Genomic DNA, 113,750 nt, shown 5'->3' with positions numbered 1-113,750 from the left:
TGTTTCACAGAGAGCTCCATGGGAAATAATTCTTTTTCATTTTCTCTCTAGATTTAATATAAAAGGAAAAGAGATTAAAATATATACCATTGGATATTTCCAAATAACTTCACTGATATACAGCTATCACTGTTTTTCAAATACACTATTAAGTCTGCTTTTTAAAGTGTCTATAACATATGTTTATTTATTAATCCTCATTTAAGAATAATTAGCTTAGCACTTTTGTGACTATATCCTGATTTTCTCTTCATCAATTGTTATCACTTAGAGTTTTTTTAATGGTTTTCCTAAATACAGCCAAATAAGACCCTCATTCCTAAGGACTCAAAGGTATTTACTCTGGGAACCAGTTTTTACTCAATGGAACAGACATTAAGTACTGAGTATCTATTATATATTCAGTATTGTGCCAGGTGCCATACAAAGAAGTTATGACACAGAGACAAGGCATTAATAACAAAAAAATTTAATAACAATATAAAGGTTTAAAATTTTTTGTATGTAATTATAAATAGATTATATAAATAATATATACTGTGGTTTAAAAGAATTGAGCTATTAAGGATTAGAATGGGTATAAGGCATCACAGAGAATATTTATGATTTGGGTAGAAAAAATAGTAAAATATATTCCAGATGAGAACAAGAGCATGAACAAAGGCATAAATAAAAGTGTAAGATATAATTGAGCAATAGTGAGTAAACAGGTGTTTTTGAGAGAGAGTGGTTTTGTAAGGAGGTAAAAGAAGATAGACAGGAAAGAGACTTGAGGTCAGCGTGTTCAGAACCTTGAATGCCAGGCTTAAAAGCAAGTGTGAACTTCATGCTATAGGAAAGACTATATTTGTGGGTTTGCTTCAGGAGAAAGAGGTATTTAAAATAGCCTTTCAGGGGCCTCCCTGGTGGCGCAGTGGTTGAGAGTCCGCCTGCCGATGCAGGGGATACGGGTTCGTGCCCCGGTCTGGGAGGAACCCATATGCCGTGGAGCGGCTGGGCCCGTGAGCCATGGCCGCTGGGCCTGCGCATCGGAGCCTGTGCTCCACAACGGGAGAGGCCACAACAGTGAGAGGCCCGCATACCGCAAAAAGAAAAAAAAAAAAATAGCCTTTCAGAAAAATTCACCTAATGGCTGCATTTAGGATGAATTAGAGACAAGTGGAAGAGAATGCTGTCCCTAGCAGAAATTAGTTAAGAGGCTATTGCCATACACCTAGAAATATTAAGGATCTGTATTTGAGCATCAACCATAGGAATGAGAAGGGAAAAAAAGGGAATGATATTTTTTTAAAAATATGATTAGGATTTAATTACTGTTGTGCTGTTGTGGAGGTAAAGAATCAGCAATGAGTCCAAAGTTTCAAGTTTAGATGAAAATAGAGACACCATTAAAAGAAGAGAGAAGGGGGAGAGGCTGTAACTTGTTTGACGATATATCACAAGGGTAAAGGCTAGGAGTTTGGTTTATGTATATTGCATTGAAGAAATTGCTAAATGTTATTGCACTAGACTTCTGGTTGGAAAAAGAAATGGAGCTCAACAGCAGCAAAGAGCAGAAACTAGGAGGGTTTTGGTTTCATTTAGGGGCCTTCATTTGCTGGAGTTGAAGATGAAAAATTCGGGCAATCTTCCTTTCAGGTGACTCATCTAGAGTGTTAGAGCAGGTTTGACAGATTAAATCTAGAGTGGACATGTTTCCCATCCCACCCTGGTCCTTTTTACTGGAAGGAGAAGGGCCTGGTTCAGTCCACTAATAAACAGAGTTAAAAGCTACTGAGTGGAAGCAACATCTGAAGGAAAACCAGAACTTTCTTTTAAAAAATCTGAATTTGATTGTAATAGTCATGAACAGGTTCATCAGATATTTTGTGTGGGAGCCAATGTTTTGTTCCAATCAACAGGCATTGGAAAAGCCCTAGAAATTGCCCAATAAAGTCATCTAGTATTAACCAAAATTTGAGAAACAGAGACCTGATTAAAATAAAAAGGGGCTTATTTGGGGTTTGTTAGGACAGCAGCCTGGGAGACATAGATTGAAGAAGCGCTTGAACTGTCAAAATGGGGGAGGATTATAAAGGCAAGAACCACAAGGTTACAGTTAGTTATATGAATTGTTTATCAAGAATTATAATTGGAGTGGCAAGAAGTAAGGGTGCTTGTTAAGTAAGGATTGGTTGGGCTCTGAAATGGTTGCATAGTTAGAAGGGAGAACAACCTTGAAACACAATGTTGCAGCTAGCAGATGTTTTAAAAACCTTGGGTTAGGTATAGTTCACAGAAAGTTCCAGTTCTTAGTGGTGCAGGGATGTGCCTGAGACCAGGTGCTCAATGGCTGCCCAAATCCATTTTTGTATGCCTGAACTATGATTACTCCATTATAATTTTAATTTGTCATCACTAGCAATTGCCCAAGCCTGATTGTACAATAAGTTAGTGGGCTGGTGTTCTGGTTCTAATTCTAGAGAACTTTCTGAAAATTTTAAACTGCCTGATAGACCACTAGAGGGCTAGCAAACGGATTTCATACAACTTCCTCCATCACATGGATATAAACGTATTTTAATCACGTTGTGTATGTTTTCATGCTGGACTGAAGCCTTCCCTTGCAGACAGGCTACTGTGTCTTCTGTGGATAAAGTTCTGGAAAAAATTATCCCTACTTGGGGAATTCCTCTTGAACTTCATAATAATCGAGGAATCCAGTTTCCTGGTCAGGTGCTTTGACAAGTCTTCACTGTTTGGCCAGTTTTACAGTATTTTATTGCACTGAACACCCTAAATCCTCTTAGTTGAATAAATTGACAGCATTATTAAGACACCATTGGCAAAATTTGTAGAGGCCCTCCTAATACCCTGGCCAGAAGCATTTCCACTTGTCCTTCTAAATTTCAGATCCACCACTGTTGGAACTCATAAACACTCACCCTTTGAGATAGTCACAGGATGCCCAATGCACTTGGTTCCTGCTTCTTTTTTTTTTTTTTTTTTTTTTTTTTTTGCGATACGCGGGCTTCTCACTGTTGTGGCCTCTCCCGTTGCGGTGCACAGGCTCCAGACGCGCAGGCTCAGCGGCCATGGCTCACGGGCCCAGCCGCTCCGCGGCATGTGGGATCTTCCCGGACCGGGTCACGAACCCGTGTCCCCTGCATCGGCAGGCGGACTCTCAACCACTGCGCCACCAGGGAAGCCCTTGGCTCCTGCTTCTTTTGACCCACAGCTAATACTGTGACCCACTGGAAATTTCATCTACTAGAAAAGACACCTCCAGAAGAACTTTCCTCAACCTTGCTGAAAAGGTTCCTATCAGGTAGTGCTAATCTTCCCTTGTGCTACCAAACTCCAAGGAATAGATTCTTGGATTTATACGACACACCCGAAGAAAGTGCTGAAATCTACCTGGATCTGCACATCATCTGGTGACCTGAAAGTAAAGATTTTCCAGAAATAAACTAGATAACATCTGATGAGACAGATTTCCCAAGATATCTGAACCACGCCTCTTAGAATTTTGTCATCAAACCTTTGATGATAACATAAGGCTTCAGATGCTCTCCAATGCCTATGCTCTTGATAACATATGGACTTCCGATAAAAAGTGCCTGAGAGGTTGTCCCTCCTACCCCTCCCTGTTACTCAGACGTGACTTCAATATGTTTCCCATCTGTGTACTTTCCCTCTGACAAGACACAGAACGCTCAGGAAAGGCCCTTCCTGGAACTGAGGGACAAAAAGCCACTGAAACTGGAAAACCTGACTCTTGATCAGTGATGCTTTTAGAGAAAAATCTTGATTAAAAGGGAAAAATATGAAAAATTAATAAACAGAAACCTAAATTAAATAGACTCAGGAGACCAGAAGGGGGAATTCTCACACCATATGACAACAGCAGAGCCCAACAGGAAGAGGAAAAACTCCTCCTCTTCTTTGCTGGCAACAACTCAGCCAATGAAAAGCCACGGACCCTGTTTACTGTAGCCCTCCCAACCTTTACCCTCTATAAAAGAGTTCTCCTCCCCCTGGCTTGTGCAGCACTTGCACGTGGCTCACCGTGGTTGCAGACCTCAATTGCAATTCTCTGTAGATCCTGAATAAACCCATCTTTGCTGGAAAAATAACTGGCTGTCTATTTGTTTTAGATCAACAAGTGTAACCTACATATAGACAATCACTTGCAAAATATTAAAATATATGACATTTCCTTTAGAAAGTATAAAAGGGAAAACCATTTAAACTTTTAAAAGGCCTTGAAAAGCTATGATCAGGTCCAAGGAACAGTCAGAGAAAAAAATAGTCTAGCACAACTTTCATTTGGCAGGAGGAAGAAGAAGAAGGAGGAAAAGGAGGAGGAGGAGGGAGAGAAGAAGGGGGAGGAGGAGGGGGAGGAGTGGGGGAGGAGGAGGGGGAGGAGTGGGGGAGGAGGGGAGGAGGGGGAAGAGGGGAGGAGGGGAAGGAGGGGAGGAGGGGAAGGAGGGGAAAGAGGGGAGGAGGGGAAGGAGGGGATGAGGGGGAGGAGGGGAGGTGGGGGAGGGGAGGAGGGGGAGGAGAGGGGGAAGGAGAAGGAGAAGGAAGAAGGAGGAAGAGACATCTATCAATACGTAAGGAAGAATACAAACATTTTCTTAGCTTGCAAATGATTATACTGGTTGCTAAAACATGGTTTGGTTCCAGTGTCCAATTCCTATTGTAAACACTATTGCCCAGTCAAATAAATCTAGAAACTCCCTTTTGTCAAATATAATGTCCTCTTTCTTTCATAAATCTAATCACATGGCATTCACGGAAATTAATTCAAGCACTAAGTCACTTCTTATTTAAACTCCTTTATAATATATTCCACTACATATGGTACAAACCTATATTGAATAATAAGAAATATAATCACCTGCTGGAAGATGTTAAGTTTTCTCTTAAAATCAGTATAAAAGCAACTGTTTTTCATTATTTGGGGTTCTGTAAACAGAAAATTATGTATCACACTTACTATACCAATTATGAAACAGAATCATTATTAAGTTATAAAAATAATCTTTCCAATTATCAGAATGCTCAACTGAATTTTAATTCTTCTAGATAGTAAAATCACAGAAAAATAACCCACTGAGAATGAACACTAAAGAGATAGAGGAAATTAATCCACCAAATAATTGCCAAGCTTTATTATGAATCAGGAATGTGGCATTTTGAATGAATCAAAGTAGAAATACAAGACACAGCTTCTGCACTAAGTAGCTTTAAAATATAGTTGGATATTAAAATCTAAAAGGAAAACTATGTGTCTTGGTGGTATTTCATTGATTATTCCATGCATCTTAAGTCTAATGAAAACTGAAAAGAAGAACTATCACTCTGGAATAGATAATCAGGGAAGTCTTCACGGTATTTGAACAAGAACTTGAAGAATAAGTAGGAAATGTTACAGCTATCCAAATTCAGCAATGCCCTGTAATCTGACTCTTTGGTGGAAATCTGCCAATCCATTCTAAAATTCCTCATTTGGTGGTACAAATTGGTGAGTCAGGAGATCTTTGTTTGAGAAGATCTTGCCCTGCTCAGGCTCATTTAAAAGATTCTACAGTGGGCCCTTAGTATCTATGGGTTCCACATCTACAGCTTCAATCAACTGAGGATCAAAAATATTGGGGGGGGGGGGAAATTCCAGAAAGTTCCAAAAAGCCGAACAGGCAAATATGTACATAGCACTTACATTGTATTTACAATTATTTACATAGTATTTACATTGTATTCAGAATTAAAAGTAGTCTAGAGCTGATTTAAATTATATGGGAGAATATGCATAGGGTATATGCAAATACTAAGCCATTTTATATAAGGGACTTGAGCATCCATGAATTTTAATATCCAAGGGGGTCCTGGAACCAGTCCTCCATAGATACGAAGGGACGACTGTATTCTACTCTAATTCCAGATCTAGGATCTGGTCAGAAACTACTACCACAGCCTGTTACTTGCCCCAGCTCCAGTTCACCCCACAGAAGAGTATCACCATAACTACCAAAGAGGACAAGTTTCTGATGGAAAAATATTTTGTCATCAATCTGAAGAGATTCATCTTTGTCATCTTTCTATTCATTTATACTATTTTTGAATAAAATGCATCACCAAGAAACAGTGTGGTCCTTCCTATGGGAGAAGCAGGAAAGAAATATTCAGAGACATAAGTAGAATAAGTACTCACCTGACAGCAGCAGGGACCTTGTGTCTTACCTGCCTTGTTCCTGAATAAGGCTTTCTTAATTGCTTTTAAGGTGACCCTACAAGTTATTTTAACAATACAGACTACTCAGATGAACACTGGTAGTTTCTAAAGACATAACTAGAGCTGGGTTACTGTATTCTTTCCTCCTGGCCTAAGTGGAAAATCGTTCACACAGCTTTTAGGATAGAAAGAGTACAAGCATGAGTAATATCATTAATGGTCCATTCTCATAAACAGATTTATTAGCTCCTAAAGAGAAAGAGCTTCAATCTATTTAGAAGTATTTAGAAAACCTTATTTTTAAAAATGCCTGTTGAATTCATAAAAGCCAAAGAGTAAATGTTAGCTGTTTCCAAACCGATCCTCATCTGTTGGATTCAAATTGCTTTCAAAATGGCCATGATCTCAAATGTCAGTCACTTATTTTTCAAGTAATACAATGATGTATGAACATTTTCATGTTTCCAGATAGCAGGATTTTAATAAAATGTGGCCTTTATAGATTTAATCTTTGGGCTGTATCTATTTGTGAATGACTCTGAAGGTTATAATGACAGTAATATGTCATTTGCTAAAGCTCAAATGTAAACCTCATCTGACTATGAAGCTGGTGGTTGTAATTAATAACTAAATTAATAAATCTGGTCAAATGACCACCCAGTGTCTGCACCTCAACCTAGCTTTGTTGTGCTTATTTAATTTACTGTCTCACTTAATATTCTATAAATAGGCAATATGGCTTACTTTACCAACAAAGCAGTTTTATCCTAGAGTGATATTCACATAATAGGGAGTCAGGAAGGTCTTAGGACACATCCCTCAGGAATGTTAAGGGTCTACATTATATTAAGAAGCAATACCATTAGTCTGTTATTTAGTCTTATTTTTTATCCAATCGAACATCAACATGCTTGAACTTCTAATACTATATTACAATCTACACAATCAGAACCAATAAGGTCTATCGTCAATGAATGTTTCTAAAAACATTATATGTACTGTGAACTTAACATTGCTCTAAAAAGTAAAGTCTATTTAAAAAACATTATATTGGCAAAGTGTTATTTATATAAGTCTAATTTCAAAATACTGTTTAACACTGCAGTGTTATTAATACTCAGTTTTAATAGAACATCGATAAACTAGCCTGAGAAATCTTAAACCGACTTGTACTAGGTCTAGCAGTGGTACTGTGATCACTGTCCCTAATCTGATTTTCATCAAAAATCTATGAAAGGTCTCTAAGGAAATTATTTTAAGTGAACTCAAAACCATGAATTTAATTTGGTTTTCAATTGGAAGAAACTGGCTCAATACTATCTTAGATGTAAATTAGCACTATTAACTTACTGTCTGGAATTTTGTGGAGGCCCAATATCTTGAAGTTTTGAACTATAGAGCTCTACTTTTATAAATGAGGAAATCAAGTTATGAAGGGAACTTCAGTGATTTTCCCAAGTAGCAAAATTGGTTCTTAAATCACTGTCTCTTAACTCAAAATCCAGTGATTTTTTACAGAAAAAAAAAAAAAAGAGGGGGATGGGAGATGTCTATTTGTAGAAAAGAAAATTTTATCTTTCTATTATCTCAATGCCAGAATATTCTTTACTGTAGACCTATCTGCTGAATACTATATTCAAATGCAGTTATCCTCTCTATTAATTTCCTAGGGCTGCTATAACAAGATACCACAGAATGGGTGACTTAAACAACAAAATTTTATTCTTTCACCGTTCTGGAGGCCAGAAGTCTGAAATCAAGTTGTCACTAGGGTTGGTTCCTTCTGTGGGCTCTGAGGAAGAATCTGCTTCATGCCTCTCTTCTAGCTTCTGGTGGTTGCTGGAAATCCCTGTCATTCTTTGGCTTGTGCGTAACTCCAATCTCTGCCCCCATAGTCACCTGAAATTTTCTCTCTGTATGTCTCTCTCTGTCTCTGTGTCTTTCCTCTTCTTATAAGGACACCAGTTATTTTGGATTTAGGGCCCACTCTAATCCATTATGACCTCTTCTTAACCTGTAGAGAACCTATTTCTAAATAACATCACAATCTGAAGTTTGGGATGGACATGAATTTTGAGGGGATATTATTCAAGCCAGTACATCTGACCTAAATGGTGATAGGGGACAGTTATGAAAGATTTTTTTTCTATCCTGAGTTAACTTACCTTTCTTTGGCTAATAGATTTTTTAAAAAGAATTTCAACATTTTATGGAACATTAAAAAGGATTTTCAATGTGTAATAATTACTAGCCTCTCAATAATTAACCAAATTAAATAATTTCAAAATTATGACCGGTATGTCCTGTGGATTCAGAATTCATAACATTAGATATGATGTACTAGTCACAAAATTTTAATCAAAAATAAAGAAATTGGAGTTATATTTTGCCTTTCTACAAGAAAGTAGACTGAACTAATGGCTAGGCATATCTATCTGTCCTTTAAAGCTGGGTCTGAGAGAAGTTACCAGTACCCATTGAATAGTGAGAGAACCTAATGTAAATATAAACTCAACTCTGTTGGAAAATTTTAGATCAAATGGTGCTCACCAAGGAGGGATAAACAACAAAACAATATTGTACCTATGCATTGAAAATGCAAAGCCAGGAAAGAGGACGTTGCCCTAAAAATTCATGGGAAATTTTTATTTCTAAAAAATAAAAAGGGAAGAAAATTTCAGAAGACAGCTATTTTGCATCTTCAGAAAAGATAAAAGAAATGGCCTCTGGAACTAAAGCAGGGAGATAGCAAACTGAGATAAAGGCAGAAATGCTAAAGCTGAAAAAGAAAACATATGAAATGTATTAACAGAATTAAAATCTGTACTGGACATAAAAGAGCAGAATTAACACTACAGAAAACCAAATCAATGCTATGGAAATCAAAGATTCAACCCTCCACAGTACACAGAGAAAATGGTCAAAGCTAAACATGATGAGAAAAGTTTACACATTAAATTTTCTGGCTCATGGAGAAACTGACACAACTCTCTCCATGTCAAGTTCAAATTTCCAGGATTAAAAACCCAGTTGGCGTTCCTAGGTTCTAATGTCCAAACAAGCAACAGATAGTAGCCAAGGACCTATTTCTTCAGACTAGAGGAGAGACCAGGGAGCTGTTTATTTGTGGCCCAGGCATATTGCTCCAAAAGTATCTACTACAGATCCCAAATATGAAAACAAAAAATTAGATGGATGGGTGGATGGATAAATAGGCAGATAGACACAAATATGTATTTATATATAGATACATTCATAATCATTAGTTTAATTATTAATATTTTCTAAAGCAATTCAACCAACACACATATATTTGAAACATATTTTATTTATTAACTATGGATCATATTCCCTTTTAGCTGGGTTAGATACACATAAGAACCCTTAACAATCATTATTTTAGTTCCACAAACACTTTTTTAAAGGCGATATCCTAAGTGCTGCTTAAAAAATACTAAAATGAGCAAAACAGCTATTACTTTCCAGGAGTTTGCAAACAAACATATAATGAGAATAACAAGTGCACAATAAACTCTCCCAAATTCCTTTTCCCAAACTTAGGTGATTCCTAGTTTTACCATTCTCATGCCTTCTCTCTATACTTGCCCCTTGTCAAGCATATGGAGTCTCATGGCCTCAACCACTACCTGTATTAATAATTAATAGACAAACTGCTATTACATAGTATCTTATGTTTAAATAGAGCTTCATATTTCTCATATATGCTATCTCAGTTAATCTTCACAATAACCCTGAAAACTGCCTGCTATGCGCTAGGAAACGAAAGATTCTTCTGTCAGGAGATAATATTTTAGCTGAACTTGATGGATTAATAGAAATCTTCCAGGCAAAGGCAAGAGAGTTTCCCAAGAAGAGAGAAGAAGCAAATGCAAAAGTACTGAGAAGTACAATCCACAGTATGACGGAGCAAAGAAGAGTGAAAAGATGTAGCAGGAGATGAGGTTGGAAGGGTATAAGCAAGAGCTAGAAAATAAAGGGTCTTGTAGGCTGTGCATTTTTATTTTTACTGTATAAAGTGAGAAACCACTTAATGGTTTTATTCAAGGGAGTGATGTGATTTTATTTTTTTTTCAATAGCTATGAGAATGAAAAACAACAAGTCTCTGGAGTGAGATGACGAAAGGCTGAACTAATACAGTGGCAGTGAGGGATGAGTTTGAGAGACATTCAAAAAGTGGGATTTATAGGACTTAAGTAAAGATTTGATGGGGAATGAGAGAGATGGAGGAGCTGAAGGTGATACCCAAGGTTTGATTTAGAGGACTGGGTTGATAGGGGGCACCTTCAAAGCGCTAGGGTGCACAGGGAGATCAGTGGAGGTCGGAGGGTGGGGGGGAAGGGGAGATAATTATTTTGTACACTTTGAACCTGAAGTATCTGTAAGAAATTCACATGAAGGTGTTCTGTAGGCAGTTGTAAATAAGGAACTGGACAGTAATGTCTGGATTTAAGATCATCAGTGGTCATTTTTTCTCTTCTTGAACACTCCCTCTTTAGGATGGTAAAATGGACTTAAAGGAGATATATAGTAAGGACAGAAAAAAAATGAGGGAGGCTTCTGTTTGTTCTCCTTCAGGCAGTAGATGAAAAGGCAGGAATGCTGGGAAAGGTAGACTTTTATCTGAGCCTGTTTCCTTCCTGCATCCCCTCACCCAAAAAATAAATAGATGCTCTGTGGTTAAGGCAGCCAAGTAGCAGTCTGCCACATAGTGGAAGATTCTGAATACGTGACTTAGGGTTTGAAGTTTTCTCAGGAGGAAACGGGAGATTATTGAAGAGAAATAATATGATCACGGTATACACAACACTTATCTTGCATAGGTATATTAGGTGGATAAAAAAGTAGTAATTTACAGAGGGAGAATCACAGTATTATTTGGAATGGGGTAAAGAAAAAGGAGGAATTAAGGCCAACTGAAGAAGGCATCTGGAGATGTTACTAATACATATGTTGTGTCAGTTTCCTCCTCATCTGTAAAATGGATTATAATAGTACCTATCTCACACTTCATAGAGTTGTTATTAAATACAATATTGCATATAAAGTGCTCAGTACACTGCCTGACACAAAGTAGGTGCTCAATAGGTGTCTGATAAATGTATAATGAATGAGATCAAAAGAAATTCAGGCTGCAGGCACTACTGAACACCACTACTGGTTACCGAGCATTTTCTTTCTTTTTAAAAAATCAGTACAATCCACTCTCCTAGAGACTATGGTACAGGTGCTAAACCTACGTTCTGAAAAAAATCAAAGGTCATCAATGGTCACTCTTTCTCTTCTTGAACCTCCTTAGGATGGTAACATGAACTTTAAAGGAGGAATATGATAAGAACACTAAAAACTGAGAGAGCCAACTGTTTCTTTCCTCCTTCGGGCAGTAGGTAAAAATGTAAACTCCACCATGAAAATACTTTAGTAAAGACTGTGGGTTTTTGTTGGTTGTCTCAGACGGGGTGTAGAATTCATTATATTTATATTTCCCTTAAATTATATGCTAAGATTCTCTGTTGAGTCTGAGTAAAAATTCAAAAGAAGTGTAATAAGGAAAATAGAGATTGAAGGCAGAAACAAGTCATTAAGATCTGCTTTAGACAGGAAGGGCTTTTGAAGACCCTTCAGGATCAGATGGTCTCCAAAGTACAGAAGTTTCAGAATATGAATCTATGATTATACTGGCAGTGGCTAATCACACAACTAAAAAAGAGTACAGCCTAGACAAAAGGACTACCTAAAAAGTCATCAAAGAAAAGGAACAGGGGCCATATATAGTCCAGTTCTGCTATCATAATTTCTTTTGTGTCATCACTAACAATAGTGGTGAAAATGTCCAACTTAAGACCACTGCTATAAATCTATAGGTTAGGCCCAAATGTAGAAGACATGGAATGAATGGAAAGAATGGAATAAAGCATTTTCTATTTTTAAATAGTCACAGCAAGTGCTGTAGATCACCTGTGCTCGCTATGACTATTTCTGAGATTCCAAGAAACTTCTGGAAACTCAAAACTCTGACTATGATTCATTCAGCAGGGACTTTAATTTTTATTGTGGATTGTTCAAATTTTAAGAGAAATTGGTGACACAGCAAAGAATGATCTTTCAAACTGAGTTTAGATTCAATCATGGATTACAGAGATAAATCAGGAGTGGGCTGGGTGAAATGATCAACTGAGTCCATTAAAACTAGGGCTTTTAATCCCTCTTCTGTGTAGAGAGGCATGAAACGCTCCCTCTAACTGCATGGGAATCACTCCTTCATGGTCTTGCATTTTTCCACCTATTTTAGGAAAAAAAAATGTAGAAAGAGTCCAGACATATTCAATGAAACACTTTATGTGTCAGAAAAACTGCTGTACAGTTTTATTCTAGGTGATAACTTCCTGTTTGAACTTCCTGTTTGTCTTTAGGGACATTATTTTATTTTGTTGGTCTATCCATATATTTTTAAAAATAGGATTAAAAAATCAGGATACACATAATTATCTTACATAATGCCTCTCCTCTGTAATGATTCATACCCTTAGCTTTTTGAAATAAAGGCACTTTACCCATACAAGAAAATTACTATCATTATTCTTTATGAATTTAAATGAGTATAAATCCATTTTTCCAATTCCTGCGTCTTTTCATTTTCTAATGTTGTCTTCCAAACACTTTTTCTTCCAATTTCCTAAATGCCCTCATGCCTTAAGGTCCACCCTTCTTGGCTCATATATTTTATACAGAGCATGTCTGATAAATAATATTACCATGAGGTCACAGGGGCACAGGCTTAGACCTGTTATATCACTGGCAATTTGCACTTTTACTGCCATTCTCAGTTTTCGACTTGTCTATGCCACAAATAAAGTGGATGGAAATATTAAATGAAGTTGTGTACACCTGAAAAATCGTCCTTGGTTTTATTTTGTTTGTTTGAATCTAGGAAGGAGTGAGGTGGAAGTAAGGCTACTTCAGGAAAGAATATAATTTGTAACTGAGGAAAGGAAAATGGCTTCTCAGTTGTTTCCGGGCAAGTGAGGCTTCTACCAAGTACTCCAGAAAAAACAAACAACCCTCTCCCTAAAGCACCTTTCTCCCCTTCCCTCCTCCTGCCCCCGACGGACCCCCTCTCTCTCTCCCCAAAATCTCCAGGATGTGAAAGCTGACACCGCGGGCGGTCCGCAGTGCTGGGGACATGGCTTCAAGTTATGCGACAACTGCTGCAGCTGATAGCTTCTTTACTAAACACCGTGCAGTGTCCCAGTCCCTCTACCCCAGGGCAGCGCATCTCTGCTCTTCTGTAATTACATCTGAAAATGACTGAAAAAGGGAAAAAAACAGGGCTCCCTCATTTTTTAGTGTCCCTGCCACAGTCCTCTTTTAAAGATCATTCTACCATCCTATAGAGGGGACCTGCTTTCTGTAATTTAAATGATAATTATCCCTTCGGTGTTTTTAGGAGGGGCTTCCCTACTGGGACTTCGTGTTGCATATATAAAAGGCATCACACACACATACAATTTTTTAAACAACAAATGAGCTTAAAAAGATAAAGCTGCACAATAACTGGAGATTAAAAAATAAGATATCGCCAAACAACGCTTCAGTGCAAATAGAACTAACAAGCAAAATCTTGCCCAATTAGACAAAGCTGCTTCACAAAAGGGCACGCTTCTCAATCAGATCTCCCCTACAGCACAACACGGTCTAAAGTATCAGTGTTCATTTTTCCCTACACACAAGTTGTCAGTAAGTCATCAACGACCTAACATTGCCACGAAAGAGACCTCCAGGGCGCGATAAATAAGTACATCTCCTCGAAGCAAAGAAATGGCATCACGACCCCTACGGTTGATACGGTTTGCAGCGCGGAGACTGTTCTCCGAAGAGAAATCAGAAAGCACAGCGTAAAATGCTAGAGTAGGGGAAATGACAAAAGACTGGAAATCACTTTGAAAGCTTTGGAGGTTGTGTCCGTGACCGAACAAAGCGACTTATCGAGAACTGACTTTTGCCCCCACCCCATCCCGAGAAACGGAAAGAATCGGGCCGGGCGAGCCCCGCTGCGCAGTGCGTATCGCGGCCGGGGAGCGCAGCGCTGGCGCCCGCCAGATTCACAACCTGCTCGGCTGCCGCAGCACGCCGGGGCCGCACGCCCTGCTCCGCGCTAATCCACGCTCCGGGTTTCCGCGGTCACCGGCACCGCGCGGAAGAGCCCTGCCGGGAGGGCACCTCGGAGGGCTTTGTCCGGGGAGTCCCGGGAGCGCTCTCCCGCTCTGTGCCACCTGCCCGAGGCGTCTGGCCCAAGGGCGCGCGTTCCTGACCTGTGGGCGGTCCAGGTTGGCCTTGAGCTCGAGGCAGCGGCTTAGGCGTCACCGTAGAAGCCCTCACCGAACACTAGCCTTCTAAAGCCTGAGAGTTGTCCGGCGGAGTTTCTTTTGATCTTTGCTTAAGTAGCCTCAGGTTCTTCCAAGCTGGACGCCCCCTACTAGCAGTCAGGGGTAAACTCCCTCCTAGCAATGGAGGTTTGTCTGCCTCGAGCCCTTTGGCCAAGGGAGATACTCATGGTGTCCTCAGAACCGAAAACGGCAGTTTTCCTGGACGTGATAAGGTACTTGAAGGCACTCTGCAAATCGTAAAACTCTCTGCTTAAAGAGAAAGTCGATCTTCACTGCGCCTCCAGAATTTCCCTCTCTTGAAAATTCGCACCTGAATGTAAACCTCAACAGGGATTTTGTTCGCTGCCTTTATCCCCAAGGCATTGAAAAGTGCCTAAAGTCAGTAGGCAGGTGGTCAATGAATAATTGTTGAAATAAGCGAATGTACAAACAACACACCTGAGGAAACTGATCAGGTTGGGAACATGTAAGAATTCTTGCTTTCCTGGTAGGCAAGCCACCAAACATTTACTGGGTACTACTCCTTGCCAGGTCTTCCAGGCTTTGGCTAGGACAGTCAGGCTCCGGGGAGGGCTGGCAAATGCACGTGTCCTTCAAGGGCACAGAAAGGGACTTTATAAAATGGCTTAGTCCAATCCCTCAACCCTGGATTCCGAGGAAGTTTCATTCCCTCCCCTTCAGTATCCCCTCCCCAGCCCCACCCAAAGCACCTTCAGTAAAATATATTTAGTGCATAAACAAGGCGCTTATTATTAAACGTTGGTTGATGATTAGCATGATTTGCCCAAGGTCACCCAGGACAAGAACCTTCAGAGCCAGCTCCCTTCAACACACATTTCTCCAACGCCGTTCTGGACCAGGACCCTCCTAAGTAGTGGGGTACTAGAAGGCCTGGCTCCCTGTACTCCCAGTATAAGACCCTCGGAAGAAATGGCCCGCACAAAGTGCCCACCATAAGAGTTTCCTCGACAGTGAGCCGGGAAGACGCGCTCACAGCTTGCTGGGAACTCTTCCTTCAGAGAAAGGAATTTCTGCAGTTTTCTCCTTCACCTTGCAGCCCGACAAAGAGTGGGCCGGGGGCCCTCTAGGCATGAGGGTGGCGGGAAAAGCAGGCTCCACGTGTCCCAGCTCTGGCCTCAGCCTTCACCACCAGACGGGGTAACCGCGGGGCGTGGTGAGCCCAGCCCGCTCTGCCAGTCCAGGTGAAGGTTGCTGGAGTGGCCAGGCTCCCTTTTCTTAGCTACTTTCCTTCTGAGTTTCTGCTAAAACCTGGAGACATGGAATCCACTCTCGGAAACTCCGAGCCCCTCCAACTGAGCATGCGCCAATGCCTGACTGCTTTTGGTCACGGCGCCAGATCTCTCCGAGCTGGGCTGCGGAGCCCGGAGGAGGAGGGAGGAGGGAGGGGGGAGGAGGGAGGGGGGAGGAAGAAGGAGGGGAAAGGGGAGGGGGTGCCTGGAGAGGCGGCGGCTCCGGCGCCTGCGCATCCGGCTCCAGGGACCCTAGGTTTTCTATGGGATTCCCAATCTGCACCAGAGACTTACCGGAGCGTGCTGCAGCGACTGCTGGGCTTGCAAGGCGCGACCCAAAAGGAATTTAAGCAGTCTAGAGCTCCACAGAAAAAAAGAGCGTGAGAGAACCATTCACGGAGACGGCTTAACCGTTTATCCGAATTAAATATATGTACATATATTTATTTACAAAGAACTGTTGAGTTTTATCATTTTCGCTAAGTGGCCGTGGGCAGCGCTATAACAGTAAGTGGAAAATACGATCTTCGTGGCATTTCTGCATGTGTAGTGCAGCCAGTTGTCTGGGAGATGCTTTGACTATTGCCACTTACTTTGCTTTGCATAGATACATCTAAATGCACGGTGACAATTGCTTTGGTTAATGCTGGTGATATGAACGTACTGTTAGTCCATGAGGGACCTTTTGGAATAACGGGGGCGGGGGAAGGGGGAATGTTTATATGCAGCGTGTTTGGGGGATTGTCTTAGGCTGGATTTAAGATAGGTGAAACAGCGGTGCTTTTTAAGTTTGTCTCTAGGTAGGCAGATTTCCTTACACAGATTTAAGTAGCTAATTGACCGACTGTGAAGTTTTCCGGTTGCTGATAAAACTCTTGAGCGGTTGCAGTCAAGTACCAACCTGTCATCCGTGGGGCTGGTGCACCATTTTTCTCACCGTGGAAGAGCAGCGAACGTGTTTGCTAAGTAAAACTGAGTGGACGAGATGGTGTGGAAACCAGGGTTGGTTTCCAAGTGGAATGTTCGTGTTTAGAACCACAGAGCTAGGCGCTAGAAGCACATTTCTCTGTTAGTATTTAGAAATGAGTAGATAATTTTTCGGGTTTGATTTTTCATCACGATGGTGAATGGGCAAAAAAAGGAAAGATGTTCAACCGCCCTGTCAGCCCGGTCTATTCTGAACAGAGTCTGAGACTCAGAGCCTCTGAATGGGGATTGTCAGACCCAAACTAGTTACCTGCCTTTGCATCCTGTATTCGCATTCCGGAGTGCAGGGTTGAAAAATGTAAACCCAGATGTTTTACCTTTAGTAGTGTTTCTTTAAAGGAGAAAAGGTCGTGCTGTGTTTTGAGTTAAAATGGGTTCTTCCTTGCCCAGAAACGGAAGAAGGGTCTTTGCAAGGTCAAACCCCCGTGGAAATCAGGGACTCTGGTGAATTGGGGGAGGGGGCAGGAAATGGTGACGCGCCCTGGGGGTGCTCAGCACTGCACGATCAGTGCCCTGTGAGATGTCAGAGTGGGAATCCATTTTTCTAGAGTTGCCCTCCTGGCCATATTTTGGAGACTGAAATGAAATGGAAATGCTAGTGGGTGTAGTAAAAACAAGTGTATACTCTCTGTGTGTCATAGCCCACTTGGAGACAGGAGGAGCAAGGGAGCTGTGTTTCTACCTATTAATTTTTTCAATTGAAAGGGATCTCACGTTGAGACAAATTAAAAATGAAACTCCTGGGAAGACGCATTTTATCCTCACAGCCATTTAAACTGCCTACATATGTGTGTTGTGGCTGGTGAGGGGGGAGGGGCGTCCTGCTTCATTGAACACCTCACTCATGAGTATACGGTCATTAAACTTGGGTGTTAATAACCCCAGAAAATGCTGCACTGAAGCAGGCTGGCAGAAGGGCATGAGGCAGGCAGACGAGAAGAGCATGACCAGTGTGTGCTGGATTTCCATGGAAAAAGTAGATCCAATTTCTGGGATGAAATGAAATAAATTTTGCCCCGAATAGGATAGATCATTATAGGACTTTTGGCTCTTTAGTCAGTCTGACTATCTGGAACCCTCTGAAGGAATTTATAATTTATTTAAATGGATGCAATTTGAAATAGAAAATTCGAGAATATCCTCTCCTTGGAAACCCAAAGTGTAAATCATACTGCCTTCTCGGTCCCTCCCTTCTTTACTCCAGGGCAGAAGGACCAATCATTTTTCATAATTGAGCCATACCCCTCATCAACCCTGAAAGTTGGAATCAGCTCCCTGAATGGTGCAGGTGTTGCACTGCATTGATGAATGGGTGGTGGAGAAAGAAGGGGAAACCTGGTGTGAGAGCTCATAGATGTTTGCTCTCAGATACCCTGCTTCATAGGCTGACAGTTATAGAGGAAAACATTGGGCAGAGACCTTCGAAAGCATCTAGTCCAAACCTGTTGTTTTACGGATGAGAAAATTGAGGCTCAGAGCCATGGAGCTAGGAGAAAGTCAATTAACTGCTAGTCTATGGAATAAAGAATTAAAAAGTATTGTTGAGTGGAAGTGTTCCCTTCTCTCTGCACTTACAGCATCCTCAATGACATAAATAATTGCCTGCTCCCCAGCACATCTTTCGAGAGAGAGTCCCAGGGTTCCTTTTCATACCATTGCATCTCTCTTCTCTGCCTTTTTCTTTTTTTTTTTTGTAAGGTCTCCATCTCTTTTTTCTATTGTCCCTCACTTCTGATATACCCACCTCATTAGATGTTTACTCTGGTCTTCCTAGCTTCTCAGTCCATTTCTTTAGAATCCTTCAAGTTTTTGGAGAGAACTGGCAAACCAGTTGGAATCTTCAGCTCCTGTTTGAAAACTGTCCAGGCCCATTTGTATCCCCTCTCTGCTCTATTCCCCAGAATCCTTTAAGGAATCCAGCCTTCTGAGACACTGCAGGTGCCTTCCCTCTTTTCTACCTGTTTCACCTCCTCCAGCACTGCTGCAGCTACAGGCTGACCTAGTGGAGTGAGGAAGCTGCAGTGTAAACACACAGCAGGCTCTGCCAGCTCTCCTTTCTCCTAGAAGGCAGAACCCAAATCCAAGCTGCCTGTCTCCAGCCTTCATGGAAATCCTCCAGATGAAGCCACCTGCAGAGAAAGGGGCTGGGGGCTGGGCGGGAAGACTGAAGGAAGACGCCTGAATCATTCTACGTGAAGCAGGCGCTATAGAGGAGAGCAGTGCAGCTTTTTAAAACCTTTAGAGCTTTTAAAGTGCCGTCTTGCTGGACAGGGACTGCAAAGCAGGCAATAATACCTGCCTAATTGGCCCTTCTCTTTCCTTCTTTTTTTCCTCCTTTCTGTTCATTTGCTTTCTCTATTTCTCCCTCATTTTCTCCCTTCCATAAAAATTTCCTGAGTGCCTGTGCAATAAAGCTCTAGTCCTTTTAAAGATAATCCAGGCATTCCTGTCCCTTCTCGCAGGCACTCAGAAACTGAGACTGAAACTATCACAAATGTCTCCTTTGGGGAAATGCCAGGAATTCTTACCTGAAAAAGCGGAGACATTAGTGGAGGCTTGAGAAAGACAAAGTCTGCGTCTCTTCTTCGTTTGAGAGATAAGCTAAATACACTTGGAAATTGTTGAGGAAGCTAAGGAAGCAATGTGGTGAGTTTCTCAACACATTCCCCAATCAACAATTTAATTTAACCACTTCCCTCATGGTAAACCTTTACTGAATTGGGATGAGCTCTGTCCCATAGAGTCTGTCCCTGACAAATGCTCTTGGGTCAGATGTCACCTGGTCTTGCTATCCTGTTCTGAAAACAGGCATGTCCAAGCTATTGTGAACACCACATAGCTTCTGCAGATATCAGAGACTTGTAGCTGCTAAGCGTCCGGCTTTGATTTGCTCTGCCATGAGTCTCATTCTGTAATAGGATAGCATGGTTAGAAATGTTGTCCTGGGCAAGCTGTAGGTTTTCTATTTGGGTTGCATATAGGTATGGAGTCCAAACATTGCTGAGGAGCTCCCTGTGGCATTTCATAGAATGACAGCTTAATATCAATATGAAATGTGTGGTTTCCTAATTCGCAAGGGCCAAATATATTTAATGTCGTTCTAAACATCTTTTTCTTTGTATGGAGTAATTTTTATGCTCCTACGATTAGTGATTATTTAGGAAGACAGGAAGGTTCTTCTTATTGAGGGATCACATTCAGTTAATCTAAGGTTGAAATTGACAATGTCCATCTCAGTTGCATTTAGTAGATATAAATATATTAATTTTCTAAAGTATCAAATGGTGCAGAGATAAATTAATAAATGAGTGATATTTCTACTATCCCAGTGGTTAATTCACATAATTTATAGAGTATATGAACTGGATGGGATACATATAAGTTACCTAATCCATCCCTTCAGCATGTAAAAAATATAGTAGAGTAAGGAACATTTTTATCTTAAAGACATATCTGCAAAGCGAAAGCACATTTCACAAGGGCAGAGATTTTAATGATCTTTTTCATATTTCCACAATATCTATACAATGTCTTTTATAGTAGATACTCTGTAATATTTCTCAATTAAATATTTGTTCTCCTAAGAATCAGTTACATGTAACTTGTTAATTATGTCAAGAAATTAAATCATTTATACTAAAAGCATGCACAGAATTAGAATTGCTTTAAATATCTTTATGTTACTAAAAGGAAAATCTAGACTAAAAGTTATTTTATAATTTACTTTCAGTAAAGACGTAAAAGCACTATATTAATACCTTTAAGCATGCTTTTTAATCCACTTACAGAGTATACGCCCTTTTATTTCTTAATAAGTAAAAATGTATATTATTTTTACCTATCTATAAGAATTGATATCAATATGTAAATCTAGACTATAGTAGTAGATATGTGTACCAATTACTTAGATCATGGGTCTCATGAGCTATGGAATTATTTTAACGTGTTCACACTGTGAAGGGACCATAACACTGGATTTCTCATTTACAGTTTGTTTCTAAAGACGGCTTATGCTCTTTTAAGTGATCAAAATAGTTTGAGTTACTTCCAGCTTCATTCATTGAGAACTCCACAAATGGGATCTTGGGGGTGCTTTAGAAACTGCTTAATGAATGAAACAGAAATGGAATAGCAAGTTACTGAAGAATCCTCAAAGAGGTTTGACACTTTAATAATAAGGTGTCTGTGAATACATAAAGAGATGTTCTATACCCTTATCAGCTAACTTAAAGCATGCAAGTCAGATAATTTGTCCATGATTCTTTTGTTTTCTCTGGATTTCTCCACTGCCTTCCTTTACTGCAGTTCTAACACAGATGACCTGCTGTGTGGCCATCATTTGTTTTTTTGGGTTTTTTTTAAGACAATGCACCGCATTTCTAACCATTTGTTGTATTATTTTCAGGTGAACAACCTATTTCCTTTTGTTCTAAATTACAATTAAGACTTGGAGTACTCTCATTCACCAAGTGGCTTTCAAGCTCAATATATCTAATGCAATAATTGCTGAACTTTTTATAGAAAGAAGAACTCTCTTAATTGAAAAGATTTCATTTTTTTGAAGTACTGCTCATAAAAGGCAAAGTGTTAACAAATCAGTTAAATTTACTTGCAATTATTATAGATCTATAGAATGAATACTATTTTTCTTTATTCTTGCTCGAATAGGGATTTTTCTGAAAAAGAAATCTGTCACTTTAAGTGTATTTTTTTCTCCTTTCTTTGGATCTTGTTTGTTATCTCTTGGGCTCTGAAACTTTTGAAGAGCTGAATGTAAATAGATTTTTTGCAAATTATTAACATGTTAAATGTGCTTTGTAGCCTCGGTAAATTTTTTCCAATGTTAACAACTAGATACTAATATTTCTGTTGTTTCAGACTTTAGAATGTTTATTGCATTTGAAGGCTTCTTAGAATAGTAGATTCTGGTGCTGCTGGAGTCTGGTGTTTTACATTTTGTCTTGGCTTTATTAATTTGTGATTAGCATGTTTATTTCTGATTTCTTGAAACCCAATCTTAAATTGAGTGAAATTTCCCATTGGAGGCCCATTAAGCATTATCAATAAAGTTGACATGTTTACGAATGTAATATTTTATTTTTAATGTATGAAATAGTGTTGTACAAGTCTGATTTTCAATTAGCAACTGCTGGAATTCTTTGGCTTTTGACGTGATGAGTTAATGAAAGACTATCAATTTTGTTTATTCCAGAAGTTCAAGTGTTTCTTAAATTTATACATAAGGTGTTTGGTGTTTGCTTTCTTACTCATATGGGAAATTTTATGAAAAATAAAAAAGAAATTGTGAAATAAGTTTAAATTCTAAACAAAATTGTTAGTTTTTCTTTTAAATGTTTATAAAGGTATTTATTCCTCAGAGTGAGGTGAAAACCATCCATTCAGTCTTCCCCCATTTTTAGTTAGTAAATGGAAAAATTCCTCAACCCTCACGAAGGTTTCAGTTGACTCAAAAGAAACTATAGGAGGAAATGTAAAACAAGAGTTTTCAAGCTAGATACATTTAGATAAAAATCCCCAGTTCCACAGTTTATTAGTTCTGTGACCTTGAATACGTTGTTTAACCTCTTAGCCTCAGTTTCCATTTAAAATAGTAATTCACAGGATTCTTGAACAGAGAACAGAAGACTATGTATTAAAGGATATAATATAATGCCTCATTATTGAAAGTGTGCAATTAATGATAGTCATTGTCATCACTATCATTCCTTTCATCAGAAATCAATGGTTCATAAACCGCTTTAGTCTCTGAGCTGTAGTAATTCCACTCAAAATGGAACCTCTGAATAAGGAATTGAGCTATGACCAGTGAACAGTTAACAGTGCTTAACCTACCTTGTAAAACAAATATCTATTAAGTAAGTGTGCCAAGCACTGTGTAGTCACTGTGGAATCAGCATTAAATAAAATACAATGTCAGCCTTCAAGGAATTTATTCCTAATGAGGAAGATAAGTACAGTTCAGTACGTCAAGTGAAATAAAAATGTGGTATAGATGCATAGAGGAAAAAATTTCTAGAAGAAGTACCTACACTGAGACCTCAAACTTCCCATTTCTCATTCTTTCTTTAAATGCATCCGATTTCCATTATACCTTTTCTTTACCATCATCTCCCTACCATATAATACCAGCATATAATTAGCCACAACAGAATATGGAACTAAGAGGACTTTTTTTTTTTTTTTTTCGGTACGCGGGCCTCACACCCCTGTGGGGCCCCTCCCGCCACGGAGCACAGGCTCTGGAGGCGCAGGCTCAGCGGCCATGGCTCACGGACCCAGCTGCTCCGCGGCATGTGGGATCTTCCCGGACTGGGGCACGAACCCGTGTCCCCTGAATCGGCAGGCGGACTCTCAACCACTGCGCCACCAGGGAAGCCCCTAAGAGGACATTTTTAAGCTTGTTTCCTAATTGAATACATTTTAAGGTCATCTATTAATTATTTTCCAATGTAGCTAAATAATGTGGCCCTTGCCTCCCACCCAAGCCTCCAGTGGGTCACTGAAACTCAGTGAAAATATTTCAAGAGCCTTGCCTTTGGTTTAAATATTATACGATGATACTTCTATCCTTTAATACCTTCCAAAAAAGAGATTTCTGTCTGATACTCTCTGCTCACCTCCCTTATTACTCCAACTAATTTCATGACTAATCTTTCAAATGTATCTGTGGGAGGACTCATATGATCATACAATCTACTCCTTCATTTTTTTCTCCTAGGGCTTTTATGATAAGGAAAATACACCTCCTAATACCTCCCTTTTTCCCACTGAACTGAAAACGTGTTTCCAAACCCTATACACATACACACACACACAAATCCAAAATGGCCTTACTGTCTTTAGGTCTTCTAAGAGCCTTTTCACTTCTCCTCAGCTTTTTCCTCCTTTCTCCCCCTATTTCCTGCCCCACTTACTAAGGAATTTCAAGTATATTTCTTATCTGGAGTTAAAAAGGAGCATCCTTTTCTCCTTTTGAAGTCTACAAAAGTTGCACCTAAATTCGGAGGCTATTTTGTATAGTAGGAGTATTGGATGATTCACAGAATTGGGTAGGACTTTTGATTCTAATTAATTTGGGGGGCTTGTGAAATGGGATCATATATTTACCTTATAGGAATCTTAATATACATATATATATATATATATATATGATGTCCTCAAGATATATATATATATATATATATATATATATATATATATATATATATATATATATATATATATATATATATGTATGTATATCCGTACCACCTAAAAGAGCTTAGTGCATAGTAAATAATTCTTCCTCCCCCTTCGGACCTCTACCTTCCCTCCTGCATTTCACCATTTCTCCTAGCAGGACACTTAGGTGTTCTGCTCTTTCCAGGTAGATTTGTCCTAATTTGCTGGTGGTTAAATAATAGCTAATATACACATATCCCAGGTAGCATGGTGAGTGTGGTCCTAGAGAATGTATACTGACTGAATCAGCGCCTTAGCATAGACCCGTGTTCCTGCATCTGTTTGGAAAAGTTCCCCATTCATTTAAGACATGCCTCCTACTAAAGTTCCCAAAGCTTCTTCAGTTAATGAACTTGTTCAGTTAATGAACAATCCATCCCCATCCAGTGATTTATAATGCTCTTCATAAATTATGTTGGAGGATATCTGCTAACCTTTAATTATCTTCCAACCTTTATCCTCTCCTTCCTTTACCTTTTCTGAGGTGCCCTGAGTGTGTTTGAAACATTCTGATGACATCCTTACTTCACTTCTTTGTGTCAGGTCTAGCATTATCAAACTTACATATTTTTGGTCCATCAAATGTCCATCAGATAACATCAAATAAATGGAAGAAAGAGAATCCTTAGTGGAGCACACCACATACTACTGCAGAGCATGTTCGAGGCAAGGTTGGCCTCTCAGAGCCTTTGTTTGTTGAGCATTTGTAGAAGTGTGCACTAATGCATGTTGGCCAAGGGCAGAGAACGGCTCTCAAAGCGAGGGTGAGGGAGAGGTGCAGCTACATACAGATACACACCTACCTACCTACATACATACACATATACATGGTAGGCACACAATAAGCTCAATATACTGTCATAGATTGTTTTACATTTTAAGCAAAATATTTAAGAGCAAATAGCTTTATAACAAATCAGCACTTTTGAGATGGCATTACAAGGAAGCCCTTTTGAAAGTTTTCTCATTCTAGGTGAAGTGGCAGAGTTGAAAGGGAAGGTGGTTTAAATTTGGTGGTAAGGACATTTTAGACTTTGTTTCTTTGAAGAAATATTTCCAAGACACTGATGGTTATTTCCCCTCAAAGAGTTTTGTGGAAACGTTTTTCGAGGAAACTAGTGCTTCCTACACCCCACTCTTAAATATTTTCAGTGCATATTTTCATATTAATAATAAATCTGAGTGGTCCTGTTGTAAAGACCCAGTATCTGCTTACTTTGCTTCATCTTATGTTTCCCAACCTGTTTGCACAGAGAACTTATGTTGAAATATGCTTGTTACCATCTTATTGTAGTTCTGAAGAACCCAGTCAGAAAAGAAGGACAAAAACTGAACTATGTAATAGAAAGTACATTAAGACTAGGAGTCATTAATTGTGTGTTTTAGGCATCACAGCCATGTTTTAGGTATCATAAGTGTGAAGTCCTGGAAAAGTTACTTTACTTTTCTGAGTTTTAGTTTTGTCATGTGAAAATAGATATGAGATTGCCTACCCTCTCTAGTTAGGAGTTATTGTGAGATTGATATGACTTTGAACTTACTCTGTAGATTGTATAGTGCCATGTAATGGTAAGAAATTTATAATTATTATTCAACTTTAGAATTTAAGAATCAAAGTACTGATCTTGTGCAAATTATTGCATTGAGGGTATGTCTGCCAAAATAAGTCCCCTGTCCCCTATCCTCCCCCACCTCAGCTCCTAGGATAGAATAACAAATACATGATAACTGTAACCAGGTTTTCACACAGTTAAACTGAAAACGTGATTTCGAAATAAAATAATTCTGGAGGGGAAAACCTAAATTATTTAAGATTTGAGATACATCTATATCTTTTATATTTTTCTCAGGATTTCTCCTGTTGTAGTTGAGCCCATAGCATTTTTCAGTGGAGTAAGCACGTCTCAATTTTCAGAGAGAGTCTAGGGGAAAGAATGGCAGCCATGGCATGCTCATGTGTTTGTTCCAGCAGGGAAGCTTTGGAAATAAGATTTTTATCCTAATGGGGTAAAGAGGTCTATCAGAATAACTGGGCCTTCCATTCCTGGATTCAGCAGGTATATGTAGATCTGAACAATGTAAGAGCAGGGAAAACTGATGGAAGAAACAAAAGAGACCCACACGTGCATATGTCCAAAGGGAATCCATTTTAGACAAGCTCTGTGCCTCTTAGTGCAGTCCAGCAGGGACAATAGCTTCTCCTCAGGGACAATGGAAATCATTTCTCATGAGCTTCCACAGCCCTGATGATAAAATCTGATTCTTTCCTAGGAATCCTTCTCTAGTCATCCTAGCCAAGCGTTATCTCTCAGGCTTCTTATCGCATCTAGACTCATAGTCACTTGTATATGTGCCAGCTGTCCTCTGAAACTGGAAGTTCCTTGAAAGGAGATATGTCTGATAAATTTTTAGGTCCCTTTTAGAGAGGTGTGCCACTGCAGGGCAGTTGACTAGGAGTGGTAGCAAGTCAAGTGTACATTGCCCCATCCATAAGTTGTAAAGTTTGGAAATTTATAATCAGGAGCTATTAAAGAGTTCACAAACACCCAGGATTATGAGAAGCAGCATCTGGGCATCTGACTCACAAAGGGTGTCAATGGCCAGGTTACACCAGTACCAGTCAAGTAAGACTTTGCCCATTTCCTATCTAACCTCCTTTTCTTGCCCACCTCCCTAGAGAAGCAGAGCAAACGATGGAGGAGGGAAGCAAGCAGGATAAAGAACAGATTACAATCTCTTCTCCACTGCTTAGTTCAAAATTGAACTGAGAAAGGAGAGATAGGGTTAGATATATAGTGGAAATTTACATTTAAATTAGACTGAAATTTTTAACACCTTAGAAACAACCACTTTTCTGTTACCTGAAAAGATATAGATCAGCCCAAAATATCATCCTGGAAGGGGAGAGTAGAGCGTATTTGAGGCAGTGATGAGAAAATAAAGCTATATAGCTAACCCATTCAGTAAACTGGTTATAAAAGGAAGAATACAAAATAGCATATGATTCATTCATAAAACAAGGGGTGTAGGCCAGAATTGCTGGTGTAGGTATTAGAAAGAAGAAACTGGTGTGAACTGGAGTGGCAGAGGAAGGTGGTCTGGATCCAGGTCACCAGTGGTACAGGAGAAACTGGAAAAGAGACATTCTTCCAAAGAGGGGCTCTGTAGATGACCATGTACACAGAGGGCTTGTATCATTCATCTTTGGCTCTTAACCAAGATCAGATTCATTTGAATTGGAAGTTATCTCTAGGCTAAGTCAGGAGAGCAAGGAAATGAAAACAGAGATAACTTATACTTTGTAATAACATTAAATAGTAATGGTGTAAAGCAGGGGTCCCCAACCCTCAGGCCACAGATCGGTGCCGGTCTGTGACCTGTTAGGAACTGGGCCGCACAGCAGGAGGTGAGCAGCGGGTGAGCAAGCGAAGCTCCATCTGTATTTATAGCCACTCCCCATCACTCACATTACTGCCTGAGCTCCGCCTCCTGTCAGCATTATGGTGAGTTGTATAATTATTTCATTATATATTACAATGTAATAATAATAGAAATAAAGTGCAAAATAAATGTAATGCACTTGAATCATCCCAAAACCATCCCCACCCCTGGTCCGTAGAAAAATTGTCTTCCACAAAACCGGTCCCTGGTGCCAAAAAGATTGGGGACCACTGGTGTAAAGAATTTAGAGTGTATAGGGCACTGGGTTGGATATTTACACACGTCACTTCACTGAATCCACATTACAGCTCTGCAAGGTAAGTGTCTGCAAGGTAAGCTTCATTTTATGACTGAGAAACTGTGTCTCAGAAAGTAATTTGTTCAAGGTCACACAGCTACTATGTGATAAAGATGTTATTTAAACCCAGGACTCTCTCTACCTTTCTACACAGGCTTTTTTTTCCTCTTTTTAAAAACTTTTTGATTATGGAAAGCATACACATTTGAAGAGAATGATGTAATAATGCCCATGTACCCATCACCCAGCTTTAACCATTATTAAAGTCACTTTGCTTCACTTCTGTACCCATTCTTCCCCCTCCAGTGGTTTAGTTTGAACAAATTAAGACACTATATCATTGCATCTATAAATATTTATATATGTATCTATAAGGACTCTTTAAAACATGTCCACAATACTGTTATATACCCCCAAATTATTTAATATCATCAAATATCTAGTCAAAGTTCAAGCTCATAAGTATTGTTATAGTTTTTCTGAATCAGGATCCAAATAAGGTCTACACATCCCGGTTGGCTAGTAGACAACATCCTGTTTTGTATAAGACATTTATATAAGACATGTTTCTCACTAGAGGGAAGTATGGTATGGATAAAAGAGACATGACTTCAAAGATGAGGCTAGTTGCTCTGAACAAGTTATCTAACTTTTGGAGAACAATAATTATATTCCTGAGATTAATTTCAAGGATTAATAACATAATGTCTATGAAAGCACTTAGAACTGTCTCTGGCATATACAAGGATTTTAGTGAATTTTAGTTTCCTTTCTTAAAAGAATTTAAAGGAAAAAAAAAGGTATACTAGGCCAAAAAGCTTGAGGAAACTTCTTGGAGTACTTTGGCTACTGATCCTTTGAGATCACCCATTTTGTTTCTGGATTGAAATTTGACCACAGTTGTGCCAGAGTGGCTAGTGATTAATAGCTCTGAATCCTCCCCACTGACATGTTCTGTATGGTTTCCCACATCAAAAGGAAGGAAATATGTGACTTTAAAATGATCTCAAGTTCAGAAAAATGATTGTAAGATCTATATTGAATGTAATTTATAACCTGTCTCACAAAATTGTTGTGAAAACCAGAGGTAATACATATTAAATGCCTAGCAGGGGCTTCCCTGGTGGCACAGTGGTTGAGAGTGCCTGCCGATGCAGGGGACACGGGTTTGTGCCCTGGTCCGGGAAGATCCCACATGCCGTGGAGTGGCTGGGCCCGTGAGCCATGACCGCTGAGCCTGCGCATCCAGAGCCTGTGCTCTGCAGTGGGAGAGGCCACAGCAGTGAGAGGCCCGCGTACCGCAAAAAAAAAAAAAAAAGCCTAGGAGAAACCTATCATTTAAGTGACAATCAATTTTTAATAATGAAGTAGTATTTGCTATTCTCAAAGAGCTTTTAATTTAAATTGAGAAATTAAATGAATTCATAATCAGGAAGTATAGAACTAAGTACAACTGACAGGCCACCTCCTGAATTGGGAACATCTAAACCATTTGTGAAGTTAATGGGTACTTTATTCTAGAACATGGATATTTGAACTCAGAACATTGTATTTATAAAGACTCATAGCCCAATGACAGTAACGTAATGTTCTTGTAGTGCTTATGCCTGCTTATTTAGAATATGTAAAGTGAGCAGTTTCTTCTATGTTATGTGGGAAACACTTCCTAAAATGCCAGCCAGAGGTTGCTGGTAAAGAGTACTCAGATTTTCGTAATAGGTCTATAAGGCTATACACCTGTGAAATGAAACTCACTGGGAGGTAATACAATAGAAGGAAGGCTTAAAATTCATACAGCATTCCAGCTAGCTTCTCCAAATTTTTATTTGTTATTGGTTCCTATAGTAGATAATCAAGAATCACGTTATTTCTCTGAATTTGAATCTAACTTGGACACCACTGATTGTTAACATGGTGATTGAGTCTGCCTCATTATAACAGTGAGAATATTCCAGCTTTGTGGTTGTCTAGGATTAGATATGAGTGTAGAATTTTTCTTTGTTAATTAAGTGAAGGAGAGATTGCTTTTTTCTTTCGAAAAACTTTTTAAATCTAATTTTAAAAACTCAGTTGACAAAACTCCAAAAACTAGAACTAAAGAGGGCTGCTGTTGGCATTTCAGGTAATTCATTGAACAAATACAGTACTTCAAGCCCCAACTCTTACATGACAGCTCTTAAGTGAGCTTCACTGAAAGCCGGGAATTTGCTCTTTTTAAGTACTTTTTCTGAATAAAAAGAATAGTATTTACTCATTGTAGAAAAATTAGAAAGCAAAACATAGAAAAAATAAAATCAGAAAACAAAAGAAAAATCAGAGAAAAGAATAAAAATCACCTACAATCTATTATTTATAGGTTATATTGCCCTCCTTTATATTGTTTTCTAATTGAGACTACTCATTTCTTTAAAATTTGTATTCTACTTTTTTTTCTTAACACCACCCTTGCAATTAAAACTCTTCACAAATGTAATTTTGAGACATTACACTCCACCATATGCATAGACAAGGTTTACTTCACTATTCTCTTACTGTTACACATTTTAACTTTTTTTTTTTTTTTTTGTGGTACGCGGGCCTCTCACTGTTGTGGCCTCTCCCGTTGTGGAGCACAGGCTCCGGATGCACAGGCTCAGCGGCCATGGCTCATGGGCCCAGCCACTATGCAGCATGCGGGATCTTCCCGGACCGGGGCACGAACCCGCGTCCTCTGCATCGGCAGGCAGACTCCCAACCACTGAGCCACCAGGGAAGCCCCTAACTTTTTAAATATCACTGAATGGAATATCTTTGTGCACAAAGTTCACTGCCATTTTAAGGATGGACTGGACAATGTCCTTGGTGTAGATTTCTGGGCATCACTAACAGAGTGAGTAATTTCTTTGGACCCAGGCTTTGCCGCTTAGTGACAGAGAATGGGATTCTAGAGAAATGGTAGGCCTGAAGAGTCATAACGTTGAGTACTTTGTGGAAAATTCATCAAAACTAGTTTGTAGTTTTCGGAGCCTACTTTATGAGTAGATGGCTGTATTCCTTTCAGAAGCTCTGAAAAGCCTCTTCTGATCAAAACCTACCTGCAATTCCCTGAAACTTCATCACGTCTGTCACTTGGTTTTGGAGCAGGAAACAGGAAAGAGAGCTGAATCTAGGCTGACATCCCAGAACATTATTTTATACAGGTTTTAGTAGCATACTTTGCCTTTATTATCAGATCTGTGCTCTGTCCACTTACTTCACCTTGTTGCTTTTAGTTCACTCTGTTGCTTTTACATGAAGTACCATCTCTGTGTTTCATTGATTCATTCACTCTTTCAACAAATACCTATAGAGCATCAATTGTCTGCTTAGTACTAAATATACAGGGTAAACTAAAACAGCCATAATCTCTGCCCTCATGAAGATCAGAGTCTAGTTAGAGAAACAGATATTAAACAATTAATCACAAAATAGCATACAATTGCAAATAAGATTAAGTACCATGGAAGAAAAATACATGATGCTGTAAGAAAATGTAACAGGGAGACCTGTTGTGAGCTGCCTGAAGTAATAGATTCCAGGGAAATCCACTGAGGTCTACATTTCCAACTCACCCTCCTGGGATTGCTACTAAGACATGTTTACCATGGCTGGGTCTTGATAAGGAGACGGCTGCTCCCTTTCTCTTTGAGAAGAGAGGAGTGGGTCTTGCTCCCAGCTTTTAGCATCTCCTACTTTATCCATCTCTCACAAGGCCCCAATAATGAGGACAACAGAGCTTTTGTTGACAGCACATCTCCAAGAGAACCATACTCTTTGATGCATAGTTCACTGGGATAGTTTCCAGTTAAAGAAATCTGCAAGCACCTGTGTGTCAGGTACTCTTCCCAAACCCTTGGTTGTTTTCATGTGATATAGACATGTGGGTGGAGACAGATAATTGGTAGTCTGATAAGAACAATCATAAGAGAAGCAGCGTGTGCCGTGGGAGCACTTCTGGGGCACGCAGACCCAAACCTCCATAGGATAAGGGTTGGAGGTGGGATAATTTCAGGGATGCCAAGATTAGGAATTAGGGAGACAATGGGAAAGAGGAGTAAGGATACTATTATTGACAGGGGAGCAGGAACCAAAATAAAGTATACGATAACTGTAAGAAAATACTTTCAAATGCGTGTGTCTGACATAATGTGTTACAGGGTGATAGAATCTTGATCAAATGTAATGGGGAGCAATGTGGATTTTGTAATCAGGCTCTATCACAAAATATTCCAAATGATGTGCATCGTTTTATCTTGAAATTTAGAAAATGATACCTATGGGACAGGATTATCATGGTAATTAAATTGTAAATATTGCCACATAAGTATATTTGATACCTGGACTTTAGAGGTAGTAGTAGTGATGATTCTAATGATAAGGTCAATAATACTACACGTGGTTAATTTATATTGACTTCGTTACATGCATTTATTTTTCTCATGGTCACAAATCATGCTAAGAATTTTTATTCTGACTATAAAAAAAAAGAGGAAATGGAGACTTAGAAACAGTAGGTGACATGCCAACTGTCACATAGCCAATAAGTGGCAACACCGGAAAATCTGACTTTAGAGCCCATTTCTTTCTTTCTTTTTTTTTTTTTTTGCGGTACACGGGTCTCTCACTGTGGTGGCCTCTCCCGTTACGGAGCACAGGCTGCAGACGCGCAGGCTCAGTGGCCATGGCTCATGGGCCCAGCCACTCTGCGGCATGTGGGATCTTCCTAGACTGGGGCACGAACCCGTGTCCCCTGCATCGGCAGGCGGACTCTCAGCCACTGCGCCACCAGGGAAGCCCTAGCGCCCATTTCTTAACTGCTGTCCATAGTCTGCCCACAGTAGTCAATTCACAGCTATTATTAGCATTATCATTATTTTAAATTTAAAGCTCTCGAGAATATAACCAGAATTCTATTAAACATCTATTATGCTTGTGTTTTTTTTTTTTTTGAGCAAGAGCTTACAGCCTTGTAATTTACTAACAAACCAGTTAGAATTAGATTCAGCTTAAAATGATAGAAAACCCCAAATAACAATGACTTAATAGGAGAGTTTATTTCTTACTCATATAAAAGAAATCCAGAGGTAGGCAGTCCAGGGTTGATAGGGGAGCTTCACAAAGTTCTCAGGGACTCAGTCTCCTTCTTCCCTTTACCTCCATGATCCTTAACATGTCACTTCCATCTCATGATCCAGCATGGCTGCAGCCATCACATGTGCTTTCTACCAGTAAGAAGGGGGAAGGGGAGATGAAGGGTGCATCCTTCCCTTTTAAGGATCCTTCCCTAAGTCAGACCTCCTGAAAATTGACATACATGCCACTGGCCACAATTTAGCCACATTTAGCAAAACACCTGCTATAAATTAGGGGTTTTATTATTAAGGAAGAAGGAAATGGATTTTGAAGGAAAGCTGACGCTTCTGCTGTGCTAGTAATAATAAAACTTTTAAGTTATAGTAAATATTTTTATTTAGATTATCAAATTATTTCTTTAAATGTAATATGAAAAAATCAGCACACAAAAAAACAGTGTTTTAAATTCACATCTAAAATTCTAATTAACAACGTCTTTTATAAAAAACATTGTCCCAGAGGTCATAAAATCTTGGTATTCATGCCTGAGCTTTGCTTCTAGCTTTTTGTCTTGGTCAAATCACTTTCCCTTGCTGGGCTTTAGTTTCATATGTAGAATGAGTAGGGTTAAACTAAGATATCTCTAAGTTCGTTCCATCTCTGCCTACTTTTACCAAATGTAATAGGTAAATCTCATACGTTTTCTTACTAGAATTTTAAAGTAGTATAAGTGTTATAGGGCAAAAATCTCACAATGAGCCACTTTTCTCAGGAATAGATACAGATTTATCTCTGTACATTTATACCTTGCCTTCTCTGAGAAAAATTAAAGACTTCTATTGTTCTTTACTTGTGCAAAAGAAATATGATTACAAAATGAAATAAGCAGAATAGACACTGAGAAAGAGATTAAGCTATCATTTTTTTTTGCTGAGCATATTTAGAGAAAATCCAAAGTTTCAAGTATAAACAAATATTAATAAATATTTTAAAAGGAGGCTGGATGCAAGATAAGTTACAAAAACAAATAGCCTTTTCTTTTGGTCTATCAAAAAAGCTTTCAGAAATGAAAATTGGAAAAATATTCTATGCACAATAGCAAGAAAGATGACAAAATATTTAGGATTAAAAATTATAAGAAAGGCTAAGTGCCTTATGGATGATAACTATCTGAAACAAATCCGTTTTCAATAGATTTCTTAAGTTGCCTCTTTGGGACTTGAAAATTTCTTCTGTGAGAGTAGGACAGTTCATCCAGTTCAGTAGACATTAATTGATAAATCCAGTTTAACAGGTTTTAATTGAGGGCTTATGTGTGAAGCCCTGTAATGGAAAAAATTAGAAGCGGAAAAAAAAAGGACTCTTTCATGGAGCTTATGGTAGGGAAAACACAATAAACAGATGATTAAGAATTGATCAGTGGGAAAAAAGGAGGAAGATTATGCTCTGGTGGGCATGTATAACAAAGAGACTAACCTAATCTAAGGGATTCAGGATAGAGACAAAGTGAGACTTATGCTGAGGTCCAAAGTAAGAATGGGAGTCAGCCAGGTGAAGGAGGTACAGAAAGAGTGCTCCCAACACAGGGAATAGCAGGTGCAAAGAGCTGGATTTGACACTGAACCTGGTGAGAAACTGGAGCTTAAAAAGGAACTTGGAAGAGTGGCATTAGATGAGCCTGAAGAGTTAGGTAGCAAGCAGCCGGGTTTCATATTGCGATGAATCTTATAAGGAGTGTTAAGGGTTTTTTAAACTGTGTTCTAAGAGGAATAAGAAGCTATGGAATGTTTTAAAAAGGAAGTGACTTGATCAGACTTGCATTTTCAAAAGATCCTTCTGGAGAATGAATTAGGGAGGAAGTAGATGGGAACAAACCAGTTTGGAGACAGTCATAATTGTCCACATGAGAAGTGATATTGGCTTGGGCTGAAGTGGTACAGCACAGATTCAGAGACTTGTACAAACTTGGGTGATATTTAGGAGGTAGATCATACAGGAGCGTGACTGTATTTGTGAAAAGAGGAAAGAAGATACTGTGTTTGTGGGCGGATTGATGGTGGTATAATTCTTCAGATATATCTATTTTTTTGTGACTCTTAACAATACAGCCCAGCAGTTAATAGAGAAACTGACACTCCCTTTATGTTGTTCTAAATAGGTATACTCATCAGAATAAAAAATGTGACTCACACCAAATGCTCTAACCCAGCCAGCGGGTCTTCAGTACTCCCAGCCTTCAGAATTAATATTCTATTCTGTTGAGGATAAATTCAAACCTATTGAGGCTTCCTCAGGCCTACAGTTTGTGTCAGGTGTTCCCAATTTTTCCAGCGCTATTTTATACCTCTAGGACTTCTTTATAATGCCAACACTGTTTCAAGCTTCCAAGGTGAGTAATTGTGATTTCATTATTAGTTGATTGAAAGAACACAGAGTGACAAATAGCTACTATAAATTCAGTAATGCTTAAAATTTATACATTATTAACAGCAGTAGTGCTGACATATATTTGAAAAATAATGCAATGGGATGTGAAAGACACACTCTTCCATTTCCAAGGCTTATTTTTCATATGTATTCACAGACCCTTTGCAATAATTTAGTGGATTTGCCTACTTCCACACTTTACCCAGAAATCCACAGACCAAACTTTATCTTTCAGATGATCATAAATGTTTTTGCTTCAAATAAGAAGCAAAGGTCCTGTTAACATGATCTCTTTAAGAACTGCACATTCTTTAGAAAGCAAAGAATAAATTGTTGCTCCCTCATGATGGCATTTAGACAGGGCCATGAGATTACATAAGCAGGTATTGTTTCTGCTCCGGCATAAAAGAACCTAGAGTTTAGAACCTGGAGTTTCTCCCCAGTCAGGGCATGCATTGCATTAAAGCAGTTTGTCTGCCTCTGAACATTATTATACAAAGAATACTTATTTTAAGAATACACATCAGAACTAGACCTAAGGAGCCATCGGGAGCCAGCAGACCTCTGAGGATTTGCTGCTGCCTCCTTTTCTTGGTCTTGTGTGATCCAAGATGTTCCTCTCTCTATACATAGCATCTCAGCTTCTCTCTCTGCAGTTTAGCTTTGCAGTCACTATTGATGAAGGATGCTGTACCATCTGTCTTCCTTTCCAAATCCCTGAAAGAGCAAGTCTGATTACTTTTATCTCTATTTGCAGAGCTCTTCCCACCATCCACCCTCATCAGCTGGCCTGTGCTGTGCCAACTTTGATTGGGTTTTTTTTTTCTATAAATTTATTTATTTTTGGTTGCGTTGGGTCTTCGTTGCTGCGCGCGGGCTTTCTCTAGTTGCAGCGAGCAGTTAGTGGTGCGTGGGTTTCTCATTGCGGTGGCTTCTCTTGTTGTGGAGCATGGGCTCTAGGCACTCAGGCTCAGTAGTTGTGGCTCACAGGCTTAGTTGCTCTGCGGCATGTGGGATCTTCCTGGACCAGGGCTCGAACCTGTGTCCCCTGCATTGGCAGGCGGATTCTTAACCATTGCGCCACCAGGGAAGCCCTGATTGGATTTTTAGGTCATCTCTGCCTAAGAAAACCTTAACAATACTTCCCTGAATATGAAATACAGATAAGACCATCTCAGCTAAAAGAAGAGATGGGACATATTAATACAGATGTGTCCAGTATATCTGGCAAGGAATAAGCAGGAAGGTGAGATGAAGAGGGAAGGGAACTATTTTGTGACAAAAGTAATTTAGGCACTTCACATACATCTATAACACAACACATTATCTTCAGAGCAAAACCAGCGAGTTTATAAAGTTTCTCCATTTAATAGAAGACAGTGGGGCGTTGAGGGAGTGAACACTGTGCTTTGACATCCAGCAGATCCGGGCCTTTTTGACTCCAGCACTTGAGCTGTTTGCAAACTCATTCTAACCAGGAGTGTTTAGCTGTCCCTGGCATAAGTACTGTATGCTTAATTCTAGGGAGAACACTGGTTAATCAGTCAACTTGGTTAAGTTTAGGTCAGTCAAGACAGTTTTTAAGACGTTAAGCAAATATGTAATTGCTAAACATTTGAGAATTGCCTGTGTACTGTCTAAATGTGTAAGTCCTTTAAAAATAAGGTATAGTTTCATTATAAAGATAGTCTTTGACAATCTGAAAACATTAAAGTAGAAAGAAATTTAAATCATCATCCTAATGTTCAAAGTTAATTATTGTGATTATTTGACATATTTGGTTCTGATCTGTTTCCTGTATGCCTACTTTCTTACATAGTTGTGGTGTAGATAAAATTTACCCTTTTACTTCTAAGTATTCCTTTTTAAAACCGATTCTTTTAACTATATCATGTGTTTTTCTAAAGTCATACTCCTCTCTGTTTTCTTTTCTCTAGTCTTCTTCCATGCTTCAGAAGGGATTTCAGTTCGGTTTAGGAAATATATCAAGTACAGTAAAATAAAACAGAAAAAAAAAGTGAATTAGAAAAGAGATTTCAAAAAAGGAAAACAAGGCAGTTTTTCTATGTGGCTTGGCAACCTCTCCTCTGTACCGTCCTTGAGTCCTTCTGGCCCAAATTATGTTTCTAGAGCCTGTAAGCTGAAAGAAACTATGCCTAGATAGTTGGCCAAGGATTGTGTTCTATTCTGGCAGTGAAATGCATATTTATCATTAAGTGGACTTTATTACACCATTCCATGACGCTGTTCAGAGTGACCTTTACAAAATTATCCCAATACTCGTGCTTACAGTTCTGGAAAAACAACAACAGCAACTACAAACAACTACCTACTCATTTTATGTGCTTAGTACAATGGCAGGAAACCAGATGACTCAAAGAGTTACTATCATTCCAACTTCATTGATTCAGAGCCTCAAAAGATCAGAATCTATCAAGATTCCTTGCAAATGTTTTGTTAAACTGTTGTATCTAATATCCCCATTCACAGATGAAAATTGAAATTGTATAAAATCATTTTAAAAACGCTTACTGAATGTCCATGTGGTAAAGGTGTTGATGAGCAAGACAGGGTTCCCATCTTCAAAGTGTTCCAAGGGTCTAGCAGAGTCAGGCAAGCAGACAAGTAATTGCAATGCCCCAAACTACCTTGAAAGTGTTAACTGCAGATGCAATTGTAGCACCAACAAAGCAGTTATAAGACTACGGAAATTAACTTGATTTCCATGTTGCTTTATGATACCAATTTGTGTATCACAAAAATGAAACCACTTGAGAATTAACAACGGAGAATAAGAGAAATGTATTTTTTTTCCTAAACTTAAAATGGACATGCTTTAAATTATTCAGTAAACTTCTTAGAGTCTGGCACAATTTTCTCCTCAATTTTCTGCCACATGTTTTCTTTGAAATGAACATGATTACTCTGTATAAGAGCTGGAAGAAAACATCATTATCCAAAATCATAATGGCACCCAAGCCATTTGATTAGTTAATCTTCAGCAACGAAGTATACCTAGGAAAAGTCAGTTGGGATTAGAGAGAAATCTAAATTACCAACTGCTTTAAAGGAAAATATATTAATTTTGTATTGTGAAAAATTTCAAACGTACAGAAAAATTTAGAGAATAGTATAATAAATATCCATTGACCTACTACCTAGCATTCAAAAATATTAATGCCATCTCATATTTTGATATTATCATCATTTTTCTTCTCAGTCCCACTCACCTCCCTTCTTCCTCAGAAAAATCATTCTGTTGAACTTGGTATGCATTTTCTTCATGAATACATTTATTCTTTTCACTAAATATGTATATCTCTATAGTATCATTTTGGCTTTTTTTGTGTGTGTGTGGTACGCGGGCCTCTCACTGTTGTGGCCTCTCCCGTTGCGGAGCACAGGCTCCGAATGCGCAGGCTCAGCGGCCATGGCTCACGGGCCCAGCTGCTCCGCGGCATGTGGGATCTTCCCGGACCGGGGTACGAACCCGTGTCCCCTGAATCGGCAAGCGGACTCTCAACCACTGCGCCACCAGGGAAGACCCCATTTTGGCTTTTTGATATTTAAGTAGATGACATCATATTGTATGTGTCATTCTCCAACTCACTTCTCTCAAAATTATTTTTAAATCACTGTTTTTATTCATATAATATCATTCATTCATTTTGACTACCGTATAGTGTTTTATCATGTGACTATACTTCAAATTAAATTACTCATTCCTTATTTGATGAACATTTAGGTTTTTGTAACTTTTTTTTTTTTAATTTGCTATTGTAAACTTGTAGTGTACATCTTTTTCACATGTTCCCTTGTGTGTTTGTGTGAGTTTCTCTAGGGTATATATGTCAAAATGGAATTGCTGGATTATGTTCTATATGCATCTTCTGCTATATTAAATATTGCCAAACAATTCTCCAAAGAAGATGTACCAATAAATAGTCCCACGAGCAATATATTAGAAAGAATTCATTATTTTTTACATCTTTGAAGACACTTGATATCAGCATATTTTCAAAAAATATTTTTACCAAACTGATTATAAAAAATGGTCCTTTGTAATTTTCTGTTTTCTTATTTTTTATTGGCCATTTATGTTTTCTTCTCTGTAAATTATCTATTCATATGCTTTACCTATGTTTCAGTAGGATTATCTTTTCCTCATTCATTATTTGGAATTCTTTATATAATCTGAACACAAATCCTTTGTTATATACATGTCAGATATCTTCTCCTTGCCTGTCACTTATTTAACTTTATCCACGGTTACTTTTGTCTTAAAAACAGTTATTAATTTTGAGATAGTCATATTTATCAACCTTTTACCATGATTTGTACGTTTTGTTTAGTTTTGGTTTTAATCCATCTGAAATATAATTTTGTGATTGGTGTGAAGTTTTGCCCTTTAGACAATATTTTCCTAACACAATTTTATTGAATATACTTTTGCCAGAATTTCAGACTAATTGGGACTAGGTAGGGTAGAAGGAATGATGAAGCATATACAGACATCTAAGTTTCTGACTTGGACTTGCAAACTCATGGCACTTCCCTGAATTATTGAGACAGAGATGAGGTCCTGCCCCCTCTATTCTCCATTGCCTTATGCTTCTCTAGAAGATAAGTAGCTCATTTCTTCTGTCAGCTACTTCATGCTTTTGTTGATGGAATCTAGGTGTAAGTTTCATTTGAAGAGAACGGTAGATTTGCAATCAAGAGATGAGGCTCTGGAACTACATCTTCCGTAGATATTCTCTACACTCTTAGAAAAAGCTTGTATCTTCTCTAGGCCTCAATTTCTCATCTGGAAAAGAAAAGCATTAATCTAAACTAGGATCTATTTATTTACATTCTCTGGATCTCAGCCTTCTCAACTTTATAAGTGGGAAGATTAATTAGATTTTACAAAGATCTTTTCAAGTTCTCATATTTTAATGTAAGTTAAAATGGTAACTTATAGATCTCTCACCATTAACACTAATGTGCTACCATAGAATCTTGTACATTATAGAAATGTGTAATCACTCCATATTATAAATTGTAATTAAATTTTTTATATATTATTTATATCTTCCACTGGGTCATTGGTTTCTACAGGAATTAAGAAGCTTCTTATTCATCTCCATATCCTGATACATAACAAGGTTGCTGCACATAGTCTGTATTTTGTAAATCAACTCTAACATTTTGTAAGTCAAAAAATAGTAATAATAAACAAATTGTTTTTGATAATTTCTTTGATAATTCCCCTCACTATTTTCTCTTCTCACTCTTTCTGAAACTCAGACTAGTAATATGTTTGATTTTGTGGAATAGTCTCTATTTTTCTATTTTTTCCTCACCATTGCCTGTCCTTTTGTCTGCACTTTTTATTGATGTGTAAGGAGGAAGACAGGAAAACAACTGACTTCATTTTTTCAGTAAATAGTTGTAATTATAATGTGTATTTAATATTGTGTGTCTGCTTTTTCTACTTAACATATCATAAGTAATTTGCCATGTTTCAGCATTGTATTCACAACTTTATATTCCATTGAGTAAACATGCCATAATTTACTATACATTTCCCGAATGGGACATGGTTATAGTTCTAGAGTTTTTACCATTATTAAATAAAGCTGCAATAATTATATCCCTATATGCAACTTTTTTTCTCTTGGATTATTTCTTTAAGATAGCTTCCTCTGGAAACAAAAGTGTTGATATTTAATGCTTCTTGATGTCTAGTACTTTCTAGTGGGTTGTACCAACATACAATTTTACCATGTTAGGTTATTTAAACGATTGAAATTGGCCATTGATATTGTGTCTTTTGTTCTGTTCATGTTCATTGCCCAGCTTTCTGTCATATTCTCTTCCCATTTATTTTTAAGCACATTTAATCCATAAATGACATTTATGTGACATATTTTTCACATTTTGATATTTGCCTTTTTTTCTGGTGTTTTTAGACTCTCTAAACTTTGAATTTATATAGTTATATTTATCAATCATATACTTTATAGTTTCTGCCACTGCTTTTATGTTTAGAAAGTTTAATTTAACCATCATAAATAGGTTAAATATGTTTCTCTGGTTTTGTTAACTATTTGTGTTTACTCTGGCATGAATTATCTTTTCACATTCTGATCATTCCTCTTTTCTGATTCAAATGGTTTCCTTAACTACTGGTAATTGCTTTATATGTAAAGCTATATGTATATGTATATAATAGCTATTAACATTTTGTCTAACATATTTTCAGTTTCTAAGAGTTTGCTTTGACTTAATTTTATATTAAACTGTTTATTCCAAATGTTAGTGATGTTTTAAAAGATGTACATGGTGTGGTTCTGACTTACATTTTTCACCTAACTGCTATCAAGTGGTGATGATGGCATCCCTTACAAAATTACATTTCCTTTCCTCCTTGTTCTAAAAATCTTCCTTGATCATACATTAAGTAATTATGTGTAGCCAGATCTATTTCTAGACTCTCCGTTCTGGTATGCTGATCTATGTCTGTTTTTGTGCCAGTAAATCCTTCACTTATTTGAAGAGAGCTCAAATTTCCTCTCTTGAGCCTTTGCTGCTCTAGCCTAGACATTCCCAGCTTCTTCAATTGCTGCCCTTGTATTTAGCAACCAACCCTTTCCCCAACACCCTGGGGGCCAGGAGATAACTGACCAAGTCGCCTCACTTGGGTAAAGAAATGCATAGATCAGGGCAGCGCCCCGGCCAGAAAGGAGAATAATGAACCCTTACATTGAAATAACAGTTTTTGCCCTGGAAAGCACTTTCTTGTTTCTCATCTCCTTTAATAAGGCAGAATAGCTAACGGTGGATAAGTGCCTTCCAGGATTCAAATCCCACTGTTTTCTTACTGTGTGACCTTGGGCAAGTTTGTTAAATTCTCTGAGCCTTATTTTCCTTGACTGTAAAATGAAGACATACATGGTGTCTACTTCATTAAATTATTTTAAAGATATCAAAAACAATTATTGTAAAGATAAGCATAATCATAATTAACACATGGTAAGTACTTACTAATATAAGCCATGATCATTACTGCTAAAATATTGATTATATAAATTTATTATTTCATTTAACATTTTGAGATAGTTATTAACATACACAATTTAAAGTTGCATGCATGGGATAAGAAAGGTTCAATAACTTTCCTAAAGGCACCAGCTAATAGAAGTGCCAGAGTTGGGGATCTCACCTCATCTAACTCCAAGGTCCATGCTCTTTTCTGTAGATGACACTACTGCACAGCATGATGTAAAGTACTTATAACCAGTTCTTTGAGTTCTGCAACAGTTACATAAGTGAAGCTGTAAATTCTTAGGTAAAGGTAAATATAAGGTTCAACTATATGATCGTCTTGAGATTTCCTTTTGGTTTCAACATGGAAGGGCATTAGATGAATGGGAAGGATAGATACAGTTTTATCTTAATCTACAAATTAGCTGATGTGGAAACAGATTCCTTCAAACTAAGTATTACTCAACCTACTGCTCCAAGTGGCAGTGACATAGGCCCAGAAGCATTTGTCATCCCCACGGGGTGCCAGAGGAAACAGCACTTCCTTTCCTTCAGCACATGTTACCTGTGCTCTCAGAAGGCCCACGGCCGGGAGGGAGGCGGGTGGAGGATGCCACGTTAGCAGCCTGTGCACACAACGGCAAAGTCAAACAGAACCGGAAGGTCTAATTTTAGCCCTCTCAGCCTTGGCATTGTTCCTTTTAGCCAAGATATTTTTCATGCACCACAGTAAAGTGCTTTGTTCCAGCCTTACTGGATACTTCACAAAGGCCCAGCAAGGACGGGTTGAGTATGATTCAGAGCTGGAAATACATCAAAGACAGGAACCTCAATGTTGAGGGCCAGCTCTCCTCTGGCAATTTTTGGTAAATAGGCTCTTTCCAGCTACCTCCCAAAGCCCCAAGAAGGAGTGTGCGGTTGCCTCTGCTTCTCTAGCTTCTTTGTGAAGCTTTAGTTGGCTGCTCATCAGCAGGTGTCTTTGCTCCCTCAAGCCTGGGATTTGCACATCACTCTCTCTCTTCATTCCTGCTTAACAAAGCCCACTTCTTTCCACATGTCTGGGTCTTGTTTTCTTTCCCGAGGTGTCCTGGAAAGCCCTCTAGATTAAGAACTAGAAACACTTTTACAATTTACAAGCTGCTTCTGTGGTTTGTTCCCTACAATGACCTGGTGAATTAGGTGAGGCAGAAACTTTCATAGAACTTTTGTAGATGAGAAAAATGGAAGCTCAAAGAAGAGCCAACTGTTGCCAAGGTCACACAGGAAAACATGGGCAGAGTTGAGACTGAAAACCGGCTCTTGTGTTTTAGGAAAAGGCATGGTCACATGAACCTATCAAAGCACAGAAAATCCACACAGGTCATTTGGCAGGGCCCTGGGAAACTTTTCCTGAGGATGTCAGTGGGTTTCATGGCTAAAAGTTCCAGGCTGGGAACCCAGGATGGTGGTCTTTACCTTCAGGCAAATCACCGTTTCCTTTTTCCTGGGAAAATGGCAGGGAAGCTTGATCCCAGACACATCCAGAGATACCATTGTTTCCAAAGCCTTTGTAAGGGAGGAAAAATAATTTTCCTTCTACCCTCTAGGTTCTTGGTTAAGACAGATTAACGGGAGAAAAACATAAGTTTAATAACATGTATAACTTCTTATACAAGTGAAGTATCCAAAAAAATGAGTAACTCTCTGAAATGGTCCAAGCCATCCCCTTAAATACTAACTTCAGCTAAAGATAAAAGAAGATGTTGATGGGAAGGAAAGCCAGATGTGAGATCCTATCAGGCAAAGCACAGTAAGCAAGGGTATGGTTGTTATGCAGATTTAAGTCAGTTACCTTCTCCATTGATAAGAGTTCCTGGAGATTTAGTCATCCTCCTAAATTCTGTACAGAGAGGGAGACACCTTACAAATGGAGATTTCCCTCATAAATGTAGATGTCTCCTTCAGAAGGGTAACTTCTCGGTTTTCAGAGATTCTCCTATGTTTGCTGTTTTTTAAAAATAATCAGCCTAAAATAATCCTTACGCGAAAGAGACATGTTTTGAAGTGGCTAATTCTGTTCCCCTTCACCTTCTGAGGTCTTTCCTTTGACCTTCAAATAGATCCCTCTCTGGACCTCATTGGACAATCCTGGATCTGACCTTAGGCACCCAGAAGTTATGATCTATGGCATTATCATCTTTCTCTATCTTTGAATTTTCCATCTTTTGAATTTCAATTTCAGTCATTATAATGAACACCGGATAGTGTATTGACATTTACAAAGCTCTTTCCTATCTTACACCTTGTGGTAACACATCTGAGATTGGGATTGTTATCATCAATCTCGCAGATGGTAGAATTGAGCCTCAGAGGGGTTTCCCAACAGGGTAGATGCTGAGGGTCAGAGACTCTGACACACAGGGCTCCCCTCCCAGCACTGTGTCTCCCCATCACTGCTTCTCCATGTGCCGAGATGGGTGAGGAGGCAGTGGACTCAGGTGTCTCCTGAGCTTCTCCCCCGTTTTCATCCTTTCACCCAGAGCTAACCAGGGTGGGCTTGAGAACTAAAGGTCTTTGACCTACAGGTGAACCCTGAACTACTGCTGTGAATTAACTGTTTGAAATAAAAGTGGCTTTAATTGAAAGCACCACGGAAGTTCTCTTTCCAGGATTCCTGAGACTGTTTGTGAACAAAGGACATTTTGTTTGTTTGTTTGTTGAAGTTATTTATGTACATTTTTTTATGATTACAATGTTATATGTGCACATTATAACAATTCCAAAATGATACTGGGGGGAGTGAAATATTACCATTATACTGCCAGCAGTTACAACCACTATTAATACTTTGATGTAAATTATGTACTGCCCAAAATTTTTGTGCACACTAACTTGAGTTTGTGTACATATAAAGGAAAAGCAAGGTGATACTACGTATACTGTTTTGTGACTTGCTTTTTTACTTAACAGTTTATTGCAATTACTTCTCTCCTTTTTTCTTTCTTTTTTTGGACCTCAAAAGTACACTTATGTTAATCATATTCTTCTGTTTGTGGCACACAATCATCATTGTCTATATAAAGCCCCTCTTATGTTTTATTATGTTTTTTATCTTCTGCACTCACTTCCATTCTCCTCCTCCATTCTGTTGTATTTAATATATGTTCTCAGGTGTTTATCCTTGAGAATATACAGTTGTTTTATGTTTGTGTGTTTTAATTTAAGTAAATGACATTGACCCAATACTAGTTCAAAGCAGTCAATGTAGATCTTCATAACCACTTCTAATGGCTTCATCATTTCCATTGTATAGTTCTACCAAAATCTATCTAACCAGTTTCCTTTGATGGACAGTTAGGTTATTTTTTGAAAAGGTTTTGCTTTTAATTGTTTTAAACAATGCTGAAGTAAACATTCTTATATATATGTCTCTGCAGGTTTGTGATTATTTCCTTGTGATAATTTTGAAGGACCACTTTGTGAAAAATCCTTCATCCAATTTTTCATTTTTCCGTTCCTAAGGTAGTTTTGTTACTGATTCCTGGAGGTTCCCCCCCGCCCCAATTCTCTTTCTCTGTCTCTCTGTCTTTGTCTCTCTTTCAACACTTTGCTGGTCTCTCCCTAATGGCATTTAGCACAGTCATCTTTGATCTCTGTTTCATAGGTGCTTGCTTATCGCTCAGCTGATAAGCTCTAGCTCGTTGTTGACTGAGATCACATCATAATTGATTCAACAGCATTTCCTGTGCACCTGTTCAGTGGTAGGCTCTGAACTGGATGCCAAGGTGAATGTGACAATCACTTTCCCCTTGAGGAAACCCAGGTCTGGTGAGATAGCAGACACGCCTTATGGTGACCATGCCATGGCAGGTAGCATGGTGACAGCAGTGTGTACAAGAGTCAAGGTGAGAAAGAGGAAGCCAGACAACAAAGTCACAGAAGGTGATTCCCGTCCGTATCTGGAGTATGGATTGGCGTTTACTGGAAGATCAAAGTGGACCTGATGGGAACTGCCCTCGCAGCAAAAGGAACAGCTAGTAAACAACCAGAGAGGTTTGCGATGATATAGGAAGTTGAAACATAGGGTGGGAGCATGGGGAGTGTGGACAAAAGGTGGAGTGGGGACAGAGTAGGTCCAGGTGAGGATTGGATTCAGAGTAAGGATACTGGGAGTCCACTGAGGGGTTAGGCAAAGTAGTGATGTGATTGGATTTTGTGTTTTAGAAAGGTCATTTTGGCTGTAGTGTGGAAGATGGAGGGCAACACCGTAGAGGGGAAAGCAAGCGAGTTAGGAGGCTATTGCAGTAATCAGAGTGAGAGATGGTCACATCCTGCACTAAAGTAGTGGCAACAGAGAGAGGTAGATGAAATCTGAGAGAGAGTTAGGAAGTAGAATCTACAAACTACTTAACTGGATAATTGATTAGATACAGGATTATGAAGAAGAGAGCAGAGTCCTGGATAACCCCCAGGTTTATAAGGGACCCTGGGCAGGTGGTGGGGCCATTTACCCAGAGAGGAACACAGGAAAATATGCTGAGTTTGATACGGTTGTAGGATATAAAGGTAGAAATGTCTAGCAGGTAGATGGATATATTCTCTACTATTCAGGAAAGGCCTACCATAGGGATTTGGGAACCACATTTATCTTTTTTTTTTTTTTTTTTTTTTTTTTTTGCGGTACGCGGGCCTCTCACTGTTGTGGCCTCTCCCGTTGCGGAGCACAGGCTCCGGACGCGCAGGCTCAGCGGCCATGGCTCACGGGCCCAGCCGCTCCGCGGCATGTGGGATCTTCCCAGACCGGGGCACGAACCCGTGTCCCCTGCATCAGCAGGCAGACTCTCAACCACTGCGCCACCTGGGAAACCCCACATTTATCTTTGTAATAGATGATAATATTGAGTAAAAGTTTGTTAAATAAGTGAACAAATTAATTTTTAGTATCATACTTCCTTCAGATAGAGCATTTTACTTCTATCAAGTCACCTTTATCTGAGAATGTCAAAGTTCTTTGTACTTAAGGCCCACCAATGTGAGTTAAAGTCTTTTTTAGAATTACTGTACAGATAAGCATTTAGGAACATGGTAAGAGCAAATGGTTCTCAGAGGGGAAAGACCACCAGCCTAAGAGTCAGGAGACTTGAGTGACTCTGCCACTACTGGTAGACACTTGAACATGTCACTTGCCCCTTGGGATATCCAAGTCCTTACTCTGAGGGCCAGGAGAGAGCTTGCACCACTGATGCTCCAGGCTGCTCCTAGCCCTGTGACTGATGATGTGCAGGTGATAGCAGCGCCCCTGGTCTACACTTCTCGCACGCTCCCTGCTGCTCTGAGATAAGGGCCATGGTTCTTTCCCACTGGGGCATGGTAGCACAACCTGGAACACAATCTGTTGGACAGAATAGGGTGATTATTAATGAAAGCATTTCCTCTGTTACCTCATGGAACTAAGTGAGGTTCTGACACTGCCAGAGATGGCCTGTTTCCTTTCACAGAAATTGATGCTCAGAAACACATAGAATGGTCAGAGGCAAGCCACACAGGGAAGTAGAAATAAGATACAGAAAAGTGGGTGGCTGCTTGAAACACTCCCAGATGAAAGGTTACCAGCTATTAATCAGCTCACACTTATGTTCAGTGGGTGAGCAAGGAATTGGATGGAAACTTCACTCAACAGTTGATGCTTCGTCAGGGTCGTGGGGTCCTCAGATGACTTTCCTCTGTCGGGTTGGATATGAAGCACTTTTTCTTAAAGGAAGGAGAGTAAATAGGACCTCAGTAAAATTCTCCATGTTTCACAATTTGTGTACTTCTGTTTACACATACCAGGCCTGGTGTAGGTGGCGAGGTTGGGATGATGCCGGGGTGTCTAGGCCTGAATCTTGAAATGATTTCCTCTGCATCTTCTGGAGCAGCCCAGTTTGCTGGGTCCCACGATGAAGATAATAATAGCTACTGTTTCTTGAATACCTGCTACGTGGAAGGCACTGCTGGAAGGAATTCAATGTTCTCTCATTAATTCTCATAACAAGCCAGTGAGCAAATGTCATCATTTCCGTTTGACAAATGAGTGAACCAAGGCTCCAATGGGCAAGTAACTTATCAAAAGTCACACACCTTGTATGCAGCAGGAGCATCATTTGATCCCAGGTCTGACTCCAGCACACATTTTTTCCCCACTAAACTAAGTCCACGTGCAAAATAAAAGAGGCACATGTCCTGCTAGAAAGAGCAGGGAACCCACAAAATAGGGTCAACGGGAAACTTACTCTGAGTAGAAACTTTCCCAAAGTCGTAGCCCAGCACCTGGGCACCAAGTGTGGCTTTGGGCTAAGTGGCATTGCCCAGGTGCTTGAGAAATGTTCTTTGTGCCTGGGAAAGGAGGGAGAAGATGGCAGTTGAATCTGACCCCCAGGGACTGATCAGGCCACTGATTCCTTGTGGATCAGAGTCCCTGAGCACCTGGCCACCTAGTTACCAGGTGGGTTCAGTTTGGAACCACCTAGTCAGATCCAAGGGCTAATGTCCACTGGCAGCTTCCGTCCTGGGGTCAGGTCTGTCCCATCCAACCAGTGCCCCAGGGCCCCTGCAGGCTCTCGGCCCCTAAGCGGTAGAAGGACCGCTCAGGTGGCAACTTGGAGCAGGGCCACTCTTCACACCCCAGTCACAGGGACATGGATTGGCCCGAGGATCACAGGCCTGGCCGTTGCAGCAGCCTCGAGTCTTATTGCCGAGGCTTGGTAGCCAGGACACTGCTAGAGCCTACTACTAACTTGCGGTGTTCCCTGGCGTAAGTCCTTTGACCTCCCAGGCCGCCTCTAGAAAACAAAGGGATTGGATCAGATGGCTGATCCCTGAGGCCCACTTCTGCTTTCACCTTCATGTACCAATTTCTTCTTCTTTATGGAATAGAACTCTTGTCACTTGCCCTAACGGTGCCACTGCCACTGCCATCGAAACGTTTTTCCTCATTTATGACAAATCAAGTAAGTACTCTTGCCTTATCTTGAACCCCCAAGGATGTAGTCGGTGCCCCCTGCCTGTTTTATGCTTGTGGGGTAGGATCTCCACTGTCATCCCAGGAGGTTCCCAGTTGGAGGGAAAGTCATCAGAGAATGCCACGAGAAAGCCCATCTCCCCTTTTCTTTTTTTATTTTTGTGGTACGCGGGCCTCTCACTGTTGTGGCCTCTCCCATTGTGGAGCACAGTCTCTGGACGCGCAGGCTCAGCAGCCATGGCTCACGGGCCCAGCCGCTCCGCAGCATGTGGGATCTTCCCAGACCGGGGCACGAACCCATGTCCCCTGCATCAGCAGGTGGACTCTCAACCACTGCGCCACCAGGGAAGCCCCCATCTCCCCTTTTCTGAAGTGGTTCTAGTCCCCAGAGGTGGCATGAAAGGCCAGCCTGTGATCGACACTCTCCCTGCCCCCTGGGAAGAGCTGCTGGGGACTTGTGAGCCCTGGGCTTTAGGAGGATGAAGAAGAGAAGAGCAGAAAGAGCCAGAGGGCCAGATATTTGCCTTTATTAGAAAAGAAAACCCCACACAATGTGCTGGGAAACTTTGAGGCTTAATTTTCAGGGTTGTTTTAACAGTCTCTGGAAACTAGCAACCTAATGTCATTTGTTTAAGGGATCCAAGAGGGTTGGTGATGGGGATTGTTTCAGCATCCTGACACAGAGGTAAACATGCCTCCTGGCTTATGGGCTATGTGTGTTTGGTGTGGGGACAGCACACTGTGAGTGTGGGAGGGTGGGACCGCCCAGTTAGGTCAGGAGACTGGGGTTCTCATCCTGGCTGTGCCATCCGTTGCCTGTGTGATATTGGAAGACCTCAAACTCTCCAAATGAAACCAAGGGCTTAAAACAGAAGAACCCAGAGCTGCTTGTTATAGACTTCCCTCTAAGGGAGGGTCTCATGAAGCTGTATTTTTAACAAAATAACCAAGGATGATTCTTGCACTTAGGCAAGTTTGGGACACAACTGCTTAAGAGTTTTCACCTGGGGACCAGCCACAGTTGAAGTTGCCTGATGCGGGTGGGAATTTGTCTCTCTGTCCCTTGTGCTCCCTAGCTGTTGGCTGTGAACATTCATCTCTCCAGGCCCCATATTCCAAGAGGTGAATGTCTCCTGCATCCAGTTCTGAGCCCTTCAAGGCCGGAACCATGTCTTCTCTTTACACCCCACCGCGCCCAGCACAGGGCCTTTCTCATAGACGATGCCTATAAATGTCCACTGAACTGAGTTGCCCAGAGAGTTTCTATCTGCCTCAGTTAACCAGACCATCAGCCATTATTGGTACAAATCCATGCCTTTAAGGACAGGAGGAGAGGAGATTAGTGAGAATTTGTAGAAACATGTCACAGAGAAGACAGCATTGGAACTGAGCCTTGCAGAAGGAGTAAGATTTGGGCCAGTGGTAAGGAAAAGAAAGGGGGATCCAGGCAGAAGTCTAAGCACAAGCAAAGCCAGGCTCTTCCAGTTATTCTCATGTTCAGGTGAGAATCCCAGAGCCCAGAGAGAAGACCTGATATATTCAAGGCTGGCCCAGGTAACTTGACACTAGAACCAGATCAACTCCATTCAAGACTCCTTCCATACCTGGCACTATTGTGTGTTCCATAGGCCTCCCACCTGAGCCCCTAAAGCTTTTTCAGCCTCTGCTCTGAGCCCTATTTCCGGGACTGTTTCCCCAGCAATGTGCTCATCCTGCTGTGTGTCTGCATGTGTGGTGGTGCTACCCCAACTCAGCCCCCCAGTCTTTCCATGAATCTCACCAAGCTTCAGCCAGGCTGATGGTCCAATTACCTAGGAGAAGCCAGGCGTGCTGTTCTGTGTGCCTCATCGCATGCAGCAAGCCTTGGTGTGTCCTGAGAAGCTGGGCTTAGGTATCAGAGTAGGCAAAGGACAGGCTCAGGGCAACACACACACACACACACACACACACACACACACCACATATATATTTTATTTGAATCCTCTTTAAGGCCAAAAGGGTCTGTGGAGTAAAGATGCTCATGGGAGCTTCTCGGACCTTCTGGTGGGTCTTTTCTCCCTTCCAGGAAGTTTCCCAGTTCTCAGAGCATTCTTACATGTTTTACCTCTTCTGCTCTAGAATCTTGTTATCAAGACAGGGTAGGAAATGGATGAGAAGTGGCCAAACCCAAGGCAGGAAGACCAGTTAAGAGGTGGTTGAAGAATCCAGGCAAGAGATAAGAGCCTTTATCAGGAAACCAACGAGGTTTGAGACATCTTGTTCTCTCTGTACTAAGCTTTTTACTAGCTGGTTGAGCTAGGGTAAATTATGTAGTCTTTCTGAGCTTCAAATTCCTCATCAATAAAAGAGATGATAATCATCTCTTTCTTACAGCATCATTATACGGGTAAATATTGTTACACAAAAGCCTTTTGTGAACTGTAGTGTATAAAAATGTGGTCTTCTCTGGTCGTCATTTGCAATTTGATGCCGCGCCCATGGGCCTGTTCCTGGCGGTCTTCTCTTGCCCATCAGAACCTTTCTACCAGTCCCATTTTGTGCCTAGCACTGAGTCTCTATGACAACTCAAAGCATGAGAAATAATTTGATTTGGGGCTGGGCTGGCTTTTATCTTACAGCCTGGAACCCTAGCTTAAAAATACTACACTCTGGTATCTTTCCCCTCCCTTAGGTAACAAATGCTCAAGTACCACCAGTTTTCAGGTAAAAAATGCACAAGGCCCACATGCACCGACTCTTTTGAGACAAGCCAGTTTGAAGTCTGTGACTCATATTTTCATACTTAGAAAACTTAGGCTGCCAATCAATGAGTGGTGGGGGCACAAGGACCTTAAAGATCATCTTGTCCAACTCATTTTTCAGTTGGGGAAACTGAGCAACAGGGAAGGAAAGAATCTTGCCCAAGATCACAGATTTAACTAGAAATAGAGTGGGGATAAATCCTCCCCATTATGTCATGGAATCTTTTGGGGAACATATTAAGCTTTACTGTCATTTTACCCTTTCTTTCATCCCAGTCTCATAATGAAAAAAACTACTTGGCCCATGTCACTGCAGCCCCAATATGGGGAGGGCATCAGTTCATTTATCAGACATAACTGAGAATCACCTTTATGCCAAGAACTGAGGATGCTGAAACAAAGGCACAGGCCCTGACTTCAAGCTACTTAGAATTTAATGATGAAGACAGACAAGGAAACAATCTCTAGAAGGTCAGGCTATTTTCTATACAGTTAAATGAAACATTCCTCCCATTTGCTGTCTGCACTTTATACTTAGGATTGCATTGACTCTCCTCATGTATAGATTATTATGAGGCTGATTTTCCCAGAAAGAAACATACCAAATCCCATAATGGGACTAATGAAGACCAGTGACAAGATCCTTCATAGTGGCTCACGTCCCATTCATTCATCTCCTCAAAAAGTATTTGTTGAGCATCTAGTATGAGGTACCAGGGTGCAAAGATAAATAAAAGCAGTCCTCTCAAGCAACGAACAATCCAGTAGAGAAATCAATCATGATCATGGAAGCTTTTATAAGGGAAAGGAGAGGCCGAGGACAAAGGATGCCTAAGTCAGCCTTGGAGAGTCTGCAGAGATTTCACAGAGGAGCTGGCACGTGAGCTGAGACTACTTAAAGAAGGAGAAGAAGCGTGCTGAGCAGATAAAGGGGGATGACATTCCAGGAAAAGAAACAGCACGTGCAAAGCATGAATGTGTGGAAGCATGCAAGCCCTGGGACCTGTAACAGTTGATTATTACTGGTATATGAAGTGAAAAGACAGGTTGGCAGAAAATGAGGCTATGAGTCAGCAAGACTGTGCCACGCTAGCAAGCTGGGACTACATCCTGTAGACAACGGTGAACTGTTGAGCGTTTTGGGGAGAAGATCAGACGCTGAGGTTTGCATTTCAGAAATTCATTCAAGCAGCCATGCAGGAGGCAGGTTGGAGTAGAGAGCCCAGGGAGGATTATTAATCCAGGCAAAACCTGATGAGGGCGGTGGCAGTGCCACTCTGAGCCAGGTCAGAACTTGATTTTGTACATGATTCACTCATTTCCAGGCACACCTGAGTGATGGTGCTGACCATGACCTGTAACCAAGATGCATGACGTTATGCATTTGAGTCCCCAAAACTGTGATTCATGGTGCTGACCATGACCTGTAACCAAGATGCATGACGTTATGCATTTGAGTCCCCAAAACTGTGATTCATGGTGCTGACCATGTTCCCCTTGTGTGTAAGAGACCATCCTCTCCCGGGTCAACTGAACAGTTTAAGGCATCGCAATGATCCGTAGAGAATCCAAGCTCCCTTGCTTAAGAGAGAAGCTGACATGTTGACCTTCTAAAGGCCCTTGGGGGAGGTGGTTTTTAATAACCCTTAACCCCTTTTCCCATCATTCATACAAACTCACTTCTGAGCTTGTGGTTTTGGTAAATCTAATGGGCTTTTCCAAACAAGAGCTTGGCAAAGTGATCCCTCTCTCATCCCTCTTGCAGCGCCAGAAAACGCTGATTCAGCCTCTCAAACCTTCCTGCTTTCGCTGTTTCTGTTCCTTCTCCTGCAATGCCTTCCAACCACCTGTCTGTCGGTAACTGTGCGCTAGAGCCTTGCAGATCCACGTTCAAACTCTAGCTCTGCCACTCGTTAGTTGTATGATTTTGTACAAGAGAGCTGCCCTCATTATTTTGCTGAGTTGTCACAGGGTTAGAGGTCAAGTTTGTGAAGTGTCCATCCTAATGCCTCCCCCGCAGCCACTCAGGGTACAGTAGCTATTATTATTAGGTGAGATTCTGGTTCAATAATGAAAATTTGTAATACTGTACCGAAAAGAACAAAGAGAAGTACTGAAAGGTTGGTAATACATCTTTTGATTATCAAGATAACCATGAATTACCATTTTCGTACCCAGATTAATTAAACCTGACACCTGAGTGCCCACTTGATTTCCATATCCAGCTGTGGAATCCCACAGTAACTTATAATTAAGAGATGGTTTTTAATAAGAGACTTGAAACTTGAAATTCAGAGCAAAAATATGTAGAGAAACTCCATGAGAAAGGGCATAGTTGCTGGTCCTCAGGCCCTTTTATCAAACAGAAGAGTTTGGAAGCAAATGGCCATCTAAACAGTATCTTTTCACCATGCTGTGTGCTTCCGAAAAGGAAGCTTCCCCTGAAAGCAGCAATAGTGGTTTGGTTTCATTGTTTTGAAAGAAGTGTTCAGTGTTAGGGCAGGTTACTGACAATGGGTGTGGAATCTGTTTTAGAAGAAGGTAAAAAAATAATAACAGCAGGGTATGTGGTAAGATTACCCCTTCTGGGCTATTGCAAGTATGGACCTGCTGAGAGCCTAGTAGAGAATTTGTCTCAAGCACTCTGAAGGACTGGCTCCACTTGGGTAAATTCTCCAAAACCTAACTCTGGCTCCTCTCACAGGGCTTGAAAGATCTCACGATACTTGCCTTGTTCTGGTGATCCCCCAGATTTTCAAGTCTAACTTGACTTTTTTAATTACTCTGTGGTTAATTTGTTTTGTTTTACTTCTTTTTTGTCACAAAACAACTACATGAAAGGGAATTTTTTAAAAATCATCTTTAATTTTCCTGCACTGATACAACTGTTTTAATTTTGTAATGTTTTTTGGTCTTTGTTTACCTACGTATTTCTTAATTAGCCATCACAGTAAATCTGAAAGAGTTTTTTTTTATGTGTGCTTTATTGAGAAAGAAATAGAAGCTAAAGCAGTTAATTAATATTGCTATAAGCAACACATAAGGTAAAGGGCCAAATCAGGGATAACTCTAAACCTATGCTCTGTTCACCTACACTTGACTGTGATGTTGGCCACACAACCTGGCATATAATCAATGTATTTTATATTTTATGTTATGCACTATTATTTTGACTTACTAGCAGTAATAAGAATAGAATGGAATTATGTCAACTGAAATTCACTAACCAATCTTTAAAAAAAAAACCACCCAGAAGTTGTCAACACTGAAGGCAATGTTGTAGGAAGTTTCTGAAGCTGAGAAGAGAGATAGAGAATTAATGAGACGAGTAAAAACGATCTGTTGGCATTTGAAAAAGAAAAAAAACAGCAGAAACTTTGGAACTAGAACAACGCATTCCCTACCATTGCTGATCAGATTTCCAAAGCCACTTTTCTTTTTTCTTTTTTTTTTTTGTTTTTGCTGTACGCGGGCCTCTCACTGTTGTGGCCTCTCCCTTTGCAGAGCACAGGCTCCGGACGCGCAGGCTCAGCAGCCATGGCTCACGGGCCCAGCCGCTCCGTGGCACGTGGGATCTTCCCGGACCGGGGCACGAATCCGTGTCCCCTGCATCGGCAGGCGGACTCTCAACCACTGCGCCACCAGGGAAGCCCTCAAAGCCACTTTTCGATCATTTGGCTATAAATCCTTCTTACGGTTCTTGTCAATAATGTCACTTAATATCCCTGCAAACTACATGTAGAATTAGGCACCTGTGCAGTAAGTGCTAATGAATCATAATTCGTAAAATGAGAATACAAACATTTTCCATGAACTTGACATGAGTAGCATAAAAAGGGATGTTGGCTTTCCATGTGGGAGTCAGTGCTGTGTAAAAGATGACACATGAAGGAGGAGGATGAACCCTACAGCCTTTTGAGAAGTCTTTTTCGGTAATCTCTTTTCTAGAATATCAAATAGAAGGAAACAGACTTGGGGAGACTTTGATCAGACACGCTGGAGGGACTTCAACCAAGGGACTGCTCAGAACTCTAGCTTGGCTCTTAATCAAGCTTGAAATGATCACAGCCACAGCGCTAATTGCATTAATTTGCTTTTCATCAGGCAGAATGGGGAAACAGAATAGCAAACTGGCCCCCGAAGTGATGGAGGACCTGGTGAAGAGCACAGAGTTTAATGAGCATGAACTCAAGCAGTGGTACAAAGGATTTCTCAAGGACTGTCCAAGCGGGAGGCTGAATCTCGAGGAATTTCAGCAGCTCTACGTGAAGGTAAGTTGTTTTTCAACTTTTTTTTTTTAATCTTCAGGCCAGAAAACATGGTCTTCATCACATGTAGCTTCACATGGAATTATAACTCGAAGTAGCCAATTTGTTTCAACTCTGGTGGTTTTCCACCCAAAAAGAAAAATGGTCATTTTTAAAAATGCAAAGGGATGTATTTTGTTCCAGCCATAAGTCAAGCAATTTATGAACAAGAAGAGCAATTGTTCAATCAAAACACCCAACAGTTCAGAGGATGATAGCATCTGGTAAAGCACAGTAAAAATCTCAAATAGTAGCATTTGCTGATGAGTATTGACAGGCGGCTAATTGCACCATTGTCTGGCTTGTTAAAGGTATCTGTACCTCTCTCAGTTAGCAAGAAAGTATCTGGGAGGGCTTTTGCACCCTGAAAGGTCCCCTTCTTTGCAGGTAAGAAAAATATACAGATCTCCACAGCTTTGCATTTAGAAGAAAGTAGGGAGTTCTGGTATACATCAAGGTCTACCCGGATGGTCTTCTATCCTTTTATCAAGGTCTAAAATATGGACTTTCCCCAGGATTTCATACTGTTTAGAAGTTAACATTCCCCTGGACATTAGATAAAACTGTTCCGTGTAAGGTATAATTTGTACTGCAGTGGTATTGCTTCGGTTTGTCTGAGTTTATCAGCTGTAGTTGTTCTAGATTTGGCATGATCTAAGACATTACATTTTGTTTACACTTCGATAATGTGAGGCTTGTGGAAAAAAATGCATTGTTTCTCTTTTAACTTTTTCTGACTAAAATACCAAATGTGCTCTTATCATTCAAGTACAGCAAGTATCAATTTGAGCAATATGAACCATCCACATGCATAATATGTGCATGGGATGATTATATAAAATATGAAACAGTGTCATTCTCTCTTGAAGTTGAGCACCTCATATAGCCTTTGCTCCAGCAATTCCATCCTTGCATATGTACAAGAAGGAACATGTATAAGAATGTTCATAGCTGCACTGCTCACAATAACAAAACTGGGAAACAACCCAAATGCCCATCAAAGGGAGAGTGGAAAATAAACTGTGGTATACTCACATGGCAGTCAAAACAGTTGAACTGCAGCAACACTGAAACATTAAGTGCAAAAAGTAAGTCTCAAAATACTTTAAACACAGATAAGATAAAAATATGTTTTATAGAACTACAAATAAAAGCAATAAAATCGCATGAAAAAGAAAGCAAGAGAGTGATGAACACAGGATTCAAACTGCATCACCCACCCTGCAGTTATGATGGTTACATCCAGTGCATAAGAGACAAGGGGGCTTCCCTGGTGGTGCGGTGGTTGAGAGTCCACCTGCCGATGCAGGGGACACGGGTACATGCCCGGTCCAGGAGGATCCCACATGCCGTGGAGCGGCTGGGCCCGTAAGCCATGGCTGCTGAGCCTGCGCGTCCGGAGCCTGTGCTCCGCAACGGGAGAGGCCACAACAGTGAGAGGCCTGCATACCGCAAAAAAAAAAAAAAAAAGAGGCAAGGGATGAGATGGAAGTTTAGCCACATGGTTAGATAGTTGGACGGATTGTGTTAAAGTCTTAGCTATGGCTTTGGGTGCTCGGTTTGCAGGTGGTTATTGCATTAATAAAAGCTTGCTAATCCTGCATGGACCACTAATGAATGTTAAGAATCTGTGATTATCATTAATCCAGTGCTGACCACCTGAGGGCTCAAGGTATCTATAGCTATCTTTTTAAATGTGTGTAGAAAAGTACACAAAAAGTGGTACGTGCGCATGTTATAAGTTTACTGTGACACTTCTAAGGATATCTGAGTAATTAGTTTTTAGTGTGTAGAGATCTTTTACATGGAAGCACTGAGAAATGCATTTACCATTCAATTGACATAAATTGCTTTTGCCGAGAAGTGGGATGGTATGCATTTTCCTAGATTTTTTTTTTTTCGGTACGCGGGCCTCTCACCGCTGTGGCCTCTCCCGTTGCGGAGCACAGGCTCCGGATGCGCAGGCTCAGCGGCCATGGCTCACGGGCCCAGCCGCTCCGCGGCACACGGGATCCTCCCAGACCGGGGCACGAACCCGTATCCCCTGCATCGGCAGGCGGACTCCCAACCACTGCGCCACCAGGGAGGCCCAACATTTTCCTAGATTTTTATACAACTCACCATAGTTTTCAAAGTCACATCTTCTACCATTTTATCACCCAGAAGTTAGCCTGTGCCTCAGAACTGTCTTCCCTCAGCCCCAAGGAAAGTACAGACAAATGAGATTTGTCAAAGCCACTTTCATATCAGTAAAAGCCATGCAAGCTGTCACTCTGTGTTTAAGAGCTCTATGTGCCATGTTTCTCACTATTTGTTCAAAATGAGAGTGGTTTTGCCTTTGAAGAAATAGTTCAAATGCAGGAAAGGAAGTATTTTATTTACATGCTGGAAGTACTCAGCACTGAAAATAAAATCCACCTCAAGATAAGGGAGGGGTGTGTGTAAACATCAAACATCCCTCAGTGTTTTATGGTACAACTGATATATATGTACCAATATCAACCCCTACTCCTACCTCCCCCACTCCACCCCAGAGTGGACTTTTTTTCCAGGAAGAGGATATATAACTTTGTGGATGAAGTTTAGATTCTTGGCAGCCTCTTAACAGCCATATTTAAACTCAGCCTGTCCTCTTGTATCAAATAGAAAGTAGGCAAAGCCCTCCTCTCCTTCCGGAGTTGTCCAAGGACAAAATACAAAAGAGAATCGCAGAGGAAATGTGCCACATCCACAGGAAAAAAAAAAGAAAGAAAGAAAGACAGGTCTGATAGGTTAGAAGGGAGAATAACAGAGAAAGATGTGTATTATGTAATAAGGCCCAGAGAAGGGCTGAGAAGAAAAATCTTCCTTTAATGCAGCTTGAAAGTACAAATGTTCAGCAAGACAGTCTTTGTCGTGGTGAATAGGCACTTTTCAGTAGTTCCTTCTATCTCAGTGTGGACATTGAGACATCCTGGAATCCAGCTGAGTGAGCAAAGCCACCGGTGGCCTCTGCCCTCCTGCCTGTGTGGTCAGCCCGACATATCTGCTGTCACTGACCTAATCCATTTTAGGCTCCGGGAGAGTCACCTCATTGTGTGGAGTCGGTTCTGATGAGGGTATGGGGGTGACAGGATAATGGGAGAGACCCCCGCACAAGGCCAGGGGCCACAAACTGTCAACTTCAGAAGCCTTTGTATCCAAAATATAAAGGAATTCCATTAAGTCTACATGTAAAACTGTCTAAAACTAAGGTTCAGAAAAATGAGGTAATGTGCCCAGTGCAGCAAAATGAGTGAAATTCAGGACCGACATTAACGATGGGTATGCTGACTTGCACTGCAGCACACGGCCCTGCCTCTCGACTGGATTCCCCTGGCAGCCCCTCATCACCCTCCCTCCAAGCCCCTCCACCATACAGCTGCTGGAGTGGGATTTGAAAAACACAGGTCTGGGCATGGACCTTCCTAGTTTGTTACCGAACCAGGCTCATTTGCCCAACATGCAGCAAGCCGTACGCTGAGATGCTGAGGTTTGGAGCAGAGAGTTTATTCACAAGGCAGCCAAGCAAGGAGACAGGAGAAGAAGTCTCAGATCCACCTCCCTGAAGGCAAAAGGCTTGAGATATTTACGGGATAAAGAAGCAGGGTGGTCTTAGGCATGGGGAAAGGTGATTGGAGGTGGGGAAAAGGTGAGGTAATCGGCGTTCCGAGCAGGAGTATTGGGTTACATGCTTCCTCATGGGATGCGTGTTCAGGAATGGAGGCTCTTAGCATGGTCTGAGGGTAGAGTTTTTGGCCCTCTGACATCCAAAGGTCATTCATCAGACAACTGTGCAGGCCCAGTTTTAGGCTCAGTGGTCCCATCCAGCTTTTGTCAGCTTGACTAGACAGGAGTTGACTCCAGGGTTCTGGAAAACAGCTTAAGTGCCTGTTACTCTAGTGACCCATACGTCAGAGGCATTATCTATAAGGGTGGTTAAGAAGTCTTGTGATATATGACCTAGCTACGTGAAGCTTGGAGGGTATGCAATTAAAGAAGGAAAAAAAAATTAGCAAGCGTAATCAGTAAAGGCAGGTTACAAGCAGAGGGGTTTTTAACAAGCTGTTCCCTTATCTGCTGTTCCATAAGTCAAGGATTTCTGTTAACCCTATGGGGCATGGTTTCACAGGTTTCATTCTTTCGTCATGTAGAGAATAGTCACCTCACTTAAATCAACATACGACCCAGTGGCTAAGACAGGGCCTGCCACAGAGCAAGCATCAGTGTTGGTGAGTGAATTGTATTGAATGCTGGCTGTGTGTATCCTTCTCAGGAAGCCCTGTGGTGGAGGCATATAGAAGTGACTAAAGGACAGTCCTGCCTGCTCTCCAGGGTCTCACAGGCTAATTGGAGAGACACAGTTAACCACAAAACAAGGCGGAATGACATAAATGCTGTTGGTGGGGCACAAGTGGAAAATAAAGGTTATTTCAAAATGGGATATTAAAGTTAGAAGTTAATTAATGCAGTGATGAAAGGAAGACTTTTCTCCTGGCCTTTCAGAAGATAAAGCGTCTCTGAGTATATAGCTTTTACCTTTGACAAACTTGGTACCTATGAAAGGTGCCCACCCACCCCCAAATTCATGTGTTGAAATTTTCATCTCCAGTATGTCAGAATCTGACTGTATTTGGAGAGAGGGCCTTTAAAGAGGTAATTAAGTTAAAATGAGGTCATTAGTGTGGGCCCTAATCCAGTATGACAGGTGTCCTATAAGAAGAGGCAATTTGGACACAAACATGTACAGAAGAAAGGCCACGTGAAGACACAGGGAAATGATGGTCGTCTGCAAATCAAAGAGAAGCCTCGGAAGAAACCAACCTTACCAACACCTTGATCTTGGACTTCTACCCTTCAGACCTTTTATCGTTTAAACCACGCAGTCTGTGGTACTTTGTTATGGCAGCCTTGACAAACTAAAAACAGTACTCGTTCCTTCTCTGTTACAAACTTCTCATGGGCAAACCCAGAGCCCTCTGTATCTGGTATAAGCACGCCTTCTGTCAGGAATGTTCTGACGCTCCTGGCACACACAGAGATGTCCATGTTACTGCAGATGTTTCATCATCCCAACCACAGTACTGCTGCTGAGAGGTTGGGGAGAGAGATTTTGCATTTTGTCACCAAGAACCAAGTACCTGATTTTTTCCCCCATGAGAATTTCCTGTTTCCAATAATTATAAGGATTGCCAAGTTGAGATCACAAATTAAGACTGAGCGTTTGCAATTTGAACTGTATCTTCAGAGAATTTTTAAATTTAATCTTAAAAGAAAACCAACCCTGTGGAAGAGCAAGCAGCTGCATGAGAGAGGAAATGTCCCTATCCCAGGTCCTCTTCCTTGGAAGGCTGATACCATTCCTGCTTCGTTTAGTCTCTGTGACATCAAAGCCAAAGAAACCAAGTAACAAACCGGGCAGAGTCCTGCAAAGCACTACATGCATTTTGATATTTGTTTGGTGTTCGACTTTCGGGATTGTTTTCATCAGGATCATTGGGTGGATTCAGGTTGAGTTGAAAAGGGAGTTAGTTTAAAAAGGTCATGGGATCTACAGTCTGACAGCCCTGAGATTCAGTCCTAGCTGTGTTAATGTTTGCCAGATCTCTGCCTCTCTGAATCTATTTCCTTATCTAAGTGGTGGAAATAATAAACCCTGTCCTGTCACCTCAGTGGTGTCCTAAAGGAAAGAAGGAAGTAAAAATGACTTACAACCTATAACAAGATGTTTTTGCCATCATGATTGATCATCTGCTCATTTACTCTCAGAGAACCAAGGTAGAAAACAACTTTCATTTCCATGCCAAAGGCAACGGCTGCATAGAATGGTCTACAGAAGAGGAAGTGAAGCTCTATGGAGGTTCAGTAGCATGTGCCTGAATCAAATAGTGTGTCTACCATGCTTTCCAGGGTAACAGGACCCACCACGAGGCTACACCAGCACCGTTTCCTCCATAGATTCTTAGACACTGAGCTCTGGGTCCTCTCCAGCACAAAGGCCTCTCCCAGATCCCTGCTACCAGACAGGCGAGGCGTGGCATTCCAGACCTTCTTTATTCGGCCCCACCAACCACTTGCTGTCCTGTCTCTCATGTGTCTCCACCTGCTCAATCTCTACAGCGTATCATTTTGCAGGTGGAGAAAGAGATGAATTCTACCTCTTTAGAAAAAGGTAATTAAATGGCCAAAGATTGTTCTTCCGGGGTCTAGCCCAATTCTTCTGAGCCACTGCTTTTCCACCAAGCAAAAACCACTGTACCAAATTTTCTTCTCAAGAGTGTTAGGTGTTAGGCAACTGGAAGGTGTACCTGAGGCAGGTGGGAGGGCCCTTGAGTGCTGTTTGATCATCCCTAATCCAACAGTTTGAACTTTAGTAAAACTTATTTGCATATAACGAAAGAGTTCCTGCCGAGTCATTCCGTGTGTCCATCCAAGTGGTCGTTTCCTGAAGAGCTTCTGTAATTGGGTTATTAGAAAATGCCCTTGCAGCTTATCCTTCAAAGAGTGGGCTTATTCATTCATTTAGTCATTCAAGACCCATTTCCTTTGTGCTTTCTGTAAGACAGATGCTGTCTTGAGTTTTGCCCTCGGTAAGCTCAGAGCCTGATAGAGCTGGAACATCATCTCATTTTTTTGTATGATGCTTTTCACTTCGCAAAGCCATGTTTATTTTTACAACAAAATGTAATTGGAATTCCATTCAATGAGAAATTTTCTAGGCCTAAAACATAGGAAAGATAAATCTAGTCACCAAAATTCTATTGATACAACTACCCAGAGACGTGGATTAAAACAAAATAAAAACAAATTATGTCATAGAATCAGGAGCACCTAAACATTTGATGATTAAAGACATTTTAATAGAACAAGAAAGATTTTCTCGTTAGTAAAGTATTATTACCTAATTCTCTATGTGGCTTTATAATTTTACTCTCAAATTGTATTCTTATGTTTAAAAACTTACTATTAGGAGGAAAAGGCATACCTCCTCAAAGTTATATGAAAACACATAATAAATGTAGGCTTTTAGGCATGTAATCTTTGTTTTGTAGAATTATGAAATAAAATATGTCTAGTTTTGCCCTGTTTACTGCGTAACTTGGACAAGGGACTTTTTCTCTCTGATTCTCAGATTCATCATTTGTGCAAATTAAAAAAAAATCAATCTCTATCGATGGCTCTCAAACTTGAGTGGGTATCAAAATCACTTGGGCAGACTACTCAGTCAGCAGGTTGCTGGGCCCCTTCCTTAGGGCTGCTGTTCTACTAGGCCTAGGACAGAGCCCCAGTGTCTGGATTCTTAATAAGACCTCAAAGATAGTTCTAATGGAGAAAATCCATGAATGACATTTTGAGAAACACTGGCCTAGAGCTTAACCTGGGAGTATCCTGGGATAGGCTTCCGGAGTTCTGTACACACTGAAATTATATGTATAATTTTGTATCTACACTCTCTTGAGATAACTTTCCTCAGGTATATAAATGGTTCTTTGCAAGCTCCCCAAATGTTAAGAATCACTAAAGAGACTTGTAATCATTGGCAGGCCTAACATTCTAATTTCTGTGACCGTAGAGTTATTGGGTCTCAACTGACAGTAAGACAAATGGAGAACATTTCCCTTCTAAACTAGACTCTCAAATAAACGTTACAGGCAAAAAGAGAACAAAAGTTTCTGGACTGCACTTTGTGAAATTTGTTTTCAGTTTGTTGTGGGATGTTTTCCTGATTCATTCAAGGCCCATTAATTAAGCTGTATTTTGTCCAGAGCCCCGTGAAAATGCAAATGGCAAGGCCCCAAGGGGATGAAATGCACCCCTGCTTGCATTCATTCTCCTAAGCACCTATGTGCCAGATGCTGTAAAGACCCTGGGTCTACAGAGACCGTCACAGATCCCTACCCTCAGGTGGCTATGGCCTGGTGCCAGCAAGAAGTCTATAGGTCAAGTGTATGGTATATACCATACACACACACACACACACACACACACATCTGTAATACAGGGACCATTGTGATCAGAACCATGAAAGACAGGGAAGGACATGGAGGCCCAGGGAGGGCTGGTGGGGAAGGTGACATTGACGCTGACTCTCAAAGCAAGGGTGATTTGGACATGAGCTGTCAGTCTGTCTGGAAGCTCATAAATCTCACTGACCAGCATCACAAAAGCTAGAATAAAAAACAGCTAGTGTGTTTGAGAGCTCCTCTGCATGGTGTTGGCAGGAGGCCCACCAGATTGAGTGTATTAGGTTGAAACAAAAGTACAATGAAACAAAACAAAACAAACAAACCAAAACCTCTTGGCAGACCTGCTGAGATAATCTGGAAAACCACCTGTTGAAGATAAAGCTCATACCCCCGGGGCTCCTGCCACAGGTCTCCTGTCTCATTTTTCCTTCTCTTCTCTCTCCCTCCCTTTCGTCCCTTCTTTTGTGATCCTTCTAAAAGTGCTTTAATCTGACTGTTAGCTCACTTGATTCTCACCATGGCCAAGGAACCAGACGTTGGAGGTAGCATTTCCTTACTCCAAGCTGTATGGGTTGGGAAGTCAGGACACTTGACCAGGGCTGCAGAGGGGCCAGCAATTGAACACCTGGCCCACCTTGCAAGCAGCATTCTTCCCTCCTGCTGTGCTTCCTGTGGCCTCTGGGTCACACGCAGGAACAGGCATCTGGGAGCTTCTCTGATCTACTTTGCTGTGAAGCAGATGCATCAAAAGCTCTCTTGTTGCTCCATTTCAGCCATCCTTCTAGGACCAGCTCAAAGGCTTCTCCCTAGAAGAGCCTTCTTTGATCTTCCGACTCTCAAAGCCAGAGGAATCTCTTTCTCCTCTGAGTTCCTAAGCCTTTGGTTCCCCACTCCCCCTCACCTCTGTTAACAAGGACATTATAGTTTTGCAACACAATTCTGTAAGCTTTTCTCACCTCCTCTCTGGGTAGAGCGCTTCTTCATTCCCCAGAGCCTACACTGCTATTAGTGTTTTGCCAGGATATACTTAAATGTGATGTGGTTTAATCAGAAGCCTGGATGTGTACCTGGCTGTACCATACACTGGTCGTGTGAACTTGGGAAAGTCTTATGCTTCAAGGTTGTTAAATAAATCAATAAACCACTCTGACCCTCAGATTCCTCATCTGTCAGATGGGGAGAATATTCTGAGCCCTGCTTCATCATGCTTGAACTTAGGCATCTGGGCATGGAAAGTCTTCCAGATGCCAAACAGCCCAGTCTCTTGGCTGTGGCATCAAGTGCTGGCTCCCCTATCAAGTATTTTATCCAAAGAAAATGTGACAGAGGTGACTATTATCGCTTCTCAACATCTGATTCAAATCAATTTTGAAAATAATACTCTTGGCTCAAGAAAAGCATGTTTGGGTGATCGATTTTCAGGGCTTCAGATTCTGCTTGTTCATAAGAGGTAATTAGGAGTACGCCTTATTAAAAATTTGTTGGGCAGAGCTATATACAGAAGCATTTTAATTCCTTTGGGAAATAGACATTACATAAGACACAAAATGTTAGCCAGATTGGGCTAGTGAAGACATTGCAATTTTTAGTGAGAACCTGGGAATTCATTTCCATTTGGAATGTTTGCCAACACAATCTAGGCTGCACTTCAAATTGAATTAATGTGGAAAACAAGAGCTGGGGTCTGAAATCTCAAGGAAGAGATGACAATAAAGTTACAGTTCTGGGAAAACAGTGTCCCATGTGAGGCTCCAAAGACATTTTATTACAGCGAGATTGTCTCAGGGTATAGCTAGCTACTACCCACATGTCTTGCATTAGAGAGAGCATTTATCCCAGAGGGGTGGAAGTGATAACCTTCTCCTGTCTCAACGGGTGTGAAATTATTTTGAATGGCTTCCACACCTTGGGATTTTGCTTTCCCATGATAGGGCAGGTGTCAGTTAGAGAGATATCAGTGGTCATTGCAGCCATGCCATCCAAAGGAATGCTCTTAGAGGATACCTCAACTTCTGTGTCCTCAGGATAAGGTTAGAAAGAGCCCTTTAGAAGTCTCTCAGTCCACCCTGCCCCCATTTTACAAAAGAGGAAACAGACGCCCTGGAGCGAGGAGGGCTGTCTGAGAACCTGTTTCCTAATGGCTCCAATTAACATCCAAAAGGATGTGTCTCAACTCCAGCCTGATAATGAGGTTTTAAAGCCAGAAGGACCTGCTCTCCAGTTAGCTATTCTCTTCAGCTAATTATTAAAGGACAATACATTTCTAATTGGAAATACAGGGTTGGACTTGAAGATAAGAAAATCATATCTGGATCTCTGAATGTAAAGCTGTTTTACATTATTGGATTTTTCTGACCCTTTGAAAGGGTGATAGGGCTTGGATCGGGTATCCTTGACCCACCTTGGTGGAAATCATTTCCTCCCCTCCTGTGGCCTATTTAGCACCTGCCGGAAGAAAGCTCTCTGTCTTATTGATTATGCACTCCGGTGTCTCCCCTTGGAATGGTTCTTGGACCCTCATCTGTTTCTCTCCGAGGGTGTTATGGAGCTTAGCGTCCCCTCCCTGTGACAGTGATGATGTTGCTGTGAATTGTGTCCTGCGCTGGGCTCGAAGAAGACAGCTTCTCCCCTCGCACATGCAATGCACTTCTCTCATCACAGTGGAGAGATTGGGGGGGGAGGTGTGGTCAGCCACAAAATACACCTAAATCCATCTACGAAATGCCCAAGGGCCTCCTTAGCTATTTTAGGGGAATCCTTTTGTAGATAATCATCCATAGTAGCTTCTAGCAACCACCCACCTTCAACAAACACTACCGAGCGGCATCTATAACAAGTCTGTAGCCAAGAGCTATGGAGGATGCAGAGTTTGAGTCAGACACCCTCACTCCTTTAAAGAGCTTGCAGCCTAGTAGAACAATCCATGTAGATAGCTAAAAGATCACAGAGAAAGTGCTATCTGTCCCAAGACTCGTGTAAATATTCTAACGTAACGAGTTTCTATATAAATATCTTCACTGAAGATTTCACGATGCCTTGAAATATAGGTCGGATTTGCAGCTGCAAGGATGACAGTCCTAAGAGGGGGGACACCCTAAGCAAGGGTACAGGGCAGGGAGGCAGGGGAAGGTGTGGGAAATAGCAAGCCACCGTGTTGGCTAAAATGTCGGATCACCAAAGAGGTATCAGGGGAAAAGTGAGGTTGGAGATGTGAGTGGGCCCCGGTCACAGAGGTCCCAGACTGCCAGAAAAGCTCTGAAGTCCAGAATGTTGTAGACAAGGCAGAGAGATGGCTTCCTGCTGGGATTTGTTCGATGACCATGGAAATTCTGGTGACCTGGTATTGTCTTCCTCTTAAAACAGCATAACGACAGTACCAGGAAGGAAGCATTCTTTTTCATTTCCCTTATAAATGGTCCCCGTGACTCCGTGGGTGAAGCTGCAGGAGCTCGCAATGTGCCCTTGAACGAATGACTTAACATCAAAGTTGACTGAGTTATTCATCAAGTATTTACCAGCTGTACCTTGTCTGTGCTGCACTGAACCCTGAGGGGAGCAGCAGGTAGGACACTAATGGAAGTGCCAGGCCATGTAGGAAGAGGCAGCCTTCCAAGCAGATAATTGCAGTGACAACCCAAGAGCTAAGTGAGGTTATGGGTCAATCAGAGCTTTGAGAGCTCAGGGGAGGGGAAGGAAGAGAAAAGGCCGGGGAGGGGCTGGTGAGGCTTCCTGGGCAGGGAGAACGGGGGCAGCACAGGAACTGGGGGCTGAGGCCCCAGGAGAGACTTAGACAAAGAGGGTAAAAATGTTTTGCCTCCACAGAGCTGGGGGTGAGCAGTAGGTGGGCAAGGCCCTGATCTTGGAATGGTTGGCACCTCCTGGAATGCTCAGGGGGACTTGGAATTTTCCTTGCCATAGTCCTCCTGCCTGGGCAGCCTCTCTGCCTCCCCACTTTAGCAGTAGAGGCTGACCCCAGCCCACAAGACCAGTCCTGTCCTGTTGTCCTGGCCCGGTTTCCAGCCAGAGCTTCCTGCTCTGAGCCCTCCACTCGCTGAGAAAGAAGTGGATGAGTCAAAACTTTTGGGGTGAAAACAATGACACTGGGTGATCCAGGAAGACCAGCTGGGTCTGGCTGTTACAGGCAGCATCCGTGGCGTCACACCCCACGGCCACATCTTCTGTAGATGAAATCCCTTCTCTCTGAAGTAAAGAAGCAAACTCAACGTGTTCTGACTTGAAATGAAAAACAAATGGGTTGTTTTATCAGGGCAGTTCAGAGCGTGTTCAGGGAAAAGTGCAAGATGGATGTGGTCCTGTGTTTTTGTGTATTTTGTAAAATAAATGTATTTATTTGTTTGTTTTGTAGTTTTGGCTGCATTGGGTCTTGGTTGCTGCACGCGTGCTTTCTCTAGTTGCGGCGAGCGGGGGCTACTCTTCCTTGCGGTGCGTGGGCTTCTCACTGTCGCGGCTTCTCTTGTTGCGGAGCACGGGCTCTAGGCGTGCAGGCTTCAGTAGTTGTGGCTCGCGGGCCCTAGAGCGCAGCCTCAGTACTTGTGGCGCACGGGCTTGGTTGCTCTGTGGCATGTGGGATCTTCCCGGGCCAGGGACTGAACCCGTTTCCCCTGCATTGGCAGGCGGATTCTTAACCACTGTGCCACCAGGGAAGCCCCGTGTATGTATTTTTCACTAAAGGGCATAAAGATGTGAGTATTATCATTTGGGGCTTGGATTCCTCCCTCTATCAGAGACACAGAGAGCAGCTTAGAACATGTATTAAGTAAGAGCTGAAAAGGCAGCTGCTTTTGTGGAAGGAACAGCCCTGGAGCTGACTCTGCAGTTTGAACCCAGGGTCTGCCCCTAAGAGCTGCGAGTTCTTGGACGAGGTCCTCCACTTCCCTTATCTTCAGCTTCCGCCGCTGTTAGATAATTCTTCATATCTACCTTACACGTGCTTCCACTGAAGGTGCTCAATTAATACTCGAGGTCACTTTCATTATTACTGGGGCCCCGGGGACTGATGAGAAGAGTGCAGGGGTGAGGAAGCTGGCCTCTGCGTGCCAGAGAGATCCTTCTGGGACTCTTCGCCTCTCTGCAGCCTCAAGTCACTATTCGCCCCAGGACACTGTCCCTCCCTTGGGGGGGAGAGCTGTCTCAGCTTCCATCGTGTGAACCAGTCTTCCCCAGCATGCCCTGCCGGCTGGCAAGGCATCCTGCCCCTGTGGAGAAAGAGGGGCGAAGGGGAAGAGAAGAGATTGTCCCCGGGTGCGGGTGCCAGCGGGAATTCTCCCAGCAGTTGGGGAGGGAAGCCAGCAGACAGGGAATTCTCTCCCTCCCTGTGCTTCTCTGCTGCAGACAGTAACAGCCTCGAAGGTGTTACACTGACTCCAGAGTAGAGCTCTGGGAGAAGAACATGCGGTCCCGTGGACACCCCGGTGGGGTGTTTGGGGTGTGTGTACAGCCCCCTCTGAGGGCTGAACTGGAGGAGGAGGATCCCATTTGAGACAAAGCATATTAACACTAGATATTGACGTAGGTGTCAGGGACGGTTTCTGTTGTCCCTGTGCAATCCACACATTTACTGTCTGCTCCAGGGGACTGTCACACCCTGGAGGTGAGTAGAAAAGGGGCACGTTGTCATTACAACAAAAAATACAGTAGGAACCAGGCACTTATGTCCTTTCTAGAAAAAAAATCAAAGTGTGACTCGATGCATAGATGAACAATGGATAGATGACAATAGCCAACATTAATTGAATGTTTATCGAGTGTCAGGTACTGTTCCAAACACAACATTTTGTGTATATTAACTCGTTTGATCCTCACAAGGGTGTATGAAGTAGACATTATTATTCCCCCCATTTTACAAATGAGGCACAAAATGGGTAATAACTCTCCCAGGGTCACATGACATTCACACCCAAGCTGTTGGGCTCCATCGCCAGTGCTGTTTACTAGGTAGATGGATCCCTGATGGAAATCTCAGAAGGAGACTTGATGTATAGTGTCTGCATGCGATCCCTGGAATTGCTATAGCTAACTGTCAGAGGCGAAGGAAGATACTGATTCCAAGCTGAGTGTGGCAGAATGGAAAGATAGAAAGAACCCGAGCCCTTGGTGGTATCCCTGAGCTGCTGACTAAATCCTAAAACAGTATCTGGACCATGCATTGTATGGGATAATTAACCCTCTGTGGTTTGGGCCATCTTTGGTTGGTCTTCTGTTCCTTGCAGAAGAAAGCATCATACTTAATACAAGGGAGAATGGAGCTGAGAGCCAGGAGCCCCTGGTCCTGGTCAGGACTCTGCTGCTAATAAGTTGTGTGATTCTGGGCTAGTTACAAACCTCTGCGAGTCATAGGGTCTCAATTTATTTATTTATTTATTTATTTATTTATTTTTATATTATACTGTTTTATTTTATTTCATTTTTTAATTTGTTTTGGACATGCATGAGGTACGTGGGATCTTAGTTCCCAGACCAGGGATCAAAGCCACGCCCCCTGCAGTGGGAGTGCTTAGTCTTAACCCCTGGACCACTTGGGGGAAATCCCAATTTATTGAAGAGGCAAGTAATACCTGCTTTACCTCCTTCTCAGAACATTTGTGAGACCACATGAAACATTTTTAGCCCCACTTCCTACTTTGTTCTGAAGATATAGAAATGAATAAAATATGGTGTGGATAAAAATGAATGAATAAATAAAATGAAATAAAATAAAATAAATGGATAAAATGAATTTTAAAAGACAGATATGGGAACAAACTCCATGTTCCATAGACAGAAGAAAGGAGTTCAGTATGGCTGAGCAGAGAAGATGAAGGGACCAGGGATAGAAGGTAAGAGCTAGAACAGTAAGCACAGCCTCAGTTTCTACCTTTGAAAAATGATGGAGAGAACCATATGACCTCTTAAGTTCTCTTCCAATGCCAAGATTCTAGAAGCCGAATGGAGCTGTCACTAGATCTCTGCTAGGTGTGAATGTCCCTGTACCACATGTCACATGGCATCATAGCAGTTTTCCTGCCCAACTACCCTCAGGGGCAGGGACTGTGTCTTACTCATCTCTGTATCCCCAGCAGCCAGTAACAAAAACTAATTGGCTAATAGAACAAGTTAATAAATGAATAAAAGACTCTGTCTTATAGATTCACTGAAATTCATTTTAAAGAATAAATGAAAGGAATGAAACATTTCCCAGTGTGTTATCCAGAATAATAAACCCACAGAGATTCATAATGAACCATTTTGATATAGTGTGTTTAACTAAACAGGATGCAACATCATGTAACAGGATAACATACCGTCCCCATTCTGAGTCAAGTGGCTAAATCTTCTTATGAATATGTGAAGCACTTTCCAGCAAGAGAGTCGTCATGAACTTCCTTAAATACTATGTTTCCCAAAGATGAAATGAAAGGCTAAAATGTAAAACTCGAGATGTCTACTATGAACAAAGCTATGTGATGACTTGAAAATTAGGCTGCTTACGTTTGAGTTTGTAGTGAGATTGTCAAAAACAAAACAAAACAAAACAAATCTGTGAGAACTGGAAGGATTTTCTTTTAGAAGAGGTGCGAGGGATACCATAAAAGACATAGACGGTCTCTGAAAATAGATGGCTGTGTCTGCTTTCTAAGTAAATCTCACTGCATAGTCAAGGTAGGACTTATTTTTATCCATGTTCTTTTAAAAAATGTGACATGTCTACCAGGAGCACGATAGACGATGACACTGTGTTAAAGCTAATACATTGCGGCTTCACAGCTTGGCCCCAGTAAAATCTCTTGCAGACTCAGAAGCTGGTGCTTGGAGACATCTTTCAAGATGACACAGCTGGGTTGCCAGGGTAACTCGCTGGATGAGGATCTGCCTGGCTTTGGGAGAGGTTACATAAGACAAGACCAACGGGGAAGAGTTAAGGGATGTCCTGGAGTCAAGGGATGAAAAGAGTTCAGGATGAGGACATAGGACCTGGTGGGGACATTGGTCAGGGGATAGTGTTAGACACCTGGATCAGCCACCTAAATGGAAAAAATCTTAGAGTCCTGACTGATGAAGAAGGCTCTGGGTAACTGAGGATTCCAGCTGATAGAGAATTCATATAAAAGCAAAGAAGATCATTTCCCTAAGAATCAGTCTCAGCATTTCCTTTTAAGATTTCAAAGATATTGAAGAAGATGCCCTGTTATTTCATGTAAATATATTTGTTTATATGGGTGCCTTTGTTAAGATAAAAGTTCAGCTGAGTATGACAGAGACTCACCTGGTTTCAACGTGACTGAGGATTATTTTTCTCTCGTGGGAAGTCCAGGCTGGCCCGGCAGCTCTGCTCTGCAAGCCCTCAGGGACTCAGTCTTCTCCTCTCCTGGTGCACCTTCTTAGGGTGTTGCTCTGATTCATAGGACCCCAGGTGGCTCCCCACAATGTCGCATTGCAGCTAGTGGAAGGAGAAGAGAAGAGATGGGGGAGTATACCCTTCCCGTCAAGGGCAAGACCCAGAAGTTGCATATATCACCTCAGCCATATCCAGAGCTTAGTCTCACGGCAACGCTTAGCCGCAAGGGACACTGGGAAAGTAGCCTTCATTTTGGATGGCCATATGCCCAGCTAAAAAGTCAATCATCCTGGAAGGAGAGAAGACCAGATATTGGGAAAAGCTGGCAGTCTCTGTCCAGAGGGTACATTTTGGGAGGCTCCTTTCTGTCATCAGCCTCTCTTCTAAGGTCAGGTGCAAGATGTGAAGCTCTTTGAGCTTCTCTGTGGTTGAGATTTGAGGCCATGACAAGCAGAAATGGACTCACTCTGTGTGTGCTTTTGTTTTACCAAAAGTGTGTGATGCCGTTACCCTATTCTGCTGCCTGGGCTGGACCTCACTACCTCCCCAGGGCTTTGCTCTGTCTGATGCACCAGGACTTGATGGAAACGTCATCCAAATAGAGTGTTAAATGTGGTCATAAAGGTACCAACGATTAGTCACTCTGTATGCTGCAGGCAGTGGGGTTCATTTTTTAAACATGAGAAACTGTTGTCCATAATTTGCTAACACAAGAAGCCCCTGTCACCTCTACCCTTTTCCTGTGCCTGCTCCCCAAATCTTTATCCCCACTGGGGCGCCTCTGCAGGACGTGCCACTCGACTAGTGGACCATGATTAGTGCTTGTGTTTCTCTCCTTGTGTCAGTTTATTTGCCCACTTGACTTGAATATCACGTGAACAGCAGGCCTCTGGTGGCATTAGGCAAATGCAGCATCATGTGAGGGACAAACACCTAACAGTGGGTGAGAGATATTGAGACATAGGACCTGTAATCACATTCATTGTAAGATTTACTGATGCAGAATGACTGTCTGGTCTTTGTATTCCTTCCATCTTTCCACTCATCCATCAGTCCATCCACCCATCCATCTAGTTATCTATTCATCATCCATCCATCCATCCATCCATTTATTCATTAAAACGCCCTAGAAAAGTACCAAATTAGGAACTTCCCTGGCAGTCCAGCCGTTAAGACTCCTCCCTTCCAATGCAGGGGGCACAGGTTCTATTGCTGGCCGGGGCACTAATATTCCGCATGCTGCACAGCACGGCCAAAAAAAAAAAGTACCAAATTAAGAGCTGGGGATATTGAAATGAACCAATAGCCATGGCTCCTATCCTCAGTGAGCTCAGTCAATGGGAGAGAATGTCAAGTAAACTGGTATTGATAATACAATGAGGTAAATAGGCTAGAAGCAGTGAAAAATGAGTAGTGCTTGAAAGAGGATCTTGGGGGTCGGGGGTGGCTTCCCAGAAGAAAAACACTTGAGCCACAGCTTAACATACTGAGCCGGTTGGCAACGAAAAGAAGGAGCTCCTAACAGCAGCAAGCGTTTGCAATCTTTTTTTTTTTTTTTGCCTGAGATTTATTTCTTCCTAGTCCTAGTCCACAAAGCCAACATGCAAGGCAAGATCCTAGATACTTCTCAGCCACACTAAAAATACATACATAATCTAGTGGAAACAAGCACACTGGCAAAATGTTTCCCTTCCTGCCCATTAGTCAGCCTTTTATCAGAACAGCCCTGTCAAGGACCCAAGAACATGACGTTGGGTTGCAATGTGTCAGTGATATGGCACTGGAAGCATCCGGGTGACAGGGCCTTGGCTCTCCGTCTCCGCTGTGTGTTTCCAAGGAATCTTCCTCCGAACTCTAGCCAGGCAAGGGCCACAGCTCAAAGCCTGAGCTATGCTTGCTTTGATCCAGTAGTGCCCGTGTTGGCTTTTTCTCCCGAGGAACATGAAAGTCTTTGTTTCATAAAACAAGCAGTTGTGTCTCTTTTCTGGTCCTGATGGCAGTTTTCAGGAAAAAGAGAAAAGGGAAAGGGGGAGGGAGCTAATATTTACCGAGTTCCTACTATGTGTCCAGTAGATGCTATGAGAGAAACCGAGGAGATAGGACCCCCTTGGAAGCAATAATGAATAGTAACAATAGCAAGGACGAGTACAATAATAATAGCAAACACTTACATAGCACTTACTATAGGCCAGGCATTATTTTATGCATGTTCTGTATATTAATCCACTTAATTCCTACAACAGCCTTTTGTACTAGGTACCTTTACTGGCTCCATTTTACAGATGAGGCAACTGGGCACAAACAGAGAGTAGTAACGTGTCTACGGTCACACAAACAATGAACTGGCTAAGCTGTATGCAGCCTTTAACTTTGGAACCCCCAGCTCTGGCCTTCACTGTGTGACACTGGACAAATTACATAAACTCTCTCAGCCTCAGTTTCTTCATCTCAGTGATGGACGTAGCAATGCCCGGTCGTGTTCAATCATTATGCCGAGAGACCAAGCTTGTGTGGAGATAGAATGAAGGGTGACCATGCCTGTAACAAATATGCAGTGGAACGTTCATGTACGACTGCTCTGGGGTTGGCTTTATCCAGGAAGTGGGGCTTGAACTGGACCAAAAAGTAGACCTTTTCAGGTCGGTTTGGAGGATTATTCTGACGAGGACAGGGGCGGCTCCAACTGTGACATGAGCCAGTTTTGAGCCCAGCGTCTCCCCTCCATTTCTCTGGGCCTTTTTCTCTCTCCCCACACTGACCTGCCCATGCTTGCCGTCCCCTCATCCTAACCTGCTCCCCAGATGTTTGTAATCAATTTATTTATACCAACATATCAATGACTGATTAGAGTAGTGTGGACATCATGCTAAGAGACTTATATCAAGAGTTTAGCAGGAAACTCAGAGTAATAATGGTGAGATTTCAGGGCCTGTAGAAGGAACCTTTTCTATGTGCTGGAATTCACATCACATCACACAGGTGAGCAACACAAGGCAAGATGCTGTTAATCATCAGGGATGGGAATTTGCCAAGCCTTGTGCTTCACTCCAGAGGGGTGTGTGTGTGTGTGTGTGTGTGTGTGTGTGTGTGTTAGGGGCGAGAAAAGGGACGGGTGTTTTGAAAGTCTTGGCCTTCATTGACTTTGGCTCCCTTCGGCAAAAAAAAAAATCTTGTTGCAACGCGGTTCTTTGCTGGGGCTGAAGCTCTCAACCCTGAGGAGGGAAGCAGAGGGCGGGTGGCCACAGACGATGCTTGACACCCATGCAATCCCTGTGGTTCATGTGGGGGACTGATCGGCAAGGATCTCCCTTCTCAAAGTGTCCCCAGTATAAAGGCCCCCTTCTCCCTCCACAGATATCCCATCAGTCCTTCCTCAGAGGACCCCGAGGGACAGGTGAGTGTGAAGGTGGGACACAGAGTAGTAGTTCCTGTGGTTGGGAAAATCCAAGTAGACATTCAGTCCCACCACATTTGGATCACCCCAAATATGCCAAAGTGACGACTCTACAGCCATTGCAAGGCCATCTGCAAGGGGCCAGGGAAACTGAAGAAACGAAAAGCGCAGCTCCTAGCCTCAGGGGTATGCATTCTTTTCTTTTTTTTTCTTTGCGGTACGCGGGCCTCTCACTGTTGTGGCCTCTCCCGTTGCGGAGCACAGGCTCCGGATGTGCAGGCTCAGCGGCCATGGCTCACGGGCCTAGTTGCTCCGCGGCATGTGGGATCTTCCCGGACCGGGGCACGAACCCGTGTCCCCCGCATCGGCAGGCGGACTCTCAACCACTGCGCCACCAGGGAAGCCCAGGGGGTATGCATTCTTGATTTCTGTGTGCCTGCTGGAGCCAGCCCCTCCCTCTTCTGATTCAGTATAAGGGAGGTGAGATCAACATGTATACTGTGAAAAAGCTCCAAGATGACTCTGAAATGCATCCCACCGGGTTTTAATGCAACATCGATTGGGGACCGATGACTCTGGTGACAGCAGTTGTTTCATTTCCCAGAAGGTGGGTTTTCCCACGCTCCAGTTCATTCATCCACTCAGCAAAGAGTTCCCAGAGCCCTTCTCGAAGCCAGGCCCAGGCTCAGTCCTCAGTGCTGAGGACACAGAGGTGACTAAGACACGCAGTGCTGCCTCGGGGGCCTACGGTCTCTTCCCCCCGCCCCTCAGCGCCCCACCTCCCCTTCCTTCGCTTTCCTCCCCAGGCCAACCCCCTTCTTCGTCCTCACCCCCAAATCCACTACCTTCACTGCTTCCATCTTCCCCTCCCGTCTCTCGCTTTCGGGAGCTCAGACTGTGCACTGCAGCACCCTTGCCCTGTGATCCATCACAGCCCACCAATGGCCAGGAAGGCCAGCCTAAGTGGGCCAAGGAAGAACATGACCCTGTGACAGTACCTGCTACAGGAGTGACCTCGCCAGTCTTCAACAGGTTATTCAGTGAGTGCACGGAAAATATTAACTGAGGTAGAAATCAGGAATTGTAAAAAACAAATTGGTTGAAACATGGGGTGAAATTCTTGGAAAGCGTTTGATGAATTATACATTTGTCTACATTCCTCAGACCATTATGGCCAAATTCAGATGACGGCCACGGGATGGTAAACAGAAGCAGCCCGGGCAGCCGAGTGAGCACTGGGCTGAACATGAGCAGACAAGGGTTCTCGTTCCATCCCGACCACTGACCCCCATGAGACTGGAGACCAGACAGACCTCGTCTCTGGGTTTGTTCCCTCATCATGAAAGGTGTCAGGACTAAATAACCTCTAAGGACTCTCCTTCTTGGGACAGTCACCCAATGTTTCCTTTGGGTTGAACTCCCTTCTTGCTCATGGCAATGCCTAGGTGACCGCCCCCCCCACCGACCCCCTGCATGCAGAAGGCGGGGCCCTATGCAGGAGGATGCTCAGTTTTCCCCTGAGCAGGACAGAGCTACTGGTCCATAGCTCATTGGCTCTTCACTTTCCATCCTTGGCCCAGAAGCAAAGGATACATCTTTCCCCAACCAGTTATTCATTCATTCATTCCACCAAAACGTAAGTAGCACGTGTCATTTAAATGGCTCTTTGTGGGGTGATCAAGACAAAAATCGATCCAACAAGATCCTGCCCCAAAAGAGCTCCCAGTCCCCGGGGTAACGGAGAAACCGTTAACTCTATATAAGGCAAAACACGCTCAGTTCCCTTCAACAGGGAAGTCACAAAGGTTTGGAAAGTAGGGAGGGAACTGGGACACATGATGGGGAGGGGCTGTCAGAAGAGATTTCATGAAAGAGGTTGCATTAGAGCTGAACCAGGGTAGAATTTCCCCAGGGTTGTGCCGGGGAGGGTATTGCACCAGGCATTCCTTTCATGTGGGCAAAGCCCCCTGGGGTATAGCTGAGGCCACGAGAAGACTTGGTGACCTCTCTCACTACCTTTGCTTTTGTAGCAGCAGAGAAGGGGGCATTGAAGCGGCACTTCCTGCTGTCAGACTTCCTAGTTGGGGGAAGCGTTGGCTTAACAATGTTCAGTAAATTACATATTCACAATGAATCCTGTTGGCAGATTTTGCCAGCCCTGAGCACCAGAGAGTTCCTCTGACAGCGTAATTACCCCTCACTATGAGTTTGCCAGTTGTCATTTTCCCAAAAGCTTTGCTTAACAGTCAGCAGGAAAGCCAGGCTGATGGGCTCCACACGGCACTTCCTTTGGCTTTCTCATCCTGTCCTTCTTTTCCTCCAAACCGATGCCACTTTGTCCCTGCCTCACTTGCTCCGCTCTGGCCAGCACCCAAGGGGGCATGGACCCTCAGGAGCAGGTCCAGAGCATTTTGCTTCTTAGCAGAACCCACCAGGAAGAGGCTCTCTGGGTGCTCACTTTGCGTGATGCCTCCCCGTCAAGGCCATTCATATATTTGCATCTGGAAGCATGAAACACGTGGGCAGTTATGAAGGACCATCTCATGGAAAAATGCAAACCTGCTTATTGGTGAAATAGAGGAACCAGGCGCTTCAGGGTCAGATAGGACTGGGTTCCAATTCTGAGTGAGCCTGTTTCTTCATCTGTAAAACAAGAATAACCTCACAGAGGAGTTGGGATTAAGCAAACATGCCTAGCATAGCGCTTGCATTTAGGAAGTTACCAGTACAGCTCAGTTTCTCCTTTTTCATTTCAGAGGGAGGAGAGATTTTGTCTAATTTTGTTTATGACCTCTTTATAGATTACTGAGTACATACCAACTTCATCTTCCTTAAAGATATCCCATGATATCCTACCTTTCCTCAAAAGCCTCCTCTATCCATGCTATATCATTAAATGAAAAGAGCCAGCTGCAAAACACTATACAGAGAGAGATGTATAGCACGATCCTATTTTTGCAAAATGTACACATATCTCTCCTCACACCCCTCCGTCTTCATAGTGTTTACCTTCAAGAAGTGGGGCTTCTTCACTCCTTCCTTTATATGCTTTTTTATGGCCTGAAAGTTTTCACAACACACATGTATTTCTTTTCATTTTAAACTATTCTTCAAAACAGCAACATAAGCCCTTCTAAGGGGTCCCTTTGTGCACCGGAAAAAGTACCGATTCCATTTCCTGAGACCCGTGTCTCAGTTACTTGGCTATGAGTAACCAAAAAAACCAGAGGCTTAAATAGACAAGAGTTTATTTTTCTCACATAAAAAAAATATATATCTCTGAGATTTTCTTGGCCTTGCCCTCATGGATGCAAGCTGAGTGCTGCAGTTCCAGGCATCACATCATTATTCAGATCTGCCAGAGAAAGGGAAAGGGTACCAGCTGCTTCAATCCTTTTTTATCAGGAAATCGAAAGATTTCCAAGAAGTGCCTCCTACCCAACCATCTTTAACAGACTTAGTCTTCTGTCTCTTTGGCCTAAACTCTATCACATGGCGATGATGATCACGATGACGATGATGGTCATGAAGATAAAGCAAGAAACAGGATTGTCACGATTAGTTTTAGTCCAGGTGTCATCCAGTGCCTCAGGCTGGGAACACTGATGCTTTGAACAAAAGCCAAATTAACAAAAACCCTGGGAAGGGAGAGTAGGAGGTGACTTAGACTATCTGCTGAAGGACCCAATAACCTTCCTTTCTCACAGCATTGGTCCACGCACCAGCTAACACAGGCAGCTTAGAGTCATCAAAAATGCTTCAACATTGCACCTCCAGCCCTGCACTCCAGCTGTTCTCTTGGCCTATGACACGCTCCTTTGGGAGGTCCTGGTGAAGGGAACAAGGCACTCACATACTGTGAACATCATCACAGAATGAAATCCAGCAGCTACACACTGATTCTTGACTCCGGGTGGTCCTGCAGTCAGCCCTGTGGCTCCTGTCGGGCTCTCATGGTGAATTGATAAACTCCAATTTATTTATTATGAAGTGTTATGAAATGACATAGTGTAGCCTTGCCCCATCAGCACTGCTATGGACCCTCTCTGCAGCATTGTCCCACAAAGATGGGGAAGGACAGAGGGAACATCTCCAAACACCCCATGCTGATGAATAGCGCAGTGCTAGGTGGCATGAACTGACGGAGCGAAGTGAATTCGCTTTCTAAATGCACCCTTGGGGCTTCCCTGGTGGCGCAGTGGTTGAGAGTCCGCCTGCTGATGCAGGGGACACGGGTTCGTGCCCCGGTCCGGGAGGATCCCACATGCTGCGGAGCGGCTGGGCCCGTGAGCCATGGCCGCTGAGCCTGCACGTCCGGAGCCTGTGCTCCGCAACGGGAGAGGCCACAACAGTGAGAGGCCTGTGTACCGCAAAAAAATAAATAAATAAAACAATAAATGCACCCTTGGCCAAGGTGGGCTCCATGTAGACCCTGGATTGGATAACCATGTACGTCTCAACTTCTTTGCTTGACTACAGCTCCCAGAAGTCAGGAGCTAGTTGAGCATCCTTAGAAAAGTTAACTGGTCAGTCAGATGGGTTGGAGGAGTCTCTCCTGCTTTGTATTATCAGGGCCCCAGAGTCCATTCTGGCCAGGAGCAGGGCTTCAGAGCTATGACACGGTCCCCGAGGAATAAATAGCACAGGGAGCAAGGTCCTTGGAACTCAACAGCAGGGGGTCTTCCAATGGATGGTGGCAGGAGGGTGGATTCATTGCCCATTCTCCTACCTCATTCACTGTGGAATGGGACACTCCTCTGAGAAGAATGGAGACTTGGGATAACACAGAGAGCAGCATCTTTTGGGACCCAGCTGTCCCCTGGGGCTCCCCCTCCGAGTAGAAAAGGCTAGTTTTCAGGAACACTAAGAAATAGCCATCAACCTGACTGTTCTTTAGCTCCACCCCAGTCCTTAAGTTCATTGTCTCCTGGTGAATTTGATCTCAGTTGTTAGAGGAGCTCTCAGGCACCCTCCTGGGCAAACCCCTGTTCATCACACCGAAGAGGAAACGGGGGCTCAGAGGGAAAGGACTTAACGAGGAGATCTTGAATCCCGTGCTCTGCCCATTGTACCTTGCAGCCTCCTATCCCTGCTCTCAAACCAATTGCCTGGCTTCTAGAATCCATGTAGTTAATTTAGAAAGAGGGAAAATAGCTGAAGGGCTCCAGCCTTGTGGTAAGCCGGACCCTGGCATGATGAGGAACTGCCAAGCACTGGGAGATGACTGGATTGCACAGCAGCAGAGCTGTGCTAAGGGGGCAGTGAGCAGAAGCCAATGGATGATGTTTCCATGGCAACTGCCTTTCATCCTCGGCTTGCTGGGGTTGGGCATTCTGGAGTCGAGCAGGGCTGAATTATCGCCCCATCATGTAATATTGTTTTCAGTTTTGAAAATACCTTTGTCTACACACACATACACACACACTGAAGTGCACACACACACCTGCACCTCTTCCTCTACCTTTGCTCTGGGAAGGAAAAGCTTGGTTCTCAGTGGCACATTTCAAGTATGGATGTACCTTCCCAGCACCAGACAGCATCAGCAACCTGGGGAAGAGATGTGGGGAGTTGGGGGGTGAGAGAAGTGTGAGGGGGACCAGCTATTGTCACGGTACCTAGTGATCAGAGTTTGGTGGTCATTGTTGCTGTCGCTGTTCAAGATTGTCGTCACCTGGTGTATCGGTCTCCTACTGTTGTGACAACAGAATACTACAAACTGAGTGGCTTAAAACAACACAGATTTATAATCTTACAGTTCTGGAGGTCAGAAGTCTGACATGGATTTCACTAGTCTAAAATCAGGGTGTCTGCAAGGCTGTGTTTCTCCTGGAGGCTCTGGGAGAGAATCCTCTTCTTTGGTTTTTCTCCCTTCTAGGGGCTGTCTATATTCCTTGGCTCATGGCCCCTCCTCCCTCTTCAAATCCACAAGTGTAGCATCTTCAAATCTCTGTCTGCTTTTGCTTATGTTCTCACATCTCCTTCTCTGACTCTTTTAAGGACCCTTGTGATTATATTAGGTCCATCCAATAATCCAGAAATAGTCTTCCCGTTGCAAAATTCTTAACTTAATCATGTCTGAAAAGTCCCTTTTTCCATATTTGTATAACATATTCACAGATTTCAAGAATTGGAGTATAGACATCTTTGGGGGAGGTATTATTCTGCCTACTACATCCAGGCTCTGTGAATGTGGGTTTCAATAAGAGTGATCTTTCCCACATATAGAGTACCTAATTTGTGATAAGCACGCTGCTAAACTTTTATACATATTAGCTCATTTAATCCTCAGTAAAGCTCCACAAGGATGGTGTCATTTTCCTAATTTACAAATGGGGAAATGGGATGTAAGAAACTCAGTGATACATGTAAGCACATGTCTGGAACTTAGTCATCTTGTATACTTCTATTTTTTTTTTCTTTTTGGCCACACTGTGCAGCATGTGGGATCTTAGTTCCCTGACCAGGGATTGAACCTGCGGCCCCTGCATTGGAAGCATGGAGTCTTAACCACTGGACCACCAGGGATGTCCCTGTATAACTGTTACTTCGTACTTATTGAACAGCTCCCCATTGCCCCCTCCCTCAACCCTGGCAACCACCATTCTACCTTCTGCTTCTATGAGTTTGACTATTTTAGATACCTTGTATCAGTGGGATCGTTTAGTACGTGTTTTTTTTTTTTTTTTTTTTTTTTTTTGTGGTACGCGGGCCTCTCACTGTTGTGGCCTCTCCCGTTGCGGAGCACAGGCTCCGGACGCACAGGCTCAGCGGCCATGGCTCACGGGCCCAGCCGCTCCACGGCATATGGGATCTTCCTGGACCGGGACAGGAACCCGTGTGCCCTGCATCTGCAGGCGGACTCTCAACCACTGCGCCACTAGGGAAGCCCCCAGTACGTGTTCTTTTACTACTGACTTCTTTCACTTAGCATAACGTCTTCCAGGTCCATCCATGTTGCTGCATATGATAGGATTTCTATCTTTTTGTAAGGCTGAATAATATCCCATTGTATGTATATACCACATTTTCTTTATCCATTCATCTGTCAATAGACGTCTGAATTTCATGTTTCGATTTTTAGAAGGAGACATTTTAGGGAGTATAATGCATATTTCACATAAATGTTAAATAAAATGTGAAAGTTCAAACTCAGCAGCCCCCGAGCCTGCTGAGGCCACAGGTATTCTCTACTCTTAAGTGTACACTGGAGGAAAATCTGAGCCTCAGACCTCAACATGCTCAATCAGGTTGATTTTCTCATATTTGCCTTTTTTAGAAAAGGTAGGAAGTAGAGTAGCCTGGTCACGAACAATATTAGAACGTCTTGTCCTGACTCCCATCTGGTGCTCCTTTTATTTCATCAGCTGCATTTTCTCACCTGAAAAATGAGGGTGACTCATTCATTCAATGAGTAAAGGTTTACTGGGCACCTGCTATGACCAGGAACTGTACTAGACACCAGGGATTCAAAGACGAGTTAATGTCAGTCTTAACAAAAAATTAAAATTAGATGCAGTCCCTACTCTTCAAGAGCCCAGGGATGTTACTGGGCTATTCTAGCACGTGGTTGGCGCCATGCTGGAGTCCTGTTTGGGGTGTTAGAAGACATGGAGGAAGGGCACCCCTCCTAGCTCGAGTTCAAGCTTCCTATGTGAGCTGAGTACTGGAAGATCTGTAGGAAAATGCCAGCAGGTAGGAAGGCATCAGAATGGAAGCTTTCCATGTAATGGGAGAAGCATGGAGGCGACACACCACCAGCCAGACCTTGGGAGGCACACTGGGAAGCACAAAAGGATATTTTACCAGAGCAGAAAGTGTTGATCAGGCAGGGAGGGCACCACTGTATGAATGGGATGAACCCTGGAGAGGTGAACAGGCCCCTTTTTGAGTAGTTGGTTCTGGCAGCAGTGTGGACAATGGCTTGGCAAAATGAGAGGGCCAGACTGGAGGCTACAAGGCCAGCAGCCACCGGCCAGGTGACCCAGGTGGGAGGTGGGTGGGGCCTGTCTCCTCCCTCGGGGAAGGTCAACTGAGCTCCCAGGAGATTACCCTGCACGGAAGGTTTTCAGGATGGAGGACTGTCTCTGGTTTTGGCCTGGGATCCCTCACCCACAGATCAATCCCGTAATTAAAACCAAGGGGCCACCAAAAGAGTACAGTCATCTCTGCTCTCCTGGAAAAGTGGGCGGGTAGGTGAGTAATACGCTAGTCATGATATTATCTTTTGAGAAAAAGATTTTCTCACCCACCATTGTCTTTTATCTAGTGCCATTACAAATAGATTCCACACCTCAGAAATCAAAGAGAGTGTATAGTAAAAAATAACAAAGGTCATACAATGTTTCCTTGCTTGTGTTATAAAAAAACACAGAGCGTAACTCCCGATAAATTCAGGAAAAAAGAAGAGTGAAATCTCTCAATTTAAACTCACTGGGGAAGGCTCATTTGAATTTTATGTGGTCCCTAAGAAATGGAATTATAATCCTCTCACATCTAAGCATAAGAAAAGTGTAAGAGAATATTTGTGTAATCAGATGCCAATGAGTAGAATAAGCCAAGTGGATATGAAAATATAATAGACTGTGTTACATAATGGTGAGTCATGAGCAGTCTGGTCATTTCCATATACAGCAATGAACTTGATGAAGGATAGCTTTCTTAAAACAATATCCAGCATCTCAATTAACAGGGAATCTCACTTACCAGGTAGCCCTATAAAAATCAGCAGTTTCTGGGGAGGCTACTGATTCCTAGGTTGGATTCTTCTGGACAGCTGGGAAGCCTGCGAGGAGTCACAGTGCAAGAGGGTAATCGGACCAGGGGAAGTCTTCATGCAGTCTCCTCACTTCTTCTGGGACCCTTTCTTGCCTCCCCCTTCCCCCCACCCATGACAGAAGTCAAACCCAGAGGCATCACAAACCATCAACCTCTTCCAGCTCATCTCTTAATCCAGCACCAATCTCACCTCTAAACATAGATAGAAAAACTTCCATGAATCCTAGTCAGCAATATTTAATGCATATTAAAACAATCATTCACCACTAAGTTCTTTCTTCCCCCAGGAGTTTAAGGATAGCTTGACCTTAGAAAAAACTATAAATATAATTATACCATTTAAAAAAATCATTTGGATAGATGCATTTAAAAACAACATCATCTAAAAGAAAAACATAACTAATAACTGAAGGAAATTCTTCAATTTGAGGAAGGTTCACTGTCATAAACCTACATTGGTATCATCTTTAATAATAAACAGTTATTAAAGTCAAGACTGAGGAAGAGACACTCATGATCTTTGACTACTGTTATTTATTTTTGTTATGGAAATTCTCCTCCATCCAGTAAGACAGGAAATCAGCACTAGTATCATAAATTAAGAGATATATTTATCATTATTGAGGGGCCATGGCCCCCCAAAATCCATGAGAATCAACAGAAAAATTTATATTAATAATGATTAATTTTAAACTAACTTAGACTAGATCTAAGTTATAAATATAGTCATTATATTTATAACTTTCCTATATACCATTAATAATTAATCAGAAAACATATTATTGATAGAAAAAATAACACTTATAATAGCAATAAAATAAAATGCCTAGTGGCAACCTTTAGAAAAAAAGTGCGGGACTTGTATGATGAGGGACATAAAAAAGAGTTAAGTAAATGGAGAGAAACACAATGTTCCTGGATAACAAAATTACATATTATAAAGTTATCAATTATTCTGTAATTCATTTTAGGTGTAATTAAATGTCAATTTTAGATGATTCTGAGGTCCACTTGGAAGAATAAATGGCTGAGAGCAGCTGACTTTTAAGTAAGCGGGGTACTTGTTATCTCAGATATGAAAACATGTTTTATAACTTCAGTAATTAAAACAGTATGGTACTGGTGCCCACCACAGAAAAATGGCACAATTAAGTCAGAAACAACCCCTCGCCTACATAAGAATGTAGCATGTGATCAGATGCCATCGCAGACTAAAGACCGCTGGGTCATTTGTTGGCTTTGGTATTTTGTGGGGAGAGAGCAGAAAAGAAATTCAGATCATCTTCCTCCATCAGACACTAAATAAATTCCAGATAAATTAAAGAGCTGATTGTTTAAATTAAATGAGCTGGTTCTTGGCCTTTAATTTGGCCTGTGGTGTTTTTGGAGCTACACTATCTTTAATTTGTATATAGTCAAACTACGAATCTAACAGATATTTTCCATTACTTTTACTTTTAGAAATCACCCCCTCATCCAGGCAATTAACATCCACTTCTGTTCCCTTATTATTTAATTTAAACAATCAGCTCTTTAATTTATCTGGAATTTATTTAGTGTCTGATGGAGGGAGATGATCTGAATTTCTTTTCTGCTCTCTCCCCACAAAATACCAAAACCAACAAATGACCCAGCAGTCTTTCATCTGTGATGGCATCTGATCACATGCTACATTCTTATATAGGCGAGGGGTTGTTTCTGACTTAATTGTGCCATTTTTCTGTGGTGGGCACCAGTACCATACTGTTTTTAAGTACTAAGGAACCTAAGGAAATAGAAGTGGCTGTTAATTGCCTGGATAAGGGGTTGATTTCTAAAAGTAAAAGTAGTGGAAAATATCTGTTAGATTCGTAGTTTGACTATATACAAATTAAAAGTAGTGTAGCTCCAAAAACACCACAGGTCAAATTAAAAGCCAAGAGCCAACTGGAATTCTGCTGTAGAAACACCTTGTGCTGAGTTACCATAAGGACTAAAGGAGCTGATCAAAAATACAGATTTCTGCAAAGCAACTCTTAAGAAAGGAAGTGCTCAAGTCTCCCAGAGTTGTTTCTGGGTTAAGGCCACGGTTGATTTAGCTGATACGTGTCACACCCAGTGCTTTTGGGAAGCCAAGGCTGTTTGTGGACAGATACCTCCAGTGTGTGGTTATCAACTGGTCTGCAGCTTGCTAACTGGGTAAACTTGGACAAGTCCCTCTGCCTCCCTGTGCCTTTTGCCTCCTGTGGAAAATGACAAATGTGGTAGGCAAAATAATGCCCCCCAGAGATGTCCACATCCTAATCCCTAGAGCCTGTGAATATGCTACACTGTGTGGCAAAGGAGAATTAAAGTAGTAGATGGAACTAAGTTTACTAATCAGCTGACCTTAAAATAAGGGGATAATCCTGGATCATCCAGGGGGGCCCAATGTAATCACAAGGGGTCCTCAGAAGTAGAAGAGGGGAGCCAAAGAGGAGATCATAGACGTGATATAGGGATTCCACCGCCCATTGCTGGCTTTGAAGATGGAGGAAGGGACCCCAAGCCAAGGAAGGTGGGCAGCCTCTAGAAGAAAAAAAAATGGCAAGGGAATGCACTATCCCCTAGAGCTTCCAGAAGGGAATGCAGCCCTGCCAACACCTGGATATTAGCCCAGGGAGACCCATGTCACACTTCTGACCCCCAGAAGTGTAAGATAACATATTTGCATTGTTTTAGGACTACAAGTTTGAGGTATTTGTTACAGCACCAGTAGGAAACCAATGCAACAAATAACACTCAAATGTATAACTAAGATATTGTCAATGAAAGCACCTACCTGAAATGCTGCTATGGTGATCGACATCCAGATGCTCAACTGGAACTGCCCTGGTGACCGTAACAGTGGCAGCTGTAAGGAGACTCAGTACTGGTAACCAGATGTCCTGAGGAGTCTTGACCTCCTTGACTTGTAAACGTGAAGTGGTTTTTTCCCCTTATAATCCCACATGGCAGCCATGCTTCTCTGTCCTCTAGCAGTTGCTCTGGCAGCATGTTGGCAAGACTCCCTAAGTCTGCAGTCACTTTCGGTTATTAGAACAGACTCATTTCAGGTATTTGGGACTCAGGCCTATTCATTAAAAAAACATTCCATCTCCATCTCAAGTCTGGATCTCCTTCCTTCTCCTACGCTTCTCCACAGCGTAGGCTGACTTGTCTGTGGCGGCAGCTTCTAGGGATGGGGGCGGGAATTTTCAATGATCAGCTCTTGGCAAAGCACTCCTCCTGCCTTTACGACCAACTAGCTCCTCCACGTCTTCAGTACATTAGGGCAGGAGAAAACAGAGAAAAGGTAGTCCTCTCCTTACTGAACCTGGCAGGTTACAGTCCTCTCCTTGGCTGGTCTTCTGATCCAGCCCATTGATTGACCCAGCCTCCTTGAAGGATGGCCATGACCCCAGTAGGCTTCCCCAACAAGAACGGAGCTTATGACTATGTGTGCGGTGCCCCTAAGCATTGGTTGCCCCTTGGGAGTCGTGGATTTCATGCTCCTTTCCTGTGAGGACTCAGGTTGTACTCCCCCTCAGCCACCCGCAGGCCACCTCTCACACTAGTGGGCACATGCCAGATCCATTGTCCAACCCCCTTAGGAACTAAGAACTGGAAAGGGGGACCAGAGTGGGGAGCATCCAGCCTAGGCATTCTCTACCACATCACGTGTCTCCAGTGCTCCCCAGTCAGAAACACAGGGGCCACTAAGGAACCGCCTACACAGCACTCATCCAGGGAACAAGATGCCAGTCTTTGCTTTACATGGAAACCACTCTTCTTTTATATTAATTCCCTTGGAACCATCCACTTTTTTATTTTAATTCAATTAATTTGTGTATTTTTTTTCCTGAAACAGAAACTGCTTTATTTTTTTTATCAATTTTTTTATTGAAGTGTAGTTGATCGACCATGTTGTGTTAATTTCTGCTTTACAGAAAAGTGATTCAGTTATACATATATATACATTCTGTTTCAAAATATTCTTTTCCATTATGGCTTATCACAGGATACTGAATATAGTTCTCTGTGCCATATAGCAGGACCTTGTTTTTTATCCATCCTAGATATAAAACTTACATCTGCTGCCCCCAGCCTCCCACTCCATCCCTCCCCCAACCCCCTCTCCCTGGACAACCACCAGTCTGTTCTCTAGGTCCATGATTCTGTTTCGGATTCATAGACAGATTCATTTGTGTCATATTTTAGACTCCACATATAAGTGATATCACATGGTATTTGTCTTCCTCTGTCTGACTTACTTCACTTAGTATGATGATATCTAGGTCCATCCATGTTGCTGCAAATGGCATTATTTCATTCCTTTTTATAGAGTCACCCACTTTGATGGTGAGGAGGGGAAGCATGGGAGGAAAGGGATCAGACTCTCTCAGCTGACCTGGGAGACCATGGTTGGATGCAGGACTGGTTCTTGGATTAGCACCTTCTCATCCATCCACCCCTATCAGCATATGGCTGACCCCAACAGCCAGCAGCTCTCTGAAGTTAGAATGAGGAGTGCTTAGCACCTTTGATTCCCAGTTTGGGGCATTGGCCACAGTTCCAGGACACCAGGGAAAATCTGTCACTGGCTAGAAGCTTCATTGGATTCTCGGACGAAGCACCGGGAAGATTCATTAATGTATTCACACGATGAAGAACTACAGCACTCTTAAGCCAGCCCCACTTCCCGCTGGGTCTGACCCTTGCCAGGGCCTGCTGGGTCCAACATCCCTGCCACAGAGACTCAGGATGGGGTAAGCTCCAAGCAGCAATAAATCAATAAAGGGTTATTTTGCCCAAGGCCTACTGTTCCTAGCCTATCCCAGCAACTCCACCCTCATTTTAACAACACTGCATCCAAACAGCTTCACGGCCAGAGTTCAAACCCAGGTCCACGTGACTCCAGACTTGGCCCCCTTCTACTACACCACTGCTGTGAAGGTGCCTTGGTGTTACTTGAGGAGATTAGGGGAGCATACCTCAAACCCTCAGACATATTTACACGCAGACAAGACTGTAATTGCTTCCAGGGCTCATTCAGTTATTCATTCTCAATGAGGCACCTATGTCGTGCCCTGCTCTGTGCTTTGAGGGATACAAAGAGAGACAAGGAATGACCTTTTCCCCCAAACAGATACCTACCTGTAAAATAAGATACACTGGGATAGGAACCCTAAGAGAAGTATAAATAAAGGGTTAAGAAAGTGCACATCCAGGATAGAGATTATAACCCGAGTCAGCAAAGGCACAAGAGTGTGAGCTGAGGGCAGCCCTGCGTCCTCTCTCTGTCTCTGTATTCGTCTGAGTCTAGTACGGTGTCTGACACATGTTGGATATCTAACATTTGTTCAATTAACCTAGCATTGGAGGCATATGAAGAATTTGAATAAAACAAATAATTCAGTACGTCTAGGGTACAGCATAGAGAGGAGAGAGTGTGTGATGAGAGATCAGTACCCCATTTTGAAGGCCTTGGAATGCCATGCTTGGGAGTCAACACTGATTTCCTCTGGGCAAGAGGGGGCAGGGAAGATGTTAAAGAGATCCGAGTGGCTGTGAAATGTGTGTTCTAGAAAACAGTGCCCTTGGGTGGTGATTAAAGGCAGGAGGTCTTCGAAAGTAGCTTTGTTCAAGGGAGAGAAGAGATTTGTGACGGCTGCAGTAATCTGTGTTCGGATGTGGGCTTCAGTTTTTTGGAACATCTTTTAAACGGTGTTATCGACTGAAAGAAAAACGCACGATGTAAGAGCTGTGAGTTCTGTTTTTTTCTTCAGGGTCTTGCCAAGGACTGTAATCCAGGAGACAGCCTCTCAGTAGCTCTGAGAAACTGCTCCAAAGAGGTAGGGAAGGAGCCAGTGTATATATATGAATTGTTTTGGTTAGGAAATTCATGAAGTCAAGTGTACGTCTTGATAAAAGATGCCTGCTAATCACAAAAACATATGTCTCAAGTTAATGATTTCAGTGCTTTTCTATGTATGGGAAGATGCAAGAATCTGGGGTCATTGAAATTCTTTCTGAGAGATACATCAAACTATCTATGGCCCCTTTTTCCAAAGCACAGAGAGCTCCGGCCTATTTTTTCCATCCTGAATTCCCCTCAGGGCACACTGTTCCTGGGTTGTGACTTAACCCTTTGTAGAACTGGATGATGAGTGACACTCTTTGTTCCTTTTTTGTTCACAGTGTTAAAAGAGAAAGTCACAATCCCACAGCCCTGGAACAGGCTACCCACCTCTGGGGTGCGAGGGAGGTTACTCCATAATATCCAAAGTCCTTGAGTTTAGAAGGTCAGGGAAGGCCCTGGACCCTGAGCTGGATGCGAAGCTTGGCCTCCTGCCTGGTCTGCAGCCCTATCAGTGACTTGGAGGTGCCAGCGCTAAGGACTCAGCTCCCTGCCGCCTGCCCCAGGCCTAGAGGACTCGACCCTTGTCTCCGGATTCTCATCCTTGCCTCTGCGCCACCTGTTTCCACGCTGCCCTCCTCCACAGACACGGAGCCTCGGCTCCAAACTCCTGGCTCCCTCTGGACAAGGGAAATGGCTGCCTTCCACGTGGAGCTGAGAGCCAGGCGAGGCTTCAGAGCGCCGGGCCTTCCCCTGTCCCTGCATTTCTCTTGGGTATCCGCCCACCTGGCCCCTCTCCCGGGCATCCAGCCTGAGGCTCCGGAGCTGCCCCCTCCCCCTCAGTCTCCACCCTCCCCCAAGCTGGGTTTTCAGACTGTTCTTAGGTCCCATGATGATCAGGGCGATTTAGTGACAGGCTTAGAGCCAGACAGATCTAGGATCCAATCCCAGAGCTTCAGCTACCAGGCCTTGGGCAGGTCACCAAACCCTCAGCTCTGTCCCTGTTATATGGGGCGACATCACCCACCTCCAGGGTCAATGAGAAGATGCAATGAGACGCTTACATAAAGCACCTGCCCTAGGAGGTGGGCTCAAATTAGCAACCCTTCTCCTCTTGGCTCAGAAGAGGCCTCCTGGGTCACCCCTGCTGAGATCTAGGCTGGGGCTGTTCTCCAGAGAAAGACATATTTATTCCCGGGGCAGGATTCTCTAAATTCCTTCCCTATGTATGCCCTTCCAAGTCCAGCAGTATTGACTTACCTGGTAGTGGATTACAGCTACCCCTGGGAATTCCAACCCAGAGTCTCTCTTGGGTTGTTCCGAGAGCTCAGTGCCTCCACTCCAAGCTTCGAGGCCTGGAGCTCTGTGAGATAGGGAGCTGTCTGTTCACACTCCAGCAGCCTGATCCGTTGGGCAGGCATAAATAAGCAAATGGACGCTCTTAGTTCTTGGATAGGAAGATGCAGGATTGCAGAGATGCCAGCTCTCCCTAAATGAATGTAGCAGCTCAAAGCCACCCCAATCAAAATCTCATTGGGTTTTGCTTTGTTTGGTTGTTTTGAAACTTGACCTAATTATTTTGAAGTTCCTCTGGAAGAATATATTTTCAAAATAATCCAAAATAGAAGAGTAAAGGGAATGATTGCCACATATTAAAATTCATTATAAGCTTGTGATAATTCAGGCAGTATGCTGTTGACAGAGGAATAGATTGCCTGCCAGCCAAAGAAACAGCATAATAAGTGCAAACATATGCCCCAGGATATGGGGGAAATGTGGCATTTCAAACAGGGAAAAAATGGACTGTTCATTAAATCGTATAACAGTTGTCTACTCATTATATTCACAAATGGGACTGTTCAAGGGTAACTGAGAGAGAGAAAGAGAGAATTAGAAAAAAATGTGAAGGAATATTTTAAATCTTACTGTGGAGAAGGTCTTTCAAAGTATGACCCCCAAGGGACTTCCCTGGCGGTCCAGTGGTTAAGCCTCTGTGCTTCCACTGCAGGGGGCACGGGTTCAGTCCCTGGTCAGGGAACATCCCGCATGCAGCGCAGCCAAAAAAAAAAAAAAAAGTAGGATCCCCCAAACCAGAAACCATTTAGAAAAGTACTGATGGATTTGACTACCTAAAAATTAAAATTTTGTATAGAAAAAAAAAAAAAAAGAAAATTATAACCACGCTTACTTATGATTTTCTCAAAGGAAATACAAAAGATATTTAAACTTACCAGGAATCAGAGAAATGCACAAATGCTTAGATAATAATGTGATATCATTTTTCTTCTACTAAAAGAGGAGAGATGAAGGAGAAAGCTCATATCCAGTGCTGACAAAGATGCAGGACAGATTAACACTTTGGTTAACTATTGGAGTGTCATTTGACAATATGCATCAAAATTAAAATTTGTGTACTCTTAACACCAGCCATCTATTTTAGGAGGTAACCTGATCAATTTTATGAATAAAAAAAATTCACTAAGGTTTTGATGACAGTGGCGTTTTAAACAATTGTCCAAGAGTTAAGATTTGATTAAAGAAAATTACAAAACATATTGACCATGAAAAAGAGGGTCATACATTTAAAGCCACTGGCATGAAAAGATTTTTATGGCATATCACTTAGTAAATAAGCCTAGTTTGAAATTGCAAATATACATACTTACTTATGTGTGTATGTGCGTGTGTGTGCAGAACTGTCCATAGACATATACATAAACACTGGCTAGAATGAAGAAGAGGCTTTTTGTGGGTCTGATTCACTGCTCTATCTCCAAAGCATGAAACATAGTCAGTGTTCAATAAATACTTGTTGAATCAGTGCATGAACTGTGAATAACGGCTCTCTCTGAGTGGCAGAGTTTTGGATAATTATTCCTTAATTGCTATGTTTTACATTTTTCTTTATAAATGTGTTTTTTCTTTATAGTCAGAAAACAAATTGCTATTTTCATTGAATGAAAATAAAAGTGCTTTTCTAAAAACATCAACAATGAATCTCCTTCAGTTATACGTCGAGCAGAGCCATCTATGGAGAAGAATTATAAAAGAAATGTGGACTAGAGCTTGTAAGAAGTTTCTCTTGGTTAACTTCATATAAAGTTACAACAGAACTGTAAATGACAGATGTGGTGGAGGGCTTCACCCATTAAGTAGATCAAGAGCTATTGATGGAATATCCACTGTACTGCAGGCACTGGGGACACATAAATGAGTCAGGCACAGCCCTTCTCTGGAGGACCTCACAGCAGAGCTGGAGCAGGTGTATATTACAGATCGTGACAATGATGAGTGTCCGGTACACACTGATACAGGCAGGGCTCCGTCATCCCTCAGAGGGTAAGCTTAGGTGGGGAGAGTGTGGGCTCTGGGCTTGAAAGGAAAGAGCAGTCTGGGAAGACAGCTCAGAGGAGGTGACCCTTGAGCTGAGTGACAAAGGCCTAATGGGAAGTAGCAGGGAGTGAGAGAGAAAAGGGAGATACTCCTGGCAGTGAGATGCAAATTCGAAAGAATGCTTTGGGAGGAATTTCCAGTGGATCATACAGGCATGGAGTGCCCAAGGGGTGGGCTGGTAAATGAGGCTGGAGAGATTTGCAGGACCCAGGTCCAGAAGGATCTGTGTGACTGAGCTAAGGGGGGTGACTTTGTTCCTGGGGCTGTGGGAGCCTGTGGTGGCGTGGACATCAAAAAGCTTTCAGTAGAGACCTGAAAGGGTTAGATTTGCTTATGGATTAGCTCGTTCCAACAGCAGGGCGGAGTAAAGACTCAGGGACGGCTTCATGGGTGTGCAGCCAGCACAGCGGCTCAGGACTCCATGCTCAGAAGGGCCCGCGCTCGGTTTAATGCTTAATCGTTGTTGAGCAAGGGGCCAGCATTTTCACTGTGCTCTGGGTCCCACAAATTATGTAAAAGGTCCTGCCAAGGGCTTCCCTGGTGGCGCAGTGGTTGAGAGTCCGCCTGCCGATGCAGGGGACACGGGTTCGTGCCCCGGTCCGGGAAGATCCCACATGCCGTGGAGTGGCTGGGCCCGTGAGCCATGGCCGCTGAGTCTGCACGTCCGGAGCCTGTGCTCCGCAACGGGAGAGGCCACAACAGTGAGAGACCCGCGTACCGCAAAAAAAAAAAAAAAAAGTCCTGCCAAGACCAGAGGCCAGCTTTGTGTGGCAGCGGAACAGAAGAGAAGGCAGTCCAGGCTTCTGTCTCTCCCTCCCGCAGCCGTTGTATTTAAGGGTCTTCTCAACACAGTGTACATGGCAGGAGCAGCAAATAAGATGGCAGTGAGTGGTCTTGCCTGGGAAGATGCCCTGCAACGCAGAAGTGGGAGAACTGAGTCCAAGGCACATACTTACTGTGGCCCCCCTTCTCCTGTCCATACACCCTCATTTCACTTCTGTGTGGAAATTGGGATCAGCCTAGCAAGAATGAGCTTCTCAGTAGGAGCTGGGAGAGGAGGGAAGACAGGTATTTCTGTGTCTTTTTTGTGGGGGGAGCACATCTACCAAAGAAGAGAAAACCTGTCACCTCCCTGCTCTCCCATCCCACCCCCTACCTTCCCATCTCCCGCAACCCGTGCTTCCCTGATGCTCCCATGTTGTGCTGGGGTCCTGCTGCAGGGAATGAGTCCCAAAGGCAGCGCGCTGGTGGGCAGCTGGGCCTGATTGGGTGGGAAGCTCACCACCCCCATCCCCAGCTCCTTTAAACACACACGCACACGCACACGCACACACGCACGTGGCTCTGGGAACATGAGGGTTTGTTTTTGTCACCATGAGGGTTTCCTTCCACACATCTCATCGTGCACCAGCAGCTTAGCAACAGGCCGTTGGGCAGAGCTGGGAATTAAATGCCTCTCTGGCTGCTGCAACCGCAGGTACCCCAGTGGGAGGAGAAGGGTCCTGGGGAGGGACTTGAGCTGAGGGCAGGGGTGTGCGGCCCCAAAAGGATGAACCCAGAGACCGTACGGCGCTGGTGCTGGGCCAGGAACCTCAGGGACCTGCCGGGAATGATGCTCCAGAAAATAGAATGCTGACAGAAAGCCATGGGCAGCGGGGAAGCTGCGGGGATGGCTGATAACAAGTGACAGGCGAAATGTAAAAATTCATAAATATCTGCCTTTATGGGATTTGCCTTGGCAGGGTGATCTGGGTTCGGGTCATCATTCTGGCCACCCTAAACGATTCCACGCTGGTTTGTGGCTCTTGTCTTTGGTGCTTAAGGTCAAAATCTCTCCCCTAAGAGTCCTGCCACTGGTATAGCAGCGGGGCCAAAGGGATCAGCCCCAGGTCTCTGCAGGTAGATTTCCTAGGTTCACACCTCCACTCTGCCATTTCCTGTGTGACCTTGAGAAAGTTACTTAACCTCTCTGTGCCTCAGCTTCCTCACCTATGGGCGCTACCTCATAGGACCGTTGTGAGAATTAAGTTAAAACCAGGTAAGAGGACTTGATGTCTAGCTCACGGGTGTGAATCGATGTGTGGTCAGTTACACTTCTCTGGGATGATAAAGGTACTTCTGGTCAGAGATGGCACAAACCGTAATGTCGACTCCAACACACAGACATCCACCAGCCTAAGGGCAGAAGGAAGAGTTGTAAGCTACCCTTTTATCTTTTCTCTAGTGTCTTCCACGTAGAGCCTGGCACTAACCTGGCTTCTGGGAGTATCTGTTGAATGAATACTTCGGCAGAAAACAGTTTTGGGGTTCGCCGTTTCTAATTAAGGGGAAATATCTCTCTCCTTTTCCCATCCACATGACCAAGTGCATGTACTGCTCTGGGGATGATTCATACCCTCATGAATCACCGGCTAAAGCAGTAACGGGAATGACAAGTTTTAAGGCCAAACGGAGAGCCTTCTTTAGCATGGCTGACTGAAGACAACCTACGGAACACATTTCAAGCCCTTTACTGGTCTTTGGGTAGATTTGTTGCTGTCTCCTCAGGCTTGAAAAAGACCTGTTGTGCTGAGTCACGTGTTCATCCGACACCTCCTGTGTGCCTGGCCCTGTACTAGGCACCAGGGATCACAGCGATGGGCAAAACCAGGCCATTCCCTGCCTCTATTTAGCTTATAAACCACAAGCAATGCCATGAACATTTCTTCACAAGGATGATAAATATTACCAAGGGCAAGACTTGGTGATATGCATGTGTGTAGTGGGGGGTTCCGACCTCAGCTCAGGGAAGGTGTTCTGAACGTGAAGATTGAAGCAAGGTCTAAAGAAGGAACAGGCATTAACTGGGCTGGGGCAGAAAAGGAGCATTCCAGACAAAGAGAAAAACATGGCAAAGGCCCCACAGCTGTGGTAGAGAGTCCAGCAAGGTCCCAGGTAGTGAAAGAAGCCCGGAGGGCAGAGGAGTGGACCCGAAACTGGACACGGAGGCTTGGGGATAATTCCGTTTCTTGTCCTGAGAACAATTAGATGCTATTGGCAGTTATGGGAAGTGGACATGAGCCAACTCGGGTGTGAAAAGTTCCCTCTGGATTTGTGAGGCCTTGTGGGCGTGATGAGCCTAAAGCCAAAATCAAATACCAAGTGAATCGTCAAGGACACCAGCTTGACCAGTAGCCCTGGGCATGTGTGCTGAGACCCCACCTATAACCTCCTGCTCACCCAGGTGCCATCTCCGAGCATCAGGGGACGGGATGTATCTCGGCAGCCTTGAGGGGAAAACGGAGGGGAGGAAGCAGCCTCCGACCCCCAGGGGCCCAGCTCCTTGCAGCCTCAGAGGGCTTCCACATGTGCCGTCCCCACTGCGTCTCACGGCAATCCTATGTGATAGGTATCAAGTAGTATTGCCATGGTTTGTTCATGAGGAAACGGAGGCTCAGATGGGTTAACTGACCTAGTTAATATCACAGAACGAGACAGAACTTGGTTCACCTCTCACTTCTGCCTCTCGTGAGCCTGAGGTGGGTCCTGCTTTGTCTCAAGGACACCACACTCCTGCAGCCCTGCGGGGAAGACAGAGTATCAGCACCGAGCTGAGCCGTAGCCAAGGTCCAGGAGGCTGACTGCAATCCTCAGACTTGGGCTTGGGTGGCACTTCTCCCTCCACAGCGGCACCTGTCCCAGAGCTAGGGGCCACGGTCCCCACCCCCCTGGCCCAGCCTTTCCTGCTGCCTGGAGTTGAGGGGATGCTCCCTAGGAGGGGCAGGTGTTTGCCTCCTTTGTCCCTAATAGTGGGTGCCTGCTCCCTGTGGGCCTGTTGTGAGCTGGCCCAGCCTTGATGACAAAGACTGAGGCTCCCATGAGCACAGCGCAAAGCAGGAAGAACACGTGGGGAGAAAGAAGCAGAGGGGTGGGTGCGACGGGCAGAGCCTTTCCAGATCCTGGTGCAGGAGGCGGATTGCAGCTCCATCTTGGTGCTGAAGGCCAGGCAGACTTGGCAGGTGCAGGAGAGGCAGTGTCTGCAGACCTTGCTGGGTTTGGTCCCAGCCCACCTACCCCACTTAGTGGTATGACCTTATGCCAGTTACGTAACGCAGAATGATGGCCCTCAAGTCCTAAACGTGTTGAAGGACCCTCTGAGGCAGCGCATGAAAAGGACCTGCCTAGGGCCTCGCTCCCTGATAGGCTCTCATGAAATGATAACGACTATTCTAGTAGCAGGGCCTGGAAAGGTGGGACTGAGCCAGGCTACCGAGAGGAGGCCTCTAGCTAATTCCAGCAGAGGTGAGGGGAGATGACCTTGGAAGCAGAGTAGCGATATTTCAGGGGTGCAACAGAGAAGACTCTGTCACCAAGTCCAAGCTCATACTGCTCACTGCACGACAGGCCAACTCATCAAGAGACGAGTTGTTGGACGAGGAATAGTGACTTTATTCGGAAAGCCAGCAAACCGAGAAGATGCTGGACTACTGTCCCAAAGAACCATCTTGCTCCATTTGGATGCTTAGTTTCCTTTATAGAACAAAGAAGGGAAGGTGAGGAAGTAAAGTAAAAAAGGTGGTAAGTTGTTGCAAATATTTCCTGGTTGCAGCCAGACCAGACTCCAGAGGGGATGTGTTAATTTCTTCTTTCTTGCATCCAATCACGGGGGGGCCTGGTCAGGATGTTTCCTGTGAGCTTAAACAAAGGTATTTTAGCTTAATGCTTAGGCAAGGGCGGCAGGGTTCCTGGAGGTGGGCCATTCTGTTACTTTAAGCCATAGGCAACATCCCTTTAATAATTAACTTGAAACAAAAGCAATAGAATAGAAAGGTTAAAGTAAAAGAAACAGACAGAAACAGACCCAATGTGGAGCCAGATTTGTTCTTCCCTATTACCACTCCACCCTTGGGGAGGGGATTCTGTTGGTGGGTTCATAAGCCAGACAATATAGCCTTCTGACATTTGAGAACAGAGGAAAACAGAATTGACCTGAGTGAGGACATTGTAAAAGGGGCTGTGTCTTGTGAGAGATTGGATGGCAGACCTCTCCACGGCAGTGAGCATCAGAGAGGTCTTCTATCCTTTGATCCCATCATGAGCCCTATTTCAGGCAGAGTAATGGGCAGAAACCTATACTGAGGTCCGAGGGCTGCCCAGCATCGGCTGGGAGCTGGAGAGAGGCCGTCCTCCTTGGTGGTCTTGCAGCCACTCCCTCCTGACGCTGCCATGTCAGCCGTCACAGTGGGACAAGGCCATGCTTGTGAAAACTCCCCCAACCTGAAGGTTGGGCAGAGAACTTCTGGGGGACCTGCATTCTCCATCAAATTGAGGCAGGCACCAGTGACACTGGGAGAGGGGAAGGATTCATGGGAAATGTTACAATGTTTTCTCGGAACTTAGTACAACTTCTAGAAGGATGAACTATACGCAGCAAGATGGTGCGGAGGGATGGGGTGGGGGGTGGAAACGCACTGTTTTGAGGCCATTTCTTAATGCAGCCACCTGTGCTCACTGCGGGTGGAGGGCCTGGGGGTACAGACGCATATTCAGCATGAGGTGTCTGGGGTCATTCACCATCTCTTAAGGAAACAAACCTTTTAATATTCAAACTGGATAGATTATTGAAAAGGTGGAAACGTGGGGCTTTGGCTCACTATCTGTAAGGAAAACCTCTGCTGTGGCTTTGGAACAGGCAGGTTAATTTGTGGAAATTCTCCTATTGCCTCCCTGGGGAGAGACACAAGTACATGAGCATTTCCTGGGGTTTTCCTCTCCTGCACATTTGTCAGTTCCGAGTAAGGATGTGGAATACAGGGGGATACAGTGTAAGCTTGTGTAATCCCAGAAAGTTTCAGACTCTGAGACCTTTCCTAAACTATGATGAAGAGCATATGATGAAGATCAGCCGCCTGAATATTAGGTGGGGAAGGGGACCACACACTAAATTTTTAAGTTTCAAACTCATAAGATCATCTCCATTACTCTTATTTGTGGCTCTATACACTTGTATCATAGTATAATTTTATATTTATGTAGTTGATTGATTAGTGTCTATTTCCCCCACTATCCTTAACAGTCTTTGCATTTTTTTCAATTTTATTCAGCACCTAACACAGTGCTTGACACATAGTAACTGCTCAGTAAAAGTTTGTTGAGTTAAAAGAATGAATGAATCATGAAAAATATCCCTCAGTGGCATTTTAGTAATTTCCATGTAGTACATCATCCCGCCAGGAGGTGGCCATAAATACACACAGCCAAGGATTTCAAGCATTAGAGGCGATGGAAGCTAAGAATTACATAATGCAGCAAATTTGTTTGTTTCATCAGATGTGAACTTGGGTTTATTTCCTCAGCTAATACTTGATTAATAGAAACAGAAAGATCTAGCAGAAATGACCAGACAGATCTGCGTTCAAATCCTGCCTCTCCCATAGCCAGCCAGGCACCATGAGCAAAAGCCTTGACCTTTCAAGCTTGTTTCCTCGTCCACAACAAGAAACTTACGATGGCAAGTTTTGTTATAAGGATTAAATGAAATAGCATACATTAGAAGTATTAGAAGTGAGTTCATTCCAGTGCTGCGTGAAAATCATGAAAGTATTCCAACAAATGATGAGGCCGACGAAAATTTTTCACTTTCTACCTTCTGTTTTGTATTCAGTGGTCCTTCAGCATCCATGGGTATTTGTTCCAGGACCTCCACCAGTACCAAAATCTCAGATGCTCAAATCCCTTATATAAACTGGCCTAGTACAGTCAGCCCTCCATAGCTACGGGTTCCGCATCTGTGGATTCAACCAACCACGGATCAAATTTCAAATTTCAATCTGCAATGGGTTGAATCCACAGGTGTGGATACACTGAGCCAACTCGGTAGAGCGTGAGCAGTTCTTACTACTCCTCTGCAAAATGGCAACAGGTTGACACAGTGGGAGGAGAACTTAAGAGTTTGCTGGACCTTTCTGAGTCCACGTTTCCTTGACCATGAAATGGAGCTGCGGGTAACTGCTTGGCAGGAATATTGTGAAAGCTAATGACATAGCATAGATCATACTAGTCAATACAGAAGCCCCCTTGCCACGAGTGGTTATGGAAAGTATGAATAATATGTAGGGACTTCCTTGTGGCCCAGTGGTTAAGACTCTGTGCTTCCACTGCAGGGGGTGCAGGTTCGATCCCTGGTTGGGGAACTAAGATTCTGCATGCTGTGCAGTGCGGCCAAAACTAAATAAATAAATAAATTAGTTTTTTTTTAAAAGAAAGTGATACGTAAGTTAAATGACATTCAAATATTCAGTTCTTCAGGTACTCTAGTAACATTTCAAGGGTTGCTTCCCCACTGTGCTCAATGCTCTGTCTTTTTTTCTATTTTATTCCCAGCACCTGACACAGTGGTTGACACATATGGCCAGTGGCTGTCATTTTGGACAGTGTGGCTTATAGAATATTGCCATCATCGCAAGAAGTTCTACTGAACAGAGCTGGCTAGGTTATATAAATGTCCACTAGGCGGTAACAGTTTTTAGCAGCAGTGTTTGGTCACCTGGTTACCTTCCAGCTGACACCGACAAGGTAGTAGGCAGCACCTACTACTTGCAGGACCTGTGCTATGTGTTGTGAATACAACGGTGAGCAAGTAGGTTTGTGTTCTGGGGATTCACAGTTCAATAATATATACTAAATAAATAATCCCTTAAATAAATAGGTATGACAGATGGTGTTAAACGTCTGTCCTAAAAACCTGCTTCTCTGTTATTAAGTAAAAGAAAGGGCAACCAAACCATCTCCTTGGGTTGCCTTGAGGATTTTAGGAGATGCTGAAGTTGTAACTGACTGTTGCCGAGTCCAAGCTCATACTGCTCGCCACACAACAGGCCAACAAATCTAGAGATGAGTTGTCAAGGCAAGGAATAGTGACTTAATTTGGAAAGCCAGCAGGACATGCAATGTTTAAGGTACATATCATCGGGTCAGGTATGGAAGCCCTTGAATGACAAGCAAAGGAGCTTGCACTTGATTCCACCGAGTGTTCAGGTGAAGAGAAATTACACAATCAACGGGGTGGGGGGGGGTGGCGGCGTGTGGGCTCTGGCCGAGGCAGAAGGGAGAGCAGGGCTTACCTCTGTGGATCCTCCCACTGGAAAGTGGGCGGGAAGAGGGCATGTGGAGAGAAGCAGAGGAAGTCTTGAGCCGCTGGGCCCTTGCTGCAGGGGACTCACTGAATGAGAGATGAAGGAGGCGGTCCATGGGAACTCTGAGCCCACTTTCCTCCGCGGGGCCAGAGTGGGCGCAGGGAGCTTGCCCGTGACCCAGCTCTGCAGGCAGATGACCCCCACCGTCAGGCTGTGCCCACCTGACTGGGTTCTGCTGAGAGTCTGAGTGGAGGGTCCTGGAAACGTCTCCCTCCCCCTGCTCCAGGAAGAGGAGGCAGGGGTGCAGCCCTGCTTTGCCCCAGCTCCCCTCGACTGGTGGCAGCTGGCAGCCCTCATTTCCAGGCATCCTGGAGAGGGGGAGTCAACAGGAAAGAAACATGTGCAGCCCAGAAGAATGATCTCAGAAACTTCCAGAAGTCAGTCCAGGGAATGCCATGGGACAAGGGCACCCTTGTCCTGCTCGTCAGTCAGCAGGAGGCGGCCGGCATGCGCACCAGCCCTCTGCCACGCCAGACGTCCCCTGCAAATCTGCTGAGAAGCCCTGTCCCTAGGGCCCCACTAGAAAGCCTTGTTCCACTTCCTCTCTCGGGATGGGGCAGGAGGGTTGTGGGTTCCTTGTTCTCTACTAGTCTTGGCCCGAATGTGGGCTTGAGCACGGCAGAACTAGGAGACCTCACGGGGTTGGCCTTTCCTCAACTCCTTTGTCCTGATTTCCAAGGTTCTCATCTTCGGAGGAACCTCCCACTGCAGGCTTTGCCGGTTTTCTGCAAGCAAAGGCTCCTTCACTTGGTTAACAAAGATGGTGCAGAGAACACAGAGCTGAGCGAAGCAAGGAATGTGTGGTCCAGCAGAGGAAAGCCGCATGTACAAAGATAACTCGGATGCAAGGAGAGAGGGGTTGACATCAGGCTGCGTTTGCAGAGAAGGGCCCCGCAGGAGGTGGCATCCGGGCTTCACTTCAGATGATGGGGAGGAGATAGAACTGAGCAGTAGGCGACGGTCCCACAGACAGAGGGCGCCATGTGGGCAAAGACAGAGGCAGGAAGGCACAGGGCACTTATGATCCGCGGGTAATTCCATCTGCCTTCCACAAACAGGCGGTCCTGCCCCAGCTAGAAACAGCGCAGGGGGACTCCCCTGGTGGTCCAGTGGTTAAGAATCCGCCTTCCAATGCAGGGGACGCCGGTTCGATCCCTGGTCGGGGAACTAAGATCCCACATGCCGCGGGGCAACTAAGCCGGCACAACTAAGCCACAACTAGAGAGCCTACATGCTGCAATGAAAGATCCCACATGCCGCAATGAAAATCCCACATGCTGCGATGAAAGATCCCACATGCCGCAATGAAAATCCCACACGCTGCAATGAAAGATCCTTCATGCTGCAATGAAGATCCCACGTGCCACAACTAAGACCTGACACAGCCAAATAAATAAATAAATATTTTTAAAAAGAAAAGAAAAAAAATGTCTATACTTAGGCAGAATTTGGAAAAGAAAAAAAAAGAAACAGGGCAGGCCTCTAAAATTCACCTGTGAGTTGGTTTTCAGCACCAGGGTGACATTTTCCTACGGACATCATGCTACACCTTGTAGCTGGGTCCTGGTCCCACCCGAGGCCAGCAGCCTCTAGAGCCCGTTCCCTCAGAGCGTAACCAGAGCACAGGATTGTGTCTGTGGTAGGACAGGGACACATCACTGTGTGGCCTCAGAGTCAGGGTCTCATCAGCAGGGCCAAAATTCACCAGGGACAGAGGGTCTACTTTCTGGCCCCACCTTCTGCTACTAGGCTTTGAGCCCCCCAGGTGTCAGAGCAAAAGAGCTGTGGGCTGTACAGGGGCAAGGACAGGACCTGAGAAAGCAGGCTGTAGGGAGTCCTGGGAAGACTGCCTCCAGGGCACTGGCCCAGCCACCCATCACCCCCAGCCAGGGAGCCTGGGAGACTGGCCAGCTCACTGACACCCCCAGAATTAAGCCTAGGGCTCTGCTGGCCAGAACCTGGAGCAGACGCTGCTCCACTGCCAAGCCCTGCCCTTCTCTTGGACACCCTCAGGAGGACAGGCTGCCCCACAAGTGCCAAACCCCAAAGGATTTCTCCAGGAACCATACCACACAGCTTCTGGGGTCAGAAGGGTTCCTGGCTTGGGGCCTGGATTCACATCAGCGGACATTAGTTGACCATTTGCAGCTGCTTCCCAGATGATGATTTCTTTTCCTTTTAGTGGAAATATAGGATACACTTGATATAACATTTTTGACCAAAAGTAGAAAAACTCTGTGTGCGTGTGTACATAGGCACAAAAGAGAGGCTGGAAATTTATTGAAGATTAGCTATGTTAGATTATCTAATACAGTTTCTGAAAATTTTCATAACTAAATTTATTTTCTTTCAAACAAGTTGCTATGGGCTGAATGTTTGTGTGTCCCCAAAATCCATATGTTGAAACTTAATACCCAAAATGATGGTGTTAGGAGGTAGGGCCTTTGGGAGGTGCTTAGATCATGAAGGTGGAGCCTCATGAATGAGATTAGTGCCCTTATAAAAGAAACCCCACAGAGTGCCCTTGCCCCTTCCACCATGTGAGGACACAGCAAGAAGTCGACAGTCTGCAATGAAGAAGAGGGCCCTCACCAGTACCCGACCATGCTGGCACCCTGATCTTGGACTTCTAGCCTCCAGAACTATAAGAAATAAATGTCTGTTGTTTATTAGCTACCCAATCTGTGATAGTTTTTTATAGCAGCCTGAACTACAAAGATGTAAGTGAAATATATATAATTATATATATTAAAAAATTTCAACCTCACCGTTCTTTTTTCTATTATATTAAAAGGTTTAGATTATTAAGACCACCAAAAATTACTTCCACACCAATATTTAATGCAGGAGCTGAAGCAAAATACATTGAATTTTAAAAATAAAACAAAACACCCCGCAAGCAACAATACCCCCAAAATACTTGTACTTCTCAGGTACTATTTTCCTCCAAGAGAAGTGAATATGAGTTCAAGACCCTGATTTCTTCCTACAGAGATTGAAGGGAGTATGGCTTCATTTTTCTGTGATGATCCATCCAGAGTTGAATTATTTCATCAAAAGAAGGATCATTCCCCTGATTAGAAAAACTTGAAGTACTCGGAACATGATAGGATGAATTTTCTAAAGGAAATAACCCCTCCAGGTATCTGAGGGCTCTTGATCACACACTCAGTTCTTCCAAAGTAAACACGTTGGCTATAAAAGTCAGTAAATAGACCTTCGGCAAGGCACATGTAACTTTTATAGCTCAAAATTTACAATCGATTTTTTTCTCAAGGCCTTCCTGATCTAAATTAATTTTTAATATACTGACATAAGGTGCCCAGTTATTTTTAGATAAAACTGTCAGAGAGCCCTTAACTTAAAAGTCTGCTGTGAGGTATGAGATGGGTAAAGGATTACATCCCCAGAAACCTACACGGATGGAGAGAAATTATACCCAATGGCCTCATGTCATTGCGTGTAGAAAGGCTGATGGATAAACATCCCTAAGGAGACTTGGGAATCCACCAGGGGGCTCACTCTGCTCTGTTCTTGGGCTATTTCACAGGTACCCGCTCTGCCCAAGACCACTGAACGTGAAGCAGGTGACACAACAGCAAACAGCACACCCCTAGAGAGAGATGAAGACCACTCATGCACAGGGCACATATGATATTGAGAGAGAATAAGAAATACATACTTGGTCTTAGTCCCCGGTTCCTGACACAAAAGCTTCTAAGACTCTTGGAATCTCTGGAGTGATAACAGTGTCTTTTGTATGTTAATGAGATAACTGGTGGCTGGGGGACCCCTAGCTTCAGGACTGGAGCAGGGTTGGGAGGGGGGCTGGTCCCAGAAAGACGACGGCAGATTAGAGAATTGGAACTTTCAGCTCCAACCCCGACCTCCGGGGAGGAGAAAGGGTCTGGAGATTGAGTTCAATCACCAATGGCCAATGATTTAATCAACTATGCCTACATAATGAAACTGCAATAAAAACCCTCAAACTACGGGGCTGGGGGAGCTTCCAGGCTGGTGAACGCATCCAAGGGCTGGGAGGGCGGTGCACCCAGAGAGGGCATGGAAGCTCCACACACCCCCGTGCCCACACCTTGCTCTATGCATCTCCTCCGTTGGGCTGTAACCTTAAAACAAACTGGTAGTAGCAAATAAAGTGCCTTCCTGAATTTAGTAGTAAATAAGGAGTCGTTCTAGCCAATTATCCACCCTGAGGAGGGGCTGTGGGAATCCTCCAACTTCGTAGCAGGCCTCTCAGAGGAACAGGTGGCAACCTGGGACTTGTGACTGGCGTTGAAGGTGGGCGCAGTCTTGTGGGACTGAACCCTTACCCTCTGGGGTGTGCCGTAACTCCAGGCAGTTTGGGTCAGAATTGAATTGAACTGTAGGACACCCAGCTGGCGTCCGGCCAGTTGGAAAATTGGTTGTCGTGAGGGGAAAATAATAAAACAAACTTAAAAAACCCACACACATATGGTGCCCTCAGAGTTACAAGGAAAGGACAGTTCAGAGTACGTGAAGCTCGTAGTCACAGAATAAGCTCTTTGATTAGAAGAGACTGTCAGATTTTTACTTTCTGAGATGAATAAAAATGATTCATGCAGTTTCAAGCCACTAAGTTCTGGGGTGGTTTCTCCCACAGCCACCGCAGCCAGAACAGATCCTGGCATCTGGAAGTGGGAGCTACTGAAATACAAGCCGAAGTCAGCTTCTCCCCTGGAACACTTGCCTTGTCCTTGGCCCGCCTGTATTGGCTCCTGATATGAAATGTTTATTTTGCTTCTGGAGGGAAATTTTCTGTTGTCCGGTGTGCTTCTCGATGTAGGAGGAGTAGGTAGCCGAGCTCAGCAAGCCCCAGGTCAGGATGTACAGCAAGAAAGAGGACACATCCCAGAGGGGGCACGATGCCAGCCACAGCCAGGCCCACTGAGCAAGTGGCAACACCTACGCAGGAACAGGAGCCCCAGTGGCTCCTCAGGAATCTGCTTTGGATTTTGTATTAGCGGGATTTATTCGTCCAGAAACAATACACACCTTCTCTGCTTTAAAACACCGCGTGGTGTGCTTTGGTTTGGTTTTGGGGATGGGGTGAGGGTTATTCGCTGGTTTCCTGCGCTCCACCTGGAGAATGTCCTTTAGCTTTGCTGGGTAAGAGGATCAGGTATCAGACCGGGATCCCTGCTGTATGTCACCGGCCCAGACGCGCGTCTGGGGCCGGGGCCACGGCCTCGGGCTCCGTGTTCTCCCCACCTGTGCGATCTGCCCCTCCTCCCCTTCCTGTGCCCGTCCTCGGTCTCCTACAGTTCCCCGTCGGCTCTGAGAAGTCACCTCTTTACGTCTCTCAGAAATAAGCCCAGTCGTGTTCTATTTTTAGTGGCTCTTAAATGATCTGCCCCCAAAAAAAGTGCCCGTAAGAAGAAGTCACACTCTGGACCCTCACCCAGGGAGACCGTTGCAGGCTGGGGACGGGGGAGCCGCTGGCTGGAGGTCGGGGTCATGTCGCTCGGGCCTGGATTGTCACACCCAGAGGCACGTGGAAATCCAGGTAGCACCACCCCGTGCGGGAGAGAAGTCGGCTCCGAAGCCGCAGATGTGGAATCCTAGCGGCCCCAATCCAGGCCCCGCCAACCCAGACGTGTCCCCAGCCTCACCCACAGGAGAGAGCGAGGGGCCTGGGAGTGAGGACACCCGGGCAGATGGCCTCCCTGGGCCAGCCCTTGGCCTTGAGCGCTGGACCGAACCCTGTCCGGGCAGGCGAGCCTGTCCGCAGTCCCGGGTGGCTGGGAGAGCCTGGACTGTGAGCAGAAAGCAAGCGAGCGGTGGTCTTTGACTCGGGGGCCTGTGATTCGTCCCCTCCCGACACCTGACCTTGTGTGTTTTGCTCTGTAGTTCTTCCCGTATGGAGACGCCTCCAAGTTCGCCCAGCACGCCTTCCGGACCTTCGACAAGAACGGGGACGGCACCATCGATTTCCGAGAGTTCATCTGCGCCCTGTCCATCACCTCCAGGGGCAGCTTTGAGCAGAAGCTGAACTGGGCCTTCAACATGTACGACCTGGATGGGGACGGCAAAATCACCCGCGTGGAGATGCTGGAGATCATCGAGGTGAGGAGCGGCCCCGGGGTATGGCCAGGACCGGGGCTGCTGTGGGCACGGCTGGCAGGCCCCTGGGAAGAAGCTCCCTGGGGCCCAGGCCCATGGCAGCTCCCTTCCACCCCCCAGCCAGGAGCCCTGCCAGACCTTGACTTCTCCGTCCCTGTTCCCTTGCTCCGTCGAGGCGCTGGGAAAGGTCACAGGTCCAAGCTGCTGGGTCCTGGTTGTCAATCGCCCCTTCAACCAGCCGTGCTCACGGTGTGACATCTCCCATAAACGTAAGCCTAATGGGTGCAAAGGATGGTACCAGGACTCAGCTTCTCCAGCCCTTGTGTTAGCTCTGCCCTTCTGGACGCCACCCTCTGACTCAGACCCGCTCGCTCCACTGCCCATTCCTCCAACGGCACAAGATCCTGCCCGCGGCCCCCAGGCTCCCATCATTCCATGGGAACAGGCATCTTTCTCAGTTGCCTGTGCAGACGTCCCAGGACCCCATGTCCACTGCTCTGACCTTAATCTTCCACACTCCTCCCTACACACCCTGCTCGAGATGCCTGGGCTTTCCTGGTTTTCCCAGAACACACAGCCTCACGTGGGGGCCTTGATGTCCTCTCTCTCTGCCCAGGGCCCTTCCCCGGGCCCCTCACTCCACTCAGGGCTGTGCCCTCATCTCACCTCCCGGCAGGCCTTCCTCCCTGCGTTCCCCTCCCCAAAGAGTGCCCATGCCCCACCCCAGGGCCATCTAACCTCTTACCAACATGATTTGTTGTCACAGCGTTTATCACTGCCCCAAATAACCTCATATGGTAGAACGCAAGCACTGTAAAGAGAGGACTCTGCTCACTCACTGCTGCATCCCTAGAACCTAGAACAGTCCTGGAGCCTGGTGGGCACTCAGTTACTGATGAATGAATCAGTGCCTTTTCACTGACTGACTGTCTTAGCATGTGTGTCCACCTCTGCACTGGCCAGTGTGACCCAAGGGGGGAAATGCACCACTTGCCACAGGCCAGAGCCGTGTCCCATCCTGGAGCTGGGGTGAGGCCCCGTCCAGACCACAGAGCTGAGATTCAGGGAGGGTGGATCCCCAAATGAAAACTGGGGGCTGATGGGAAGAAACAGTAGCCAAAACCCAAGTGACCAAATCCTCAGAAGCCCACCATGCTACGCTCACTCTCCTCCCCTGGGGTGGCTCCCCAGTGCAGTTCGCTCCTCCTGTGGCCTCTGGAGCCCTGCCTTCCACTTACCCACCCTCCCCTGGCATCTTTAGTCCCTTTTCTCCCTTTGGTACCCACTTACCTTCCCAAGTAAACTGGAAAACCCAACAGCAGCAAGGGTCAGGCCTGGCGTTGCTGCTTTCCTGACTATAGGGCTTTGAGGGCACCAGAGCCTCAGTGTCTTCAGTGAAAAAATAAAGGTAATAAAACCTACCCCTGGGCTTCCCTGGTGGCGCAGTGGTTGAGAGTCCGCCTGCCAATGCAGGGGACACGAGTTCGTGCCCCGGTCTGGGAAGATCCCACATGCTGCGGAGTGGCTGGGCCCGTGGGCCGTGGCCGCTGAGCCTGTGCATCCAGAGCCTGTGTTCCGCAACGGGAGAGGCCACAACAGTGAGAGGCCCGCGTACCGCACAAAAAAAAAAAAAAAAAAGAACCTACCCCCCAAGTCTGTGGTAACAATTAAGCACATGGCACGCTTCCTCTCATGTAGGAAATGCTCAGTAACTGGCAGTTAGCTCCCGAGGCTCTGTCTCCCTTGGAAACACCATCTGCCTCAACTCTCAGCTTCTTTCCTTCCAGTCAGCCGTGTCACCTTCATGTTCCCTCTGCATGTGGCTCCCCTTCTCCATCTGCAGTATTTTCACCAACTTCTGGCCCTTTGCACCTGCACCCTGGCACCCTTTCTGGCCCCTAGGTTCCTTTCTGCTGAGCTACCTTTCCAGAACCAAGGTATCAATAACTGATACAGTCTTTACAGCATCTCTGTGCTTCAAGAGCTGCTCATTCATTTGATCAAAAGGCTTTACAGAGCAGGTCCTCTGTACCAGGCACAGGCACACAGATCTCTGACAGCTGGTCCAGCCAACGTCTGTTTGCTTGCATGTCTTCTCCGGCCTCACTGTCCATCCGGGGCCCCTCACTCTTGCACACGCACAGCTGTCCACTTTTGCTTCTACCGTGCTTTTCCCCTGGAATGTCCTTCAGGGCTCTGGGCCCATCCAAATCCTCTCGCACTTCAAGGTCTAGGTTATCTTGCCATGTCCAAGAAGGCTTCTTGGCCCACTTCACCCCAGAGTTGCCCACCACCCTCTAGGCTCCTGTAGCCTGTAGTCAGCTTTCCTGCTGGCGCCAACCTCCTGCAAGGTGGAGGGGAGGCAGACGTGAAGAGACACAAGTGCCCACCCTGGAGGAGCTCACTGACCCAAGGGCCTGTGTCCACACAAGTGATCAGGCAATGACAGCAGAGTGAGGCAGGTGCTGTGATGGGGGAGGGTCAGTGCGAGGAGAGACCAGCAAGGGCCACGTAACCCCAATGAAGGACAGTGCATCTGCCCTGGAGTGTTGGGCACAGGCCTAATGGGTCCACAAGTTTTGGTTGAATAAGAGAGTACCTGAGACAGTTATTTCTTCCTGGGAAAGCACCTGTGATAACACGTCGTCTTTTCAGAGAAGACAGTGCTACATATTTCGTTGCATGCCGGAGTACCCCATAAAGCCTATGCGCCTACAGGGATTCCTTACATTTGTCAGGGAACACGTTCATATTTAGTTCTGAGCCTGACATGCCTTTGGCCTAGGTTGGTGTGAAGTGTGAGTCTGCATCTAGAACGTCATTTCCTGGTTGTCATGTTCATGATCCCAATTGCAGGGCTGCATCTTGGATACGGTTAATGAGACCTGGCCATGTTCAGAGTTGTTAGATGTGGTCCAGGGTGGACTTTTGGGGTTTACGTTTCTTTTTGCCGTGTCTTCATCAATGGTGCATTTGTCGTGCTAACAGCCTTTCTACCCATTGCTCCTTTAAGCCCTTGTCATTTCACCCTTCAGAGGACGGAGTGAGAGTAGCAGCTTGCACGTGGATGACCCATCTGTCTCTTTTTTAAAGTCCAGGCATGTCTGCTTTTCCCTCACATACCACATCAGGCTTCTAGGTTAATCAGGACCCCCTCTACCAATTGTCCCGCAAATGAAATTTCAATAGTCTGATTCTTTCTTTCTTTCTTTTTCTTTTTTTTTTTTTTTTTGGTTGCACCATGCTGCATGTGGGATCTTAGTTCCCCAACCAGGGATCGAACCCGTGCCCCCTGCATTGGGAGCACAGAGTCTTAACCATTGGACCACCAGGGAAGTCCCAATAGTCTGCTTCTTCTAAAGTCAAATGTCCTAGATTTTTTTCTACCACAAATCAACACACTCTAGTTACAAAAAATGAGCAAACAAAATATATTTTATCTCAGTAGACATCTTACTTGTTCAATGAAACTCTTGTTATGATTTACTGTTTCTAACTGGCATTCTTTGAAACTTTATTGAGTTATAATTAACAGGCCATAACTTCACCCATTTTAGCTTTACAATTCAATGATTTTTAGTAAACTTACCGAAGTATGCAGCCATCGCCGTAATCCAATTTTAGAACACTTTAATTCTCCCAATAAGGTCCCTCATTCCTGTTCATACCCCCAGACTCTGGAAACTACCCTTCTACTTTGTCTCTATGGATTTGTCTTTCTGGACATGTCATATAAATGGAATCGTACAATATATGTTTGACCTTTTACATCTGGCTTTTTTTTTTTGAGGTTTATCTATGTTATAGCATGTATCAGTATTTCATTCCTTTTTGTTGCTAAAATAGTATTCAGTTGTACAGATATGTCATATTTTGTTTATCTGTTTACCAGTTGATGAGCATTTGTGCTGTTTTCACTTTGGGGCCATTATTTTAAAAGCTGCTGTGAATATTCCCCTGCAAGTCTTTGTGTAGATGAGCATTTATTTTTCTAAGGCACTTTCCTAAGAAAGAAACTCATTTCTACATTTAATTCCCATTTTGAGAATTAATTGTGCACAATTAATTGAACTGGAAGATGGAATCTTCCTACTCTGTTCTTTGACTTCTGAACAGAGTCCCTGATTCACAGATCCCCCTAAACTAACTTCTTTCACGGCTAAATTTTACTGGTCCACCTTGCTTGCTTTCTTAAAAGATTGTAAGTTGGGACCACACTTCATCTTTTCCTAAATCTCCAAGGAGTAGAACTTGTTGCCTCTCATCTGACCTCAAACTCAGAATGTTTAAAACTGAGCTCATCGGTTTCCTTCCTGAACCTGTTTCTAATCCATTATTCTTGATCTCACCACTACCCTTCCTAATCACTTCCTCCAGTCAGAAACCTGGGAAGCACATGAAATTCTTCTCTATCCAATTGGTCATGAGACTCACACAGGTTTGATTACACCACTATCTTACTTAATACCATTTAAGGAGTCCTTTGAAGTAAATTTAGATTCTTTACCCTATCATAGGAGAACTTTATGGTCTGTTTCCTGTTTTCCCAAGGCTATCTACAAAATGGTGGGCACCGTGATCATGATGAAAATGAATGAGGATGGCCTCACGCCTGAGCAGCGAGTAGACAAGATTTTCAGCAAGATGGATAAGAACAAAGACGACCAGATTACACTGGATGAGTTCAAAGAAGCTGCAAAGAGCGACCCTTCCATCGTATTACTTCTGCAGTGCGACATTCAGAAATGAGCAGAGGTCAACACTATGGACTGCACAAAAGTCTCAATGTTCCATTCAGTCTGCAGCTATTAACACACACACATACACACACACACACACACACACAAATATTGCTTGGACTACCTATAAATGGACTTGCTTCTTGTGTTTGAAACACTTGTGTGCATGAGAATGTCATTTGCTAATGAATTTTAAAAGCATATATTATAAAACAAACAACCTGCCACAATGTGATATGTGTGATATCATTTCATTAAAAAAACCTTCCTCCTCCAAAGCCTGGGCAGAAATGTGCTGCAAAGAGTTATATGATTTCTTGTTCATGTTTTGCTAATGCTCGTGTCTCCTTGATTACATAATGTTAGTAGCACTGAAACCCTCACGGTAATGTAACTGAATTATAAGCTGTGTCACCATTCTCCTGTAAAATAGTACTGGACAGACACACAGAGGGGCCCTTGACTCCTCTGTGTGGTCCACACACAAGAGCTTGTATTATCAGTGAATATAAATGTACGAAATTTGCATGCCTTTTAGGTTTGCCTTAATTCTTACCTCATTTGCATCCTATCAATCTGGA

The 113,750-nt window shown here is 43.4% G+C and overlaps 1 protein-coding gene across 3 annotated transcripts; it reads left to right on the top strand.

Annotated features, from left to right (window-relative positions):
- Positions 1-16,264: 16,264 nt before the first annotated feature.
- VSNL1 (visinin like 1) lies at positions 16,265-113,264 on the top strand. 3 transcript variants are annotated; one of them, XM_081254439.1, is made up of 4 exons: positions 16,265-16,380; positions 56,213-56,379; positions 108,218-108,433; positions 112,982-113,264. In XM_081254439.1, the coding sequence occupies exons 2-4, from the start codon at positions 56,218-56,220 to the stop codon at positions 113,177-113,179; spliced, it is 576 nt and encodes a 191-aa protein (XP_081110565.1). In that variant the 5' UTR covers positions 16,265-16,380; positions 56,213-56,217; the 3' UTR covers positions 113,180-113,264. The 3 variants fall into 3 exon arrangements, with proteins under 3 accessions (XP_081110565.1, XP_081110564.1, XP_081110566.1); XM_081254438.1 differs by lacking the exon at positions 16,265-16,380 and having other exon boundaries at positions 56,141-56,379; XM_081254440.1 differs by lacking the exons at positions 16,265-16,380; positions 108,218-108,433 and having other exon boundaries at positions 56,141-56,379.
- The last annotated feature ends 486 nt before the right edge of the window (positions 113,265-113,750 follow it).

The sequence above is a fragment of the Mesoplodon bidens genome (assembly GCF_964165515.1).
Source record: "Mesoplodon bidens genome assembly, chromosome: 14".
NCBI lineage: Eukaryota > Metazoa > Chordata > Mammalia > Artiodactyla > Ziphiidae > Mesoplodon > Mesoplodon bidens.
Note: the sequence above shows the minus strand (reverse complement) of the source record. Positions and strands in the feature narration are given on the sequence as shown.

Excerpts from the sequence above, each read along its gene's own strand:
- VSNL1 (XM_081254438.1), top strand. The coding sequence starts at position 56,167 with ATGATCACAGCCACAGCGCTAATTGCATTAATTTGCTTTTCATCAGGC. Across the intron at positions 56,380-108,217 it reads TTCAGCAGCTCTACGTGAAG|TTCTTCCCGTATGGAGACGC; the intron begins GTAAGTTGTTTT and ends TTTGCTCTGTAG. Across the intron at positions 108,434-112,981 it reads AGATGCTGGAGATCATCGAG|GCTATCTACAAAATGGTGGG; the intron begins GTGAGGAGCGGC and ends TGTTTTCCCAAG.